The sequence below is a fragment of the Diceros bicornis genome, chromosome 16 (genome assembly GCF_020826845.1).
Source record: "Diceros bicornis minor isolate mBicDic1 chromosome 16, mDicBic1.mat.cur, whole genome shotgun sequence".
Lineage (NCBI taxonomy): Eukaryota > Metazoa > Chordata > Mammalia > Perissodactyla > Rhinocerotidae > Diceros > Diceros bicornis.
Window position 1 is genome coordinate 43279836 of NC_080755.1, and position 144179 is coordinate 43424014.

Sequence of the window (144179 nt, forward strand, 5' to 3'; positions counted from 1 at the left end):
CCCACCATCATTATGTAATAATGAGATGCTAAAAAAGAAAAGATCCTTAAATGCTTCTAGAAGTATTTGCGGATAAAATGACATTGTGTCTGGAATTTGCTTTAAAATAATCCAGGGTTTTGTTGTTGCTTTTGAAGAGGCAGGGGTAATAGGTAAAACAAGATGAACCAGATATTAGTAACTGTTGAAGGTGAGTGATGATTATACATAAAGATTCATTAAATGTTTTCTCAACTTTCAAGTATGTTTAAAATTTCCCATAATGGAAAGTTTTTAAAATGAACAAAAAGTGCTATCCACTATTCTCTAAAGATATAACAACCCCTAAGAAGAGGAGTTGTAGGAAGCCTTGAGGGGTGGGAAGGAACAAGCCATGATCCTCTGGAAAGGACAGGTCTATGGAGGGTACCGCTCCCGGGGACCCCTAGCTGAGTTGTGATCAAGACCAAGCAGCAGAACATGTGTCTTCTTGAGCACTTCTCAGCTAGGCAAGGGTCAGATAAATAAAGTTCAAGTTCTGGTGTGTAATACTTTGCTAAATCAGACCCCACCAGACCAAATCCACCTTATTTTTTTACTTCAATAACATTAATGTAACTCTCAACCATCCTACAAGACCCTGCTCAAGTCCTACTTCTTCTTAACTAATCTCATAGCTAGTACTCTCCCTCCTTCCATATTCTTATCACGCATTTTGTCTTCTCATTTGTTCCCTCATATTGTTAGTTGACTGTTTCCTGATAGATTTTCCCAACCTCAGTGTGTGCTCCTAAAACCAGGAGCCATTACATATTTTAAAAATTCTCTCTGCATAAAAATGATACTATCCACAAAGTCTGAGCTTAATTAATACTTGAATAAATAAAAGCTCTGAAGAGGCCCCAAAGTAAATTACCTAATGGCTTATTGAGCAAAGCAGTCGGGTGGGGTGGGGTGAGGGGAAAGGGTTCTCGATCTCTCTCCTGGTAGTTTCAAAAACCCCACAGACACAGCCCTTCTCTTCCTGTTATGAAGCTGCTGGATATTTTGACCACCTCGAGTACGTCGAACAAAAATCAGTGCATCTGGCACTGCACAGGAGCTTGAAATACCTTTTTATAAGTTGGAATATAAACCGAATGTGTCTTTTCCCCTTGTGGTTTGTAATCACCACGTGAAGATTCTGCACTCAGCAGTCCCCGGCTTTTCACTTGCCCGTCCAGCAGGCTATGCTGTGTGCTAAGAGTGAACACACACATCTTCAATGCTTGTCTGAGTCCAGCACAGGCAGCTTCAGATTTTAAGCAAATATTCCAGGTATCCCGAGAATAGAAAAGTGGAATAGACCAGACTCAGATCTATAGCAATGCTGCTACGAACTCGGATTCAAAGGCACGTTGCTTTTTCCTCTTAAGGCACCGCAAGCTTCAACTTTTAGATTTAGTGATTAAAAGAGATTCATCTCAATGCAACAATAGAAATTACACAAACATAGGCATGAGCAAAGCATCAAGGGGAATACTCTTGTTTGAAAACATTACACACAAAACAAAAAGCGGAACAGTAAATGTTTTCACTTTGGGCGCTGTGGTCCTCACGGGTTACCGCCACCATTTCACCCAGAGAACTGATGGGGGCTAGGGAAGGAGGGGAGGGACCCACTGCAGGCCTGGGTCGGCGTCCCCAGCCCGCGCCGAGCTTCCCGGCGCGGCCCCCCTGGCTGGGCGCCACCGAGCGCGGACCTCCGGCGCGTCCTAGAGCGGCCGCGCGCGGACACGGCCGGCGGCGCACTTCCGCCTGCGCCCGTCGCTGCCCCGTGGACGCCTGGGCCGCGCTGCGAGCCTGCGCCTCCCTCGGCTCCTGCTGCGGGCCTGGGGGAGTGGGTGAGTGGGGCAGGGCGCGCCGGAGGGGGGCGGGCCGGGGGCTGCGCCGCCGCGGCCTCCCCCGCGTCTGCCGTGTGGGCTGAGCCGCGCGGGCGGGTGCTTTCTCCGGACTCGCGGGCGGGGCCCGGGGGAGCGAGGGCGCGCCTCCTCCACTCCTCGAGGCGGGAGCCGCCGCCGCCGCCCGGCGCTCCGGCCGCCGCCCACCCCTCCCTTGGGGAGCCTGGCAGTGACTTGGAGGAGAGCCTGGGCTCGCTAGTGGTCGGAGACCTGGCTTCTGGCCCTGACTCTGCTTTGGCCGCCCACTCTCTCTCTCCGGGTCACGGTTCTTTTATCATCTCTAAAATGGAGGGTGGCAGTATCTGCCCTACCTACACCACAGGGTGATGGCAGGGTTGGCACTGCCTGCCGGGAAACTGCTTTTCAACCTGGCTGCCTTTAGCGTCATTTGGGAGGCCTTCCAAATGCTGAGCCCCAGAATCACCAGGTGACTGTGATACGCAGCCAGGACTGAGAACCACTGGCCCAGAGTGTCAAGTGACAGTACTGTGGTCCTGTGCTAGGTTCTCGACCGGAATATGCACTTCGTCCAAGGTGGATCACAGTCATGAGAAGGGAAGCGGCTGGGTTTTCTGGTCCAAGAAGACGGGGACCAAATCGAGTTTGGTCGCTTTTAATTTCTAGTGTCTAAAGTGGTGTATGTCACTAAACATGAACCATTGATTAAATGCTGATTACTTCCCAACCTAGTGGAAGGATTTTGATTTTTGATTATTTGGCTTCTTTTTAAACTTTTTATTATGGAAACTTTCAAATATATACGAGAATAGTGTACCGAATTCCCAACTCATGATCAATGTTGTTTCATCTGTTACCCTCACCCCCACTGGATTATTTTAAAGCGAATCTAAAATGTACCATTTCATCCGTTAAATACTTCCGTTTATAAAGCACAGTAACTCCTTTTTAAAACAAAGCCGTTATTCATCTAATAAGCATTTAATGTTATCATCTATCCAGTCAGCATTCACAATTCCCCAGTTGTCTCTTTTTTTCCGTCCCGTTATCAGTTTGTCCAAATCAGGATCCAAACAAGCTACACATGTTACGTTTGGTTGTTGTCTCTTCCCTCTCTTTTAATCTCTTTATCCCCCCCTTTGTTTTATTTATTTTTTTCTTGTATTTTACTTGTTGCAGAAACCAAGTCATTTGTCGTGTAAAGTTTCCTGCACACTGGATTTTGCTTTTTCCATCCCTGTGGTGCCCTTTAATAAACTGGTATTTAGATTACAGCGTTTTTCAGATGCATGTTCACTTTTTGGCAAGAAAATCTCATAGCGTTACTGTGTACTTCATATTGCATCACATCGGCCATTAGATAAGGTCTTGTCTCTCTTGTGGTGTTAAGATTGATCAGTGGAACTTTCAGTAAAACTTGTACTGTGGGGTAGCTAAATAATTGACTGGAGAATTACAGAAGGATGCCAGCTAATAACTGCAGAAGGAATGAGAGAATATCACCTTTTGGAAACCCCTAACGAAATAATGGATCCTGGCAATGATCAGTAGTGGCTAACATCAAAAAAGACAGCCAGCCAGCCAGTGTGTGCTTCCTGGTGGAAGGACCCAATACCACTTATCAAGTATCCATAGATGATGGGTGGGGGATATAGATGAAAAAAGATTGGCCATGAGTTGATAATTGTTGAAGCTCGGTGATGGGTATGTGGCAATGCATTATACTAATGTCTCTACTTTTGTGTGTGTTTGAAATTTTTCATAATAAAAAGTTTTTCAAAAAGATTGGCTAGTTGACTAGTGCATTCAGGTCAGCCTGATCCATCCATTATAGTTCTCCATTAGCCTTTCACTAAGTGGTTCTCAAATCTGACTGCACATTAGAATCAGGGGAAGAATTTTTTTTTAATACTAAAACATATGTCTCGCAGATTTTAATTGTTCTGGGATGGAGCCCAATCACTGATATGTTTTAAAAGCTCTCCAGGTGATTCTAATATGTTATGTACCACTGGCCTAGATGCATTCTTTGTTAGGGATTGCAAAGTGATTATATCCTATTATTCCTTCTGCATTTGTTAACTTTTAATATTTTTAATTTTCTACATTCTGTTTACTTCTCACCTCTCTTTCAAACTGCAGTCCAATAGGAAAGCCTCTGCAAATTAAACTACTTAATTATCAGAGGAAGGCTTGATCTTGGAAGTGAAAATGTGGAGTAGCACATGGAAGGGACACTAGCAGTAACCTCAAGGCTTGTGCATGGGTTGGAGAGATGTACCACATGTGTGCACGAGGAGGATGGGGAGCTGACTGTGTCCCCAAATGGACAGAAAGATTAGGTGATGTATAATTAGAAAAGCATGTTCAGACTTAAGACATTTTTTAAAAATCATCATTTAAAAATATTAAATAAATTAAATAGATAAATGCTGCTCATTGCAACCAAAAACAATCCCAAGATTCAAAAGAAAAATTAATAATTCCCTCTCCACCACCATTTTAATCACCCCTGAGATAACCAAGATTAACAATATGATGTGTATCCTTCCACACCAGACTTGCTCTGTCTTATATAAATGTAGGGGTTTAGGGCATTGTTTTAAAAGTGAGATCATGCCATAGCTATCTGTAACTTTTCTTATTGTTATCCCTCCAGGACAAGAGTTGCAGACCTGACTTAGTTGCAGAATAAATAGTTCGTGGTATGAATGTGCAATAAAATATTCAGGTGTTTCCCTATTGACATACACTCAAATTGCTTCCATATTGTAGCCACCTTAAAAGTACCAGAATAAACATCATTGTACATAGATCCTTTATTTTTGTAGGGTAGATTACCAAAAATGGGATTGCTGGGTTAAAGTGTGTTATCATTAGCAGCTTCGTTGTTATTGGTAATGTGTATTGCCAGATTACTCTCCCAAAACATAACAGCAATTCACACCTCCATCGCTAGTACCATGTGAGAGTACATTTTTTCCCTTGTCTTAGTTAGCACTAGCTAGCATTAATATTTGCCAGCTGATGTGTGAAAAATGGTGTCTCTTTGTTTCTTTAATTTGCCTTTACTCTAACTACCTGGAGACTGAGCACTTTTCATGCTTATTGGCGTTTTGGGTTTCTTCTGTGAATTTCCTGTATATATCCATTGCTTATTTTTCTATCAGTTATTTTTGTTTTTTTTTAATGCATTTTCATGAACTTTTTCTTAGGGGCATTAACCCTTTATCATACAATGCAAACAGTTTTCTCCAGGTGTTTTTTTAGTCCTTTGACTTTATGAGTCTTGATATATGAAAGTTTTTATGTAATGAAAATGTCCATTTTTTTCTCATTTGTGAGTTTCCTATCTTGCCAAGAAGGGCTTTCTCATCCCCAAAGTTATATACATATTCTCCTAATTTTTTTGAACATATTTTATTGGACCTTTTACATTTAAATTTCTAAACCACGTGGAATATATTTTTATATATAATGCAAAGTGAGAATCTTGCTTTACTTTTTTTTTTTTTGCTAAGGAAGATTTGCCCTGAGCTAACATCCATTGCCAATCCTCTTCTTTTTTTTTGCTCGAGGAAGATTAGCCCTGAGCTAACATCTGTGCCAGACTTCCTCTATTTTTTTGCGTGTGTGTGTGGGACACCGCCACAGCATGGCTGGAGAGTGGAGTAGGTCTGCACCTGGGATCCTAACCTGAGAACCCAGGCTGCTGAAGCGGAGCACAAGGAACTTTAACCACTTGGCCATGGGCCCCGGCCCATACTGTTGTCTGCAAAAATAGCCAATTATGTCAGTGCTGTTTGTTAAATAAACCACCCTTTTAACACTTTTGTTATATATTGATTTCCATACATATCTGTGCTTATTTCTCAGCTATCCCCTCTCTTTCACCTCTATTTTTGTGCCAATATTATTCTCTTTTAATTATACCTGATTAGTGTAGTAAGTGTTGATATCTGGAAAGGTAAGTCACTGGTCACTACTTTAGGTAATTTTCCTGCCCATTCCCAGACATTTATTTTTTCTTCCATGTGATCTTTGGATTATTTTTTGTTCCAAGATAAATCCCACTGGAAATCTGATAGAATTTGCATTAAATGGATCTACATTAATTATGAAAAGATTAACATTTCTGTGTTATTAAATCCTCCTATCAAGGAACGTAATGTGTATCTCCATTTCTTTGAGTCTTTTAGGTCCTTTTCCTTTCCTGTTAACTTTATTGCTAATGATTTTATAAGGTTTTTTTTTTTTTCTCTTGTGAATGAGATTTTTTTTCCCATTTTTATTTTTATCTGGTTATTGCTAGGACTGAGAAAAGTTATTGATAGTTTTGCATATTTATATATTGTATATCTAGCTCTCTGTCAAATTTTCTTATTTTAGTACTTTTTCTTAAAATTATTTATGTGTTTTCCTCCCTGCCATCAGTATGGATAATCTATAATTGGTTATGTGTAAGTTTGAGTTTATTCTCATTTATTCTATTTGATGCACATCTCCCATCACAAAAGTATATCAGAGGTAGCGGATGTGCCCAGAAATAGTGAAAGGAAAAAGAGAGATGCCAGGAGTTGGCAGAAATCTACACTTTCAACAGGTTATTGCTGATCACTTACAAGAGCAGAAACCCAAGTCCTAACCAGTCATGGACCCTGTCTTTTAGGAGAGTGAGACATCCACTCAGCTGTACTCTGACGGGTCAGCATTACTGTAGAGTATTGTAGAGCATTGCTATATTTATGATAGTTCAGAGAAAGGGCTGATCACCATGGGCACCAGAGATACCACTTAGTCAGCATAATTAAATCCCATCTCTTGCCCAGAATCTCAGCTAGAGTTGTTATTGTTATTTAGTGTTGATTAGAAGGACTTTTTAAAAAAATTAATGAGTGGGAAGGACAAAGAGTTCCTATATACTCCCTCACTCCACCCCCCAGCGCCCCTTTTTGTTAACATCTTGCATTAGTGTAGTATGTTTGTTACAGTTGATGAATCAATATTGGCACATTATTAATAACTAAAGTTTATATTAGTGTTCACTCACTTTCTGTGTTGTACAACCTATGGTTTTTTTTTTTTTGGTGGGGAAGATCAGCCCTGAGCTAACATCCGATGCCAATCCTCCCCTATTTTGCTGAGGAAGATTGGTTCTGGGCTAACATCCGTGCCCATCTTCCTCTACTTTATATGGGATGCTGCCACAGCATGGCTTGACAGGCGGTGCGTCAGTGCACACCCAGGATCCGAGCCTGCGAACCCCGGGCTGCTGAATTGGAGTGTGCGCACTTAATCGCTTGCACCACTGGGCCAGCCCCCAACCTATGGGTTTTGACCAAAGTATAATGACATGTGTCTATCTTTACTGTATCATACAGAATAGTTTCACTGCCCTAAAAATCCCCTGTGCTCCACCTCTTCATCCTTCCCTCCCTCCCCCTAAACCACTAGCAACTACCCATCTTTTTACTGTCTCTGTAGTTTTGCCTTTTCCAGAATGTCATATAGTTGGAATTCAACGATAGTTTTTAATTGACTGAGTTTGGCTGTTCTTTTATTTGTTTGTGAGCAGTCCCATAAGGTTTGGTAACTTGTGGTTTTAACTGATTAAGAGTTATTAAAATATTCCTTTGGATTCCTATGGAAAACTGTTAGAGAACAGGAATCCAGACTGTTCTGAATAACCAAAAAATAAATAACAGTAAATCTCACGGGAACTTGTTTTTGGTGATTTTGAGCAGTGATGTGAAATGATCCCTGGGTGATCTTTCCTTTGCAGGGTGGAAGATGTCTATGGATGTGACGTTTCTGGGGACAGGTGCAGCATACCCCTCCCCAACCCGGGGTGCCTCTGCTCTGGTCCTTCGGTGTGAGGGCGAGTGCTGGCTCTTTGACTGTGGGGAAGGAACCCAGACACAGCTTATGAAAAGCCAACTTAAAGCAGGTTAGTGTGCATTCAGCTATCTCATTAAGACTATCTCTTGTTCTGCTTCATTTTCTGGGCTCTCCTTGGGCCTTTGCTCAGAAACAGCCCTGACAGTTGCATCCCCCTTTAGTGCTAGAGCCCTGGCAAGAGTTGGAGGGTTCTCAGTCATCTGGCCACATCCACTGAACTTCATTCATTTATTTACTTTTGATTCATCCTGTAAACGTTGAGAGCAAGAATTTACATAGGCTCAGAGGGTAGAGGATGGAGTGGATACATCAGGCATATTAGATAGACACTGCCCAAGCAAAGGTACGGTCTACATACTTATTTCTACTAGGAGATAGTTGTGAGTGTCATGAAAGAATGCAAAGGGCAGTAGATGTCTAAAGGAGGGAGGTATTCTTTTCCACTTGGGGTTGTCAGTGTAGGCATCTCAGAGAAGGTGACCTGTGAACTACTGAAGGAGGAGGAGGGACTCCCTGGGCTGGTGAGAGGAAGGGCATTCCAGCCAGAGGGAATGGAGTGAGCAAAGGCCCAGCATCAGGGAGACCGAGGAGGACAGTGGTGAGAAGCCTCACCCCAAGTCAGGCAGACCTGGGTTCCGGTCCCAGCTGTGTCTCTGCTTGTGCCCTTAACAGGTCAGCACACTTAAGCTTTACCTTCCTCATCTTGAAAATGGGGATGAAAACTCTGCTTAGAAGAGATATTATGAGAATTATATATAATAATCCCTTCTCTGTGTGCTTGTCTCCTTCTCATCAGTTAAATCTTAGCTCAAATGCCATCTCTTCAGAGGCTTTCCCTGAACCTCCAGGAAATAAGTAGTTCCTCCCTCACCCCAGTCATTCTGCTGCTCCATCCTATTTTTATTGACTTCTTAGCATCATCAATATCTAAAATTATGTTATTTAAATAGTTGTTTCTATGTACAGTATCTCCCTATACTAACCTCACTGATCACTTATGTACTAGTAGATGCCTAGTAAGTATCTGTTCAATTAATACAGGAATAAGACATTCAGCACTTTAGTACAGTGGGTCTCACTTATTAGGATTGATACGTGGTGGTTATTGAAGTTATTATTCCTATAACTCGACACAGTACATGGCATTTGATGACTAAAGGAAAGATAGTTCTAGCATCCAAGGATCTCTTGGTCTAGTGGTGGAAACTGACATGCAAACAGTTGTAGTGTAATGTGATAAGTAGAATAATGGAGGTGTTTTCCAAGTACTTTTGGAGCACAAAAGAGGGGAGATACTAACTGAACCTGTGTGTTCAGAGAAAGCATCCCAGAGGTGGTAATCATTGAGCTAGGATCTAAGAGATGAACAGAAGTTTCTCTGGGGGGAGGGAAGTAGGGATGGACATTCAAGGAACAGACAACAAAGTAAGCAACAAGTAAGGGAGTTTCCAGGAGAGAAATGACATGTTTGGGGAATATTAAGCCATCCAGAGAGAACATTGAATACTTGGCTAGGATAGATGGGAGATAATGCTGAAAAGGTAAGTGAGGGCAGACCGTGAAGTCTTCTATGGTATGCTAAGGTTTTGGGCCTTATTACAGTCACGCATTGCTTAACGATGAGGATATGTTCTGAGAAATGTGTCATTAGGCCTGCAAACATCATAGAGTATACTGAAGGGGAACAAAATTTGTCACCCCAAAATATGTCTCTTGAACATGAAGATTATTTTAGGTTAATTATTTTTAATAAACAAAGACTCAGAAAGTTTTTCTTGTTACTGCCCCCTTAACTGCCTAAAAGAATTCAGATTAAAAACCTGTCTCAGGAAGTGAGCTATCACCTTAGCATAAAGTGAACTAGGTGGTAGACAGGGAGGAACCTAGAAAGGCCTGTTGGTTGGGCTCCCCTCTGTGTTCTTCTATTTCTGTGTGGCCAAACACTTGTTTTCCAAATGTTTGCTCCTTTTCACATACCTGTGAATTGCCTTCCTTCCCTTCGAAGCCCTTGACTCTCCCCTCCCCCAACATCTTCTTTTGTCTTTAGCTGAGGATGGTATTTAAGGTGAGGGCTTTGGCCATTTTGGTGAGTTACTCGGTTTTCCACGAGTTTCTCTCATGTATACATGTTGTAAAGTTTTGTTTGTTTTTTTCCTGTTAATCAGTCTCATGTCAATTTAATTCTTAGACCAGCCAGAAGAACCTAGAAAGGTACAGGAAAATTTCTTCCTCCCATACAGTTCTTACACAAAGCTAGATGGTATAGCCTACTACACACCTAGGCTATATGGTACTAATCTTATGGGACCACCATCGTCTATGCAGTCCATCATTGACTGAAACATCATTAGGCAGTGCATGACTGAATTCTATTGGCAATAAAGAACCATTAAATGTTTTTAAGCAGGGAAACGACATGGTCTGATTTGTGATTTAGGACAGTTTTCCAATGGCAAATGTATTGGGAGAGAGAATAACATCAGGGAGACCAGTTCAAGGCAGCTGCATTCATCTGAGAGAGAGAGAGAGGATGAGGATGTTGAAGCAGGACATGGGGATAGGGATGAAGACGAGAGACTCAATTTAAGAGATAACTTGTAGAGCCAACAGGAGGTGGTGACTGATGAATGCCTAGGGTATGAAGAAGAGAAGCATTATTACAAGTTATAGGTGGTGAAGTCCCAGACCTAGATAGGGAGTCAGGAAAAGAGCTGTTGGAGGAAGGAGCTAATAATGCATCTCACTTGGGACACATGGCCTTGAGGTATATACAGTTCAACCCTAATTATATACTGTCTTGTGTTGAAACCCTGAGGTGAGGGCAGGTACTATACTTTACTTCCCTTGGATCACACAGGGGTTTCTTTCATGAGAACTCTCAGGGTAGGCACAGGCCAGAGTGGAAGCTGTAATATTTAACATGGTAGAGAGTAGGAGGTTAAGTGGCAGGGTCATTAAAATAGAAACCAGAAACTGTTAAGTGTGGGTTCCAGAGGTTTGAGTGTAGGGATAAGTCTTTACTTTTTATTTAATACCTGTATCAGTTATTTAATGCTGCATAACAGATTACAAATTTAGTGGCTTATTTGCATTTATTAGCTCATAGTTTCTGTGGGTCAGGGAATTAAGGCCTGGCTTAGCTGGGTTCTCTGCTTCAGGATCTCACTGGGCTGCAATCCTGTTATGGGCTAGGGCTGAGGTCTCATCAGACGCTCAACTGGGGAAGAATCTGCTTCAGAACTCACTCAGGTTGTTGGTAGAATCCTTATAGTTGTGGGACTGAGGTTGCCCAAAGCTCCTGGTGGCCTCCTGAAGTTCCTGGTCATGTGGGTTTCTGCCTCATGGCAGCTTGCTTCCCTACTGCCAGCAAGGGAGAAGGCAACTCAAGAGCAAGTCTGCTAGCAAGATGGAGTCTTATAATGTAACATAATCACATTGTATCCCTGTGCCATATTTTACTGGTTAGAAGCAAGTCACAAGTCCCACCCACACTCAAGGGGAGGGAATTATAGAAGGATGTGAACACCAGGAGGTGGGGGCCAGGGGTACCACCTTAAATCTATCTAACTCAATTCCTTTTCTCTAATATTTTATAGCTATTTTATATCTTTTTAAAGTAAACAGTTTGCAAAGCTAAGCCTGGCAAAAAATTAAAATAAAATGAAATAAAGCCTAAGGGAACCTTTAGTTTACTAGATTTTTATTGGCTTAAAAAAAAAATTCCTAGCCTCAGAGAGGAGAGAGAGATGGTAATCCCAGAACATTGTCTATGACTCCCTAGCACCTCAAAAGCCCCCAGTCTCAAACTGGAATGCAGCACCCTCAATACATCTTGGTTTCTTTCTTTTTTTTTTTTTCTTGTGAGGAAGATCAGCCCTGAGCTAACATCCATGCCAATCCTCCTCTTTTTTTTTTTTTTGCTGAGGAAGACTGGCCCTGAGCTAACATCCATGCTCATCTTCCTCTACTTTATATGGGACGCCGCCACAGCATGGCTTAACAAGCGGTGCGTTGGTGCGCGCCCGGGATCCAAACCGGCGAACCCCGGGCCACTGCAGCAGAGCGCACACACTTAACCGCTTGCGCCACCGGGCCAGCCCTGTTTTTCTAATCATTTTTTAATTACACTTTTGTAATACTTTTTATAATCATTTTTGAGGGGAAAAAAAAGAAAGCTTAAGCTCACTCTTTAAAATTATGAAGGAAATAGACATGGCAAACCTGTGCCTATTAATCAGATGCTTGCATGTTAGGACCTTGCATATTAGAAGCTTGAAAGTATGTTTGGATAAACAGCAAGTACTTCCTCATGAAGCTCACAAAATATTATTATCCCAGGAGGTAGTACAAGGTGAGTTTCAATGAATCAAATAATGATAGGTCCATATTGAGTTACTGAGAGAAACCAAGATGTAGGGGCTGGCCCCGTGGCATAGCGGTTAAGTGCGTGCACTCTGTTGCTGGCAGCCCAGGTTTGGATGTTAGCTTAGGGCTGGTCTTCCTCACACACACACAAAAAAATTATTAGAAAAAGTATACATGCTTGTAAAAGTTCAAACAAAGCAGAGAAGTATAAATAAGAAAAGCCTAAATCCCCCTCTCATAGGTAAATTTTCTGTACATGTAGATATGGTAATGGTGTAGGTGTATTTGTGTGTATATGTAATTCTACATAAATGGAATCACGCTACACTTGGTATACCCTGCTTTTTTTCATCTGAACAATATATATGAACAATATATTGCAGACATTTTCCTCTGGCAGTAAAATGTCTGCCATTTTCCTCTGGCAGTAAATACAACTGCATCATCACTTAGAGGATGCTTAGTGTTCCAGTCCTCTGTGGATGACATATTCGCCGGTAACTTTCTTGTTCTCAAATGAAAAGGAACTCTTACATTTTTCTTTCTTCATTTGATAGTTTCCTCTTGCCTTTGATAATTGTGGTTGCCATTCCTTCTCCCTCTGAAATCAAATTTCTTGAAAAATGAAATGTTTGTCTTCCCTGAAACTGTGATAACTGTGGGAAGCAATTTTTTACTTAATTTGTCTCACTTGCTTTGGGTTCACAGATTGTTTTGGTGTTCACTTTTGGCCCTGTTTTGCAGTAGATAGGGAGAGGGCCCAGAAAGTCTGATATGGCAGTTTTGAGGTCAGCGTGAGATCAGGACTCAGCAACCGTTGTACTTCTTTTGTCTGCAGAGGCCTCACGTCACACTTGGGGCTGCCTTGGCAGCCCGGACAGCAGGAGGGGGAAATGAAAGGGTTCTAGAAGTCAAAAAACAGCAAAACCAAGGATTAAAAGGAGAAAACAAAAAGGAGTATATTGAGGGAACTTCTAGAGTGCCTCCTGGGGATTGTCAAGGTCCAAGATCAGCCTCTTCCCAGTCTTTTGTTCTCTGCCACAAGGGCCTGGGTTGGTGTAGTAACTCTGAGAAGACTTGCTTGGAGAACACTTTTGCCTTGATGTCACAGAACAAATCACTTTACAGTAAACTATTCCTGTTCTTTTATGGCATCAATAAACTGTTCCTATTCTTTTATGGTATCAAATGTTTGAAATAGGTGGGCCATGAGCTAGGACTGGAAGCCTCTGTTATACTAAAAATGTGTTAATTGTGATTGTTACTTTTAAAATGCCTTATGGTGCATCTCAGAAAAATGCTGATGTGGCATCTTGCCACATACCAGCAGTAAATTCGGTTTACTATTGGGTAAATCAAGTTACAGCCTAAGCCAATATGCACTGAGAAAGCTGTTGTGTTAATTCAGACTGAAAGGAAGGGATGGGTCCATGTACCTTTAAGTAACACTGTAGGGGATCTGCCCTCTGATCTACATTCTGGCTCTGTTGCCCACCTCCTCCCCTCTCCCTGCTCCTCTCCTATCTCCTTTTATCTCCCTCCTCCCCTTCTCCCTCCTTCATCCTCCTTCCTTTTTCTCCTCCCTCTTCAACCTCACCCAGACAAGCAGGCTCAGACTTGGTTAGTTAATCTCTGTCCAGCGTAGAGAGTCCTTAAAAGGCAGTTTTGGGTTCAGGCACTGGTCCAGTCAATTGGAGCCAGGGGAACATTTGTTTTGCTGCAAGTACATATTTGCTATTCTCAGAGGGAGCAGTAGGGGGCAGTGTAACTGCCAGATGCTTTTGACACTTGAGGCCTATCTACTTATTTAAGTGAATTATTTTGGTACACTTCCTTATTTCTTTTTTTTTGTGTAGTAAGAGGATGTGTAGGAAAATACTCAAAACTGTAACACTATGTAATTTGAAAATATTTTTTGAAAAATGTTATATCTTATTAACACCATCTGGTGAAATAAAGCCTATCTTTCTTGCTTCTGGAATCATGTAGAAAAATGTAAAGAAATAAGTTTATGGCAATAAGTAGAGCTTCTAAATTCATTTTACTGCTTTCTATTAAGTTGTTACACATGTTGCAAGTAGCTTTGTATGGGTTTTTATTTCTGAAAAATTCCCAAATTTATTTCTTTGCCTCAATCAAAAGGGAGAATTACCAAGATCTTCATCACGCATCTTCATGGAGACCATTTCTTTGGCCTTCCTGGCCTCCTCTGCACAATCAGCCTGCAGAGTGGCTCCATGGTCACCAAACAGCCTATCGAAATCTACGGCCCTGCAGGGCTTCGAGACTTTATCTGGCAAACCATGGAACTTTCTCACACGGAGTTGGTCTTCCCTTATGTTGTCCATGAGCTGGTGCCTACAGCGGATCAGTGTCCTACAGAAGAACTGAAAGAATTTGTACACATGACTAGAGCAGACAGCCCTCCCAAAGAGGGACAAGGAAGAACTATCCTGTTAGACTCAGAAGAAAACTCATACCTTCTGGTTGATGATGAACAGTTTGTTGTGAAAGCATTTCGCCTCTTTCACCGAATACCTTCCTTTGGGTTTTCAGTCATGGAGAAGAAACGCCCAGGGAAACTCAATGCCCAGAAACTGAAAGACCTCGGTGAGTGTTTTTTTTCCCTACTCATCAATTGAGCTGTTGTTAACTGAGGCTGTTAGAAGTGTCATAGTAACCTTCCTTTCCTGTCTCCCAGGCCTAAAACTGACATTTTCTCCACTTACTTCCTTTGCTCAAAGTTTGCTTATTGAGAGAAATCCTTGGAGCCAAAAGATGTTATTCAAAGCAAAAACCAAGTATGTTTGAATCCTTCTCTCTTCAGCTCCCTGGATGCACATTTGTAGTCTATCTTATCTTCAGCTTATGCTGTCTTGGTTGGCAGGGTGGTGGTTGTTGTCTTAGGTTTAGGCTTTTATTTTTTCATGTCTTCCTTTTCAAATGTGTTTCCAGTGACATCTTTGGCCTGAGAATTTTTGCCATAGCTCTTAACCTTGCAACTGCAACCAATTACTTTCAGGATTTTCCTTCTCTGTCGACGTTGCCTTTTCAGTCAACCATGACTAAGTTAATTCATTGTTCAGAACGCTGCGCCTTAACTAATTTTACATACCTGGGTTCATCACACTTGGAAGCAAGTACACAAGGATGGGCTTGGCCCATCTGAGGCTTCATACCTCCTCCGTGGTGGGCCATCATGCGCAAGGGGGTCTTCAGCACCTCTCTCAAAGCAGTGTCCAGGTCCCGTATTCCTCCAGCATCACCACTTTCCTTGGCATGGCCACGGCAGAGCCTGTAAAAAAGCATGGTAGTGTTTTTGTGTATTTGTTTCTTTATTTACACAATCTCTTCTTTCTTCCCCAACTAAAACAAAATGCTAAATAATAAGGAAAAGTGACTTAGGCCAAAGATATTTTTATTATTTAAAAACCTGTGGAAATACTATTGTATTTGGATACTTTAAACATGATCTATGTTGGAATTAGTGATCATGTTCTGTATGTTTGTAAGTATTGTCCAGAGTGATGATCAGGTGTTCTTCTAGACTAAAATGAGATTGAAGCCCAGTTTAGTAAATGTGGAAAGAAAACTGATTTATGTACGATTGTCTAAGATTCTCCTTGATCTTGTGATCCAAATAATCCCCTCTAACAATTTTTTATTAAGTTAGTCAGTTTGTAGGTACCTTGTCATTATTTAAATGGCCTCTTTAATTTTACCCAAAGATCAGCTTATTAAATAAAACACTTTCAAAAACTGTTATTCCCATGCACAGCAGAGAATCAAGACTATTATCTTGACTGTAATAAGGTCTTAGTGAGACTTAAGAGCTTAAAACTCATCTGACATGTGTGCTTGGGAAATGTTTTAAGTACTAGGGCATTGCTAATATCAATAGCCAATGCTGAATTTTTAAAAAAGTATAAATATTCCAGTTTTCCACAAGTAGTAAAATATTTATAACAATTATGAAAAGAATTGGATGCCCTTTGCATTTGCTATTTGCTGTGCCGTTGAAACAGACTCTCTTAAAAAGTCATAAATTCCATTCCCATGATGTGATGTTATCTGCCTCCATCATTAGGTGTTCCGCCAGGTCCTGCCTATGGGAAGCTGAAAAATGGAATTTCTGTTGTTCTGGAAAATGGAGTTACAATTTCTCCCCAGGATGTCTTAAAAAAACCTATCGTTGGAAGAAAAATCTGCATTTTGGGTGACTGTTCTGGGGTTGTGGGTGATGGAGGAGTGAAGCTGTGCTTTGAAGCAGACCTGTTGATCCATGAAGCGACCCTGGATGACGCCCAGATGGACAAAGCAAAGGAGCACGGCCACAGCACGCCACAGATGGCAGCAGCATTTGCAAAGTTGTGCCAAGCAAAGAGGCTGGTTCTGACTCACTTCAGTCAGAGGTACAAACCAGTTGCCTTGGCCAGAGAAGGAGAAACAGATGGGATTGTAGAACTAAAAAAGCAAGCTGAATCAGTGTTAGATCTCCAAGAAGTGACTTTGGCGGAAGATTTTATGGTGATTGGCATTCCGATCAAGAAATGAAACCAGTGTTCTGAATGCGTACTGACATGTCTGTGAATATGTTACTGAACCAACAGTCCAGTTTGTTATTGTTGTTGTTGTTGTTTTGGTCTAAAATTATTTGGGTCCTAATAATCCTAAAAAAGATGGAGCTGCATTGCTGAACTGACTCAGCAGTGAGAGGGAACAAGCTTTTTGATAATAAATTATTTTAAAAAGAAAAAAACAGCATCCTTTTTCAAGTCTAAATTTGACAAAATGATAGGCCATTCAGCTATACTTCTTGTTTTGCGGCTGCTGCCTCAAGTATAAGCCAATACCCCATGCAATCCTGGGCTTAGTTTCTGCCTGGCTTTATTGCTGTTGTTGGCAAAGTACAGAGGGCTCAGCCCTCTTGGCTAAAAATGGTATTTTGGCAGTTTGTGTTGAATCTGTTCATGTTATTAACAGAATAGAGACAAATGTAATGAGACATTGGACATGCAGGATTGGCATGTTAAATCTTGAATTCTTTGCTGGAGTACTGAGTGCAGGGTTGGGCTAGGTGTTTATCCTTCAATTAATATTTTATTGAACTTTCTGGTTTGCTCTAAGCCTGTGGTTCTCAGCTGGGGTGATACGGCTTCCCTAGATGGAGTTTTGAAATTACAGGGATGTCTTCTTGTCACACTGACGGGGAGGGTGGGGGAAGTACTACTGGTATTTAGTCAGCAGGGGCTAGGGATGCTAGATCCTACAAAGTTTGGGTCAGTCCTGTATAATGAAGAATTATCTCACCCAAAAATGAATATTGCAGGCCTACTGAGATACACAGCAAGTTAAATCTTATACTCCCAATGTGAATATACTTTGCAAAAATTAATGACATAATGAGTTGAACTACTAGGTAAATCAAATTCTACAACAAATCCTAAAGAACTTGGTAAGTGAATATGTTGGAATTGGAATGTCATATCAAATATTTGACTGAAAAGAGCCATGAGCTGGAGCTTATGAATACAGAGGTAAAAAAATGATATCTACTAAACTGAGGTTTAATTTACATGTCCCTATTAATAATTCTTTGAGCACAATTTTAATGTTTTTTCTAGATTAGCTTTTCCTTCTGAGCTGCCTTCTACCTCCCTTCTTTCTGCCATGGGGTGTCTCTGACTCATTTGCCCCACAATATTTCTCAAAATGTGTTACATGGAAAGTTGGTCTCAAGTATTGATTCATTCAAAAGGGTTCCCTAATCAAACAATTTGGGAAACCCTTTATGCTGTATGTCCTTCTGGGAGTGTTCTAGTGCCCATCAACGTACTAAAAACAGTACTGCTTGAGTGGTCATAGACCAGTTTTTGGTGTCAGAAAGATCTGATTTCAGAGTCCCATTCTGTACCTTATGTTGGTACCTGTGTGGTCTGGAGAAGATTACTTACTTTCTCTGAGCTTTGGCTTGCTCATCTCTAAAATGGGAATAATAATAAAACCTACCTCATAGGATGGTTGTGAAGATTAAATGAGACTATGCATAAAAGGAACATAGCACATTGCTTAAAGGTGTTGAGACGTCTTGTGGTATAGAGGCCTGTCAACTCTCTTGAACCCCTTTCTCAGTCCTATTTCACCATATACTTACTATTTATTAATATCTCAAGAATCTAGAGAGTTTTACAGTACACATTTAGAAACATTGTCATGGTGTATGCTGTTAAATTCCTGTGGGTTCTGAGGCTTCTTTGGTGAAAAATTTTGACTCCTGGATGGTTCTGGAGTTTCTAGAGTAGTGGTAGTCAGGATAGGTCTAGTTACTCAAGATCTCAGTCATTCTGAAGAAGTATCCAGAATGGTCTGGTTCTGCCCTACTCTAGGCTCTCGGCCCCCAAAGTACCAAAGTTTGACCAGACTTAATGTGTGTCTTGGTTTCTGAACTCAATCCAAATAAGCATTTATTAGACACCTACTGTGTGCCCAAACCTGTACAAGAAGGAATGGGCTAGTACTACTGGTACCTCTACTGCATGGAGCCCTTGAGAGTAAAGACTGTATCTTAGTCACCTCTACATTCTTGGAAATGCCTACCCATAGTAAGCACTCAGAAATGTTTCTTGAATGAAATGAGGCCTTGATATCGTGCGTGCACAAACTTTAGGACCTAAAGTGTAGGACCTGGGCCTACCCCATTTCATTGCTGCACTTGTCCAGAAAATATAAACTACCCGTTTGGTGGTGCCCCAACTAAGTGCCAGGCTTTATTGTGTTGAGAGTACATAAATGAATTTAAGAAAATTCCAGGCCTGAGCTCACAGTCTAGGTGGTGGAGATAGATAAACAAAACTAAGTATACAGTTTCTTTAAATGTTCTCCTGGTCTTGTAGCCTGGCACTCAACTTTGCTGTTCCTGAGCATTATTTGGTAGCTGACTTGAGCTGTACCCTTAGAATCAGGCTCTATTAATATACGTGGGCTAAGCCCACAGAGACCACGGGAATGCGGGAATGAATTGATATGTTGGATCAAGTATAGGGTATCAGTCCATGGTGAAAAGTCTTTCTTGGACTCTCTGCTGGCCTAGAATTTGCTCTTAATGGTAGGCCATTCTAAGAATTTGTGGAGCTAGAATTAAGAATGAAGCTTGTCTTGGACTTCCCAGAGCCTGTAATCTGCTCATGGTTCTATGACTCTAAGAGGAGATTAGAATAGTATTGTGCCCCAAGCTTATTTGATCACTGAATCCTCTTTTGCCAAGGAACAGTGTGGAACACTGCTGCTGTTCCTTAACACTGCTGAAAAGTATTATGTTTATACATTTACCTGCAAAATTTAATGAAGTAATGAATTCCATACCTACACTTAGTATAGTATTTTCTTTGTCCTAAACTGACTTTCAGTTGTCAGAAATCCATAGATAGTTGTTTATTTTAGATAAAAAATATGTACTTTCCAGTTCCCAAAAGGTATTTTAAACTTGCCCAAATAGACCCTAAATCAGCTCTGTTTTCTAATATTCATGCTTCATTAATATACTTTTAATCATAAAATCTGTGTAAGCGCGGTAGAGAACTTTTGTTCAAGATTCAAGAAAAGACAATTACTTATGATTCCACCATCCAGAGAGTTACTACTTCTGGACCAGTGGTCTTCAAACTGAGGTGTGAGTCAGTATTACTCAAGGTAGTACATAGGTGGACAAGGGTGTAGGTAGACGGAGATCCTTGGGCTCTGATTCCCAAGACTAATTCAGTATGTCTGGGGTAGAACCCAAGAATCTGCATCTTTATTAAGCCCCCCAGGTGATTCTGAGTATATGGGCACACCACACTAGGAGAAAAAACTGTCTTTTTTCTATGCACTTAAAAAAATTGGAGTGTGTATAGATATTGTATATATATTTAAATATATAATATGTTTATATATTTGTGTATATTACACACATGTTCACATGCATATTTTTACATGTAGGTTGACCTCAACTGTTTTCTGATTTAACTTTATGAGCATTTCCCCACAACATTAACTGTTGTTTGAAAGTATGAATGTAACCATTTTATATTATTTTATTCTATAGATGTAATATAATTTAACTGTTTTCCTACTTTTGGGGCATTGAGATTGTTTTCCATTATTATAAATAGTGCTATCATGAATATTCTTGGGCGTAAATCTTTGTATCTCTGAGTATTTCCATAGGATTGATTTCTCTGAAGCTCAAAACACGTGACTTGGGTTTTTAGACTCTGGGTGGGAACCGCCCACCTGTTTGCTAGCTCACACTCTGCAGGAGCGTGAGAGGCCTGTTTTGCTACTCCATCAATAGATGATGTTGAGTATCATCAATTAATGACCCTTCTAATACTTCTCTTGCAAGAAATTTGTCTTATAAAGATTATTTTTGCTTCCTAGTGCAAATAATTTTATGATGTCTTTCATAGCACATATAATTCAACTGTGATTTTCTTGACTGCTCTTATGCCATCTTAGAAATTTGGCAGTTTTTACTTAAAGGACTAAAAATCCTTACTGCTTCAAATATGTTCATGACAGATGTACAGTGAAGGTATACAAAAGAAGGTACATCTTTTGTCTTCATGAAGATATAAATTTATAGTGAAATGTACTGGTTCTGTCCTAATTGATGGATTTTCAGGCAATGAGTGAGTCAGAGTATTTTTTCTTATATGGAAAGAATAAAAAGGAAATGCTGGTAATACTTTGAATGTTCACTCTTGGCAGGATAAGAAGAGAGTTTAACGGGGGGTGGTGGGATGGGATGTGGGGTAAGATCGAGAAATTCTTTACTTCCATAGTAGGAAGTAAACAGTGTTTAAAACTGAAAAATAAGTAGTACTTTAAGCATATTATGTTAAAAAAAAAAAAAAAGGGGGAGTGGTAAATACCAGAGGAATAGTTTAGAGTAGAGGAAGGGATCCTCAGTGGAGGGTGCAAGGGGTATGGGAGGGACGGTCAGAGGACTACTATTTTTTATAAGCCTAATAGTATTAGTGCTATTTGATATTTTGAACTATTTATGTGTATTCATTTAGTTTAAATATTACATTAAAACACACACACATAGATAAGATGCTGCTCTGAATAATTATATTAAATTGCTGGTCTCCACATGAGGCCCATTGACTCAGTTCCTCTCAAGCCGTTTTAACATTCCAATCTGTTCTCCATACCCCAAAGTAATTTTCTTCAAAATGCAAATCTGAGCCCAGCACCCCCTACTTGAAAATTTTTAATGGACTTGCCTTACCCATCCTTTCCAACCTAATCTCACTCCACAGTGCCACTCATTTCTGCAGCCCCAGCCACATGGGCCTCCTTTTAGTCCTTTGTCAGAGGTTTCTATTGCACAGTCTTGGCACCCAGCCTGGAATGCTCTCTCTCCTCTCCCCAGGTTAACCCTTCCTGGGCCTTCTGATCGCAGCCTTGCAGTGACACCCTCACGGAAGCCTTCCCAGACTTCCCCACTGGGCAGCGTATTACTCTCACAGCTCCTGCACCCACCTTCCTGCTGCTTGTCACTTCGTATTTTCATTTTGCTTGTGTGAGTATGTGATTGATGTTGCTCTTCCCCACTAGCGCTGTCAGCTTCCCAAGAGCAGAACTGTGTCTGATTTTGTTTCCCTTTGTGCCCTAGCTCCTGACTCAGGGCCTGTAACATATTAGGCACTCAAAAAATAATGGTGACTGGCTCAATTTTCCTTGCTAGCCTGTTATTCTATGAAGATTAATACCTTGTTCTTCTAGGGATTTTTCCTGATTGATATTAAAAAAACAAACAAACAAAAATCCCCTCCATCAATCTCTGAACTAAAACTGGAGAGGAAGAGAATGGTTGCCTGTGACTTTAATGAGGCAAATCCTTATAAATACTAATTCTAAAGCTTTAGCTTGGTGTCCTAAGATATGTGGACAGTTACCTAGAGTCACGGAAAGGGCTGGAAAAATTAGTTTTTCTGCCCAAGGAATTAGGATGTTGGCTTTTGCTATGTATGGGAAAGTCAGAACAAAGGTAATAAAGTATGAGGGGAGAAGGCCAAGCCCCATGCAGGAGTCTGGAGCCGCATGCAGGGTAAGGAAATGGTGGGAGAACCTTGAGAACACCAACATCTGATCAGTTTTATGGTGGCTGTGTTGCTTGGAAGTAAATCCCTTCATTTCCCCCAAACTTTCTTTGAAGTCTGATAGAAACAAAGGATTTGGGGATTTCTCCTCAACCCTGCACACCACCAAACGAGAACAAGTTCTAAATTCCATGACTGGGTTGACCTGGATGGAAAAGGGACAGCAGGAGACAATCCAAAAACCAGTCCAGTTCACAGGAGCTGGAGTCAGAGGTGGCCACAAGAACCTGTCTCCCAGGAATTTTCAGAAAATTGTAAGGAGGGCATTGACCTTTATACAACCCATGGAACGGGGAGGCGGGAGAGGGGTTGAGCCAATTTTGTGTATGTTTTAAAGGACAGGATAACTCCAGCTGACATCTGGACACTGATATTTCTGTGCCCTCGACAGACATATTCTAAGGATTAAAAAGCTGTCATCTCCAGGATAATAGGGCAGTTGATGGAGGTGCCTAAGTTTATCCAAAGCAAAAAATATTTCCACTCTTAAATAAAGCTAGCTGAGAAACACTGTTGCTCAGATGTCAGCATGCTAATTATACACTCAGCAGACGTGGCAGGTACAAAGATTAAATTCGCCCACGAAAAAAGAAAAGGGGAAAGGAAAGGGATCAAGTTTCCCAGCTATGTAAACCCCCCTGGAACTGCCAGCAACTGTGCAGGCAGCCTCAGGTAGAGCTAAGCAACATTTAGTTCAGTGTCACCAAATGAAACCAAGGTTATTTTGTCTAGGTTGTTCTCTACGTTGTTGGGGCTTCCAGAGATCATAGGCTTGACAGAATGAGACCATATCTCTGTCAAACATCCTGGACTGGAGCTGACCTTGTAGAAGTACACATGTCTGGGTCAGCTACCCAAATGCTGATCCTAACTGGCTTACAAAGGGCCTTGCCATGGAACACATCTTCATACAGCCAGTGGATACTGGAACACGATTGATTTCCTCCTCCACATGCCTATACTGAGAGGCGTTGTAGCCTACTGCAGTGGCCTTCAAACTAGGGTACTGTACCCCTGAGGATATGCAAAGACTTTTCTAAGAACACACAGGCATGCTTTCATATGAAATATTTCCTAAAATCAATCTTCCTGAAAATTAGTGTAGGCAAATTGTCTTGCTGGTTCCATTGTGCAATGCTCCAGGAAACTAAAGAAGGGGATAATTGAAAATATTGGTATTGGGGTTGAAAACATAAATGATTGGGTAACAAATTATTTTGCAAGTTGAGGAGTTTCCAGTTCATTGCTTTGAATAAAATTGAAGGAGGATCTAATCAAGTCCAGATCAAGGAGTATCTAATCTGTCCAATGATAGATTTTTTTTTTTTTTGAGGAAGATTAGCCCTGAGCTGATATCTGTTGCCAATTCTCCTCTTTTTTTGCTGAGGAAGATTGGCCCTGGGCTAACATCCATGCCCATCTGCCTCTACTTTATATGGGACGCTGCCACAGCGTGGCTTGACAAGCAGTGCATAGGTCCACGCCTGGGATCCGAACCTGCGAACCCCAGGCCACCGAAGCGGAGCATGCACACTTAACTGCTGCGCCACCAGACTGGCCCCAAATGACAGATTTTGTTAAACTGCTTTACTGAGATGTAATTCACATACCATACAATTCAATGTTTTTTCATATATTCAGAGAGCTATGCAACTATCACCACTATCAATTTTAATTTTTATTATCCCCAAAAGAAACTCTGTACCCTTTGGTAGTCACTCCCTCTTTCCTCCCAAACTCCACAGCCCTGTGCTACTTTCTACTACTAATCTACTTTCTAACCACTAACCTACTTTCTGTCTCTATAGATTTGCCTATTCTGGACAGTTAATATAAAGTGAATCATACAATATGTGGTCCTTTGTGACTGGCTTATTTCACTTAGCATAATATTTTCAAGATGTATCCATGTTGTAGCTTGTGTCAGTACTTCATTCCTTTTTATGGCCAAATAATATTCAATTGTATGGATATACCACATTTTTTTAATCCATTCCTCAGTTGATCCAATGATAGATTATTAAAAATATTTTTTATAATATACCTATATCAGGAATGAAAAAGGTGACATTGCTACAGATCTCCCAAATATTAATGTTATTAATAAGTTAAAAGAAGACACTATAAGTAACTTTAGTTTTAGATAAAATTACTAAAACAACTTCTTAACATAATTTGCTATAACTGACACAAGAAAAAAATAGGACTATTCATATTTTCTATTTATTAAAGAAACTGAATTTGTGATTAAAACTCTTCCTACAAAAAAGAAAAAACAAACAAACAAACAAAAAAACAACAACTGCAGGCCCAGATCGTTTTGCTAGTGAATCATTCTAAACAATTAAGGAAGAAATATACCTTTCTTCCACAAACACTTCCGGAAAACAGAAAAAGAGGGAACACCTGCCAACTCATTTTATGAGGTCAGCATAACCTTGATTCCAAAACTTAAGGACATTAAAAGAAAGGAAAATTACAGGCTAATCTCTCTCATAATAACCCTAAGAAAATAATTAGCTAATTGAATCCAGTGACACATAAAAAGAATAAGACATCTTGACAAATGGAGTTTATTCAAGGAATGAAAAGTTTGTTTAATTTTAAAAATCAATATTATTCACCACATTAACAAAATAAATGGGGGAAAAGTGGCAAGATGATCTCTGTAAGTACAAAATTTTTTAAATAAAATTTATACTCATTTATGATAAGAAATCTTATCATATTAACAACAGGAGGGAATGCCCTTAATCTGATAAATATTATCTGCAAAAAAAATATAGTAAATATTACATACATTTAGTAATAAAATATTGAAAGCTTTCCCCCTGGGATGAGAAACAGACAAGGATGCACACTTAATACCACTTCTATACATTTCTTTGAAGGTCTTAGGCAGTGTAATAAGGCAAGAAAAATGAATGAAAGGTATAAGGATTAGAAAGGAAGAAATAAAACTTCTGTGTTAGCAGATGATAGGATTATGTACAAAGAAAGTCCAAAAGAATAAACAGATAACCTGTTAGGATTAATAAGTGAATTTAGCAAGGTAGCTGGAAACTCAATCAGTATAAAGAAAATCAATTTTGTTTCCATATTCCAACAACAAACAGATTGAAATTTTTTAAATGACACCATTTACAGGAGCATCAAAAACATAGGAATAAATGTAATGAAAGATATGCAAAATCTCTCCATTGAAAACAACAAAACATTATTGAGATATATTAAAGAAGACTCAAATACATGGAACAATATATCATATTAATAAATTTGGAAGACTCAGAATTGGAAAGATGCCATCTACCCCTAAATTTATCTGTAATTTCAATGTAATCCAAATCAAAAGCTGCAGGTTTTTATGTGAACATATATATGACGAAATTGATAAGCTGTTTCTAAAGTTTATATGGACATGCAAAGGACCAAGAATAGCCAGGAAAATCTTGAAAGGAGAACAAAATTAGAAGATTTACACTACCACATATCAAGACTTGTAAAACTGCGATCATTAGGACAATGTAATGTTGTTGTAAGGAGGACAAATAAACCAATGGAGTAGAATAAGGTCCAGAAAAAACTCCACACATATATCGTCACTTTATATGACAAATATGAAATTCCTATGCAATGGAGAAAGGATCGTCTTTAATTGAGGGTCAATCAGATATCCATAATGAAAAATAATTCCCTTAATTCCTACCTTAAACAATACACAAAAATAAATTCCAGATGGCTTTTTACATATAAATGTGAAGATAACATAGAACTTGGGGTAAGCAAAGATTTCTTAAACAGAAAACAAGCACTAACAATAAAGGAAAAGACTGTTAAAATGGACGTTAAAATTAGGAACTTCTATTCATAAAATATAGTATCAAAAGAGTGAAAAGGCAAGCCACAGAGTGGCAGAACATAGCTATAGCTGATAAAGGATTTGGATCTAGAATTCAGTAGTAGTTATCTGTTGCTGCATAACAAACGACCCCAAAACATTGTAATTTATTATCTCACAGTTTTGGTAGGTCACGAATCTGAGCACAGCTTAGTTGGGTGCTTCTGGCTCTAGATCTCTCATGAAGTTGTAGTCAAGCTGCCAGCTAGAGCTGTGGTTCATCTAAAAACTCAACTGAGGGGATCCACTTTCAAGCTTTCTGATGTAGTTATTGGCAGACCTTGGTGCCTTGCCACATGGGCCTCTCCATGGGGCTGCCTCATGACATGGCAGCTGGTTTCCTACAGGGCAAGCAACCCAAGAGAAAGTGAGCACTCAAGACAAAAGCCACAGTCTTTTTATTACTTAACCTTGAAAGTGATATCCCATTACTTCTTCCATATTCTATTCATTAGAAGTGAATCAATAAGTCCAAATCAAACTCAAAGGAAAGGGATTACACAAGGGCATAAATACCAGGAGGTGGGGGTCAGGTGTTGGGCGGCGTATCTTAGAGGCTGCCTACCACAAGAATACATTAAAAAAACTCTTAAAAGTCTTGATCTGGGCTGGCCCCGTGGCTTAGCCGTTAAGTGCGCGCGCTCCGCTACTGTCGGCCTGGGTTCTGATCCTGGGCGCGCACCGACGCACCGCTTCTCCGGCCATACTGAGGCCGCATCCCACATACAGCAACTAGAAGGATGTGCAACTATGACATACAACTATCTACTGGGGCTTTGGGGGAGAAAAAGGAGGAGGATTGGCAATAGATGTTAGCTCAGAGCCGGTCTTCCTCAGCAAAAAGAGGAGGATTAGCAGCATGGATGTTAGTTCAGGGCTGATCTTCCTCACACAAAAAAAAACCAAAAGTCTTGATCTAGGTGGGAGTTATATGGGTATGTTCATGGCATGAAAATAATCAAGCAATTTCATTGTGATTTGGGCATTTTTCTGAATGTAGGTTATACATCAAGAAAAAGTTGACTTAAGAACATTTTTGAGTTATATGTCAATTATATCTCAATAAAGCCGGAAGAAGAACAATTCTGATGAAAAATTCTAGGCAGAATTCTAAAGATTCTTAGTTCCTGGTTATTCACTCAAGCAGGAATCTAGGTACTGCTGTGAATGCATTTTGCAAATATAATTAAAGTCCTAAGTCAGTTGACCTTAAGATATGGAAATTATCTTAATTCCATATAAGATATGGAAACACCTGACCCAATTATGGGTGCTGTTTGAAAGCAGAGAATTTTCTCTGGCTAGTAGTAGAAGGGTAAGTTAGAGAGGTTTGAAGCATGAGAAGGATTTGACAGCCCATTGCTGGCTTTGAAGACCGAGGGGGCCACATTCAAGGACCTGAGAGTGGCCTCTAGGAGCTGAGAGTGGTGCCCAGCCAACAGCAAGCTAGAAAATAGGGACTTCTTTCCTACGACTGCAAGGAGCTTAATTCTGCCAACAACGTGAATGAAGCGTATTCTTCCCCAGAGCCTCCAGATAAGAACTCAGCCCTTCTAACACCTTAATTTTGGATTTGTGAGACTCTAACCAGAAAACTCAGTCAACAACCACTAACCCTCTCCCATAGACTTCTCAACTACAAAACGGTGAGATAATAAATGGGTGTTGTTTTAAGCTGCGAATTTTGTGGTATTTTGTTATGCAGCAATGGAAAACTAATACATTCGTTATGTAATTTTTAAAAATGTTTTATTGAGGTATAATTCACATACCACACAATTCACTCATTTAAAGTGTACAATTCAATGGCTTTCAGTATATTCATAGAGTTGTACAACCATCACCACCATCAATTTTAGAACATTTTTTTTATATTGATGTTTTAATAGTTTATAACAGTGTGAAATTTTGGGTTGTATATTTTTGTTTGTCCATCACCATATATGTCTCCCTTCACCCCTTGTGCCCACCCCCCACCCCCATTGCCCCTGGTAACCACAATACAGTTTTCTCTGTCCATGTGTTGGTTTATATTCCACATATGAGTGAGACCATACAGTGTTTGTCTTTCTCTTTCTGGCTTATTTCACTTAACATAATACCCTCCAGGCCCATCCATGTTGTTGCAAATGGGATGATTTTGTCTTTTTTTTATGGCTGAGTAGTATTCCATTGTATATATATATATACCACATCTTCTTGATCCAATTATCAGTCGAGGGACACTTAGGTTGCCTCCACTTCTTGGCTATAGTGAATAATGCTGCAATGAACATAGGGGTGCATAAGCCTTTTTGGATTGTTGTTTTCAGGTTCGTTGGATAGACTCCCAGTAGTGGGATAGCTGGATCATAGGATATTTCTATTTTTAATTCTTTGCGGAATCTCCTACTGTTTTCCATAGAGGCTGCACCAGTTTGCATTCCCACCAGCTGTGTATGAGGGTTCCTGTTTCTCCACATCCTCTCCAATATTTGTTGTTTTTTGTCTTGGTGATTATAGCCATTCTAATGGGCGTGAGGTGATATCTTAGTGTTGTTTTGATTTGCATTTCCCTGATGATTAGTGATGTTGAACATCTTTTCATGTGCCTATTGGCCATCTGTATATCTTCTTTGGAAAAGTGTCTGTTCATTTCCTCTGCCCATTTTTTGATCAGGTTGTTTGATTTTTTGTTGTTCAGTTGTGTGAGTTCTTTATATATTATGGAGATTAACCCCTTGTCAGATATATGTTTTGCAAATATTTTCTCCCAGCTGGTGCGTTGTCTGTTCATCTTGATTCTGATTTCATTTGTCTTGTAGAAGCTCTTTAATCTGATGAAGTCCCACTTGCTTATTTTTTCTTTAGTTTCCCTAGCCTGGGTAGGCATGTCATCCGAAAAGATTCCTTTATTACCAATGTCAAATAGTGTGTTGCCTATATTTTCTTCTATGAGTTTTATAGTTTCCGGTCTCACTTTCAGGTCTTTGATCCATTTTGAGTTAATTTTTGTGAATGGCGATAGCAGATGGTCCCTTTTCATTCTTTTGCATGTGGCTGTCCAGTTTTCCCAGCACCATTTATTGAAGAGTCTTTCCTTTTTCCATTGTATGTTCTTAGCTCCTGTGTTGAAGATTAGCTGTCCGTATATGTGTGGTTTTATTTCTGGGCTTTCAGTTCTGTTCCGTTGATCTGTCTGTCTGTTTTTGTACCAGTACCATGCTGTTTTGATTACTATTGCTTTGTAGTATGTTTTGAAGTCAGGGATTGTGATGCCTCCAGCTTTGTTCTTTTTTCTTAGGATTGCTTTAGCCATTCGGGGTATTTTGTTGCCTCATATGAATTTTAGTATTCTTTTTTCTATTTGCATGAAGAATGTCATTGGGATTCTGATTGGGATTGCATTGAATCTGTAGACTGCTTTAGGTAATATAGACACCTTAACTATGTTTATTCTTCCAATCCACGTGCATGGGATGTCTTTCCATTTCTTTATGTCATCATCAATTTCTTTCAATAATGTCTTGTAGTTTTCATTGTATAGGTCTTTCACCTCCTTCGTAAGATTTATTCCTAGATATTTTATTCTTTTTGATGCAATTGTAAATGATAATATCTTTTTGAGCTCTCTTTCTGTTAGTTTGTTATTATCATACAGAAATGCAACTGATTTTTGTAGCTTGATTTTGTACCCTGTGACTTTGCTGTAGTTGTTGATAATTTCTAATAGTTTTCCAATGGATTCTATAGGGAATTATAGAACATTTTTATCACCCCCAAAAGAAACCCCTTACTCCTTAGCTGTCACCTCTCAGCTTCTCATCCCCCTAGTCCTCAGCAATCACCACCAATCTACTTTCTGTCTCTATGGATTTGCCAATGCTGGGCATTTCATATAAATAGAATCATACAATATGTGATCTTTTGTACCTGGCTTCTTTCACTTAGCATAATGTTTCAAGGTTCATCCATGTTATATCCATGTATCAGAACTTCATTCCTTTTTATGGCTGAATAATATATATTCAATTGTATAGATATACCTTATTTTGTTTAGCCATTTATCAGTCGATGGATCAGACTTGACTCTTTTTTTTTTTTTAATTGTGGTAAAAAAACACATAAATTTACCCTCTTAATTTTTAAGTGTACATTATTGTTAACTATATACACATTATTTTATAACAGATCTCTAGAAGTTTTTCATCTTGCATGATTAAAACTTTATACCCATTGAAAAACAACTCCTCATTTCCCCCTCCCCACAGCCCCTGGCAACCAGCAATCACTATGTAATTTTTGTCACACGACTTGGACATAGTTCAAAAATTTGGGTAGCATTTTCATTACAAAATTATTTTAATCCCCATTTACTTATTTATAAAATAAGATTCTCAGTGCTCAAACCTATAAAAATGAAAAATAGAGATAGTACGGATGTTGAATGTGGTAGTGTTTTAGCATTAAGTAATGTTTATCCGTGGATACAGAACTAATTATAAAAAAAATAAAAGATACTCATCTCATTTAAGAAATGTATTTCCAATAAAATTTAACTTTTTGTATTAGAAATTTGTGATTAGTTTACTTTGACCAATTATGACAGTCAATCTATTCATATTTTTGTTGCAGAAAAATATGATAGAGTGATCAATAAAAGATGTTCAAGCATAAGAATAATGTTAATAAGGGAAGCAGAATGGAAAACAAACACAAGGAGAAAAAGGAATAATGAGAAATTTCATCAAGAGGACACGGGTATAGCAGATGAATGCACATACTCTGAAAGAAGACTGAACATGGTCTTGGATAAGTTATTTCATCTCTTATGTCTCAGTTCCTTCATCTGTAAATCTGAAATAGTAACAGTATTGCTATGAATAAATTGTTATAAAGATTAAATGATTTAACATAAACACTTAGAAATGCAAGTGCTGTATACAAATTAGACATTATCATTATTAAATCTCAAATTGGAGCCTAGGGTCTTCCCTCATCATTCAGATGAGCTTTAACTCCCATGGAGTTTTAATTGCCCTCACTGTGCTCCACCAGCCCAGAGGGTGGGTAGGGAGTGCCTACAACCCCCCAGCTGGCTAGTCCAAATCAAGCTGTGCTGTAAAATGGAAAATATTCACTGGATTTCAGACAGTATGAAAAAAAAGAATGTAAACTATTTCAATCATTTTTACATTGATTATATGTTGAAATTATATTTTGGACATATTAGGTTAAATAAAATATATTATTAAAATTAATTTTACCTGTCTCTTTTCATTGTTTTTAATGTGGCTACTAGACAATTTAAAATTACAGATGTGGCTTACATTGTATTTCAATTGGACAGTGCTGCTTCAGACAGTCTGTCTCAATGTCAGCGGTCAGAGTGATCCTTTAGAAATATAATTCATGTCACATCACTACTCTGCTCAAAACTCTCCGATAGTATTGCATCTCACTCACGAGTAAAGGTCAAAATCCTGACCAAGATCTACCAGGACCTACATGATCAGCCCTCCCCAGTGCCACCCCCAATCTCTCTGGTCTAGGGTGGGATCCAGATTTTGCCAAACCTGAAGCTTACATCATAGGCAAAAGAGAGGAAAAGGGAAGAGGGACATGGGTCCTTGCTAAGGAAAAGAATATAAATTATGAATATAAAATTAGGTACAGAATTGAATGTTAATTTAGATCAAGAAAATAAATCACAACAATTTAATTCAGGTCTCTTTCTTCTGATGTCTCTTTAGGCAGTGTACCAGACATGCTTACATAGAAATGCTTCCAGATTGCAGCCTGGCTCCGCCACCCCACCTAGAACTCTCCACAATTCCCGAAATTCTCCTGAAGAACAGCGGCCCAGGCAAGTGTCATTGGCTTCATGGTAAAACTCCCTCTGCTCCGACCTCATTTCCTATCATCTCCCCACTTTTTCTGCCTCCTTGTTGTTCCTCGCACCAACAGTGTGCCCACCTCAAGGCTTTTCCACTTACTGTTACCTGAGCTTGAATCATTCCATCCCCAGCTATCCACAGAGCTCGCCTTCTCATTTCTTTCAGGTCTCTGCTCAAATGTCATCTCAGAGAGCCTGGCCTGATCACCCTATAAAAACAGCAATGCCCTCTTCTGCTCTTCCTATTCTCCTTACTCTGCTTTGTCTCCATAACACTGTTACCATCTGACATCATATGTTCATTTATTGATTATTTGTCTCCCTGCTTTAGAATGGAAAATCCAGGAGGACAGGGAATTTGTTTTGTTTCTGATATACCCGGCACCTAGAACAGTGCCTGGCCCTTGACAGACACTCAAAAAAACTTGTTGAATGAATGACTCAATGTAAATTGAAGGACAAGGAAGCCCTATCATTTTTCAATATAGAATTAATTCTTCAAGGAAATAATTCACTCCTCACCTCCAGCCCATATCTTCAGTCATCATTATTATTTTGTGTGTGTGTGTGTGTGTGTGTGTGTGTGTGTGAGAGGAAGATTAGCCCTGAGCTAACATCTGTCGCCAATCCTCCTCTTTTTGCTGAGGAAGACTGGCCCTGGGCTAACATCCGTGCCCATCTTCCTCCACTTTGTATGGGACGCCGCCACAGCATGGCTTGACCAGCGGTGCATCAGTGCGCGCCTGGGATCCGAACCCCAGGCCGCTGCAGCAGAGCGCACACGCTTAACCGCTACACCACCGGGCTGGCCCCAATCATCATTATTTAGAACCCAGTAGGTGTGTGGGGGCTATTGTTTTTGGCTACCTGACATGCTTCCACATCATTCTATCCCCAATCTCACACTCGGCTTCTGCTTGGTAGCCTACTTCCCAGCCTCCAAGGATAAGCACACCTTCAAGGCTTGGCCAATGGGAGTATTCCAGAATGATTGGTCAGAGATGAGCTCATGACCTAAACTTGGCTAATCTGAGTCTTCCTCAAGACCATTTTCACTGGAGCTGGGGGAGAGGAAGTAGTCCCTAGACCGTTGTGTCACATCGTTCAGTTAGAAGGCTGCGAATGAAGACTCTGGGGGATGAATTTTCCCCAGTCAGAGGAAGAGATGGATTGAAAGAAAGGGAGACCCAGCAGCATGGAGACTTGGATCTAGTCTCTGGAGCTCCTCTGCTTCCTGCAGCTCTGCTTTCCTCTTTCTTCAACCCACAAGCTCCCCCAGCATCCTTCCAACACATCTCTTTCTGCCATAACAAATGCCACTTGGGCTCCTGTCACTCACAATTAAACCTGCTCACTAACATGATGCATCATGCTCTGGGCTGGTTGCTGAGGATGCAACAATGACTTGGATACTATCCTTGCCCTCAAGGAGCTTACGGCCTCTAGGAAGAGACAAGAAAGGAAAATGACTTGCAATACAGTACAGACGTACATAATGGGCATGGGACTCACCAGAATTCAAGGCTCTGACACATTTCTCTGACACATTGGTCAGCTTCTTTAAGTTCTTACGATGATTTTATGTTCAAAGCAACCTAAGTATCCAAAATAATATAGCCCATGATCAAATCAATAAATACCAACTGAGCATCTACTATGTGCAAGGCTCAGCATAAGTGCTGTGATACAGATCTGTAGAGCATTCTAAGAGGGGTAGGTGCACTTCTAAAAAATAATAAAGAATATATGGTAAATATGAAATGAAGTCATAGGACATTCTATTCCTTCCTATCTGTGTCTTTCTAGAAGAGCAATTTAGCATGGTGGCTAAGAGCATGATCTTTGGAATCCCAGCTCTGTCACTAGCCTTGTGATCTTGGACAAAGTCACTTAATTTCTGTGAGATTCAGTGTCCTCCGTAAACTGGATAATATAACAGTATCTATCTTACAGGGTTGTTGGGAAGATTAAATGAGTTGATATGAGTGAAACACTTAGAATAGTGCCTGGCACATAGTAAGTTCTCAACAAAAGTTAGCAAACAATATTATTTCCAAATTATATAGATTATAAACTCCTCAAAAGCAGGAGCCCTTGCATTCTTCATAGCTCAGCTAACATGTAGAGACCACTCAAGATTTTTCTACTTGCTTGGATCAGCAGTATTAATTTATTAGCAGATGCAGGCATTGTCTTGCTTGCTGGTTTCTCCATCTGCTCTAAATTTAGTACTAAATAAAGACAGTTGTGGATGGAGGAGGTTTCAGAGATCTCTAGCCCAAATTCACTGCGTTTTTGTTTTGTTTGAAAACTATAATCCAGAGAGAATTTAGAAGCATCTGCTGAACACCGTTTTTAGGCATGTTTTGCAGAAATTTGTAGCATCTATTTACATTGTTATATGCATCCATACTTTGAATCTTCAACCATTTACATATAGTAATATCCTAACTGATGTTTCAAATTTGATGCTACTCTTATATGACCCTGCTTAATTCTTAACTCATTATAATGTATGGTTATTAAATAAACTGATTTATGAGAAGCAATTCACTTTCAGTCTTGGTAAGTAGAACAGTCACAATCCTACAATCCCAGGTTTGAATAAAGATGTCTAAGAATAGGGCATCATAATTAAACTTTACATTTGTATAGTGCATAACAATACCTTACATCTGTATACCTTGTTTAATGCCTACAACCACTCAGTGAGGTAGGCAGGTAGGGGAGTATCATGAATTCCATTTTATGGATGAAGAAATTAGAACCAAGAGGTGTTAACTGACTTGCCTTTTACTAAATGGTAATAAATGGCAGAGCCAAGACTATACTCAGTTTTCCTGACTGCTAGCCAGTGCCCTTTCCACTCTACTGGCAGAGGGAAACGTTAGGAATTCCCATTTTCTTCCATCACATTTTACAGCCTGATTCTACTAAGGACCTGACAGTACTTGCCAACGGTGGTCTGTGTGTGAGTAAAGCCAGGGCCTCCTTTGGTCAATCCCATTTTGTAAATGCTGCTGGCCCATCCCCTTGGCAATGAGGATTTATACCAGGCAAATGTTGCACCTAACAGTATTTAAATGCATCTGCTAGAACTAAGAAACTTTGGAATTGAAAGATCAAAAACAATCATCGATGAAATAGCTTGAATAATGGAGATAATCTTCTAGTCAACATTCAACCTCTTTGCTCCTTACTTCAAGCTAAAGATGCCTATAAAACCACAAACACTGTGGCAGCAGAAGGTATTTTGTAGACAGAACTTTGAACAAAAGCAACTATAGGAGTTTTGCAGAGTTTGTTTTCACTGGAAGAGAGCCACCACCCCAAAATTTCTCATCGTTGAATAGATGGGAGGGAGCAGGATTAGAAGTAGAAAGAGAGGTAGCCTGAATATGTAGTTGATGGGAACTGACTCTATGTGGTTGACAGAAAGTGTTTATACTGTGAAGGAGTTAGCATGAGTGGTAGAGACAGAATGACTAAAATGTCTATACAATTAGTATATAAATTCAGACTTGTTTAAACTGGCATAGACAAGTGTGAAGCATTTTGTATTGGACATAAAAATGGTTGAAGAGAAAGCCAGACAATGTAAAGGATCCATTCCACATAACACCTCAGTATGACAGTTAGGAGTCTTTATATTCCAAGACACTGAAAACCAATTCAATGAGCTTGAACAATAACAGAATTTATTGATTTCTTATAAGCGAAAAGAACAGGGATAGTACCAGCATCAGATGCAACTGGATCCAGAGCTCAAAGGATATCAGGGTTTCCTCCGCCTCCTTCTAACTTTTTACTCTGCTCCCCTCTGTTTATTATCCTCTTTCCTACTGCAGATGGGCTTCCTCATACAGTCATACAAGATGGTTGCCAGCAATGGCAGGCGATGCCCCATCCTAGCATAGCAATCCCAGCACAAAGAAAGAACATGGCTTCCATGTATAAATTCCCAGAGAAGGATTGTGACTGGCCAATATGGGCCATATGTCCACCTGTGGACCAGTCTCAAGCTCTAGGGCAACTGAGTGCCAGGACTGGTCAATCCTTGGTCATCTTTCCACACTTGAATCAAAGCAGATGGAGTCTGCTATCAGAAAAGTGGTGGTGAGGAATTTGGCTGGGCTATCACAGTCCACTACAGCAGTAGTTCCCAAATTTACCTGCAGATAAAAATTACCTGGACCCTCATTAAAAAACAGATTCCTAGGCTCCCCCTTCAGACCAATGGAATCAGAATTTACAGAGAAGAGGGATGGTAATTTGTATATTTAACAAATACTCCAGGTGTATGAGTTTCCTATTGCTGCTGTAACAAATTACCAAAACTTTAGTGGCTTAAAACAACACGAACTTATCATCTTATAGTTCTGGAGGTGAGAAGTCCAAACTTAGTTTCAATGGACTAACGTCAACGTGTTGACAGGACTGGTTTCTTCTAGAGACTCTGAGGGGAGAATCTGTTTCTTTGCCCTTTTCAGCTTCTAGTGGCTTTCTAGTGGTATTCCTTGGCTTGTGGCTTCTTTCTCCATCTTCAAAGTGCACCACTCCAATCTCTGCTTCCATCTCACATTGTTTTCTCCTCTGACTCTGACTCCTCCTATGTCCTTTTAATAAGGACCATTGTGATTACATCAGGCCCACCCAGATAATCCAGGATAATCTCCCCACCTCAAGATCCTTAACTTCATCACATCTTCAAAGTCCCTTTTGCCATATAAGGTAATATTCATAGGTTCCATGGATTAGGACATGGACATAGTTGGGCCATGATTCAGGTAATTCTCATTATCAGGTAAATTTGAGAAACCCCACAAGGAATGGTTAGTTAACACCAGAACTGCAACATAAATATTCCAAAACTACAAATACTGTACAAGCATAATAAATCATTTAACTCTATATAACACAGAGATGCCCAAATTGAGTGGCCCAACCACCATGTTTTTGCATGTATCAATAATTCATGACATTTTATTGTTATATAGTAGATCATTGAATGAATTTACCACACTCTGTTTGTACATTCACCTGTGGATGGACATTTGGGTTATTTCTAGTTTTCGGCTGGAATAAAAGCCAAAATTCTATTTGAATAAATCTACTATGAATATTTGTGTTCAAGTCTTTGTGAAGACGTATGTTTTCATTTTGGGGGGATAATATCTAAGAGTGGAATTGCTGGGTCATATGATAAATGTATAACTTTTTTTAAAATTGAGGTCATAATAGTTGATAACATTGTGAAATTTCAGTTGTACATTATTATTTGTCAGTCACCATATATATGTGCCCCTTTATCCCTTGTGCCCAGCCCCTAACGCCCTTCCTCTCTGGTAACCACTAATCTGTTCTCTTTGTCCATGTGTTTGTTTATCTTCCACATATGAATGAAATCATGTGGTGTTTGTCTTTCTCTGTCTGACTTATTTCACTTAACATAATGTAAGTGTAAGGTCCATCCATGTTGTTGCAAACAATGATTTTGGAACGATTTTGTCATTTTTATGGCTGAGTAGTATTCCATTGTATATATATGCTACATCTTCTTTATCCATTCATCAGTCGATGGGCACTTGGGTTGCTTCCATGTCTTGGCTATTGTGAATAATGCTGCCATGAACACAGGGGTGCATAAGTCCCTTTGAGTTGTTGATTTCAAGTTTTTTGGATAAATACCCATTAGTGAGATAGCTGGGTCATATGGTATTTCTATTTTTAATATTTTGAGAAATCTCCATACTGTTTTCCATGGTGGCTGCACCAGTTTGCATTTCTACCAGCAGTGTATGAGGGTTCCCTTTTCTCCACATCCTCTCCAACATTTGTCATTTTTTTGTCTTGGCGATTATAGCCATTCTAACGGGTGTAACATGATATCTCATTGCAGTTTTGATTTGCATTTCCCTAATGATTAGTGATGTTGAGCATCTTTCCATGTGCCTGTTGGCCATCTGCATATCTTCTTTGGAAAAATGTCTGTTCATATCCTCTGCCCATTTTTTCATCAGCTTGTTTTTTTCTTGTTGAGTTATACTTAACTTTTTAAGACACTGCCAAACTGCTTCCCAAAGTGACTGTACCATTTTACACTCCTATGAGCATTCCAGGTGCTCCACATCCTCATCAACACTTGGTATGGCCAATCTTTTTATTTTGGCTATCCTAATGGGCATAAAGAGGTATCTCATTGTGGTTTTACTTTGCATTTCACTGATGACTATTACTATTGGGTCTCTTATCATGTGCTTTTGGCCATTTGTATATCTTCTTTTGGCATTTTTTTTTCCTTTTTTATTCATACTATTTCTTCCCATCACCGTTTCCCAATTTTTTTGAGCCTCCGCTAATGCAAATGCCCTTGAGGCAGCAGTGGTAGCTTCATCCATGGCGGTTCCTGCTAAGTGAGGCCTTGGAAGGCAGTGATGATGGTAGATGAGGTTGGGGAGGTGGGGACTGGTGGGGTTAATGCTGAGGGCAGAGTGAGGAGGAGCAATGAGAGGCTCTGGATCAGGAAAAGTCCTGATGAGAGCAGCTGTAGTTTGGGTAGAAATGAAAGCCTTCCCCATTGCCTTAGGGCTTCCCTCTCTCAGTTATTCCTGTTGAAGTTTTGTTATTTGCAACCAAAAGATTAGTAACTACTATAACCCAACAGGTCATTGTGTTTCCTAGACATCTGATCCAGTATAAACTCTGACAATCCTGGGTAGTAGCTGTGAGACTTCTTTGGATTTTTTATCTTTTGAGCCTCTGTTTTCTTATCTATAAAAATGAGTTAATGGCACCTTCCTCACAGAATTACTGAATAGTTGAAACGAGATCACACATTGTATGATGTATGCAGTGTTATTGTTCCTAGAATTGTTAACCTGGAAACGGTTGACAACAGGGTTAGCTTTGGCAATCAGTCAGCTTGTGAACTGATATTCCTTTTCTAGATCCCTTTTGCCAACTTCATTATTTCCAGGAGAAAAAGTCTGAGAGCCACTTGGAAATAAGAGTTTGCCAAAAAGGAATGGGGCAAAAGAACTAATATTTGACTGATTCCTGAATGTAACTCATTTGAGTCTCCCAACGACCTTACGTCTCCTTTGAGGATAAGCTCAGGAGTGGAACTGCTGGGTTTGTCTTATTTTCAGGCAGCAATGCCAACTGCTCTCCCAAATGACTGCCTAATTTACACTCCCACCAAAAGCACCTTAAATGTCCTGACACCCTAGTCACTGCCAGTTGTTAATAGTAGCTGATTTTCTTTTTTCCGATCTGAGAGGTGTAAAATGGTATTTAGTTTTAATTTACATTTCACTGATTACTAATGAGGCTAAACATCTCTTTGTAGACTTATTAGTCATTCAGGTTTCTCCTTCTGTGAATTGCCTCATCATATCCTATGCTCATTTTATTTTCTGTTAGATTTCCTGTCTTTTCCTTAAAGCTATCTTGAGGAGTTTTTTGCATATTACCAATCTTTATTTTGTGTTGATTTTGAATATTACAAATAACTTTTTCCATTTGATCACCTATTAGTTCTGTTTATGGTGACCTCCATAGGGCAGAAACATTTAATTTTGATTTAATCAAATCTAGGGATTTTTTTCCCCTTAAAATTTTTACATTTTGCATCTTTTTTTTTTTTTTTTTTTTTTTTGTGAGGAAGACCAGCCCTGGGCTAACATCCGATGCTAATCCTCCTCTTTTTTGCTGAGGAAGACTAGCCCTGGGCTAACATCCGTGCCCATCTTCCTTTACTTTATATGGGACACCGCCACAGCATGGCTTAACAAGTGGTGCATGGGTGCGCGCCTGGGATCCGAACTGGCGAACCCCGGGCCCCCATAGCGGAGCACGTGCACTTCACTGCTTGCACCACCAGGCCGGCCCCATTTTGCATCTTTTTAAAGAAAATTTTCCTACCCCCAAACTCCCAACAATATTCTTCCACATTTCCTTCTATTGGCTTTATAATTTTGCTTTTCAAATTTAGGAATTTAATCTGCTTGAAGGTTTTTTGTGTTTTTTTTGCATATGTTGTGAGATTCAACTTAAATTTTCTTCCTAGAGTGAGATAATTTTCCTGACCACTTACTAAATAGTTCATCCATTTCCCACTGATTATTGATGTCTTTCTATCCCAAGTTCCCCATTTTAATAAGGTTTTGCTTCTGATCTCTCTTGTTTCACTGCTCTAGTTGCTGTTCTTGTGCTAATGCCACACTGTTCTAATTATTCTAGCTTTGCAATGTGTCTCATTATTTGGTAGAGTGCATCACCTATTGGCTCTTCTTTTGAGAAATGTCTTAACTATTTGTAGACATGTGTCCTTCCATATATATTTAAGAACCAAATTCTCTTCAACTAGGATTTTGATGCAATTACATTTAATTTATAGATTAATATTGGGAGAATTGCTATGTTAAGCTCTTCTACCAATGAACATAAAATATGTTCTCATTTATTCAGTTTTCTGAATATGCCTTTAATAGAGTTTTATATTTTTATCCAGATAGTTTATGTGCATTCTTTGATAGTTTAATTTCTACATATAGTTTTATGACTATTGTAAATTTTCCATGTAAATGACAATAACAAATTTCTCTCTTTCTCTCCAATCTGTAGTCTCTCTCTCACGAATTACATTGGTTGGTCCTCTATCTTTATGTTAAACAGCAGTGGTGGTAACAAGTCCTTTGTTTGTTTCTGAATTAGAAGAGGTCACATTGTTACCGAGCAAGAGCTTGCCACCTGATGCACATAGAAGCCAATACTATGGCACCAGCTTTTCAGAAAAGAAAGAGCTTTATTGCGAGGTTGACCGGCAAGGAGACAGGAGGCAAAGCTTTCAAATCTGTCTCCTTGATCCGAGGTTTGGGGCAAAATTTAAGGAGTTAGGGGCTACTAAGCTGCAGCTGGGCCTGTGTAAACTGATTGCTAGTTTTGAATCAGTCCATGTGCGGTAATCAAGCTACTTGGGCTTCTGGAAGCCAGATTTGCCTTATTGAAGGCCTTCTTGTTTCCAGTAGCAACATTTCTAAAGATTCTTGGTTCCAGGGTCATCCTGGGGCTATGGGTTCCTACCTGGCAAATTTGCAGTGCTGTCTCTGTTATTGAGCAAGGTTTGATTAATCAATAGCCTGTTTTAAGGAAGCAAAACTAGTTTAAGCTGGTCAATGTTTTATGTGCTGTTTCAACATCTAAGAGTTCACCATCTGGAATCTCTGACTTCTAGATCCTTTTTTAAAGGGCTACCTGATTAGGTCAGGCTCACCCAGGATAATCTCCCTCTTGATTTATTTAAAGTCAACTGATTCGGAACTTTTTTATATCTACAAAATCTCTTCGCATCCCTTCATATCATATCCCTTTGCCATATAACGTAACCTAATCATAGGAGTGACATCTTATCACGTTCACAGGTTCTGCCCACGCTCAAGAAGAGATTATACAAGGGCTTGTCTCAATGAGGATCATCTTAGAATCTGCCTACCACATACTTCCAATTCAAATTCAGGACTACATAACCTCATCTATCTTACATCTATATCTATCCGTCTATATCTCCTTTCTGCCATGTCAAAAGTCTCAGTTTTCAATAACACCAATATAACTACTCATTTGCTTTATCTTGCAATACACACTAATGGTCTCATAATAATAATACTACCAAAACTCCGCCATCAATATGATTATCAAAAATAGTTTTTAAGATTTTATATATGTGTGTGTTGCAGTTCCTTTGTACTTCGGGTATGTCCCACTAGGGGTGTAGAGTCAAATTATTTGTTTTAAAGTCACTTAGAATAGCTCCTCCCTCTGTGCTACCAACTTGACAGAGTTAGGTTCATTTGTTTTAATTTTTTTTTCATTTTTTAGCAATCGCTTTTTAATTTAGATGTAATTCTTTTTTTTCTTTTTGTGAGGAGGACTAGCCCTGAGCTAACATCCGATGCCAATCTTCCCCTTTTGTATTTTCTTGAGGAATATTGGCCCTGAGCTAATATCCGTGCCCATCTTCCTCTACTTTATATGGGATGCCGCCACAGCATGGCTTAACAAGCAGTGCATCAGTGCATTCCTGGGATCTGAACCTGCGAACCCTGGGCTGCCGAAGCAGAGTGCACGCACTTAACCACTTGTGCTACCAGGCCAGCCCCTAGATTTAATTTTTAAAGTAAATTTTATTTCATAATTATGTTAAATATTTACATAGTTTATAGTAAATCCACAGAACAAGGTATATTTGAGAATTCTAGCTTCTCTATCCTTGTCTCTTTCCTCCTCATTAGTAGCTTTTAAAACTTTTTATGATTTAATCTCCCATTGTTTTTTAGTATAAGCAAATATGTATGTATGTTTATATCTGATGGGGTGGGAGGATCTCATGATTTCAAATTTTTAATGGTTATTTTTCTATTCAAAATTTCTGTTTCTCCTTGTATCATTAGGTATTTTAAAGTTTTTCAGCTCTATATCCCTTTCATCTAGATTTTCAAATTTATTAGCATGTAATAGTTCATAATCTTTTTAAAAATTCCTATTTTGTCTGTGAATTACTTCCTCCTTTTTATTTTGTGTTCTGTTTACTTGTGTATCTTCCTACTTTTCCTTGATCTGTCTTATGACAGGATGGTCAATTTCAGTAGTCTTTTCAACAAATCATCTTTTGATTTTGTTATTCATATTTATTGCTTTTCTCCTCTCTCCTCCAACACCTCATATCATTGATTTTTGCCCTTATCTTTATTATTTCCTTCCTGCTTACTTCTTTGGGATTTTTGCACTGAACTCTTAGCTCATTTGGTTTCAGTATTTCTTGTTTGTTAAATAAATATATGTAACACTATAAATCCCCTTTTAAGTACTACCTTACATACACTTTGACACATGGTGCTTTCAATGTATTTTGTAATTTCCCTTATAATTTCTTTAGTATATTAAATACTATTAAAGTATTTTTTACATTCTCAGATTTTTAGGAATTTTAAGCTGTGTTTTTGTTATTAATTTATAAATTTATTGCACTATGGTCAAAGAATATGGACTGTATGATGTTGATTCTTTGGAATTTATTGAGGTACATGACTAGTATATGACTGATCTTTGTGATTATTCCATATATTCTTGAAAAGAGTGTATATTCTTTATTTGTTGGGTATAAAGGTATTAGACTGAGATTACTAACTGAGTCATTCAAATATATTTTATCTTCACCTTTTAAAAAAAACTGTTTGATCTATCAGTTTCCAAGGTAATATATTAACACCTCCAATTACAGTAGTTGATTCTTCTGTCAGTTGTTGCTTTATATATTTTGAGGCTATATTGTTAGGTGCATATAGTTTATAATCTTTACAGCTTCTTGATCTACACTGCATATAAAATCCTCTTTGTCCTTTATGATGTTTTTCACCTTAAGTTTTATTTTGAGTGATATTAAAATTGATACTCTGGAGTTCTTTTGGTTCATATTTACCCTATATCTCTTTTTCCATCTCTTAATATTCAAATATTGATTCACTGGGCACTTTCCTAGGCAGTGTTGTACAATAGCACAGCAAGTATCAGGGTGCTCCTGAGTCCAACTTCAGCTCCTAAGGTTGCAGTAGGCAGCCTCAGTTGTCTCTGATCCTGCACTGCACCCTGCTCATTTTCATATTATTTTCCTTTCCTACATCTGTTTGTTTCATTATTATATTCCTATTTTATAGCACAGTACCTGATACCTGGTAGGCACTCAGTAGATATTTGTTCAATGAATGAATGCACTCAGAGAGCATACAGCCTTGTTAGGAAAATAGGATCCCTTTAAGAATAGTTATAATTTATGGAGCACTTACTACACACTAATCTTTTCTACACATATTACCTCTCTGATCTTATCTCCTACATTGTTCCTCTCTCTTACCTGGCCCTAGCTATGTGTGATGATACCTACTCTTACAGATGAAGTAATTAAAGCTGAGAAGGGTTCAGTAACTTGCTCAGGAGCACACAGTGATGAAGCCAGGATTTGAACACTTGTCCATCTGACTCCAAAGCCCATCCATAATCTCCACCTCTATGCTACTGTTTCCTAATGAAGTCAGATGTAAACACACAACACAGTAGGAAATCAAGTGCCAGTGGGGTGGCTTGTGGTTTTCTGGATGAGATCAGTTGGGATGGAGTCAGTGGTAGGAGGAGAGGTGGGCCTCACGGATGAGTAGATTTGGAAAGATGGAGGAGGGAGGAAGGGCAAACCTCCAGCCTGGGCCTGTGATTGTCCACCATGGCCTTTTCCTTGGCTGAAGAATCAGTTCCAATTTGCAAGAAGCAGTAAGGATGGAGGGAAGGCTGTAGGGGAGAATTTGTAAGCCTGCATTCCTGGGCCTTGGGGTCAAACCCTCCAACAAAGAACCCCTTCCAAGGAGGCTTTGTGGACTGTGGTTAGGACCAGAGTCAGGACTTGCATTCTAACTAACTGGTGTAGCCACAGGCAAGTTCAGACCAACTTCACAGCTCCCCTGCATTGCCAATTATCTGTGTGCTGCGGAGGGCAGATGGGGCATCCAGGCTAGAGGGGCTTCTGAGCCAGGGCATCTTTCTTAGAGAGGATGGGTGGGTATTATTGTTGAACCAGGTAGGAGGTGACCCAGGAACCAGCCTCCCTGAAAAAGAGGAGGGAGGGCAACAGCTGCTACTACCTTTGGCCTCTGGGGCCTGTGGCCCTGAGGGTGCTGAGTTCTCATCTCCTTGCTGAGTAAAGATGCGTGGGTGGATGCTTGGGTCCCGAGCGATGGGGGAGGCTCACTCAGCCCCAGCATGGGCTGTGGTCCCAGCGTGTGTTAGGAGCAGACCCTGGATCCTGCAGTGCTTCGCTACCGGGGTTACCAAGTTACCGTGCAGAGCAGGCTCCAGTAGAGTTAGAAGCGGGGAGGGCGAGGGGGGCAGGAAGTGCGGGGACAGTTAAAAGGCAGCAGCTGGATGCAGCTTGTCAGAAGTGCCAGGGAAGTGAAAGTCAGCCAGGCAAAGGAAAGGGGAATAAGCAAAAGCAGAGGCGGCAGTAGACACTGGGAGAAAGGGAAAGAAAAATCTCAGAGTGGTAAGTGTTCTGGGGGCTTGAGAGGTGAGGGTTCTGCTGGCCACCTTTTCTTGAAGGATGGGGACTGAAAGGCTGCATCTTGGAGCCAGGTATCCTTATCATTCACACAGCTGCTCCCTGAGGAGGAGATGGAAGGTATGTGTGGCTCAAGTGCTCACAGCATCCTCCTTCTTCAAATACCTCATTTCCACCTCTAAGAGGTGGCACTTGATTATCTTTGAATCTTTAAAAAAAATAGCAAACTTGACCAAATTAATCTTGGTCCAAGGTAAAGTTAATTATTTTCCTCGAGGTTGTCTCGCAAGAAAAATGCTTTAAAAATAAGAAAAGATTTTGGTGATGTTAAAGTAAGATATTTTCTCCGTCAGAGTTGAAAGCGAAAAACCTTTCGCACAAATGTTCATTATAAGATTCTATCACTAAAATAGTGCCACAACACAAATGCCAACTCCATCTTTCTTGTTTTTGCTTTTGATAAAATCGTCTTTTTGGAGCACTCCCCGCCTGCAATGTTCTCTCTTGTGCCTGCGACACTGAGTGAGACTCTTGGATGCCAAGTTCACCTGTTGGACTAAAAACTATCTAGATTTAAGACTGATTTGGAGTCTCCTAGGGAAAGGGAAAGACTGGATAAATTATAACTGTTTCAGTTCATGTTCATCACCATTCAATTCCTCACTCTAAAGTATGGCACCCAGTAGGCTCATTCTGCATATTTATTGAATGAAAGGATGTTTAGAAAAAGAAAGCTGAACTTACCATTGAAAAGCATGTGAAGTGTGTAGAATCACAAGGGTGGATGATCTCCTAAATTATTTAGTGTTCCTTTCCATTATTCCCCTCCCCAATAAATTTTGCACATTAGGCCCTAGAGGTCTGGGCCCTAGAGTCTAGGGTCTTGCCTCTGGAACTCTGGTCCAGGGATAAGGACTATCAGCCTCATCGGGGAGCTTGTTAGAAATGTAGACTTTCCAGTCCCATCTCAGATCCACTGAATCAGACTCTGCATTTTAACAAGATCCCCAAGTGATCTGTGTGCATGTTACAGTTGGAGAAACACTGCTGTAAGGCACCTGGGCCCCCTCCTTCCTGAAGCACCTGGTCAGGAGACCCTCCTAGGCCCTGGCTTCAGGTTATAGCTATTTGGGTCACAGGGCAGCTCCACACCACACACTGCATAGAGGGCTGGAGGCTGCAGCGGGTTCAAATTCCAACTCTGCTGCTAAAGGAACTTCATCACACGGGCAAGTGACTTACAAATTAAAAAAAAGAAAAATTCAATCTTTTTTTTTTTTTAATTAATTAATTTTTTTGTGAGGAAGATCAGCCCTGAGCTAACATGCATGCCAATCCTCCTCTTTTTGCTGAGGAAGACCAGCTCTGAGCTAACATCTATTGCCAATCCTCCTCCTTTTTTTTTTTTCCCCAAAGCCCTAGTAGATAGTTGTATGTCATAGTTTGCACATCCTTCTAGTTGCTGTATGTGGGACGTGGCCTCAGCATGGCCGGAGAAGCGGTGCGTCGGTGCGCACCCGGGGTTCCGAACCCGGGCTGCCAGCAGCGGAGCCCGTGCACCCAACCCCTAAGCCACGGGGACGGCCCGAAAAATTCAATCTTACAGAAAACTTGCAAGAATAGTACAAAGAACCTCTGTATACCCTTTATCCATATTCACCTATTATTAACATTTTGCCACATAAACATTTTCTTTCTCTACCTATATATTATTATTATTTCTGAACTATTGGAGGGCTAGTTGCATACAGTGGTATGCCTCTCCCCTTAATACTTCAGTGTGTACTTCCTAAGAACAAGGACATTCTCTTACATCACCACAATACCAGGGCCAGCTCCAGGGGGAGGCAAGCAAGGCCTGAGAGTAAGTGGCCTGGAGAGAACTTCCTTAAATTTTGCACCCTAGGAGCCTTGCTTGCCACACCCTTGTCCTGGCCCTGCACACTACAGCTATCAAAATCAGGAAATCTAATACTGATTCACTACTATTATCTAATCTATAATCCATATTCCAATATTGTCAATTGTTCCAATAATGTCCTTTATAGGAATTTCTTTTTCCATACCCAATTCAAGATCATGCATAGCATTTAATTGTCATATCTATTTAGTCTCTTTCAACTGGAATAGTTCTTCAGTCTTTCTTTGTCTTTCATTACATTGGCATTTCTGAAAAACATAGAGCAGTCATTTTATAGAACATCTCTCAAAATGGCGATAAGTTATTTTTAATCTCTTGATGGTTCAGTTTCACCTCCTGTAGATTGAGAATAGTTCCTGCTTCATGTTGTATCAAATAAGTTAAGACATATAGCAGGTTTGACATATGGCAAGTGTAGGTGGATTAAACAAGTAGCTAACACTAATTAGGCACTGGCCAGTACCATGCTAAGTGCTTACATGCATGATCTCATTTAGTCCTCCCTACAGCTCTGTGACATAGGCTCTGTTCTTACCCCACTTCACAGATGAAGAAACTGAGACTTAGAATAATTTGTCCATGGCCTCATAGCTAGTAAGGAGTGAAATGGGGACCTGACCTGAACCAAGTCGGTCTGCCTCCAAAGACTATTCCCTTAGTAACCATGCCAGTGATGCTTACCTAAAACGTAAATTTTTAAGATAAAATTTACATAACATAAAATTCACCATTTTATTGTTCCCTCAGCTTTATTGAAGTATAATTGACATATAACATTGTGTAAGTTAAAGGTGTACAACGTGATAATTTGCTATATGTATATATTGTGAGATGATTATCATAATAAGGTTGGTTAACACACCCATATAATTACAATTTTTTTGTGGTGAGAACATTTAAGATCTACTCTCTTAGCAACTTTCAAGTATATAATACAGTTTTGTTAACTATAGTCACTATGCTGTATATTAGATTCCCAGAACTTATTCATATTATAACTGAAGGTTTCTATCCTTTGACCAACATCTCCCCATTTCCCCCACACCCCACCCCTGGAAACCACACTTCTGCTCTCTGTTTCTATGAGTTTTAACCATGTACAATTTAGTGTCTTTTAGTATAGTCACAGTGTTGTACAACCATCTAATTCCAGAACATTTCCATCACCCCAAAGAGAAACCCCATACCTCCCACTTCCCTTCTCTCCTATCCCCTGACAACCACTAATCTACTAATCTACTTCCTGTTTCTGCGGATTTGCATATACACACAATAGAACTCTACCGAACAATAAAAAGAAACTAACGACTGATACACACAATAACATTTTGGATCTCAAAAATATCATACTGAGTGAAAGAATCCAGATACAAAAACCACATACTGTAAAATTCCACTTAAATGAAATTCTAGAAAAACCAAAACCTTAGCAACAAGAAACATGTCAGTGGTTGCCTGGGGCCAGGAGTATGCGGGTGGGGTCTGACTGCAAAGGGGTGCAAGGGAACTTTTTGGAGTGATGGAAGTGTTCTAAAACTTCATGGTGGCTGCATGACATATACATTTACCCAAATTCATCAGACTCCTTACTTAAAAAAGTTTATAATATATAAATTATACCTCAATAAGACTGTAAAATAAAACCTCCAAAACCCAAACATATCTGGACCCCAATGGAGATTAATTCATTAGCATGTCTTCCTTCATAGTCTGGCCCCAAATCTATCTTTCCAGCCTCATCTCCTGCCTCTGTCCTCCATGCATTCATTCAACATACATTCTCTGACACTTGCTGTGTGCAAGGCCCAGTGTTAGGTACTCAGACAAAGTGAGGAAAGAGAATCTCTGTCCTCAGGGTACTCACAGCCTGGTCTGGGAGCAGAAAGAAAGGGCACCCAACCCTGACAAACATCAGAGACCCTAGAGGATTGCTGAGTCTTAAAGGAGACAAATAAGAATATATGTTCCAGTCACTTTGAATTTCAAGTTCGAATTGTGTCAATTTAATTTTTTTAATAGGTAATATATTTACATGGTTCAAAAATTAAAGAAATTATACAGTGAAAAATTTCCTCCCACCTATCCCCCATCTGCCCAGTTCCCACTCTACCCCATACGACCCTAGTTGTTATAAATATATATTATTTTTCCTTCTTTTAAAAAGAAAGTATAGCATAATGTACACATTGTTCTGGACCTTGCTTTGTCATTTGGCAGTAAACCTTTGATATATCTCTACATAGGTACAGCGAAAATTTTCACTCTATTTTACAGTTATATAATGTTCCCTTGTATGGATGTGCCATAATTTATGTAGCCAATCTCCTTTTGGTAAACATCTGAGTTATTTCCAATAGTCTGTAATGGCAAACAATGCTGTAATGCGTAACCTCTTATAAGTGGTGTTTTATGTTTTGTTTTGTATATGGCAAGTATATCTATGGCTACATATTGAAATTTTTTTTTTTTTTTTTTTTTTTTTTTGTGAGGAGATCAGCCCTGTGCTAACATCCGCCAATCCTCCTCTTTTTTTGCTGAGGAAGACGGCCCTGGGCTAACATCTGTGCCCATCTTCCTCCACTTTATATGGGACGCCGCCACAGCATGGCTTGCCAAGCAGTGCGTCGGTGCGCGCCCGGGATCCGAACCAGCGAACCCCGGGCCGCCGCAGCGGAGCGCGCGCACTTAACCGCTTGCACCACCGGGCCGGCCCCTACATATTGAATTTTTTTAAACCACTACACAAACACACTAACCACTTTCGTAGCTCTAGACTGTTTTGTCTGCCTTGAAAGTCCCCACTCAATCTTACTGGCAAACTCCTACTTTACCTCAAGTTCCAGCTCAACTGCCACTTGCTTGTAAAGCCTTCTGAATTCTCTCAGGCAAGATTAGGTTGCTCCTTTTCTTTTCTCTCACAGTATTCCATTCCTACATCATCAGAATTGTCTATTAACACTTCACTCTTCCCCCACTAGACTGGGAGCTACTCAACGGCATGTGCTATAGTGGGTTATGTCTCCGAATCACTTAGTACTTGGTACCTGGTAGGTATTGAATGAAGTGTTCATTGCATGACTGGTTAGGGCTGACAAAGGGGTGCTGGACTGCTCCTGTCCCTCACTTTCCGCTGCCTCCCAGCGTCTGTTAATACTTAGAGGACTGCTGCTAGACAAAGGTGGGCTGTGATTTCCCTTCCCCTCCCACCTAATTCCTTCCTTCCTGCCTCCACCCCTTTCCCCCCTTGGGATTCTGTCCACAGCTGCCCTTGTGGTCCTTGCTGGATCTGGCATGGACAGCAGCTATTACAGCTTTTTAGAAAATAAATAAATAAATAAAATGGAGCCTTGGCGCCACCCATCTTCTCTCTTCCTCATCAAATCTTTGGCCTCCTCTAAAGCTACAAGAACAAATCACTTGATAGTCAAATGCACATCAGTCACCCTCGAACATAACTTCCTCCACTTTAAGCCAAAGAAGATGACAGAGTTTACTATGGTGCCTTAAGGAATGTTTTCAGGTTAATCAATGTTAAGTGATTTTCAAAGGCAACTTGGATTACTTTTAAGAATATTGGGTTAAGTCTAAAATGTCTTGATGCTAACCTGTGCCTGGAGCTGTCAATTGCTAGGTCATTTCCATGTTAACATATTACTCTATTCCTTCCTAGGTGGGCAGTGCTGGAGGTGACAGCTCTCTGTCTCCACCTCTGGGATGAAGAGGTTAAAGCTCTGCATTCTCCTCACCCATGGGAAGCTCTGCTTCACAGGAGGTAGAGCCATCAACGAAAGTAAAAGGGAAAGAAAGCTTTCAAAGCCTTTGCCTGCTAAGGTCAGAGATGGTTGTGAGAATTGAGATGTTTCTCCTGGAGAAGTCTCAGGAAAAGTGGTAGCTTAGCTCCACTGAAGTGCTCTGGGACTGTGGTCTTTAACACTTCTTGCTTGCTTACCTCCTAAAGAAATTTTAGAAACTATGTTTCTTCTTGTACTTTTAACGGTCAGATCTAAAATGTTTCATCTTAAATTTAAATGATGACAAAGTTTGTTATTTCTGGCATATTATAAGTATTGGAATTTTAAAATAAGATTGTTACATCATTCTTTAAGTGTATCCAAGGGAATGTAAATATCATAATGCATCTACCATCCATTTAAAAGATACATGAACAAGCTTTTCTTTAAAAGAAATTTTACATCACTCTTTTTCTACTTATCTTGTATTTCCTTTCAACTTGCCCCTGGAACATTTTAATGTAAGATTTTAGACTGGAAAGTCTTTTATCAATCAGCCTATCATATTTCCCTATAAAAATTTTTAAAAAATCTTTTGACTGAGTTTCTAAGTTTAAAAAACTCATCTTGATTTTATCATCGATACAATTTTGAATACCTCATTGATCTAAACAACATAAGATATTACAAATTTTGATAAACTATTAAAATTAAAGTGTAGAATATTTTTGCCAGAATGAAATAAGATTAAGAATCAATTCTAGGGGGCCGGCCCCGTGGCTTAGCGGTTAAGTGTGTGCGCTCCACTGCAGGCGGCCCGGGTTCGGATCCCGGGCGCGCATCGACGCACCGCTTCTCTGGCCATGCTGAGGCCGTGTCCCACATACAGCAACTAGAAGGATGTGCAGCTATGATATACAACTATCTACTGGGGCTTTGGGGGGGGGGGAATAAATAAATAATAATAATAAAAAAGAGACCGTGGGAGACCCTCTCAGCTGAAGACCTAAAATATGCCAAAGATATAACATTGTGTGTGTTGTTATGATTCTATTACATATGTATGTAGTCTTACATACACATCATATTTGGAGTGTTTTTGAACTTTATATAAATTGTATCAGATGGTATGTATTCTGCTGCTGCAGAATGGGAGGAGAACTAGAGACAAAAAGTATAGAAAACTCGTTTGGAAGTTTTGTTGCAAACGAAGCAGAGAAATGGGGCAGTGGCTGACAGTGGAATTGGGTCAAAAAGAAGATTTTTGTAGGATTGGAGAAATAATAGCTGCTTATAAGCTTATGGGAATCACCCAGTAGAGAGGGAAACACTGATAGTATAGAAGAGGGGAGATAATTGCTGGAGTGATGCTGATGATCTTGATTAGGCAAGATGAGATTGGGATCTATTGCCTTAGCAGAGGGACTGGCTTTAGCTAGGAGCATGGAAAATTCAACTATGTAACGGAGGGGAAGGTGAAGAAGAGGATTCTGTGGAAGTTTTTGTCTCATTGCTTCAATTTTCTCAATGAAATAGAAAGCAAGGTTATTAACTGAAAATGAGGATAAGAGGGAAGGAGGTGTAGGTTAGAAGACAGAGAAGGTATGAAATCCAGAAGAATGGAGGAGGGAAGTAGGATTCCTGGGCAGCACTAAGGGCTCACTTGAGGTTCACAGTGATAAAATTAAAGTGAAACTAGTCAGTGTAATTGTGTTTTTCTCTAGCCACATTCAGATGCAGCGGTACTGGCGTGGAGTAGGTGGAGAGCTGGCTTGAATCAGAATTGTGGTTTTGTCCAGCAAGCACAACAAAGAGGGAGGGGAGTAAGCAGACTGAGGGTATGTGCAAGAGAATGATTGTAATGATTGGCCAGGGGTTTAAGCTGAGTTAAGGATGGGAGAGAGCGGATACGTAGGTTGAAGAATTGCTGGAGTCAGAGTACTACAAGGAAATATGGAAATATGAGGTGGTGTTCACCATGTGAGATGTTTGACATTGTGATTATAATGAAGTTGCCAAGTTTGATAAGGCTCCTGTAATTATGCCCATGAGAGTGAGTGGCTGAGTTAGGGTAGGACAAGATCTTTGGAGGAGAAGTCAAGGAACTGAGAGGTCAGGGTATTGGGAAGATCATCTAAGTATATATTATAAGCACCTAGAATTAAGACAGAAGTGGTATTGGAGTGACTGATAGGAGCAAACAGTGAAAAAATGAAGGGGAATGAGAGCAACGATGAGGATTACTGGATAACAAGATTTAAAGCTGCAGGTTAGGGGCCGGCCTGGTGGCATAGTGGTTAAGTTCATGTGCTCCGCTTTGGTGGCTCGGGGATCGCAGGTTCGGGTTCTGGGCACGAACTACACACTGCTCATCAAGCCATGCTGTGGCGGCATCCCACATACAAAATAGAGGAAGATGGGCACAGATGTTAGCTCAGAGCCAGTCTTCCTCACACACAAACACACAAAGCTGCAGGTTAAAAGGAAGGGGAGAGGAGGATGGTCTGGAAGCAATGTCAAGGAGCAAGGAGGACACCTACCCCACCTCCAGGCACAGTTGAAGAGGCTTATGGTTGAAAACATAGCTGCCACTACTTGAAAGGGGGAAAGGGAAGCAGTGTCCCGGGGAAAGTCACGTTTTCCTTAAGCAAGAAGGTGAAGGGAAACTGAAGAGAAATTCTGAGGGAGTTGAGTTTAAAGGGATTTTCATTTGCATAAATAAATACATGGTGTGGTGGACACACTCTAATGTAGCTCCATATTATTCCTGCCTCCTGGTGTTCATGCCCTTGTGTGGTGTCCTTCCTTTGAGCGGGGGTGGGACTTGTGATTTGCTTCTGGCCAAGAGTATGGCAAAGGTGACAGGATGTATGTGATTACATGTACGTGCTTATGTTACATAAGACTGTAACTAGGGTCTTGCACTGAGGCTCTCCCCCTTGCTGGCTTTGAAGAAGCAAGCTGCCATATTGTAAGCTTCCCTATGGAGAGGGCCACATGTCAACGAACTGAGGGGGACTCCAGCCGACAGCCAGCAAGGGATTAGGGCCCTCAGTCCTGCAGTCTGCAGGGAACTGAATGCTGCCAACAACCATGTGAGCTTGGAAGTGGATCCTTTCCCAGTCAAGTTTCACTCTGTGATCTTGCAGAGGACCCAGCTAAGCCATGCCTAGACTCCTGACCCATAGAAACTGTGAGCCAATAAATGTGTGTTGTTTTAAGCTGTTAAATTTGTGGTAATATTGTTATATACAACAGATTAATACAGATGGGAATGGAAGAAGTTTAGTTATAGCAGTGTTACTTAATTCTTATAACTCCTTCTGGGGTATATGGCCTAAGAATCACATGTTGATCTATTATCAAATCACCTGGTTAGATCTTCTTTCAATTTTTTTTTTTTATAATTTTATTTATTTATTTTTCCCCCAAAGCCCCAGTAGATAGTTGTATGTCATAGCTACACATCCTTCTAGTTGCTGTATGTGGGACGCGGCCTCAGCATGGCTGGACAAGCGGTGCGTCAGTGCACGCCCGGGGTTCTGAACCCGGGCTGCCAGTAGCAGAGCGCGCGCACTTAACCGCTAAGCCACGGGGCTGGCCCTCAATTTTGTTGATAGCAAAGAACTGGAAACCAGCTGACTTGCAAAAGAACTTATAACTCATTCATTTGGGTCATTCACTTTCTCAGCACAGACACCAATTTTTGAATTGTCCCTTTGAATTGCCGTGGAGGTTTTTACATCTTGGGTCGATACACCTTAGTAATGGGTGTGAGTGTTGACTTTTTTTGTAAGGTGGGAGAAGGACAGTTTTGAAAGAGAATGCTGTGTCCTCAGGTGCTTTCCCAAGCTGAGCAATTTTAGAAAATAGTACATATAGCGGTGGAAGATCTGGAAATGAATTCCCTTAAAACTAGTTTTGGAAGGTCTTCATGAACCCCAGGGGTAAGGGAACATAAGTGAATATGATAGTTTAGAGGCTTTCTGGTAGAAGGGGGAAGAGCCCAGGCTATGATGGTGAGGGCAGCATGGGGCTAGGGGGCGGGGCACTGTGTGTGAAAAGTAGGAGGGGGACTAGAGAGTTTCTGGGCTACAAGACTTAAGAAATGACTTTAGAACTTTCCAATAATTAGTCTTGGTGAGATCTCCAACGGAACTATATCCTGATTGGTGAAAAATAATATATAACTAGTACATGTTTTCTGAAACTTTTTAAATGTAAAAGAAATGCATGCATCTTGTAAAGTTTTCAAAGAAAAGAAGTATAAAGTCAAAAGCACAGTTTATGCCTTTCCTTACCCAACAGGTAACCTAGTTAACAGGTGTGTAGTAGGTCCTCGAAGGTCCCTTCAACTCTGAGGTTCCGCCTAAATCTCTTCCAACAAGAACCACTCACTTTTCCTAAGATCTGGCCAAGCTCTCAAATGTGTGATTCCTTGACTCTACTGTGCACGTCTTTAACCCAAAAGAGGGAGTCTCTTTAGTGTAGATACTTTTGGATCTAGTGATCCAGGGCTAGTGGAAAGGGAAGGATGGTGCGGTGATCGCCAGTTTCTTCCCAAAGTACACCGCTACAGCACCGTCTCCCCAGGGCTAGCGGTTAAAGTCTAATACTTAAGCCCACGCAGGTCCTCAAAAAACAAGACCCGCCTGATCGCTATTTATAAACACTTACTGGATGCCACTATACGCCGAGCTCTCCAGCGATGCTTGGGCACTTTGCACTTTTTTGGAGAGGGATGCCAATTTCTCTGATGACCACTCCCTGCAAACAACCCCCCCCCCCCCCCCGCACCATTGCGCGGCAGCGCGCTCAGCCAGGGCCTCAGCCCAGGCTAGGACTCCGGGCAGCCCGCCGACTGGTGGTGCCCCGCAGGCGCCTGCGCAGAGCTATCCACCCGTCACTAGGGGCGGGAGGCGGGGGCAGCCGGGAGAAAGGAAAGCTGCGGGGAAAAAGGGCCAAACCCTGAAATTACCCGGATGTGGTCTCCGCGCGCGCATGCTCAGTGTCCTTTCGACAAGTTGGCAGCAACAACACGGCCCTGGTCGTCGTCGCCGCTGCGGTAACGGAGCGGCTCGGGTGGCGGAGCCCGCGTTCGCGCCCGCCCGCTCTCCTCGGGAGGCCCTTCCCGCCCTCCCCTCGGCTCCGCGGCCGTCCAGGGGGCGGGAGCGGGTGAGGGGAGCCGGGCGCCCCGCGAGAGAGGCCCCCCGCCGCGGGGCGGCCCGGGAGCTCGAGGCGGCCCGGCCCGCGCGGGCAGCGGCGCGGCCCCGAGGAGGGGCGGCCTGGCCCGGACGCCTCGGGGCGGGGGCCGAGGAGCGCTCCGGGCCGCCGGCGGAGCGACGGGCCCGGCGCCCCGCGGACGAGCCGCGGCGGGAGAGCGGACTCCCCTCGCCATCGCCCGAGCCCAGGTAACTCGCCATGTCCCCTCCCCTTCCCCCGGCGGGCCCGCGCACCCCACCCGCGGCTTCCCCGCCCCGGGGCGGGCTCCCGGCGGCGGGGAGCGCGCGGGAGGCCGGCGGGTCCGCCCGGAGAGCGAGCGCGGCCGCCTGACGAGCCGGGCCGGCGGGTCGCGCTGGGCCGCGGTGCCTCGCGTCCCGCGGGCTCGGGGCCGGCCCTCGGGCCCCGAACTCCCCTCGCAGTTTGTCGCAGAATCAAGTTGAACTGGGACGGGGACTCCCGCTGCGGCCGCCGCTCCTCTTTGTTGTTCTGGAGTAGTTTCCCCGTCCTCCCGGCCGAGCGCGGCGGGGCGGCTGGAGCGTATTGCCTTAGGTCTAGAGGAAAGTTATAGATGGTTGGTCTTGATTTCTTTTCTCAAGCAAATTTTTGTTTTCTCTTTGTCCCTTACTTTCTCTTCCTGGTTGTGTCATTCCCGTGTATGTTTCTGGCTTTGATTTGTTTACTTACATTTTGAGTATTGTGGGTGATGGCAGTATGCAGGAAACATTCTTAGCACCTAACTGACCACCCCCCACCCCGCCCCTAATAAAAAAGAGAAGACATAGTTTATCTTATTGCTAGGACTACAAGTACTGAGTGAGATTGGTGTAGGGTGGAGGGCGGTGGCTCCATCACATTCCCCAAACTGCTGTTATGGTTTCTCAAGCTAGATTTTCAAAGAAATGGGTGTGTTTTGTTAACTTGAAAGATTTCTTTGCGGGTATAGAGAGGTTTTAAACAACCCTATTGAAAATTGGTAGCTAGTTTCCCCCTGAAAAGCCAAGTAAAATTTTTTTAAATGAATATATTTCTAATTAATTTATTTTGAGTTTAGTTTTATAATGCCTTTAGCTGTTGCACCATAGTTTTAGGTGAAACTACCAGTTATTTAGGAATAATACATATAAGGTAATGGGGAATCATTTTAATTAGTCTGTATTGACTTTCTGAAGGCATGTAATCTTGGCCAATTTTTGTTGGCAAACAACTTGACAAACTTTGACTTTTGCCAGAATTAGCATCCTTTTAGTGTCAGTAGCCATTTGATTATTCGGGTGTTTCAAAAGCAGGTTCAGTACTTTTTGCTGGAAGAAGGCATTTAGTGTTAATAGAAAATACAGAAATGCTTATTTTCATAAAGTAATTAGGTTTAGAACGTTGCATTTGAATAATTTTAATTGCAGATTTCATAAATTGCTTTTACCGTGTTGTACTGAGACTGTATTTCAGTTGAAATGTAGCGTGGGAAGTTCTAACGTGTGTAACTTTTTTTTTTTCCTGCTAAGGATTTATTTTCTCTTTTGGAAAGTTCTAATATGGTTAGTACATGATATTTCAAGTTGTAAATGATTGATATAATTAACATTTTAAAATCTGATTTCTTATTAATGTTTCTTCTATAACGTCGTCATGATTTTGTTTTTTTAAGTGGGTTTGTTATAGCACAAATGTAATACAGGCAGGCCAAGGATTTAAGATTTGGAGTATCTTTAGGTCTAAAGGTGGTGATGAATTATGTAGGTTTAAGTTGTTGGAATTAAAACTAAAAGCCTTTCTAGAGAAAATTGATATAACATTTTGTGAGTCTATTAATAGAAGTGGCTTTTTCTTTGCTTTCCAGGTTTTTGGGTGAGGTTACTTTAAAGAGGTATTGCATCTTAATTTTTTTTGTTTTTGAAGTGGGACTGCCTAAGTAGAAATTTCTCTGTTTAGCTAAGTGCCTTCCTTGTAAACCTTGAGCTTAGAAAACAACTGCAATTAGTTTCAGATTTAATGAAAATTTGTGCTGAGAAAGTCACTTAGAAATTTTTGGGAATAAGTTATATGTGGACCATGGACCTTTTCTGATGGCTTTGCTTCTTGAAGCAATTCTGCTTATCCTGGGAAGCAGCAAGTCTTATTTCTAAAAACCAGCGCTTCACTTTCTTAAGCTACATTTTAGTTGAGCTGTTTCTCCATTTGTGTGAATTCTTTTTCTTCGTTGCCCTTCAGATTTTTTTTTCTCTCAAATTAAAGAGCAAGTATTAAAAACTAGTTTATGCTGCCCAGTCACACTCCAGCTCTCCAGTTTGGAAGCTGTTTTTTCTGATTGAGCCAGTGTTATAGTAACATCATTAGACACTATTCTAATTGAGCTGTGAATTGCTGAGGCCTCTACTGGGGCAGTTAACCCTACAGGATCTGTCTCATGCATTACATATAAAATGCATATTTAGTCTTATCTAAAATTTTGCCTATTCTGGTGAAGCATACTTTATTTTTCTTATGTTTAAACTTTACTTATTTCAGTTCTATTTTATCCGCCTCTAGCTCATGCCTAACTTTTTTTCATTTTTCTTTCAGTGATTTTAGAGTGAATGGTTCTTTAAACATCTTATGTTAGCACCATTTCAGTGCTCATTGTACATGTTTGGATTTCCTTTTTTGTTTTTTTCCTAGAAGATTGTGTAGTTAGAAATTTTTGTTTTGCTTAAGTGATGATTAACGGTGACTCTGAGGTGTTGCTTAATCATGTATAAAACCAACCTGACTAAAACTATTTTATGGATTTCATTATTTTCTACACTAAATGAATGTTAAAGAAGTTAGATAAGCATAGCACAGAATTTAATACAATTTTGTTAAATTATCAAATTTTGGGCTTTTTGCTCAACAGTTGATGAAGATTCTATTGTTTTCAAAAGAGAAATTCAGTTGACAAATATGTCTAGATATTCATTTGAGCAACTTTCAGTATGATGCTTTTTGCATCGTAATATGCCAAAACATACTTGATAGTCAGTCAGATTTAGAATTTTTGGATTTTTTTTCTATTCTAAAATGTGTAATTTTGGTGATGGGAAATGTGGCTGAATTCCAGTTTCTCAGGAACAAGGTATTTTAGGTTGTGTCACCTTGACACTATTACATGGTATGATTGGCATCCAGGAAAATTTGTTTTAATCATGAGAGTAGATTAAAACTAGGGTAGTGCTTACCTATGTAAAACTAAGATAACAGGTGGTCAGAATCTTATAATTTAAGTGTTATTTGCTACTGCAAGTTATATCCTAGGTCAGATAGATAGCTACCAGAGACTGATTGTAAAGAGTGTCTGTTGTTACATCTTAATTTAAAGTTGGTGATAATTGTAAATACCTTTAAGCTCAAGGACTGTGCTTTATTTTCACATTTTAAATGAGAATTTTTTTGCAGTTTGGAAAACTTGTAACTATGTGAGGTTCGTCTTTTTATTGATTTTTTTTTTTACTCTCAAGGTTTAGGGCAGTGGTTCTCAACCTTGGCTGCGCTTTGAAATCTCTTGAGCTGTACAAAGTACTGATGGCTGGATCCCACCCCCTGAAGTTGTGATTCAGTTTGTCTGGGGTGCAGCTGGGTCGGAGTTCTGAAGTGGTTTAGCTGCTGGGGTCCTGTAACTGTTGTTTTGAACTGTTTCACTTGTGTCAGCTTTACATTCTTTAGTACAGTGATATACAAATGCACAATGTAATCATCTCACATCTAACGTAATGGCTCCCTTGAAGATTTGCCACATTTGTTTTGCTTCCAAGAATGTTCCTCCATCTGTCTCTCTCTCTCCCTCCCTTTTCTCTCCTCTTTTCTTCTCTTTCCTCATTATTCAACTCATTTGAAGTGTCTGGTAGCAAGTTTTAGGAAGTTGTGTTTCCCATGATGAGAAGTTGGTATATCATCATTCTTCGAAATAGGAAGTTGACCTTCTTTTAAAGTACTCTAAAATGCTTACTTGAGCTCCTTTTAGAGACTAATGACTTTGTTTAGGTGCCAAAATTAGCATCTAAATTCCCAGTGGAATTTAGTCTTTGTAGGGGGTTAATCTGCTTGGAAACCATAAAATTTCTAGCCACCAATTAACTGGTCATTTCACTGGTTCCTGAGAGGCAAGTTGCATTGATTTAGCTTTTGCTGTCAGGGTTAACTTATATATTGTGAGACAGTTGCTCAGCAAGCCCAATTGGTTAGCAGTTCTTTAGAGATTATCTAGGGGGCATGTTCAGTTCTTCATTTACGACCCAAGTACAGTAGTTCCCAAGTGCTGGTCTAAGAGTAGTTGCATCTCCGTCTCTGGAAGAGCTATTTAAAAAAATAAAACAAAATATTTTTTGTCCCCTCCCCATGCGCCATCCCAACACAGACAGATTGAGAATGGGAATGGAGTGGAGGAGGCATGGGAATCTGTCTTATAAAAAAAGTACCTCTTGATTTTAAAGGCTTTGGATATTTTAGTATGCTTATCTTTATTGCTTCATTTGTTTTGATACAGTACGGGCTTTATTGTGCAGTCAGTGGTGCACTGGAGACGGATTTGACTTAAAATCCGTCAAACCCCAATATGCATGTTTAGAATGCAAAGCTTTATGATTTTTTAGAAAAGGACTGCTACTGAATATTTGTCTTTGTAGGAAGGTATGATTTCTGTATCTTAATGTGGATGAATGTATGCAGTTCAGGTCTTTTTTAAGTCAAAATGTATTTCTAAATGTAAAACTGAATTAAGGGTATTTGTCAGTGGTATTCACTAGTGAATTCTAGAGCATTTGATATCACTAGATGGCCATTCGGTAATTGAATCATCTGGTCAAAGGATGACTGAAAGTAGTACTTAATGGGGTAAGATAAGCCAGGAATCATTGTACATAAACACACTGGGTGGATCTGTGTCTTAGATATCGCCTACTAAAACTAGTTAAAGGAAAAATTTTATTTGTATAGATGTTGAAATTAAGCAGCTGGCTAATAGTAAATAAAAATGACATAACTTCTATGTAGTTAGTCTTTTTAATCAGTTGCATGTATTCATGATGGTCTAAGTTTCACTATCTTTTTCGTAATTTGTAAGGTGAAGTGCATAGTCTGGATCAGTGCTTTTGTAAAACTCACAGCACCTCAGACTCCTGGAGTGCCTTTTAAAGGTAGGGCCTCACTCTTGATAAATATTTAGTAGGGCTGGGCTAACCTGCAGGGGGTTCTGATACAGCCTCTTTCGAAGGAATAAGCTAGATGACTTGATAGCCTCTTTCATTTAAAAGGTGTTATGAAATGTATTTTTCAGTTGTCAGTTATTAAAATTCATCTTAGTTTCCAATCTTTTTAAACAGTATTTCTCAAAGTGTAGTCCACAGACTTCTGGCGGTCCCGTGACCTTTTTGTTTTAGAGGGTTCACAAAGTCAAAATTACTTTCATAATAAAACTAAGATGTTATTTGCCCTTTTACTGTGTTGACATTTGTGCTGATGGTGAAGAAGCAGTGGTGGGGAAACTGCTGGCACCTTAGCATGAATCACGGCACCAAACTGTATGAATCCCTATTGTGTTCCTCACAGCGGAACTCATGTGTTAAGTGGTTGAAAAAATGCCAGGTTCACTTAAGACTACCCTTGGTGAAGCATTAAGGTTTTAATTTTTAAAATCTGTACCCTGGAGTGCATGTCTTTTTAATATTCAGTGTGATTAAATGGAAGTATGCATAAAGTACTTCTGCACATCACAGTACAAGGTTCATCTCTAGGAAAAGCACTCGTGTGATTGAGCTGCAAGCTAAACTACTTGCTTTTTTAATGGAGCACCATTTTTATTTTTACTTAAAAGGATTACTGGTAAGTAACCATAGTTACTCAGACTTGGGTATTTGACAGCTATTTCCTTGAAAATGAGTGAAGTGAGCCTGCCACTCAAGGAAAATAACGATTTGTTGCCAATGATAAAATCTGAGCTTTCAAGTGAAAATTAGATTTTTGAAAAACTTGTATCTGCCGTCATGGGCTTGCCAGCTTCCCAATACTTAAAAGACTTTTCTTTTTCTTTTTTTTTTTTTTGTTGTGAGGAAGATTAGCCCTGAGCTAACATCTGTTGCCAATCCTCCTCTTTTTGCTGAGGAAGACTGGCCATTGGCTAACATTCATGCTCATCTTCCTCCACTTTATATGGGGCACCGCTACAGCATGGCTTGACAAGCCGTGCGTCAGTGTGCACCTGCGATCTGAACCTGGGCTGCCGCAGCAGAACACGAGTGCTTAACAGCTACGCCACCGGGCCGGCCCCTTAAAAGACTTGTTTGATGAGATTAGTGGTAATATTAAGGAATGTGATTTAAAAAAAAAAAAAATATATATATATAGTATAAGGAAATGTGTCAACATTTGGAAGATCTGTATAACTCATTGAACCAATATTTTTCCAAATGACCAATGCATGATGTTACCAAAATCATGCATGGATAGGAGATCCATTCAAAGTACAATATAGACGAATGGATTTTTATGTAACGGAGCCAAAAGGTTCATTGATGTGGTTTCAAATTCCACATTGCAACTAACCATTAAGAATTGCCATTTGTTGCATTTTGGTGTTGAATAAAAGATGAAGATCTATTATTATTTTAAAACGCTATTAAAATACTCTTCTCTTTTCCAATTACTTATCTATGTGAGGCACTTTTTCTTCATATACTTTAACCAAAACAACATATCACAGCAGATTGAATGCAGAAGCAGATATGAGAATCCAGCTGTCTTCTGTTAAGGTAGACATTAAAGAAATTTGCAAAAAGGAAAACAGCGTCACTCTGAATACTGACTTTTTTGTTTTGGAAAATATTTATTTATTTTTTTGTGTGAGGAAGCTTGACCCTGAGCTAACATCTGTTGCCAGTCTTCCTCTGTTTTGTATGTGGGACGCCGCCACAGCGTGGCTTGACAAGCAGTGCGTAGGTCTGCTCCCGGGATCCAACCCTGTGAACCCTGGGCCGCCGAAGCGGATTGCTTGAACTTAACCACTATGCTGGGCCAGCCCCAAATAATTATTTTTTTTATAAAAAATTTATATTAACACATAATGAGTTTATTATTTTAAATTAATTTAATAAAATAAATATTTAAACATTTTTTAGGTTTAATTTGTAACATGGTAAATGTCAATAGATGTAACTCACATATACAGAGGCTATTTGGAATTCTCAATAACTAAGAATGTAAATAATGGGATCTGAGACCAGAGAGTTTGACAACTGCTATTTTTTTTTTTTTTTGTGAGGAGATCAGCCCTGAGCTAACATCCGCCAATCCTCCTCTTTTTTCGCTGAGGAAGACGGCCCTGGGCTAACATCGGTGCCCATCTTCCTCCACTTTATATGGGACGCCGCCACAGCATGGCTTACCAAGCAGTGCGTCGGTGCGCGCCCGGGATCCGAACCAGCGAACCCCGGGCCGCCGCGGCGGAGCGCGCGCACTTAACCGCTTGCGCCACCGGGCCGGCCCTGACAACTGCTATTTTAAAGTAACTAGTTTTCTGAATTATTGACTAGGTTACTGATTGGTTCCATTGTTTATATGGTTTGTATTATATCGCTGCTATTTCTGAGAATGTTGTTAGTTTAATTTTTGTTCAGTTATTATATACTGGGAAACATGTAGCAGTCAAACTTAAGTAAAAGGGGAAATTCATTGGCTTGGTCTGGAAGTAGAAGTGGCCTCAGAGTGCTGGATTCTGGGGTTACAACCAGCCAGTATCCCAAGACTCTTGGCTTTGCTTTCCTTTCTAAGTCGTAGGTAGGCTCCAGGCGAACTGCTACCAGCTTCAAGTCCAGCAGAAAGTGTGAGGTTTTTTTCCTCTGCAGTTCCCACCGAAGTCCTGGAGCTATGTCATTGGGCTGACTTGGGTTCTCTCTCATCTTTGAAACAACTGATGTGGCTAGGATGTGGCTCTGGTTAGTCAGGCTGGGGATTGTCCCATCTACCTAGATGGGATATTCTCCTTGGAAAATCAGAGTACTTTTACAGAAGGGGAAATATATGCTGGCAAACAAAATTAACGGGTGTCAACTAGAGGACTTCATTGATTCTTCTTTTTTTTTTTTTTGTGAGGAAGATCCGCCCTGAGCTAGCATTTGCCAGTCCTCCTCTTTTTTTTTGCTGAGGAAGACTGGCCCTGGGCTAACATCCATGCCCATCTTCCTCCACTTTATATGGGACGCCGCCACAGCATGGCTTGACAAGCAGTGTGTCGGTGCGCGCCCAGGATCTGAACCGGCGAACCCCGGGCTGCCACGGTGGAGAGCGCGCACTTAACCGCTTGCGCCACCAGGCCGGCACCTGTTGATTTTTATTTTAACAACCTGTAATTTATTAATCTAGAAAAATATTAATTTTTAAATAAGATTATTTAAAGTGAAGCTGATATACCAGTATGACATTTAAATCTAAGACCTATGGGTAAACAAGAAGCATACCTCTAAATTTGTCCCTTATAGTTCATCTTAAAAGTTATCACAAAAACATTCTTTTTCTTCTTTGTATTATTCCCGTCTCAGATTTTTATAATCATTAGTACTTGCCTCATAATCCTTTGTGCTCTTGGAGGTTCTCCTCCAACTGCCCTCAGTTTGATGAACCTCGACTCTCAGACGTTCCTCTGCTTAGAATCTAGGCTGTAATTTGTGCTGCAGGCAGTTGAACTAAGCCTGCACACCTTTTTTTTTTTTTTTCCTGCTTGTAAGCCTATGCTTAGAATTTCTTGCTAGCGATATTTTGCCAGGCCAGGCTTTTTTCCCCCCGCTTGTTAAACTTAAGCACTTTTCTCAAATATTCCCTTATTAAGTAGTTCGTTGATCATGGATCAAAATGCCCATAACTTCTAGAAAATATACTTATATGTTTGTTTTGCATATATAATACAACCAATAATCCAAAAGTAAACAATCTGAGAAATAAAAAAATATTAACATTCATTAACTAAAATTTACGAATTTCCATGAAAGCCTCTCAGGACAGCCCTCAGCCTGTTTAATTTTAGAGAGTATCTTAATTAGCTTGGATATCTGGCTTTGTTGTCCATGGAGTTGCTATTAGACCTATGGTCAACATCAGGCGACAGCTTATGATTAATAGCAAGCTAGAGACAAAACGCACAATAGGTAGATAGATACAAGAACAAAACAAAAATGTCTGTTTTGCTGACATTCTGCCTCTCATTACCCCTGTCACCATAGATTTGTTCTATTATAGTGACTTTAATATTTGTTACGTTATAGGCCTAACTTCTCTACTGAGCTCTTCAAACTCAGCGTATTTAAAACTGAATTTATTACTTAACCTCTTTTAAATCTTTTATTCTTTCTTCATTGTTCAATTAACCTGTCTAGGAAATGGATCATTTTTAAACTGTCCCTTCTTTCAGCCCCTTATACTTAGTTGGTTAGCAAATCTAGTCTGTTCTACCTAGAAATATCTCATTGGTTCCATTGCCCATGCCCCTAATCTAGGCCCTATCACTCTTCTGATCACTGCCTCCTAACTAGTTGTCTCTTTCCCTTTCCAAAGCTATTCTCCATGCTCCCACTATAGTTTTCCTTCTAATGCATATCTAATGCTGTTATTCCTCCCCCTCTTTCCTGTCATGAACCTACTCTAGACAAAACATCTGTACTCTTATCCCTGTGCTTTTTCCTATGATTTTCCTTTAGCCTGGCAAATTCTCATTCACATGTGGTAGTTATTAGTACTATTCCACCAATATTCTGATGGCTCTCCTCTGGCACACGGTAGTATTGCACTTCTCTGTCTCCCTCCCTCACTTTGAAATTAGGCGTGGCCCAGGGTTTCTCATCCTCAGTGCTATTGACATTTTGGGCTGAGTAAATTTTTGTTGTGGGGAGCCATCCTGTGCATTGAAGAATGTGTAGCAGCAGCCCGGCCTTTACCCACTAGATACCCAGTAGTACTCTGCCTCAACTTCCCCATTCCAGTTGTGACAATCAAAAACATCTCCACATATTGCCAGATGTCCCCCTGAGGGACAAAGTTGCCCTGGTTGAGAACCACTGGCATGGCCATATGACTTTGGCCAATCAAATGTGAGCAGAAGTGATAGCTGTTAAAAGACAGTGCATGAGTTATCCTATGTCTTCCCCTGCCATTTAAGGATATGTATAGAGATGGTGCCTTTGTTAGCCTAATCCCTGAAAGATGACAATGAGCGGTGCTCCCGGTTTATCTGTGATGGACGTATAGCTTATGTGGAGAATAAAACTTTGGTTTAAGCTACTGATATTTTGGGGGTTGGTTGTCACTGCAACATAGCCTAGCCTAGCCTGACTGATGCATCATGCTAAGACTTAGCTTACCTGTGGACTTTTCCTTGTGTTGTCATTTATAGTCCCAAAACACTTTAATACCTACCTCTTTTAGCATCTATTACTTAGTGTAATAATATGTTTGGATCTTCTAGATCAGTGGTTCTCAATGGAGTAAATACTGCTCTTTAAGGGATGTTGTGCAAATTAGTGGGAGGAGCTTTGGTGGATAAGGGTCAGGGATACCCTCCTGCAATGTGAGGGACTGTGAAGAATTATCTTGCATCCCACCATACTTTCAAATGCCCCAGAAATTCGCCTAGGAGGAAAACATGTAATTAGTCTAGACCCCCTAACTGCATCTTAATATATACTCATTTTTTCAGGAATTAAGTTTTTCTTAATTCAGTTTTTTGATTGAAGTTGTTTTGTTTGGAACTTGATCAAGAGTTTGCCATTTTGGGAAGTCCATGTCACCAACTGCAGTACCATTGTGCTATTTGAGTTGCCCAAACAACACACCTATCTTGGAAGGTCTGAATTTGTAGCTGTAATATTTGTGATGATTCTACATATAAGTCCAAGTATCTAACTTCTTTGTTATACTTTCTAAATTTGTTGATATGCTTGAGCATTTTTATTGAAATACACACTTTATTATATGTTAATCTTTTTCTCCTTTATATTACAATTAGGGCATTGTTGAATTTTTAAAAATATGTGTAAATAGGTAGAACTTTGTTTCAGAATAGCTAAGGGAGTGATATAAACTATTTGTTACAAAAATGAGATGTTGTAGTGATAGAGTTGAGAACCACTTTCTGATTATGTGTTGTTTTTGTAACTGTGTGCTTTGCACATAGTAGATATGATGTTTGTTGAATTGGCCAACTTATGATTCCCAGATTGCTTTTGTGTACGTTGTTGCATTTGATTACCATAGCAAGTCTGTAAAGTTGGGAAGGCAGATATTGTTCCCATTTTACAGATAAGAGAATTGAAAGATGTTAACTTGCCCAGTCGTGCTGCTAGAGAGAATTGAAAGATGTTAACTTGGCCAGTCATGCTGCTAGAGCGTTTATTAGAACATGTAATTTTATTTATACCAGTCTAGTGCCCTTGTCTACTATCATTCCATACCACTTTTAAAAACAATTATAATCTAAAGCTATTTAATGTAGGAAAACATCCATATACCACTGCTGGTATTGTTTTTTATACAAGGAACTTTTAAATTGTTTCAGGCACTTGTGGTCGTAGGAATACAACAAAGACAAAAACATACGAGAAAGCTATTTAACAAAGCAAGGATGTTTTCAAAGAAATTTGCAATTAAAACAGTTTTTGAGATATCATTAGGCCCCCAGATAGCTAAGATTTTAGAAATGATAACATATGATGATGAGATGGCGGTGAAATAGCTACACTCAAACACTTTAATTACATTATAAATTGGTACAAATCTTCTGAATGTAATATCAGAAAATGAGTTCAGCAACAAAAGTATTTACACTCTTCAAAATTTGTTACAAGGAAATGCCACAGAATAAAAAAGCTATAGTCAATCCACAAACATTTGCCTGGTGTAAGTCCATGCACAGGAACTGTGCATGGTGTTCAGAATTTCTAAGATGAGAAAGTGTTGCTGTTTTCTTGAACTTCTTGATTTGTGGCAAGAGAGTGTGAGACAAATAAATGATCAAATAATTATAATGTGTTGAGTTGTAATAGGTGTGTGTTTCAAATTTGAGTGAGGGGATCAAGTAACATAACCAGGGAATACACAGTAAACACACCAGGGAAGTAATTCTCCAGGGTTGAGGGGAGAGGAGACAGTGTGTTAAGGGAAAACTCTTGGAGAAATTGAGACCTTTAAGCTGCACTTTGAAGGATGGTTAGAACTTTACCGAGTGGATTAATAGGACTGGATGTTTTAGGCAAAAGAAATAGCATAAGCATGAACCTGAAAGCACATGCAGAAATGCATTCATTTGACAACAACAACAACTTACGTGTCCTGGGAATTGGGCATTTAATGATGAATAAGACAAGTACAGTCCTTGTCCCCTAGAGCTTTCAGTCTAGAAATTAAAATTGTTGGGAGGTTGGCATTCAGAGATTTCAAACTGGTGGTTCTCTTGGGCCAGATTTGAGTTAAAGGTGTGTTTTGTTTGGCATACACAGTGGTTTCTCTCCCTCTTCCTTCTTCTCGTTTCCCCTCAAATAAGTTGCCAACACTTAAACATGAGATTTCACGTATGAATGGTCCTTGAAGATCTGGCAACAGTGTGCTGGCATTCTCAAATGCCACTTCTGTCGGAAGTGAGTAGTGGCCACCCACTTTAGATGGGCATGCACTTGTACTCTTCAGTGCTTTTTTTTATACCTGGCACATTTTATTCATTTATATAATTTACCTGGCTTCTATATGCCTTTGGGTTGTGAGTCCTGGATAAGTGATTTACTTCTGTCCCCCTCTTCCTAAATTTTCTTTGACAGATTTTGTGTGTGTGTGAGGAAGGTTAGCCCTGAGCTAACATCCATTGCCAGCCCTCCCCTTTTTGCTGAGGAAGATTGGCCCTGGGCTCACATCCATGCCCATCTTCCTCCACTTTATATGGGATGCTGCCACAGCATGGCTTGATGAGATGTGTTGATCTGCGCCTGGGATCGAACCTGTGAACCCCAGGCCACCGAAGTGGAGGGCGCGAACTTAACCACTATGCCACCAGGCCAGCCCCTTTGACAAATTTTAATAGGAGAAAATGCAGGGTAAATGCATAATATGTTTTAGGAAAATCTTTTAAAACAGTTAAACATTTTAGTATTCAGACAATAGCTGCTTTTTACTGAACATTATGTGCTAGGCACTTTATATAGCTTTTCTCCTTTGAGCTCTATATACTTTCCTTTTAATTCAGGTTTAGAGAGTTAGTTTGTCCAACTATTTAGTATGAGAGCTGGGATTCTAAACCAGATTTCTGACTCCCAGAACCCTCCATGCAGGTAATCTTTGGTGTCTGGAAAGTATACCTGCAACATGTATTTATTGACTGTGGGCAAGTGCTAAGTATTCAAAGAGGTGAGAAAAACTACTTCTCTATGTGGGGCTTATAATTAGTTGAGGAGACAGGCATTTAAGTAAAATGTATAACAATAGAGGGGAACATGTGTTAAATACCAAGTGATTGATATAAATTCTAAGGAAGCTCAAAACTACAACAGTGGCAGGGTGCATAGAAAGGAGGAGACTGATAGAAATGACTAAGGTAAAGAATTAATATCTTTGCGAGGGAATGTTCGGGTAGTGAAAGAGAGGTAGGTCAAAGGTGATTTGCCTGTCCTGGATATTTCATATAAATGCAGTTATACAATGTGTGGCCTTTAGTGACTGGCTTCTTTCACTTAGTATATGTTTTGCAGGTTCAGCAAAATATATTTCCATGCAAAAACATGTTTTCCATGTTGCAGCATGTATCAGTACTTCATTCCTTTTTATGAGTGAATAATATTACATTGGTTTTTGTGTGGACATAGGTTTTTCAGTAACCTTGGGTGGAATTGCTGCGTCGTATGGTAACTCTGTGTTTAACATTTTGAGGAATTGTCGGATTACTTTCTAAAGTGGCTGCACCATTTTGCAATCCACCAGCAATGTATGAGGGTGCCATTTTTTCCACTTTTCATCAATACTTATTATTGTCTGTCCTTCTGATTTATCCAACGTAGTGGGTGTTAAGTGGTATCTCCTTGTGGTTTTGATTTGCGTTTCCCTAATGACTAATGATGTTGAGCATCTTTCATGTGCTTATTGGCCATTCTTCTTTGGAGAAATGAGTATTAGTGTCCTTTGCCCATTTAAAAATTATTATTCATCTTTTTATTGTTGTCAGTGGTCTCTTTTAACAGAGATGAGTGTTGTTAACTGATAAACAGCGTTTGGTACCAGGTGATGGTGAATTTTTCATGTGTATTAGTGATAGACTTTTGGGTTTTACTAGTCGTTAATCAAGAATATTTTAAAGTGCTGGTCTTCGTAAGTAATCCTTTTAAGAAGTCCTGTTAGGGGCCAGCCCGGTGGCGCAGCAGTTAACTGCGCGTCTTCCGCTTCGGCGGCCCAGGGTTTGCAGGTTTGGATCCCGGGTGCGCATTGATGCACCGCTTGTCAAGCCATGCTGTGGCTGCGTCCCATATAAAGTAGAGGAAGATGGGCATAGATGTTAGCCCAGGGCCAATCTTCCTCAGCACACAGAAAAAAAAAAAGAAAGAAAAAAACGGGAGGATTGGCATTGGATTTTAGCTCAGGGCTGATCTTTCTCACCAAAAAAAAAAACAAACAGTCCTGTTAAGCTTTTACTTGACTAGTACAGTGAACACGACTTGATTGAGCATGCCTCTATAATAATGAGAAGGCCTAACTTTAATATTTTTGAAATGTCATTATTTGAAAGTCATTTAAAACTCTAAACACCAAATTTTAATTATGTGCATTGAGTCTTTGACTTAACTGGAGCAATTTCATCTTTTCCCAAGTAATTGAAGCTACTTTGTGAAATGTATTCTAATGTCTGTGTCTCATTTTTTTTTAGGTTATCCTGAATACTACATGACTAACAATTTTCCTTGCAACATTAGCTGTTGTTTTTCACTGCCTCCAAAAGATCAAAGTTGCTCCGGAAATTGGAGACATATTTGATTTAAAAGAAATAACTTTAACAGATGGACAATATGTCTATTACGAATACACCAACAAGTAATGATGCCTGTCTGAGCATTGTACATAGTTTGATGTGCCATAGACAAGGTGGAGAGAGTGAAACATTTGCAAAAAGAGCAATTGAAAGTTTGGTAAAGAAGCTGAAGGAGAAAAAAGATGAATTGGATTCTTTAATAACAGCTATAACTACAAATGGAGCTCATCCTAGCAAATGTGTTACCATACAGAGAACATTGGATGGAAGGCTTCAGGTTAGTCTTGTACTAGGGTTTTTCTCTATCTTTGGTAGTAGCAGATTAAAAAAAAATTCATATTTCCTCTTAAGTTACTATGGGATAATTTAATGCTTGCTTCATCTCTTCAGATACTGTTTATCCTGTGTCAGCATGTATTATGGGAATATATGGGAGAATATGTTTTCCACATGATAAAGATATATCTTAAAAGTTTTTTAATAAAAAAGTTCAATGTGGAAAATTTGGAAAATAAAAATAAAAAGCAGAAGAAAACCCACACCTTTAGCACTTTGGTATTCATCCTTGTAGCCTTTTTTTTCTTTTTTGGTATTATATGCTCATTTAAAAAATTGAGTTATGCTTTGTCCTTTTATAGTTAGAAATCTAATATTGTATGTTTGGTACTTTTATATGAAAAAAAATCTGGAAGAATTCAAGCATGTCTTTAAAAGTTAAGGAGTTAAAAGCTTATATTTCACAAATTTTCTTTACCTTTCATTTTCACTGATTGCATTTTTCATGTAAAACTGCTTAATACATCTCCTGTGCTTAATATTTTTAGAGAAACGTATAGAAATCTTATGTTGTTAGATTTAAAAACTTGATTTCTAGATTTTAGGCATGGTTTCTACAACAAACTCATACTTTTTTTTTTGCATTTTTTAAAACCTGAGCACAGGCCTTGAAATCATACTTTAATTCATTGTGTTGTGACTATGGCCAAGTAAGTTATTTTGAGCTTTAGTTTTCTCATTTATGAAATGGGGATTATAATACTGGCTTTGCAGGATTGTAAGGATTAAATGAGAACATATATAAAGTGCCTGTGTAATGTGTGACACGTAACTGATGCTCAATAAAATGGTTGTTTATTTTTCCTAGGTGGCTGGTCGGAAAGGATTTCCTCATGTGATCTATGCCCGTCTCTGGAGGTGGCCCGATCTTCACAAAAATGAACTAAAACATGTTAAATATTGTCAGTATGCATTTGACTTAAAATGTGATAGTGTCTGTGTGAATCCATATCACTATGAACGAGTTGTATCACCTGGAATTGGTAAGCAGACTTTGCTTTTATCTTTAGAAAGATGTTAATAGCATTTTAATTTTTCTAAGTTAAATTATAAATTTAGGGATAGCCTAGAATTTCAACTAAGGTTAAAGAATCAGACATTTTTAATGAAATATAAATATTTAAATTTGAACTTGGGAACAAACTTGTATTTTGACTGCTAAAAGTAAGTATATACAGTTGGTATTTTGCCCATTTAGAACATTGTTTTTGAAAAAAAGATGGAAAGCATTATATAATTGAATACTTAGTTTATGTGGTGTCAGATAGCATTTATACTACTATTCTTGAATTGAAATGGTTCATGAAGTTTTGAATCTCTGGCTTAAATTTACATTTTATAATTTTAAATATAATAGAAAGTATTTTCATGGTAATTATTAATGTTTTCTTTTCTCTTCTTTTTTAAAAAATTAAGATCTCTCAGGATTAACACTGCAGAGTAATGGTATGTAATCTGCTTCTTGTAACTTTCTCTGTTTTCTTTTATCCTGTCCCCTCTATTTTTTATTGCCCTAGAATTAGTTTGTGTGGGTGCTAGTAACATTTACAAGAAAAAAACTTAACTGCTTTGGAAATGTAGATTTTTTTTTTTGGCCTGCATCAGCATTTAAAACTGGGTTTAAAGAGGCTGTTAGCTCTTTGGACTTGAACTACTATTTGTGAACTAAAGTAGTCTAAAAAATATGATAGGGAAACATAAAATATATAATGGAAGAATATTTTTTGAATTGGTAAAAACTGGCTATTTTGGAAGAAAATCTCAGAGAGCCCAGAGTTTATATGGGTATAAATACCTGTAGTGGTTGGTAATTTGGAATCATGTATTACATATCCTTTAAGAATACCAATATTCTAATTTTTCTTCATTTCAGCCTAACTTATTTTTATATATGATAGATAATTTTAAGGATGATTTAAAATTGTATATATATTAATATTTTTTTCAGTCTTGTTACATATTGAGTAAATAAAACGAGGCTACTTTAAAGTATATGCTGAGATGATCTAATCCTATTTTAACAAGGCGAAAGTGAGTTTTTTGTTTTTTTTGTTTTTTAAGGAGAAAGTGTTTTGAGGTGGGAAAATGAAACACAAATGGGGGTGTGTGTTTTTTGTTTTTTAGTGCAATATTTGAGAACAGAGATCTGTTAAAACTTTCTCTGTTACTTAGAACATGTTAATGAACTAAAATTTCTGTAAAAACTAATTAATTTGCAGAGAAACTTTGGTGAAGAGCCACCATCATCTTAGAAAGGTGTGTCATTGTTCTGGAGGGAAATTAGTGGCTTAGCACCTCTTTTGTTGCAGAATCTTAGGAGTGGGTCAGAAATATCATCTGACCTTAAACAAAATTTAAGAAGAACATGAAAGTCTACTTGTCTTCGTTCTCCACTTTTCTTCCACGTCACTAATAATAGAGAAAGATTCTAGTGCCTTTTGGTATTTGTTAATGGTTAGTAGGTTTCTGAGAACAGTGGGTTGGTAATGGGAGCTGTCTTGGTGATCTAGGAAGGGTAGCTTTAAGATTGTGTAAAGCCCTGCCTCTTCACCACAGACATTGATATCATGGCACTTCTTTTCTTTGAAAGTAAGCACCCTTCAGATCTTCACCATTCTTCATCCGTGTTTTTGGAGAATTAAAACATTTAGCCCAGTGGGTGTTAGGGGTTGGGAGACTGTAGTGATAACTATATCAGAATCTCCCTAGAGAGGTGTTTGTGAGGGGTCCAGTTCAGAAGACTCATCCCACTCCTCTCATATCCTAAAAATGCTCCTGTTATGAGTACCTGTTATTGATGGGATTGTGTGGGTTGATAGCCTCTTTTTAGTGGCTCTAAGGCTGTATTCAGCCTTGTGGATCCCCCTAGTGGTGATTATGTAAAGGCTGGCTTCAATGGCTTGCTCCCTCCGAAAACAACAGGTGTTTCTCACAGCTCCTTCTAGATTTGGACAAAGAAAGAATACAAGGCCAGGTAACTGAATGCTAAGAAAATGGGAAAATTTCTTCACTTTTGAGTTGGGATCTTGGTAGTAATCATTTCTAGCCTGTCTCATCTCTTTCATCAAACTTTCCATGACCACATCTACCTATATATTCATTTTAACAAATATTTAATGAGCATGTATTGCCTGGTACTGTGTTGGGTTCCAGGGATGATAGGATAAATAAAGTATGTTTTCTCTACTCCAGGGAGCTCATAGTCTAGTGGAGAAGAGAAAAGGTAAATAAGACAGTGACAGTACCATTAGGCAAGTGCTGTGGCCTGCCTGCTGGTGGTGATAAAGAGCACAGGTCTAGGATGAGCCCAGTGACTTCCACTTTTTTGTCCGCTATACATTCCTTACCCCTCATAGAACATTTTGTAATAACTATATACGTGTATGACCACTCTAAAAATATGGTTAAATCATAATAGCTAACACTTACTAAGTACTCATTTTGTGTCAGGTACTGAGCTAAATGATTTACAAGTATTGTATCATCATTCTCATACCCCTACATGGTAGGTGGCATTATCCACACTTTATCAGATGAAGAGACTAGTGCCTGGAGAGGTCAAGGAACTTGCCTAAGATTAGACAGCCTGGAGGAGCTGGAGTAATGTGTGCTCATTATTAGATATTTAAACAATAGAAAAATATTATAAAGGACGGTAAGCTCCATGAGGGCAGGGATCTTTTTTTTGTTTGTTGATGTATCCCAAGTGCTAGAACAGTACCTGGAACATAGGTGCTCAATAAATATTTTTTCAGTGAATGAATTTGTTGAATGCTAGTCCATAAAGAGAAATACTTAATAGTTTGGTGTCTGTTTTTCTGGACTTTACAAATATATACTATATGTTTTTTTTTAATTTTATTTTTTTGAATAGGCAATACATGATCCATAAATCAAAATACTATAAAAAGGTATACAGTGAAAAGAAGTGCTCCCACCCCTGCCCCCATTCCCCCCTACCTCAGGTAATCACTTTTATTAGTTTCTGGTGTTTCCTTCTAGGGTTTCTTTGTGCAAAAACACATGTATTATTTCCCTTGTTTCTTACACAAAAACCATATTGTGTACTGTTCTGGACCTTGCTTTTTTACTTACAGTATATGATTTTTTAAACATGCATATGATCATAGTGGACAATAATGCTTTGTAACCTACTTTTTTTTTCTCTTGGCAAAAATGTATTGCAGATATCTATCCTTGTTGATACCTGCAGTTTTACTTAAGAAACATGTCTTTTAAGTTATTTGATTAAAGAGACCTGTAGACTGGTAGAAGTCCCAAACTTACATTTGGGAAGGGTTAGCTAACGTATTAAACAAGAAAATGTTGTGAGGCGTAACTCTTTAAAAGCAGAATTCAGTTGTTATGATTGACCATTAAGCTGAAGAGTCAACTGAAAAGCAGAAGCAATGAGTATCAAGTTGACCAGCTGTTTTCTCAAATCAATAGCTTTCTCCTTATGTACTAGCAATACTAATATCTTGGTTAAAAGATCCTAGTCTCTATAACAACAAAAAACCTAAAATATCTAGGAATTAGAGATGTCAGGATCTATATGAAGAAAATCATAGAACTTTGTTGAAGAATGTAATTTTTTTTAAAAAAAAAAAAGATTGATTAAATACAGTCATACCCACTTTATGTCCTAGACGATTTTTTCTTTGTATTTTTATAATTTGGTGAACATTAGTGATGAGTGGTTGGGTCCAGTTTTTTTTACTGATATATAATGATATGTTAAGCATCCTTTTGGTTATTTTCTTGTTTCTATAGAATTTTCTAAAGAGAGACTCTTTGGAGTGGAATTTATGGATCTTAAAAGTATCAATGTCTTCAAGACTTTTGATGCATGAAAAGCCCTTTAAGAGATTGTACATAGAAATTTGAACAATGGTTTATTCTTACTACTTTGAAATATTCTCAGTTTAATTAAAAATAGCCATGTAATTGGTATTTTTGTATAATAGATTTTTTCAAAGATTGACATAGGGAAAGATAAGGAGCACTGTATGCTGATTCTTAATGGAAAAGAGAATGTCTTTTTTTGACTATTAGTTGACTGCTCTAAGAAGAGAACCCTAGTATTAGAGTTCAGTGGATTGTAAAATTCTGGAGTAGTGTCAGGTCAGAAGCATTGAAAGGTTGTTGCTAAAGATAGAAAGCAAACCCCAAAACAAGAGCCCACAAACAAATGGGGGGGTTTTGGGCAGAGAACAATTGACATTGTAAGTGCAGTTTTAGTTTTCTTTTTTTCCTCACAACAAAGCCAACTGTTCCCTGGTTTATTCAAGGAAAAGTGTTGTGTTGTATCAGCTAGAGTCTTGCTTTTGCTTATTGAGGTGTAACCACATAGGTGAAAGATGTTGATTGCGTTTTCTCATGCCGCATATTTATCAAACATCATTATTTGGATTGGGATTCTAGAAGGAAATTTCAGTTTGTACCATTTAGGATTTTGCTGTCTGGTTCTAACCCTTTAGGGACATTCAATACACTTCACTTTCAAAGAATATGTTACTTAATAATTCTAGATCCTGGAATTGGATAGCTGTCAAATCCTACTCATAGTCCTACATTGTGAAATTAGCAAAAAGATACAGTTAAGTACTTGATCTCAATTTGGTCTTCTCAGCTGGATAAACATTTTCTCCAGCCATTTGGTTTTCATCTGCCTCATGTTATAAGGAAGGATAATAATCATTTAAGGTGATTATTGCTTCTAGGTTAATCAAGAAACTAAGGAATACTTCTTTAGGGCCATTGCTGGAGGTTTTTGGAATATGGTCTAGCTTCGGATGAGGAGTCAGTCAGATTGATAAAATATATCTGATGCCGCTCCTCTAAATAAATAGCTTTTGCTGATAAAGTAGTAAGCTTTTAAAATATTATGAAAAAATTCTAAGTTAGAGATACTTACACTATAGTTGATTTTAGGTGTTGTTATATTACTTAAAAGATTTTTTCCTGGAAATAGAAGCTTATAAGATTTTAAAATATGTTTAATTTTCTATATAGCTCCACCAAGTATGTTGGTGAAGGATGAATATGTTCATGACTTTGAGGGACAGCCATCGTTGTCTACTGAAGGGCATTCAATTCAAACCATCCAGCATCCACCAAGTAATCGTGCATCAACGGAGACATACAGCACACCAGCTCTGTTAGCTCCATCTGAGTCTAATGCTACCAGCACCACCAACTTTCCCAACATTCCTGTGGCTTCCACAAGTGAGTTGTAGAATCAGATGTAGTCAGCAAGTTGAATTTCCTTGACCATTGAATATTTATATGTAGTCACTTGGAGGAAAACTCCAAGTAAGTAAAAATTAAAAGTACTATGGTATCTTCATAAGTAAACAAATATTAAATAGGTTTTTGGGTTGGTCCTAGAAAAAATGGTGTCTGTAGTTTATTTAAACGTTTTTATGTTGATGTAGAGTCACTTGGAATTTAAGTAATGACTTTGGTTATAATGCTGATTTAAATTAATAGTCTAATTTGTACTTTATCTGCTATTACATGCAGAAATAAGAAGCCTCTTGAGCTTTCAGATACATTTTAGAAAAATATTTAAGTAGGTAGCAAGTAGTTTTGAACCAAGATGTTTATAAAAATCTGTGTTAATGGAATTGCACACTTTTCTTTAATCAGTATTTTTATTTTGCTTTATCTGGCAGAATATTAGTTTATAATAGTCATCTCAGTCTCCCATTGGGCAAACTTAGAAAAAGGGATCTTGACAAACTTGTTTATAACATATCTCTCAAGATAGGTGTTAAATATTTTAGTCAATTTCTAAATAAAACTAAATTCTACATATTTAACTCGATTTTTTAAACAAGAAGTCTATTTCAAAAAGGTTCTTCCCATGATAGAGGTGCCACCTTCTCTGGCACGTCATGGAGGCAGAAGTCTGTTTGGTTCACCTTCTCTTGGGGCCTGATCAAGGCAATAATGACCTAGTTCTGTTAATACTGCTGTTTATTTTCACAGTCACCAAAGGTTGGACAGTTTGCTGCTTGGCAAGTGGAGTAGCTTTTTTTTTAATTAATCACAGAGCAGAATCTTGGCATGTGTATGGTGTTATTTGCATCTGGTTGCTAAGGACATTGTGTCTAAGTCCACATCAGCAGTAGATTGTTGATAGATCGGGACTGATACTTTGTTAGCTGCTACCAAAGGGAGCATTATTCTGCTTACTTTAATATCAGGTCACATTCAACATAGAAATTTGATCTTTGGAATAAATGGAGGACTGATTTCTATAATTGAGTTTTCAAGCAAAGTATACCAAATTTCCCCTTCTTTAATTCATTTTACCTCTTCAAAGCAGTATCTTTTGGATTTGCTGCATGAGATCACAGTCTCACCATAGACAGCATATTCTAAGTGGGTCATATAGGTTAAGCACATACTTTAGAACCTGACCTGTAACCACTTGATGCTTCTGTTATCTGTCTACTCTTTATTTACCAATTTGGGAATATAGTTGACAAACAGAGTGGGTAGTGATGGAGAGTAAAAGAAGGTACATTACAGCCTTTTGAGCATAGATTAGTGCTAGAGCACAGCCACTTACCTCTGTTGATTTTATCTGGAGATTGAATTTGCATGCCTTTGTTGGTGATTGCTAAAGTGACTTCAATCATTTTAACTGTTCTCTTCCCTGGGGCCAAGTCCTATTGAAGACCGGAAAAAGTGATATAAATGAAATGCAGATAATTTTGTCTTGGTATTTTTGAATCTGTTTTTACTGTTGAGTAGTAATCTGTAGATTTTAGAATTTGTGGCAAAATGTTCCCTTAGATCTCAAAAAGTCTGTTGATAGAATCAAAAGAAAGAAAAGAAATTGAACTAAAATAGGGGAATTAGAAGACTATTTTCCAAGAACTGATTTAGTTGTATTGTTTAATTTTATCTTATGTACTTGGAGTTGTGTAATGGAAACACTCAGTCCAGATAACTACAGTGGGCTACTTTACAGTTTATGTTCATTTGGCACCTGAATATCTTCAGGGTCTCTTTCTAAATCTCTATAAACTACAATAGTTTAATTCCTCCTGTATAGTGACAGTTTTTGTAAGTTAGCTAAGAGTATATAGCATGTACAGTTGTTAAAAGCAAGAGTAAAGATATAATTAACCTTTAAAGATAACTTGCAAAAATTTTTTTTGAATGAGTAGGAAGGGAGGTTTCTAAAAACATCTTTAAAAATAAATAATTTGGGGAATATTGAAATAATCTCTTTAGCTTTTAAGTTTACAATCTTAGCCTTAAGAAAATGTGATTTGTAGAGAGGAGAAAAATGTTCCTTTTCCTTGATACTTTGAGCAATGCTGTCATTTACTCTTCTATCTGATTATACTCCTATTTAGATGACAAAAGATTGAGGTGAATTCAGTGACAAATAACAATTATGAAATTTCAGTGCTTTCCAAATGAGGTAAACAATTGACTTAATTAATGCTTGCTTAAAGAAATCAAGCTTTTTCCACTAAAAAAAGCCTTAAAAATGTAGGTCAGGTAGCAAAAAGGTAGCAATATCGTAGAATGTTTTGAATAGAATAGAAGCCAGAGGAAGCTTAGTCCTCCTGGTATATTGCGTATAGAGAAGGCAACTAATTTCCTGTAAATTCAGGAATATGTTAGTGTTCTTGGAAAGAAGTGATTCTTGGTTTTTAAAAGTACATGAAAGAATTTCAAAGTAGACTGATGGTTTCTTTCTTTTTTTTTTTTTTAACTAGCAAATGCTATATTGATTGGACAGTGGAGTTGGACCTTTTTTTAACTTCTTCACCTAACCCATCACATTTCATTTAAAATATTTGCCTGCTCTGCTTTTCTTTTATCAAACCCTAGCATTCTGCCATTACCAGTACTGGTGCTGATAATGAAGTTTGCGGTTTTCAACATTTTCTTGAGCCTGGACTTTTGGGGTCCTAATCAGAGAGGTCCACAACTGAATGGAGTTTAGTGGCCAGGAGTGAGCTGATGTGCTTCTGAAGAAGTTATTATGATAGGCTAGACGTACAGTGGGATTTTGCTGGTGTTTGAAGAATATTTGTGAAGAAATATTACTAAAACTAGCTAGAAATTATGTAAGCTAGAATAATTTTGAACTTCTTCAAATTAAGATTTGCCTTTATAGATGACTTTAGGGCTTTTTATTTGATAAGCCATGGATGAGTTCCACTTTTTGTCCATCTTTATAGTTGTGACTATCAGATATAATTAGTCCTTCATTTACTGTATAAAACCATAGGATTGCATCTATAAATGTACCATATTAATGTCTTCTTGTTCCTCTAGGTCAGCCAGCCAGTATACTGGCAGGCAGCCATAGTGAAGGATTGTTGCAGATAGCTTCAGGGCCTCAGCCAGGACAGCAGCAGAATGGATTTACTGGTCAGCCAGCTACTTACCATCATAGTATGTACATGCTTTTAAAAATCTTTTAAGTAGTTGAGAAAAACTAGGCAGACTTCATAAAAGCAAATTAATCCATGTGGGCCTTAATTTTTAGACAGCACTACCACCTGGACTGGAAGTAGAACCGCACCATACACACCTAATTTGCCTCACCACCAAAACGGCCATCTTCAGCACCACCCGCCTATGCCGCCCCATCCCGGACATTACTGTAAGCTCTTGTTTTTGTCGTAAGAGCCTTTTCTTTTTGAGGACTTTGTTTTCTTTCTGTTTTTTAAAAAATGTTTTTACATCTTTTATTCATCTTGCAATTTAGTTTGATTAAATGATTAGTATCTTTTGTAAACTGTTATTTATTTTTGTAGGTTATCATACCTTTGTTTTAAAGGAGTGATGTTTACTAAATACATTTATTTCTTTGTTGCTGGTGTTTCATTAACATCACATTGATTTCCATTCATTTGTTTGCTTTGTATATGTTCTTAGATCTCATGTGTAGCTGTACGTGTTCACCCTAAGTGGATTGAAACCCCTTGAGTGTCAAGATCTCAAGGGTTCCCTCACAATAGTATTTAGCATACTGTAGACACTCAGATGTTGAATCTTATCATTACTCTGTGCAGGCTTGATTGGGAAGAATACCCTACTGATAACTATAGCTTGTAGTTTTAGGCAGAATAGGAGCATTGTTCATTTGGCTTAGTAAAATCAAGAATATAAATCTCTTGTATATATTAAATCCTTTTTCCTCCATTATAAATAAACCGTTTGTATGTGTTAAATCCCTTTTCCTCCATTATAATATAAATAGTACCAAAGAAAACTTGGAAAATACAGAAAAATGTAAATACGAAAATAAAAATTACCCAGAATCCTACTATCCAGAGATATCCACTTTTAATATTTTGTCATATTTTTCCTTCCAGTCATGTAAATGGGTATATATAAATTTGGCGGGGAGGGAGCGGATCATACTGTGTATATATTGTTGTATCCTGCCTTTTTTCAGTTATGTTACTATTTTTCCATGTCTTAAGAGAATATAATTTTTAATGGCTGCCTGGGCCTGCATAGTGGTTAGGGGTGCTGAGTTTGGACCCTTCACTGGCTGTGTGACCATTAGCAAGTTATTTAACCTCCCTAAGCCTTAAGGGTAATAGTAGTATCTCCCTCAAGGGATGTTGTCAGAAGTAAATGTAATAATTCATGTGAGATATGTAGCACAATGTCTTAACACGTGATAATCTCTCAGTTATGTTAGCTACTGTTCCATTATGTAAATAACCTTAATTTAATAAACGATAAGCACTTGTTTATAGAATGGACCTATTTGAATTACTATTATATATTGCATTATAGATTATACTGTAATACATGAATAATTCATTTATAATTTACATTATATTTTGCACATACACTTATTGTAAATTGCTTAACAGCAGTTGGCACATAGCACTAAAATGTTAGCTATTAAATACTCACAAAAGTAATTCAAGAATATTTGCTTATTATAAAGTAATCTAAGCTAAGCTTTTAAGTTCTTAGACATTGCCTAAGCTTAATCTAAACAACTCCTAAGGTATGATAGTTATATTTAAGTAAAGTTGATTAAAAGTTTTAGCATTGGAAAACTTAATAAATGAAAATGGGATTTTTATTGTCTTGTCTTTAGGGCCAGTTCACAATGAGCTTGCATTCCAGCCTCCCATTTCCAATCATCCTGGTAAGTGTATTTAAAATTGATTCCCTGTATTTAGATTTTCCTTATGGTAATTGAAATATACACACACAGGTTTTAATATACTTATAGAGTAACATAACTTTTCACATAACAACAGTACTCATTATGGCATGAGTTAACAGTTTACAAGTAGCTGATATAGTCATGCATAAACTGTCTATATTTGATTCTTTTTAACTATTTCTGGAAGAAAAGACAAGAACTATGTTTTTAGCTAAAATATAAAGTACCAAAATACTGGTTTTAGCATTGAATACATAAATACGCAGCAGATGAAAATGAGGTTTCAAAATAGAGCAGCTGTAAAACTAGCTTAAAAAGCTAGGGAGGAATCTGAAGTAGATGCTGAAAAGAAAAATAGTTCACTGTATCTGTCTTAGAAGATAAGGTAGATTCAGGAATCTCTGGTTTACCAGAATTTGGAAACAGCTTGATTCAATTATGTTCAAATGAGTAAATGGCTAAGTAGATTTCCCTCAATTCAGAGTTTGAATATAAGTTTTTAAACTATAAAAGCAATGAAACGGAAACTTTGGAAATAAAAGAAAATATCAGAGGCTTGTTAACATAAACATAGGATTTTGATTTTTCCTCCCCTGCAACCCTTCATATCTGTTTTTCTTAGCTTAAAAAGATGCAAGTATGCAATTTCAACTCATCACCTTAATTTTTTCTCCTAATTAAAAAAAATGTTTTATTATGAAGAATTTCAAACATACACCAACACCAGAATAGTATAGGAAATCCCCCCATTGTAATCATCCCTTAGTTTCAGCTCTTATCAACTAATGGCCAATCCTTTTTCATTCATACCCTCACCTACTTTTCATTCATTCCCTCAACTATTATTTTGAAGGAAATCTTATATAATCTTTTTATATGTAAATATTTCAGTATATGTTTGCAACAAAGATTTTTTAAAAATATGACTACAATAACCGTAATGATCAGTTTAAAGGATAATTTATAGTTCCTCAAATAGATCTACATAATTTTCTTTAACAGTGTTCTGTTATTTATTATTTATGGTGGTTCCAGTTTTCTTCTGGCTGTTAAAAAAAACCATCGAAGGTAAAAACTTTATGCTTATAACTCATCTCATATTTCAGTTTAAGAGATTTAAAGAATTTCTGGATCGAAAGGCCAAATTGCATTACAGTGATCACATCAAAGTATGAGAACCATTTTATCATGCTCATGAGCAATGGATGTGATAGTTTAATAAACTTTTTGCTGATTTCGGAGACAAATAATATTTGTTTTGTTTAGGAGAAAAATGCTGCTGGTGGGACAGAAACATTTTTTAACCATACATATTTACTAGTTAAATTATCCTCTTGGGTGGATTTTCTATATATTATTTGTGTATTTGTTGTGGTTTTAAGCATTTTTTTTGTGGGTGAAGGGGTCTTGCCTTTTTATAAACATTTTTATTGAGAAACGTAATATACAGAAAAGTACATAAAACAAGTATGCATACGGTCTAGTGAATAACATTAAAGCCAGCACCTGAGTAACCACCCAGATTGAGAACTAAAACATTACGGCACCTGCAGAAACCTTCCTACCCCATGCGTTTTGTCTAAGTCAAAAACTTTTCCTCTCCTTCTCCTAGAGATAACCACTATCTTGCTTTTTAAGGATATTATTTTTTTGCTCTTCGAAAGTGATAAATACATCCGTAAACAATTTAGTTCAGTAGTTTGGTATTACTTCTTTTTGAAATTATATAAATGAAATAATTAAATCAGAATCTTAATTTGTGTGTGTGAATAAATACATTGTGATAAGAGAGGAAAATCTAGGGTCTTAAGAATGAGAATTTTTGCTGCCTTTGGGGCAGCATCCTTGAGAGTCAGTAGTGACCCCTGGCAACTTGGCGGAGTGGGGTGTCTCACGTTTCTATGGCTTAGTGGAAGGTGGTCTGCAGGAGTGAGGGTAATCAGGGCTCTGAAGAGACATCTATCCTGGATGGAATGATGGAGTGGGGTTGGGAGCAGAGGCATTTAGCTAGTTATTTGGACTCAATTTTGGTTTCAGCAACTGCTTTTGTCCTCTTGATAGATTTACTTTATTCTCTTCATGGTAGAACTAATGTTGAGGCCTAACAGCTCCTGGTGGTTAGGGAATAGTATTAACTAGTTATGAGGATATGCATCTGTAGCACCCTGCATTGGCATTAAAGCCTCTGTCTTTGAGTAGAATGGGAAGTGACTTAATGGTGAGGATGATCCTGAAAGGTCTCTATCCACGTGGTTGTAGGAGGGGATTGGGTCTGCGCATACACCTTTAATGGAGTCAGCTGGTTGGAACCCAGATGGCTGTGAACACTAATGGGCCTCAGAGAAGTTTTACCTCAAAACTGTTTTTCATTTGTCGTCTTGTACTGTTAGAAGAATATTCTAACTGGTCTCCCTGTTGGGAGAGCTTCCAGTCATAGTGGCCTCCTTTCCACCATATAATCTCTACTACTACTCACTATTTCTTTTAAAATTTGAATCTAGTTATGTTATTTCTCTGGTGAAGAATTGCACTGATTCCCCTTCTCATTGCTTGGCCATACGATAAAGTCCAAATTCCTTAGCTGGGCAGAAAGGAGTCTCTGATCCTGGTCCCTGCGTACTTCTCTAGCCTCATGTCTTTACGCTTTAACCATCCGGAATTGCTTACCCAAGCTTGCTCGGTTGTATCATCTCTCTGTGCTTTTTTTGCACATGCTATTCTCTGCCTGATGTGTCTTATACTCTATATTAGTTATCTGTTGTTCTGCAACAAATTACTGTCAAAACTTAGCAGGCTAAAACAGCAGTAACAGTTGATTAACTTGCTTTCTGTGGGTCAGGGATCTGGGAGTGGCTTAGCTGATTTGCTCTGGCTCAGAGTCTCCTGAGGTTGCAGTCAAGTTGTTGGCTTCGGCTGCCATCATCTGAAGGCTTTTCTGGGGCTGAAGGATTCACTTTCAGAGTAGTTTACCCACATACCTGGCAAGTTAGTGTTACTGTTGGCAGGCAACTTCTTTTAGCGTGGACCTTTCTGTAGAGCTTCTCGGGTATCTTTACATGACAGCTAGCTTCCTCCAGAGTGAGTGGTCAAGAGAAAGCAAGACAGACCCTCGGGGTCTTTTAAGACTTAGCCTCAAAAATCGCATATCAGTTCTGTGAGATCTTTTTTGTGGGGAGGGCATTATCCAAGGATAGTGGGTATCAGGATATCAGGAGGTGAGAATCATTGGGGGCCGTCTTGATGCCCATACCACATACCCCTACCGTCCTAAATGTGGCAGACTCTTTTAAGATCCAGCTCGAATGCCGCTGTTGGGCAGCCTTTCCTAATCCCTTGTGTCCTCTGCTGTCTAGTACTTTCTAATCCTACTAAATTACAGTTGTTAGTTTATATATCTGCTATCCTTGTTTCATGAAATAGAGAAGACATCAAAGTAAAAATATTTGTATTAGGTGTATGGTTACATGCAGCCCTTTAAGGTCTGATTAAGAAATGCTAAAATAGTCTACCACAGACTTAGGACCATTTAGACAGGAAATATGCATATACTTCTGACTATGTAAAATATTTTTAATAATTAAAAATGTTCAATAATATATGGTGAATCTATTTTGAGAAATTACTTTTGAAGATAGTTGCATAAATGGTTTAGGAGACATAGGTAATATAAGTTGTAGAAAATGAAAATAATTATTGGTCATTACCTTAGTGTTAAAGATTTCAGACAGGCCATATACTTGGTGATATCTATGCTTTGACTGTGATAACTAAGTTGAAAAAATATTTTTGGAAAAGATTAATCATTTCATTTCTTTTTTATGGACTAGCTCTGCTTTTGCCTTTTCTTAAAGCTGAGATATATTCATTAAGTTAAATATTGATTGCATAGTAAAATGAAGAGCTTCCTCAGTGTCTTCGAGGTGGTTTTGATAATTCACAAATGGATTAAAAATCTGCAAGTTTCCAAATTCAGATTGTGTTCTGGTACTTTGGAACTCTTCACCATTCAAGAGAATACCTTTATGTGTTCATAAAAGATTCTCATTGGGCATCTCATTCAGATCTAAATAATAAAAGGAATAATTCACAATGCATCTCTTAGGAGCTTTAACCAAATTTTAACTTTTTCTTGAATGACTATTTTAGAAATTGAAGATAGTGCTTTAGAGACTTACATTTCCCATTATAATTGAACAACATTTACTTGATAAAACTGTGCTTTATAATACATTTCTTCATTACAAAAAATATTTAGCTAAGTTCTTATATTGTGAAAAAAAAAATTTCATGTTGGTAACTCAGTCTTTTAAAACCTTTTCTCTAGCCAGTGATGAGCAGCCCATAGGCTTCATGAGACCGGCTCAACTTCACTAATATAGCAACAAGAAACTAAAAATATCAACGTCAGCAAGCACATAACAATCCCACTCCCTTTCAAATGAGTTGGGGCTTTAAGAAAGCTCTCTCTGAACTGAATAATTCTGTCCTACTGTTGATGCTAGTTTTGAAAAGCTGCAGGCTTGTCACTATTATATGGCATTTGGGCCTTGGAGCAAAAGAGCGGGGAGAGATCCAGAAAGGCTTAATGAGTGTTTCCTATTCCCTTCTCCTTTTTTGAAAAATGAGAATGTTCCCTCTTGGCTCTTTAGCAAATTTGAAGGAATAGAAAAGTTTTTCACGTGGTGTTTTGTATCCCAACACTGCCAAGGTCTCTGGAACCCACTTAGATTACCTCTAGCCCTCTCTGTCCTCACAGATAGTATCCCCCTTCCTCCTACTTTTTTAGGCCTTAATAATCTCTTAATAGGTGGTCCTTTTTCATCCGTGGTCTGTGGTGCAACTCTGATGCCAGTTTCTTTTTATCCTCAAGTCTCTTAAAACTCTTCTTCCCAATACTAGCAGATCAACTCCTATTAAACCTGTTCAGAGATGCAGCTTTATATAACCATCATTATTGTATGTTGTCTGAAATATTAGGCAAACAAACAAACAAAACAAACCCTTTGGTGACTGGGAAATGATAAAATAAGGTTTAAGTGCAGTTGCAGATGATGCAATTCATGATGATAAAAGTATATTTTTCTTATTTAAGCATGGAGATTATACAACTCAAACAAACAAAACAAACCCTTTGGTGACTGGGAAATGATAAAATAAGGTTTAAGTGCAGTTGCAGATGATGCAATTCATGATGATAAAAGTATATTTTTCTTATTTAAGCATGGAGATTATACAACTCCTGTTTTTACCCCTGAATTGACTCTCATGAAGAAAGTTTGCTTGCTGTGGAACTTTACTTCTGGATAGTGTTCTTCAGTATGAACTAGGAAGTACATGTACTGGGGCCTCATTTTTTTACTCAGCATTGTAAACATTCATGACTTCGGGCCATTGTTTGTGACAAAATTTACTGTTTGGACTGGTTGATTAAAGACCACTTTTAAGTTCTATTACTGTTTTTTGCTGCCAAAACATTGGATAATTGTTTTCTTGTCTTAGACAACCTCTTTAGTTTTAGCTTCAACCAGTATACCTGACAGTTATGTTTGCTAGAGCTTCTTATCCATAGCATAATGTGATGTCTTTAATAAAGAATTTCAGTATAAAAAATAACTCCATAAATAAGACTGGGTTTTTAAGAAGACACTTTAGTATATCACTAGTTTTCATGTTCTAATGATAATCAAAAACATTTAAGGAATGTTTGTATTCATGATTAGTTGATTTGATCTGTGTGGCAAAACATTTGAATTTTTAAGTTTTTGAATCACCCAGTCTTCATGTGGTCTGTTTTATTAATTCTTCATTGGAAGGTACTTTCTTCCTTGATGACGTTTTGAACAGCAATTAGATACATAGACTTTACAGGACTTTTTAAAAAATATATTTTCAGCATCAATCATACTTCATTTTAAGATATCTTGGGAGTTTGAAAAGATATATATTTTTTTGTCATTCTGAGTATCTTTTCAGATTGTTGCAAGTTTTATTGCTTCAAATTCTAGTTCAGTCAAAGTTCATGAATGGCACATTGAGATGTGGACAAATAATTGGTTTATCAGCAGAAAACTTTCATTCTCTAATAAAGGGCACTGACCTTTTTTCTCTTTTTCTTTTTTTTTTTCCTCCAATGGAGAGGTTCTTTTTTTTTTTTTTTGTGAGGAAGATCTAACATCCATGCTAATCCTCCTCTTTTTGCTGAGGAAGACTGGCTCTGAGCTAACATCTATTGCCAATCCTCCTTTTTTTTTTCTCCTCAAAGCCCCAGTAGATAGTTGTATGTCATAGTTGCACATCCTTCTAGTTGCTGTATGTGGGACGCGGCCTCAGCATGGCTGGAGAAGTGGTGCGTCGGTGCGCGCACGGGATCCGAACCTGGGCTGCCAGCAGTGGAGCATGCTCACTTGACTGCTAAGCCAGGGGGCCGGCCCCTGACCTTTTTTTTCCCTTAAATATGTCAATCCCATTTCCACTCTAGGGCCTTTGCATTTGCTCTCCTCTTGAAATGTTCACAATCTTCACATGGATACATGGTCTTTCAGGTCTCCCTTGTTCAGATAGGATGTAACTCATACCACCTAGTCTAAAGTGTTCTTCCCACTCATCTTCTGTCCCATACCCTGTTTTATTTTCTTCACAGTGTTTATCATTACCTGAGTTATCTTGTTCATTTGTTTGCTTGTCTGCCTCTGCATCTCCATCAGAATAGGGACAATAGCTGTCTTGTTTGCTGCTGTGTATGTAGTGCTAGAATGATTCCAGATTCTCCATAAATATCTGTTAAATTAGTTTAAAAAGGAAAACCAAATAATTTCTATGTGTGTGTGCTCTGTGTAACATTCGTTGTATTCAAACAAAAATTAAAAATATTTGTTCAGTTATATTTGTAAACCAAACCAAGTAGTGCCTTCTTTTTTTCCCCAATCATTTAAAATTATTTTGTCATTTACTGTTGTTGAAATGAATACACTAAATACATCTTCAAAGTTAAAATTATAGTAGTTAACATGAATTGATTTCACCAGAAATACAGATGGGACAAATGACCTTTCACCCAAGAGACAATTGAGAATTTCTGCTCACAGCAACTGTGTAGTTGGAGTGTAATTCACCTTGACTCTGGTCTGGGATGGCTGACTTGCTTATGGTCTTTCTCTCAATTAGGGATCCATAAAAAAATGCCATGGATTGATGTTATTCTAGGACACTTCCTTGGAATGTATCTTAAAGTCAGTGTGTTTTTAAAAAATAAAAGTTCAAAACTACATAGAAAATATTATATGCAGTCAAATGAAACAGCATGGTAAAATAATTTATTTTAGATGCTGATGACTTCCATTCTTTAAATTCTCAGTTGACTGGGTCCTTTGAGGTAAGAACCTCAAATTCTAGATTTTAAAAATGACTGGAGTTTCCACAATGCTAGGTACTGAGCTGAACAATAGAAGACATGGAAATGCCTGCTCTTTAATGCATTGTCATTTGGATTAAATTCTTTTGGGTGCTTTTCAGATGCTGCTTCTCTCCTCCCTTCACTCATTCTTTTAGGAAAAGCTTTGACTTAGGGAGTGAAAGTGAAAACTGTATTTTTCTCTCATGGGTGGATGTTCTCTCCCCTTTATCTCCTATAGCTCCTGAGTATTGGTGTTCCATTGCTTACTTTGAAATGGATGTTCAAGTAGGAGAGACGTTTAAGGTTCCTTCAAGCTGCCCTATTGTTACTGTTGATGGATACGTGGACCCTTCTGGAGGAGATCGCTTTTGCTTGGGTCAACTCTCCAATGTCCACAGGACAGAAGCCATTGAGAGAGCAAGGTATTGATTGTATAGTTAGATAGTTATTTTAAAAATTGAATATAGTACATTACCTTTTATTTGAAATTATATATTTCAATGTAGATCATATGTTTTCAAATATAGATAAAAGAATAAAGGTTATCTTGAAAATTCAGAATTTGTAAGCATTCCATTTTAATTCTGGATGTTTGTTATTTAAAATGTGATAAAATGGGCGGCCCTGTGGCGTAGCAGTTAAGTGCGCGCGCTCCACTGCTGGCGGCCTGGGTTTGGATCCCGGGCGCACACCGGTGCACCGCTTGTCAGGCCGTGCTGTGGCGGCATCCCATATAAAGTAGAGGAAGATAGGCAGGGGTGTTAGCCCAGGGCCAGTCTTCCTCAGCAAAAAGAGGAGGATTGGCATGGATGTTAGCTCAGGGCTGATCTTCCTCACAAAAAAAAAATGTGATAAAAGATGGTCTGTTTTTTAAGTTAGTGAGGTTTATGTGTATTGAATAGTAACTAGACCTTTTGGAATCCAGTTTGAAAACTAATTTTTATATCCTCTGATCATGTATTATTTCTAAAAATCTATTGAAATAATACAAAATGAGGGCATGTTACTGCAAGTGTTATTTATAATGTTGGAAAACTGATAATAAAACTGAAATGGTGAAGTAAATTTTGATAAACTTTCATTTTTTTTTTCCCTTTCTTTTCTTTTTTTTTTTCTATTGATGTTTTAATGGTTTTTAACATTGTGAAATATTGGGTTGTGCATTTTTGTTTGTCCATCACCGTATATATGACTCCCTTCACCCCTTGTGCCCACCCCCCGTGCCCACCCCCCACCCCCACTGCCCCTGGTAACCACAGTACAGTTTTCTCTGTCCATGTGTTGGTTTATATTCCACATATGAGTGAGATCATACAGTGTTTGTCTTTCTCTTTCTTGCTTATTTCACTTAACATAATACGCTCCAGGCCCATCCATGTTGTTGCAAATGGGACGATTTTGTCTTTTTTTATGGCTGAGTAGTATTCCATTGTCTCTATATACCACATTTTCTTCATCTAGTCGTCAGTCAAGGAACACTTAGGTTGCCTCCACTTCTTGGCTATGGTGAATAATGCTGCAGTGAACATAGGGGTGCATAAGCCTCTTTGGATTGTTGATTTCAGGTTCGTTGGACAGATTCCCAGTAGTGGGATGGCTGGGTCATAGGGCATCTCTATTTTTAATTCTTTGAGGAATCTCCATACCGTTTCCATAGAGACTGCACTAGTTTGCATTCCCACCAGCTGTGTATGAGGGTTCCTGTTTCTCCACATCCTCTCCAACACTTGTTTTTTGTCTTGGTGATTATAGCCATTCTAATGGGCGTGAGGTGATATCTTAGTGTAGTTTTGATTTGCATTTCCCTGGTGATTAGTGATGTTGAACATTTTTTCATATGCCTATTGGCCATCTGTATATCTTCTTTGGAGAAGTGTCTGTTCATTTCCTCTGCCCATTTTTCGATCGGGTTGTTTGTTTTTTTGTTGTTCAGTTGTGTGAGTTCTTTATATATTATGAAGATCAATCCCTTGTCAGATGTATGTTTTGCAAATATTCTCTCCCAGCTGGTGGGTTGTCTGTTCATCTTGATTCTGGTTTCGTTTGTCTTGTAGAAGCTCTTTAATCTGATAAAGTCCCACTTGTTTGTTTTTTCTTTAGTTTCCCTAGTCTGGGTAGGCATGTCATCTGAAAAGATTCCTTTATAACCAATGTCAAATAGTGTGTTGCCTACATTTTCTTCTATGAGTTTTATAGTTTCCGGTTTCACCTTCAGGTCTTTGATCCATTTTGAGTTAATTTTTGTGAATGGCGATAGCAGATGGTCCACTTTCATTCTTTTGCATATGACTGTCCAGTTTTCCCAACACCATTTATTGAAGAAACTTTCCTTTCTCCATTGTATGTTCTTAGCACCTTTGTCGAGAATTAGCTGTCCGTATATGTGTGGTTTTATTTCTGGGCTTTCAGTTCTGTTCCATTGATCTGTGTGTCTGTTTTTGTACCAGTACCATGCTGTTTTGATTACTATTGCTTTGTAGTATGTTTTGAAGTCAGGGATTGTGATGCCTCCTGCTTTGTTCTTTTTTCTTAGGATTTCTTTAGCTATTCAGGGTCTTTTGTTGCCCCATATGAATTTTAGTATTCTTTTTTCTATTTCTGTGAAGAATGTCATTGGGATTCTGATTGGAATTGCATTGAATCTGTAGATTGCTTTAAGTAATATAGACATTTTAACTATGTTTATTCTTCCAATCCACGTGCATGGGATGTCTTTCCATTTCTTTATGTCATCATGGATTTCTTTCAATAATGTCTTGTAGTTCTCATTGTATAGGTCCTTCACCTCCTTGGTAAGATTTATTCCTAGGTATTTTATTCTTTTTGATGCAATTGTAAATGGTATTATCTTTTTGAGCTCTCTTTCTGTTAGTTCATTGTTAGCGTACAGAAATCCAACTGATTTTTGTAGATTGATTTTGTACCCTGCAACTTTGCTGTAGTTGTTGATTGTTTCTAATAGTTTTCCAACAGATTCTGTAGGGTTTTCTGTATATACAGTCATGTCATCTGCAAATAGTGAGAGTTTCACTTCTTCGTTACCTATTTGGATTCCTTTTATTCCTTTTTCTTGCCTAATTGCTCTGGCCAAAACCTCCAGTACTATGTTTGAACAGGAGTGGTGAGAGTGGGCAGCCCTGCCTCGTTCCTGTTCTCAGAGGAATGGCTTTCAGTCTTTCCCCGTTGAGTATGATGTTGGCTGTGGGTTTGTCATAAATAGCCTTTATTATGTTGAGGTACTTTCCTTCTGTTCCCATTTTGTTGAGAGTTTTTATCATAAATGGATGTTGTATCTTGTCAAATGCCTTCTCTGCATCTATTGAGATGATCATGTGGTTTTTATTCTTTGTTTTGTTGATGTGATGTATCACCTTGATTGATTTGCGGATGTTGAACCATCCCTGCGTCTCTGGTATAAATCCCACTTGATCATGGTGTATGATCTTTTTAATGTATTGTTGTATTCGGTTTGCCAATATTTTGTTGAGGATTTTTGCATCAATGTTCATCAGCTATATTGGCCTGTAATTTTCTTTCTTTGTATTGTCTTTGTCTGGCTTTGGTATCAAGGTGATGTTGGCCTCGTAGAATGATTTAGGAAGTGTTCCATCTTCCTCTATTTTTTGGAATAGTTTGAGAAGGATGGGTATTAAATCTTCTTTGAATGTTTGGTAAAATTCACCAGAGAAGCCATCTGGTCCTGGACTTTTATTTTTTGGGAGATTTTTGATTACTATTTCAATCTCTTTACTTGTGATTGGTTTATTCAGATTCTCCATTTCTTCTTGGTTCAGTTTTGAGAGGTTGTATGAGTCTAAGAATTTATCCATTTCTTCTAGATTGTCCAATTTGTTGGCATATAATTTCTCATAGTATTCTCTTATAATCCTCTGTATTTCTGTAGTATCCGTTGTAATTTCTCCTGTTTGATTTCTAATTTTATTTACTTGAGACTTTTCTCTTTTTTTCTTAGTAAGCCTGGCTAAGGGTTTGTCGATTTTGTTTATCTTCTCAAAGAACCAACTCTTTGTTTCATTAATCCTTTCTACTGTTTTGTTGGTCTCAATTTCATTTATTTCTGCTCTGATTTTTATTATTTCTCTCCTTCTGCTGACTTTGGGCTTTGTTTGTTCGTCTTTTTCTAGTTCTGTTAGGTGTAATTTAAGGTTGCCTATTTGGGCTTTTTGTTGTTTGTTAAGGTGGGCTTGTATTGCTATGAGTTTCCCTCTCAGGACCGCTTTTGCTGCATCCCATATGGTTTGATATGGCATATTATCATTTTCGTTTGTTTCCAGATAGCTTTTGATTTCTCCTTTAATTTCATCAATGAGCCATTGGTTGTTCAGTAGCATGTTGTTTAATCTCCACATTTTTGTCACTTTCCCAGTTTTTTTTTCATGGTTCATTTCCAGTTTCATAGCCTTATGGTCTGAAAAGATGCTTGTTATGATTTCAATCTTCTTAAATTTATTGAGGCTTACTTTGTTTCCCAATATGTGGTCTATCCTAGAGAATGTTCCATGCGCGCTTGAGAGGAATGTGTAGTCAGCTGTTTTTGGGTGGAGTGCTCTGTATATGTCTACTAGGTCCATCTCATCCAGTTTTTCATTTAAGTCTACTATTTCTTTATTGACTTTTCGTCTGGATAATCTATCCATTGATGTAAGTGGGGTATTAAGATCCCCTACTATTATTGTGTTGTTGTTAATGTCTCCTTTTAGGTTTGTTAATAGTTGCTTTATGTACATTGGTGCTCCTATGTTGGGTGCATATATATTTATAAGTGATATGTCTTCTTGGTGGAGTGTCCCTTTTATCATTATATATTTCCCTTCTTTGTCTTTCTTAACCTGTTTTATCTTGAAGTCTACTTTGTCTGATGTGAGTATGCAACACCTGCTTTCTTTTGTTTGCCATTAGCTTGGAGTATTGTCTTCCATCCTTTCACTCTGAGCCTGTGCTTGTCTTTAGTGCTAAGATGTGTTTCCTGAAGACAGCATATTGTTGGGTCTTGCTTTTTAATCCATCCTGCCACTCTGTATCTTTTGATTGGAGAGTTCAACCATTTACATTTAGGGTAATTATTGATATATGAGGGCTTATGTTGCAGTTTTGTCACTTATTTTCTGGTTCTTTTGCGTTTCCTTTGTTTCTTGTCCCATTTGTTTCGGACTGCCAGTTCAGTTTGGTTGTTCTGTCTTATGACTCTTCTATTTTTCTCTTTGTTTATCATAGGTGGTTTTGTTTTGATTATTTGTTTAGTGGTTACCTTGAGGTTTGGGTAAAAAATCTTGTTTATGAGATAGTCCATTATCTGATGGCCTCCTATTTCCTTATACTAAGTCAATTCAATCACTTTCCTCTTCCCCTTCTAAGTTGTTCTTGTTATACCTTATTCTATCTTGTGTTGTGGCTGTGTGTTTACAGTGATGAGGTTAAATTTATTTTTGGTGAGTTCCTTCCTTTGATCTTTTATTTTAGTATTTAAGTGGTTGCTAACATATTCCAGTAAAGATCTCTTTTTCTGAGTTTATCTGCTTATTTTTCTCCTTGCTTCAAGCTTTGTATTCCCTTTCTCTTCTTTTTTTCTGGCCTGAGGGCCTTCTTGAGTATTTCTTGTAGTGGGGGTCTCGTGGCCATGAACTCCCTTAGCTTTTGTTTATCTGGGAGAGTTACTATTTCTCCATCATATTTGAAGGATATTTTTGCTGGATAGAGTATTCTTGGCTGAAAGTTTTTGTCTTTCAGTATTTTGAATATATCATTCCAGTCTCTCCTAGCCTGTAAAGTTTCTCTTGAGAAATCCGCTGAGAGCCTGATGGGAGTTCCTTTCTACGTTGTTTTTTGTTTTTGTCTAGCTGCCCTTAATATTGTTTCTTTGTCATTGACTCTGGCTAGCCTTACCACTAGGTGTCGTGGACTGGGCCTTTGTCTGTTAATATATTTAGGTGACTTGTTGGCTTCGCTTACTGGTATTTCCTGCTCCTTCCCCACATTTGGGAAATTCTCAGCTATTATTTCCTTGAATAGGCTCTGTGTTCCTCTTTCCCTCTCTTCTCCCTCAGGAATACCTATAATTCTTATGTTACATTTCCTAATAGAGTCAGATATTTCTCGGAGTCTTTCTTCATTTCTTTTTAGTCTTAGTTCTCTCTCCTCTTCCATCTGGAGTATATCTGTATTCCTATCCTCTAAAGTGCTAATTCTTTCCTCCATATTGTCAGCTTTGTTCTTTAAAGATTCCAGATTCTCCTTTATCTCCTCCATTGTGTTCTTCATCTCCATCAGCACTGATTGGTTTTTCTTTATGATTTCAATCTCTTTTGTGAAGAAACTCCTAATCTCATTGAACTGTTTGTCTGTGTTGTCTCGTATTTTGTTGAGTGTTTTTATGATAGCTATTTTGAAATCTCTGTCATTTAGTTTATGGATTTCTGTGTCTTGGGGGTTGGTTTCTGGGTGCTTGTCATTTTGCTTCTGGTCTGGTGATTTCATATATCTTTGCATTGTGGTTCCTGTGTTGGCTTTGTTTTTCCTCATCCTGGAAATCTCTGGTTGCAATTTCCACCCGCTGCAACTGTGTGGTGGTAAAGGGCTGTGAAGTCTAAGCCCCCTGTGCTCTGCTGCGGTTTTTCTGCTGCGATCCGCAGTTTTTTTTTTTTTTTTTTTCCCACTGTGATCCGTGGGTTGGATCGCTTGATCTGGTTTGCCGCGGATCGCTTGGTCTGGTTTGGTTGGCTGAGCTGCAGGGTCCGGTTTGCAGGGAGGGGGCCGCTCTCTCTTTTGCCCTCTGGGTCCCTGATGTGGGAGGCTTCTCGTTGGCCCCTCGTTATCTACTCTCTGGGGTGCTCAGATGTTGATGGTAGCCCTCTGGCTCTTCTGAGTCCTCTGTGCGAGAGTTGCCCACTGGCTGAGAGAGCCAGAAGAGCTACGGTTTCCCTGCTGAGGGCCACCCCTCCCCCCTCTCTGGGAGCCGAGGGCCGCCCCTCCTCCCTCTCTCGGAGCCGCGCGGACCGGAATCGCTGATCTGATGGGGAGGGAGAGGAGTTCGCCTTACCTCTCCCCACTTCCTCTGGGGGCCCAGCACGTTCCACTCTCAGATGTGCAGCAGTGTGGATCTTTCGATCTAGCTTTTCACTGTCTGGGATTCTGTTGTTGGTCTGTGACTGTTCCTTTTGTTGTATCTTATCGGGGGAAGAGTTCCTGGGAAAGCTCACTCCGCCATGACGCTGACATCACCTCTCCAATCTTCGATAAACTTTCTTTTTTATATAGTCATTAAAATGTTAATAAAAATTTATATAATCAATTGTAAATGCTTAAGGTGAAATATTACAGGAAAACATACACAATTTGAGGTCCTGTTTGATCTCAGCTCTTTAAGGAAATGTGTGTATGTGTAAGCACATAATCATGACTCTGTCACTAGCTGTGTGATTTTGGCAAATTACCTATTCTCTAAACCAGTACTATCTAATAGAGTTTTCTGTGATGAAGGAAATTGTTTATAACTGTGCTATCCAGCACAGTAGCCACTAGCCACAGGTAGCTATTGAGCACTTAAAATATGGCTCATGTGATTAACTGAATTTTTTTTTTTTTGAGGAGTATTGGCCCTCAGCTAACATCTGTTGCCAATCTTCCTCCTTGTTTCCTTTTTTCTCCCCAAAGCCCCAGTAGATAGTTATATGTCATAGTTGTATATCTTTCTAATTACTCTGTATGGGATGCCGCCTCAGCATGGCTTGATGAGCGATGCATGGGTCCATGCCCAGGATCCAAACTGGCGAACCCCAGGCTGCCGAAGCAGAAGGCACGAACTTAACCGCTACGCCACCAGGCTGGCCCCTCATGTGATTAACTGAATTTTTAAATTAATTTAAATTAATTTAATTTAAATAGCCACGTGCAGCTAATGGCTATTGATTTGGACAGAAACCTTAGTTTCATCATTTATAAAATGGGAATAATAGTATTTACCTCATTGAATTGTGAAGGTTAAGTGAGGATTTATGTTAAACATTCCTGACACATAGTAAGCATTATATATATGCTCATCGTTATTATATATAAATAAGATATTTAAAAAAGAAGAAAATATACAAAAATCTTAACAATGGTGATCTTTTGGTCACGGTGTTATATAATGTTCTTTCTTTTTAATTTTTCATTATTGGGTATGTTATATAATCTGAAGTAAAATTTATTTTTAAATACTTATCAAAATGGAATGTAATTCTCTTTTTCTTCCTAAGGTTGCACATAGGCAAAGGGGTGCAGTTGGAATGTAAAGGTGAAGGTGATGTTTGGGTCAGGTGCCTTAGTGACCACGCAGTCTTTGTACAGAGTTACTACTTAGACAGAGAAGCCGGGCGTGCACCTGGAGATGCTGTTCATAAGATCTATCCAAGTGCATATATAAAGGTTAGTTGCAATTTTACTCAAATATTTTAGACTTTGGAAGCTGTGTTTGTTGTTTAAAGAATCAAGGTGGAGGTGGGAAAAGTAGAAAAATGTCTTTTTATGTGTTAAATAATCAGAAATTATGTTTGTGTATAAAACACATTTCCTGGGGCATTTATTGACCTGATTGGTTATCTAATTTTGTGGTTGCATTAATGCCCTATTGTTTAATTAGCAAATTTGCTTAAAAGTTTTAGAGTAATGAGGGGCTCTTGAAAATATTGAGTGAAAGAAACCTTTAAACTTGTATTCCTTTGATATAAAATATGTAAAAATCAGTCTCTGGAATTTTATCTTAGCCAATCTTCAGGATTTTATGAAAGGGAATTCTAAAATTAATAGCTTTTCAAATTAAGAACCTGAGAAATGAAAAATTCTTCAACACTAGGTTTTTTTTTTTTCCTTGAGGAAGATCAGCCCTGAGCTAGCATCCATGCCAATCTTCCTCTTTTTGCTGAGGAAGACCGCCCCTGAGCTAACATCTATTGCCAATCCTTCTCCTTTTTTTTTTCCCTTTTTCTCCCCAAAGCCCCAGTAGATAGTTGTATGTCATAGTTGCACATCCTGCTAGTTGCTGTATGTGGGATGCCGCCTCAGCATGGCCGGACAAATGGTGTGTCCGTGCGCTCCGGGGATCCAAACCCGGGCCGCCAGTAGTGGAGCACGTACACTTAACCAGGCACGGGGCCAGCCCCACCACTAGGTTTTTTAAGGTTAGTTATTTTGTGCATTAAATGAGTTTTATTTGCTATATCATTTTGTAAATTAAGCCTGAGGTATTTTTCATTAATTATTACATATTCAGCCCATTTCAATTTTAGTTTATAACATACATTGTTTTTGGAAGAGAAAGATAGGTAAATATATATATATATATATTTTTTTTTTATAATTTTATTTATTTATTTTTCCCCCAAAGCCCCAGTAAATAGTTGTATGTCATAGTTGCACATCCTTCTAGTTGCTGTATGTGGGACGCAGCCTCAGCATGGCCGGAGAAGCGGCGCGTCGGTGCACACCCGGGATCCGAACCTGGGCCGCCAGCAGCGGAGCGTGCGCACTCAACCGCCAAGCCACGGGGCCGGACCTAAATATATTTTTAATTTCAGATTTTTCACAGTCATCCTAAGCATTTTCCTTGTTAGCTACTGAAATTAGTGGAATTAGCTGTACCTCATTGCTTATTCCCAGGAAATTGCTTACCATACAAATAATATAGCCAGATAGTGTCTACAAAAATGGAATTGCTTGATTGCTTTTCAACAACAAACCCAGTATCTCGTTTTTAGTCACTATAGTTCAGTTAAAAGATACAGGGATCTGTTTTTTAAATGAAACTTTCAAATATATCGAGTATAGAGAAAAATAATAAACCCCCATGTACCCACTAGCCAGCTTCAACAATTATCAGCATTTTACCAATCTTTAAGGTGTTTCTCTACTTTTTTTTCTTGTAGTAATTTAAAGCCAATTCCAAACGTTATATTAGTTCACTCATAAAATACTCTGGTATGAATTGTTAATTGATAAATAGTTGTAGAAAATGTAATCACAAGCTATTTATCACACCTAACAAAATTAATAGTAATTCCTTGTTAAAAGTTTTGACGATTAGAGGACCATTTATAGGTTTGGTCTGTTAAAACAGTGGAATAGAATAGAACAATAAAATATTAAATTATATTTATTGATAGGATATTCATGGTGTGAAAAGGTGATTAAACAATACATAGAATATGATGGTGGTCTGGTGGTTAAGATTCGGTGCTCCCATGCCCATTGCCTGGGTTTGTTTCCTGGTCAGGAAACTATTGTTTATCAGTTGTCAGACTGTGTTGCTGTGATTCTGAAAGCCATGCCACCAGTATTTCAAATACCAGCAGAGTCACCCATGGTGGACAGGTTTCAGCAGAGCTTCCAGACTAAAACAGACTAGGTTGGAAGACCTGGCCACCCACTTCTGAAAAAATTGACCGTGAAAACCCTATGAATAGCAGCAGAGCATTGTCTGATATAGTGCCAGAAAGTGAGAGGGTGGCACAAAAAGACTGGGCAGAGTGTTGCTCTGCTGTACACAGGAATCAACTTGCTGGCACTGACAACAAAGAATGTGATCCCGTTTTTATTAAAGAGATAGTGTCATGGATATTTGTATTTGTTTATATATACCCACAAGTCTAGAATGGTGTGTACAATGTCTTATTGGGAATTGTCTCTGGGAAGTGAAATTATCTTTATTTGTGTTTTTCAATTTTTCCACAAGGAATTTTAGTTGTTTGTGCTTTGTTATTATTTTTAAATGGTGTTGGATTGCCTCAAATGTTTTGTAATCTATTTTATGTTTGACTTGAGAGAGTTAATTCATTTTATTTTTATTTTTTACTTTTTCCTCTCTGTCATTGCTTCTCCCTATAGAGCAGTTTTGCCTTAGTCTGGCACCTTGGGGTTCACATTTCAGAACCAGTTATTATATTTAGGAGGTAGAGAAATTTTGTCCCTTGAGGAAATTGAGTTCCAATCCCCAGGGTATTCTCAGGGCCTAATTCCTGTTGCATAGGTTTCTCTGATGCTTACCTCTGCTATGGGCAAGAATTTTATTCCTAGGTACATTTCTGATTAGCTGTCAAAGTATTTTACCAGCATTTGATTCATGGGCAGGTGCCCAGTTGTAGCCCTCAGAGAGCCTGGTTGTTGTCTCTTTCCATATTACTCTAAGAAGTCGAATTCCTGTTCTCTACACCTTCTGTATTTGTTCTTATCGTGCTGCTGTGAACATTCATGTACAAGTTTTTAGATAGATGTATGTTTTTATTTTCTTGGGTATATACCTAGGAATGGGATTGCTGGATCATGAGGTCATTCCGTGTTTAACTTTTTGAAGGACTGCCAGACTGTTTTCCAAAGTGGCTGTGCCGTTTTACTTTTCCACCAGGAATGTATATATGAGAGTTTCAATTTCTCTGTATTCTCATGAACACTTGTTATTATCTGTCTTTTTTATTTAGCTCCTTGTGGACTTGAAGTGGTATCTCGTTGTGCTTTTGATTTGCATTTCCCTAATGGCTAATTATGTTGGACATCTTTTCAAGTGCTTATTGGCCATTTGTATATCTTCTTTGGAGAAACATCTGTTCAGATCTTTTGCCCATTTTTAATTGTTCGTTTTACTGTTGAGTTGTAAGAGTCCTTTATGTATTCTGGGTCCCTTATCAGATAAATGATTTGCAAATATTTTCTTCCATTCTTTGGCATGTCTTTTACTTCCTTGGTGATATGATTTGCAGCACAAAAGTTTTTAATTTTTCTTTCTTTCTTTTTTTTTTTTGTGAGGAAGATCAGCCCTGAGCTAACATCTGTGCGAATCCTCCTCTTTTTGCTGAGGAAGACCAGCTCTGAGCTATCATCTATTGCCAATCCTCCTCCTTTTTTTTCCCCAAAGCCCCAGTAGATAGTTGTATGTTATAGTTGCACATCCTTCTAGTTGCTGTATGTGGGACACGGCCTCAGCATGGCTGGACAAGCGGTGCGTCAGTGCACGCTCGGGATCCGAACCCGGGCCGCCAGTAGCAGAGCACGTGCACTTAACCGCTAAGCCACGGGGCCGGCCCAAAAGTTTTTAATTTTGATGTAGTCCAATTTATCTATTCTTTGGTTGCTTGTGCTTTTGAACCATTGCCTAATCCAAGGTCATGAAGATTTACTCCTATGTTTTCTTGTAAGTGTTTTATAGTTTTAGTTCTTACATTTAGGTTTGTGATCCTTTTTGTTAATTTTTGTGTGTGGTGTAAGGAAGGGATCCAGCTTCATTCTTTTGCTTGAGGTATCCAGTTGTTCCAGCACCATTTGTTGAAAAGACTCTTCTTTCCTTTGTTAAATTATCTTAACACCTTTGTTGCAATTTAGTTGACCTTAAATGTAAAGGTTTATTTCTGGGCTACCAGTTCTATTTTGTTGATCTATGTATCTATCCTTATGACAGTGCTACTCTGTCTTGATGACTGTAGCTTTGTAGTAAGTTTTGAAGTTGGGAAGTGTAAGTTCTCCAACTTGGTTCTTTTTCCAGGATTGTTTTGGCTATTGCCAGGCCTTTGTATTTCCATATGAATTTTATGATTGGCTTGGAGGATATCTATTTTAATAGTTTTTCCATTCTTTGCATGTGTTTGGAGCGGAGAGAGAAGGTGATTATGCATACCTACTCGTCCATCGTGACTGGAAGTCTCTGGATTACTTGTGTAATTTGAAGTGAATGGACAGAGAACTACAGTGTTGAATATATACTATGTGCCAGACAGTAGTTATGAACTTATCGGATGTGGGGTAGTATTTAAAACATTTGAGCTTAAAAAATGTGGAATCTTGTATAATTAAAGTAATTTTTAGGATTGTCAAATAAATGTAACATCTCTATTTTGGTACAAATGGCTCTTTTTCAGTCCCCAGGAGATGAGATATGTCATCACCTGATAAACCACTGTCATGGATGGATTTTTATAGTAATCTCAGGCTTTTACTATGAACAATAAATAACTGTCTTGTGGGATATTTTAGTGGAGTAAAAAACAGCTTTCCATTTTTGTCATATTAACTAAGATTTAAAAAATTAATTCTGTTTACCAAGTATGTTATTGTTCTTCAGAAGAGTCTTCTTGTTAGCCAGAAAGAGATGCAGGTATACTGTAAATCTAACCATTGGCATTTTCTTCATTTGCTAATTTTTGGGGCAGCAGTAACTAATTTGTGAATCGTTTGCAGATCACATGGACCCCTGGAGGGAATGCCCACAATTGAGAAGACCCCCTTCAAACACACACGCACACGCACACGCACACACACATTTTTCCCTTTTTAGTTAAAATAAGGAAAACATAGGTTTGGAGAGCCATTCTTTCATTTTATAAACCAAGAAGCTGGAACTAAATTGTCCGGGTTTTTCTCTTCTAAGGTGTTGATTTTTTTCCTGCTTCACTCATGGCATAGTAGTGATCTTACATTTGTGAAAATCTGATGTAATGGCATTTTGCAAGCTTTAAGTAAAGCAAATATCTAATTTCTCTCTAAGTGGCCATGCTCTTTGCTTTCAAAAGTAAGATCTGTTTTGTTTTATGTTGCTTAGCACTGGGCACTCAGGTTTTTTAAAGGCTTTATTGAGATATTGAAATATAATTCACATACCATATAATTCACCCATTTAGAGTGTACAATTCAGAGATTTTTAGTATATTCACAGAGTTGTGCAGCCATCACCACAATCAATTTTAGAACATTTTCGTCACCCCAGAAAGAAACCGTGTACTTTTTAGCTATCACCTCCCATAACCCTATTTCCCCCAGCCCTAGACAACCACTAATCTACTTTCTGTTTCTACTGATTTGCCTATTCAGAACATTTCGTATAAATGGAATAATATAATGTGGTCTTCTGTGACTTCTTGCACTAAGCATAATGTTTTCAAATTTCATTTTGTAGCATATATCAGTGCTTCCTTTCTTTTTATGGCTGAATAATATTCCATATACAACATTTTGTTTATCCATTTATCAGTTGATGGGACATATGTGTTTCCAGTTTTTGGCTATATTATGAATAATACTGCTATGAACATTCATGTACAAGTTTTGTGTGAACATAAGTCTTCATTTCTCTTGAGTATATACCTAGGAGTGGAACTGCTGGATTGTCAGGTAACTGTGCATAACTGTTTGAGGGACTGCCAGATTGTTTTCCAAAGTGGCTGCGCCATTTTACATTCCCATCAGCAGTGTAGGAAGGTTCCAGTTTCTCTCTAGTCTCATCAACACTTGTTATTATCTGTCTTTTCGATTTTAGCCATCCCACTGAGTGTGAAATGATATCTCATTGTGGTGGTTTTTGATTTGCATTTCTCTGATAATGTTGAGTCAGGTTTGTTTTTGAATACGTATATGTTAGGGGAAGGGGGCAGTGGATGCTTCTAAACCACAAGTGGGCTAGGTTGAAGGTTATTATGATTCCCCACTTAAATTTATTCCCAATTACCATCTATTGTGATTCTTACCTCTAGGTCAGGTAACTTAGCAAGTCCGTCACACACAACCTTCTGTTTCTCTTTATGGGTTACTGTTTCCTGGTGTTGATTTAAACTGAGAATGTTGTAATTAAGCTTTATGAAAGAAAAATGCCAGAATTTGCTGATTGAAAGACAGTATCCTGAAGATGGTGACAGTGATCTTTATAAGACACTCACCTGTGTTAAGTAATAAGTTTGTAATACCCTTATATGAGAGTAACCACAGGAAGTATGTTTATATAAATGAAAGCAGAGGTAAGTTGTTTATTAGCTCAGGAGTGCTGATCAGAGATATCTCCTAGATCTGAGCCAAAAAGAATATTTAAAACCTTTGGTTACTTTGAATTGTCTTTATGAACAACTCAGTCATATTCTGAAAGAAAGATGGTTGCATTTCAGTGATAGCCTTAATTTTACCATCCGGTATAACAGGTTAAATCTAGTATGGTATAATGGGTTAGATATAGTGTACATTCAGGAGAGAACCCAGATTTCAGATACCAGTATACTCACACGCTACATAATGACGTTTTGGTCAACATCAGACTGCATATATGATGGTGGTTCCATAACATCAGTATCATGTAGCCTAGGTGTGTAGCCTATACCATCTAGATTTGTGTAAGTACATTCTATGATGTTTGCACAACGATGAAATTGCCTTATGATGCATTTCTCAGAACATATCCCTGTCATTAATCAATGCATGACTGTATAGCCAATAATTATAAGTCTTCTGGTTTCAGTGCTGTAATTACGTAAATAATACACGGTGGGAGGAGGATTTGTTGAGGTGCTTAATGAATCATTTTTGCTACGTTTGCAGGTAAAAGTCATAATGTTTTAAGATTTCATCTTTATGGTTACCTATAATATGTGTTGCTGGTGATTAACATAGATTTAGGCTAAAATAATCATAATTGCGATTGTTTACAACATATTGTAAAGAGCCTGTGTGTGAGGATCTGTTGGTTATTTTTTAATGACTCATGGTGGGGGTGGGGGTATGTTGAGAGCATATTTGAATCCTGGGAATTTATAACCCTGCTCCCAGATAAAAAGATTATATATGTACAATACTTGGTTAGTGATGGTTAAAAAAATTTTTTTTGAGTTGTGTGTTTTTGTAAAGACCTAAATGGGAAACACACAACCATAAAACTCTTAGAAGATCACATAGGAGAAAACCTAGATGACCTTGGGTATGGTGATGACTTGTTAGATACACCACCCAAGGCATGATTCATGAAAGAAATAATTGATGGGCTATACTTCATTAAAATTAAAAACTTCTGCTCTGCGAAAGACAATGTAGATAAGAAAAGAAGAAGAAAAGCCACAGACTAGTAGAAAATATTTCAAAAGACAAATCTGATAAAAGACTATTATCTAAAATCTAGAAAACTGTTAAAACTCAACAGTAAGAAAACAACCTAATTAAAAAATGGGCAAAAAACCTGAATAGACACCTCACTGAAGAAGATATACAAATAGCAAGTAAGCATATGAAAAGATATTCAACATCATTTGTCATTAGGGAATTGCAAATTAAAACAATGAGATACCACTGCATACCTAGTAGAATGGCCAAAATCCAAAACCCTGGCAACATCAAATGCTGGCAGTAACGTAGAACAACAGGAACTCTCATTTATTACTGGTGGGAATGCAAAATGGTACAGCCAGTTTGGAAGACAGTTTGGTAGTTTCTTACATAGCTAAATATATTTAGTATATAATCCAGCAATCACACTCTTTGGTATTTACCCAAATGAATTGAAAACTTATGTCCACACAAAAACCTGCACATAGATATTTATAATTGCCAAAAAGTGGAAGCACCCGGGATGTCTTTCAGTAGGTGAATGGATAAATAAACTGTGGTACATCCAGACAATGGAATATTATTCAGCACTAAAAAGAAATGAGCTATCAAGCCATGAAAAGATATGGAGGAACCTTAAATGCATATTCCTAAGTGAAAGAAGCCAATTTGAAAAGGCTACATACTGTATGATCCCAGCTATATGACATTCTGGAAAAGGCAAAACTGTGGAGGCAGTGAGATGATCAGTGGTTGCCAGGGTTAAGGGGCGAGGGAAGGAAGCATAAGCAGAGCACAGAGGATTTTTAAGGCAGTGAAACTACTCTGTATGGTACTCCAATGTTGGATACATGCCATTATAATTTGCCCAAACCTATAGAAATGTATGAAACCAAGAGTGAAACCTAATGTAAACTATGGCTTTGGGTGATAATGATGTGTCGATATAGTCCCTTCAGTTATAAGAATTGTACCACTGTGGTGCAGGATATCGATGGTGGGGGAGTTTGTGCTTGAGTGGGGATAAGCACTTTACTTTCTACTCAGTTTTACTGTGACCTAAAACTGCTGTAAAAAATAAAGTTTATTAATTTCCTTCTGGAAAAAAAAATTGGTTGTAGAGCTATTCAACTTTCCAAATATTTGAGTCCCTGCTTTGTGCTGTGGTATGTAATGCCTTCCAGGAGTACATAGCCCAGTGGAAAAGTTCAGAATCTAATGGACTTGTGGGAAATCTTGAAAAAATAGTGGTTTCTGTTCTGGGCATTGTGGGATTTCTGATTTCCAGATGTGACTTTGTCATGTTTTCTGTCCTGAAGTCTTCTAGGACTAATGGTTTGGCCGGGTAATATATATATATTTGACAAATTCATATCCCTTCAGAGAATAGGATAGTCTAAGTTTTGTCCTTCATTGATGCTAGAAGATAGGCATTGAGTAGAGAAATAAGTAAATAGGAATGTGATTTGCTATTTGAAGAGAGTTGTTTTATTTATTATTGTTGTATGGTTCATGTAAATACCATGGTTAAAGACAATCAGTTTTTTCAGGCATCTGAAAATAATTGGTTTGAGTTCTGTATTCTGTTGTTTATCTGATGAGCAGTGTGTTATTCATTCTTTGATTTCTTTTACTGTCAAGGATAATTATGCTTGCTCATGTTTGGATTTTGTGCATACTAGGAGGATTTGTTAAAATTTTATTCCTTGAATAAGGAATATAGTCACATGGTTCAGAAATTAAAATATAAAAAAAATTTGCATTGAGCAGCCTTGCTTCTATTCTATCCTTGTCTTCCTTTCCTACAACTTCTATAGATGACCACTCTGCTTGTATAATCTTCCAGTGCTTTTTTTTAGTGCAAATATAAGCAATACATTATGTTAGGAAGTTGATGTTTTCCTAGAAAAAAGGGGATGTGATTTGTCATCCGTAATTTGTTGCTTATGGTGAGAACATTCCAGTACTTGCATGAGGATAAGGGTAAAAGTGGCAACCCCTCCCTTAATATGCTAGCCTTTCGCATGCTGATGAAGAACACTGAAATGACGTATGAACTCCTTGCTCATCCTGAAAGGTAAATGGCTACAGGGAGGCCAAAAACAAAATAATAAGTAACATTTATTGACAGTTTACTGTATACTATGCCAAGTTTACAACAACCCTATGAAAAAGCATGTACACTTAGCATTTTCATTTTATAGATAAGAAAGTTGAGGCTCCAGGAGAGGTTAGGAAACTTAACCCATGTAATTAGCAGATATCAGTGATAGGATTCAAAGCTAATCTTTTTTTTTTTTTAATTATGAGCATTTGTAAACATACAGAAAAATAGAGATGAACTAGTTTAATGAAATCCCATATACCCATCACTGAGACTAAGTAGTTGTTAAGATTTTACATTTGCTCGATCTATCCTTTTTTCTTTGTTTCTTAAGTATTTTAAAACAAATGCTAGATGTCATGTTATTTTGCTCCTGTGTACTAAAGTGTGCATCTAAAATATGCAGATGTTCTCTTATATAGTGGCAATGCCATTTATTACACTCCTCCAAATAGCTAGAATGGTAAAGAAAAGATGACCATATGACCAAGGCCATCAGTTCAGCCTAAAGAAAACTGTCAGCAATTTGGTTATGAAAGGGTGGGGCTGATTTCTTCACTGTGCGTTTTACACACACAGGTGGTTTTTCACAAAAACAGTAACGGCTGACCCACACTGAACTAGAGAAAAAGGATACAGAGGCACGGGGTAGCCAAAGCTGTCCTGATAGTGAAAGGTGCCTCATGGTGAGCTCCAAGCCACCTTTCCTAACTAATCAATTACCGTCTACATAAAAACCTAAAATTTTTAATTAATTCTTCTGAGAGCTAAATGAAGCTATGAGTTTTAAATAGTGCATTGATTTTTGACGTATGGGATCTCTTCTGATGGACTCAGAGCGTGAAACTTATACTTCTTTTTTAAAGGTCTTTGATTTGCGTCAGTGTCATCGTCAGATGCAGCAGCAGGCGGCCACTGCACAAGCTGCAGCAGCTGCTCAGGCAGCGGCCGTGGCCGGAAACATCCCTGGCCCAGGATCAGTAGGTGGAATAGCTCCAGCTATCAGTAAGTATGCTTTTGATTTTTTTTTTTTAAGTGTAATAGTTGGTGTTTTATCTTGATTTACTGGGATAATAACATTTTTGAATTTATAAAAAACTTCTTCTGTAATAGTTGCCCTTTGTCTAGGACACTGTTTTTATTCTTTTTATATCAAAAAGGGAGTATGGGATAAAGGAGAAAGGGGGTTATTATTACATTATACTGATCAATCTCCCCTTTTTTTGTTGATGCTTCTAATTCCTGCCTCACCAGCCAGGGTGGGTTGTAATCACCAACGCACTGGGCTTTATTCAAGAAGGAAAGCATATTTCAATTTCAGAATTAGGCACCTCTCCAATTTTTTTTAAGTATGCTAAGCATGGAGAGAAAACGAAGTGAGGGTGGTATTTTGATAACTTGTAGACTTCTTTTTAATTTTAGGGTAAAATTGAACTGTGTGCCAGGTTTCACACTGATGGGGAATTTTTTACTGCAGAGTTAAACTCCTGACTATAGACTTTTATGATGGAAACACGTGGCACCCATCTTCCACGTCTGAAGGCATAACTAGTGATTCATTCAACCCCTGTTCTTAACCTCTTCAGTGTGGTAAGCAAATCACACTGGCTAAGAAAACTGCAGTGGCCCTGCGGGTTTCTCTACAGTACATGCAAATTCCTCCCATTAGTTTCATTGTAATATTGATGAATGCAGATTGACTATATGACTGAATGTTCTGACTGGAAAATTAGATGCAGAGTCTCCATTGTGACTTATGTTCAGGAGTTTATAATTTAGAGATAGATAAGGCATATTCATTTGGAGAATTAGATTTTTTTTTAAATTTGGGCATCTAAACCTTTAATTTGCTAGTTTTGATGTTATAAACATGCTTTTACTAAAGAATCCAGAATTACTAAATTTCTTGTTCTTATTTACTGCCTCCATTGGGTAATTGCATATTATCTCTGTTACACTGGGAAATTGAGAGACAGACATCATTTGGGTCATCCAAGAAGTCTTAGAACCAGGACTGTTAACTGTCTTATTATTAGTCATGTCTTACTCTGAACTAGGCTGTTTAGACAGATAGCAAGGTTCTTAGAACCAACCTGTGGACATGCACGACCTCTTAAAAACAAGTTGTTCCTTATCCCTTCACCTCCACTTCTAAAGAGAAAAATAGGTGGGGTGTTGGTGGATTGTGGTAATTTACTTTTTAATTGGTAGTAGCTAGAAGACCTATGTGGAATGTAAATCGTCTTAACCAAAAGTTTTCAGTCCCTGTTAATAAAGTTTAGATCTACACTTAACTTTTGGCACTTTGACAGAGACGTTATATGCTGGGGAGAAGGAAGTAAAGAAAGCTGGTCACTTTATTAATGTAAGATGTAGGGAGGATGGGAAAAGATCAGCCTGTCCCTCTGACGTCTTCCAAATCTTTTCTGTTAGGTTTGTCAGCTGCTGCCGGAATTGGTGTTGATGACCTTCGTCGCTTATGCATACTCAGGATGAGTTTTGTGAAAGGCTGGGGACCGGATTACCCAAGACAGAGCATCAAAGAAACACCTTGCTGGATTGAGATTCACTTACACCGGGCCCTCCAGCTCCTAGATGAAGTACTTCACACCATGCCTATTGCCGACCCACAACCTTTAGACTGAGGTCTTTTTACTCTTGGGGCCCTTAACGTTATCAGGATGGTGGACTATAAAATACAATCCTGTTTATAATCTGAAGATATATTTCACTTTTGTTCTGCTTTATCTTTTCATAAAGGGTTGAAAAATGTGTTTGCTGCCTTGCTCCTAGCAGACAGAAACTGGATTAAAACAATTTTTTTTTCCTATTTAGAACTTTTCAGGCATGGCTCAGAGCTTGAAGATCAGGAAAACACATTCTTATTAAATCTTCACCAGTTATGTATGAAGGAATCATTCCAGTGCTGGAAAATTTAGCCCTTTAAAATGTCTTAGAGCATTTTATATGCAGAACCTCAATATGTATGTTATTCTACACGATAAATTCAATATTGCTGATTTTAAAGGCAGAGAAGTTCTCAGAGTTAATTCACCTATGTTATTTTGTGTGCAAGTTGTTATTGTTGACCATAATTTACTCCAAAATACTGTGCCATGTGGGTGAGTTAATTTTACCAAGAGCAACTTTACTGTGTTTAAAAAATAAGATAGTAATGTATTCTAACCTTTTATCCAAAATATTTTTTTGCAAGTTAAACTAGTGAAGATGATTTCAATTCAGATTGTCTTGCAACTTCAATTTTATTTTTGCCAAGGCAAAACACTAATCTGTGTATATATTGAGAATTCCTTAAAATTACCAGACAAAGAAATATCATTTAAAAATTACATTTGTTATCCCTGTTGGATAACTATTTATCAAGAAGTAAACTTTTGCCCTGTTAAACAGTTAGATGTATTCTTCTATATTTCTAGGCACAAGGTTGGTTACTATGAAGCCTAGAAAAGGAATTTCTTTCCTTCATTAATTCATAGGGAAAGGTTTTGTATTTTTAAAAACACTAAAAGCAGTGTCACTCCACCTAATAGCTCACTGTTCTGCAAAGGTGGCAATGCTTAAACTAAATAATGAGTGTTTTGGAAACTGCTAAATTCTATGTTAAATACTATGCAGAATAATGGAAACGTTACAGTTCCTAATAGATAGTTTGGATATTTTTGTACTTGATTTGATGTGTGCTTTTTTTTTTCGTATGCTGTTTAAATCATGTATGTTATGACATTGTTTAAAATTCAGTTTTTGTATCTTGGGGCAAGACTGCAAACTTTTTTATACCTTTTGGTTATTCTAAGCCCTTTGCCATCAATGATCATATCAGTTGGCAGTGACTTTGTATAGAGAATTTAAGTAGAAAAGTTGCAAATGTATTGACTGTACCACAGACACAATATGTATGCTTTTTACTTAGCTAGTAGCATAAATAAAACTGAATCTCAACATACAAAGTTGAATTCTAGGTTTGATTTTTAAGTTTTTTTTTTCTTTTGCACTTTTGAGTCCAACCTCAGTGGCGAGACACCTTCTACTAAATGACAGGCAACAGCCAGTACTATTGGGCAGCTTTGGTTTTCCCCTCATGCTCTACCAGGACTTCCCCATGGACATTATGTATCCAGTGTAAAGTTGGTTGTTTTTTGAACTTTTATTTTACTGTAGCAAAATAGGACTGATTGTCTACAAGATAAATAGGTTGTCTACAGGATAGATAGTGTGAAATAAAATCAAGGATTATCTTTTGGATACTTTTACTTTTTGCTTGGAGGGCCTTTTTAAGCGTAATAAAATTCTTGAAGGTGTGTTACAAGTTTGAGGTATGAGAAACACTTATGCATGATAGTCATCCTTATAGCGACTTAAATGACCAAGTCTTCTACTTCCTTGCTTAGAAGGTCTTCTTAATAAGACCATCTTAGAAACCACTAAGTTTGCTTATTGCTGTGATTTAAACATAGATCTTGATCCAAGCTACATGTCTTTTGTTTAAAAATAACTTCTCTACCAACTCATTTGTACTCTTGAGTACTTACAGATACTTTTGTTAGAGACCCAGTTTTTTGTACAAGTTTTGTGATTTAAGTTTTATTGGCAGATTTTAAAAAAGATGCATTCTCTAGAAATTATTGACCTTAGGTCCAATTTACGGTGAGTGAAAACTAGAAGTGAGAGGAGAGAGTTCTAGAATACAGATTTTTAAAATCCAGATTATTTGATTAGAACTATAAGCATGCTATAATACAATCCATTGCTCCTTTTCTACTTTAAGGAAGATTTTCATGTTTAATCATCTGCGGAAGATATGTGGAAAATATTTGCTAAGAAGTCTCTCTTGGAGACCAAGCCACTTGTCTTGGTTTCTTTCTGCTAAGAGCCATAAAAGTACTGCAAGTACAAAGAAATACTTCTAGTTAGTAATTGCTTTATATTTGTACCTAGCTTCAGTCACATGCTTTGGAGAAAACATCTAGTCTGTTATGATCAGTTATTCCTGAGAGTTGTTAAATAGTATTTCCATTTCTTAGAGGTGGTCATCTTTGATGAGTAAGACTAAAGAATCACTAGGTTTAAGATCTTATGGCTACTTTAAGGGATAGAATAGTTTCCACAGTTCTTGGAATCTGATTATTATGAGGATACGGTTCTGGGTGGGTTTTCTCTAGCTTGTTTATATCTCAAAGACTCTCAAAATGTTGAATTTGAGTGAAAGCTGAGTGAGAGATGAACCAAGTACATACATTTATAATCCACTGAGGCCCATTTCACTTTTGTCCAGTGCCTTTCAGTGCGTTATCAAAGGGAATCCTTAATAGTGTTGCCTTTATTTTCCAGGGAGTAGATTCTTTTGTGGGATATAGTCTATCTCATTTTTTATAGTATATTACCCCTGGTATACAAAGATAATGATAATAAATCACTGCCATATAACCTTGTTTTTCCAGAGCATGGCTCATTTGTATTGACCTAACCGTTGCCTATCCCATTCCTCCTATAAACATTGTAGGTTTACAGATTGGGTTGGGTGGTCTGGCCTAAGGATAACCATATTTGAAACATTTAAGTAAACTGAACACATATTAGCTTTGTAGTATTTCAAAGTTAAAAATCCATTTTTGTGAGGAAGAGTGTGGTGTAAAGGGGGGTAGTATTTGTAATAGAAATTTTTAAGGCAAAATAAAATGTCCTGTCTTCCAGATGGTAAATATCTTATTTTAAACATTTATTGCAGTTATCTTTTTGACCATGCCCATCTGGAGAAGGGAAATTTTACACTTTCCCATGGTGCTCTGTAAGTATCTGTGGAGGTTAAAGAATATACGGTGAAATATTTCTACTCCTGGTTTAGTGGTAACTGGTTAATGGTTGGTTACTCACCAGCTATTATGCAAAGTCAGATTAGTTCAGAACCTTTTTGAGAGCCTTTTGGAAGAAGCATTTTTATTCTGAGTAGGGCAGAATCCTTTTTGTTGATAGTTTCTATAGTTTGCTCTGAATTCAGCATTGTCATTTTACTGGCATTTTCTTTAACGATAGCAGATTGGGAAAATGGTAAATTTTAGGTCACTGAGGTAAAATGAATATATGAAAGCAGTTGCCTCTAAAGTCACTTAACAACTCTTTTGTAGATGGGGCTTGGCTAAGACTAGCAGATAATAGCATGAAGGAATGCTTTTTTTCCTAAAAGTAGAACCTATCTTGTTGCAGATAACTATCTGTAAATAATTGCCTAAATCCTCCTTTGCTAGATTGTAGAAAATAGGCTAGGAGAATCTTTTGTGCAAGCCTTCCCATTTTTTTCTGACAGCTAGATAATTTCTTTTCTCCTAAGATACATCAGGAAGGATGTAAAAAGTGAGTGGCCTTATTCATGGCAGCATCCTCCAGCCCAGCCTTGTCTCTAGCACTTGTCCCAGTGCTGCTAGGTTTTTTATCTGGTATCACTGTGGAATGGAATTTTCCACATAATCCAAACTTGCCTTATTGAAGCAGTAAAACTTTTTTATTTTAGCCATTCTTTTGATGGAGTTATTTTATATGTATATGAGAGAACATACTGGATATAACATTTCTTTTTGTGCCTGTCTTTGTAGACTTCAGGGACTGCTAAGACAGGCAGGACTGTTTTGCCTTTGCTGAATGGTCGCAGACTGCTAGGGTTTTAAATGTTTAGTTTTTTTTAAGCCCCCCCCCCCCCAACTTCTCCCTTTCTGACAGCAACCACTTCCTGTGTACCCCCCCTTAGTAGTTTCTTCTTCCCTTTCTGATTGATTTTTCTGACTGCTTGGGCAAAGAAACCAGATGACCAAGCTTGTTAGAATTTTCTTTAAAACACAAGGACAAACTGGGACAGGACCCAAGAAACTTTCCTATGAAGTACTGAGAAGGACTTCAGTGCTTTGGCATTGGACATCAGTTGGACTGCTTGGAGTGCTTCCTGATTCTTGCTGAGTTTCAGGTAGCTGAGGTAGAGAGAAGTGAGGCATATTATTTTCCACCTTTGAAAGATTTTGAAAGGTTTTGTTGCTTCCACTCAAATGCTGCTCATACAAAAACTGGGGTTATAAGGGTTCCTAACTTAGCATCAGTAGCCAGAGGCAATACTCTTGCCTAGAGGACACCAACAAAAAAACAAACCACCACCAACAGCAACAAACAAAAACAAACCTTGGAAAATGAGAGGGTCGTTTTTGTTTTTGTTTTGTTTCGGTGTCCCATTTGAACCCTATCTTCTGGCCTTCCTCTTCTACAGATATTTTTGACTATAGGTGCCTTTATGAGAATTGAGGGTCTGATATTTTTCCCCCAGGAGTAGCTTAAAGTAATTGCTGATGTTTTCAGGGATCTTAACATCAGACTTGAATGAACAAATGAACTTTTTTCCCTTTTTTTTTAATGTAGGAAGGACTGAGGAGAAAACTCTGGTGAAGACAATCATTTCTCTCTATTAATAGGTATCGTTTTCACAGTTTATCTAAGATGCTTTCTCAGTAGGTCCCAGAGCCGGTGGTGTTGTTCATCCTGAAGCTAGTGGCTCTGGGCTGGGGCCAGACAGCCGTGGGCTCTAGTTCGTGCTCTGCTGCCAATTGGATGTACGACCTTGGGCAAGTCGTCTACCTTCTTGGGCCTCAGTGGCCTCGTCTGTAAAATGAGGGAGTTGGACCGGCTGAGTTCTTCCAGCTCTGAAATTTAAGTGACCTTGCCTGCCTTGCAGCAGCTTTTGATTCCTTTCTCACCTTTGCTCTGCTGTTTGAGGGGGCTTTTTACTTATTTCCATGTTATTCACATGAGACTAGGCTTGGTATTTTATTACTATTCTCCTATGGACAAGAAGTTACATAATATGTTCTTAAGACTTAAATTCAACCAAAGGCCTAGCACCACCTTGGGGGCTGCAATAAATACTTAACAAAAAAAAAAAAAAACAAAAAAACGAGAGGGGGAAAAGCCTTCATTTTATTTTCCCGTCATCTCTATTCAAGATTTATTAAGGCCTTTTTTGAGTCATGACTTTCTGCCCTTTGGGTTGGTATGTGTGTGACACTATCCTCTTAAGTGCTGTGTGCTAATTTTTTTCCAACTAAAACAGATTGAAAACTTACTGCAAATGCCTGATGATATTAGGGGTCATTACTTTGGGTCTTTGATTTCTTAACTCTTCTATGCTCAAAACAGGGAAATTCGTCTGAACTGCATCAACTAAAATGGTTTCTACGACTCAAGAAAACAATACCAGTGGATGATTATTCACTTTATTCTTGGCTCTTTTTGGGTCTGTTTTGATTAGAAGACTTTTGGCTGGAGCATTCCTTTCAGAGTTCTCTTCCAGCCTATCCTGGGATGAGTATAATCAATGAACTTGGTTTTCTCAAGGACCTTGAGAGCCTTCCTTGGGGATGGGTTGAGGGTGGGGGGTTGGGGAGTCCTGGTAGAGGCCAGCTCTGTGGTAGCTGGAGACGAAGGGATGAGACCAACTGCTGTTGCTATGGCTGCTTGTCATTGATAGAAGGACTCATGGGCTTGGATTGGTTAAAAGGCTAAACATAGAATCGGCAAACTTACTCCAAGTATTGGGTTCTGGCCAATGCCTTCGACATGTGATTTAAGGGAAAAGTGTGAATGCTTATAGATGATAAAAACCTGATGGGCTGCAGAACCATTTGGAGGAGGTGACTGGGGGTTGGGGACAGATTTGGTGGTCGTATCTCCCAACTGTCTCCTCCCCTGAAGTCAGAGGAATGCAGCTATGCCAAAATCCAGAGAAGAGCCACATTTAGCTTCTGCTTTTTGGAAAACTGGTTAGCTAAAGCTCTGGTAGTTCCTCTGTGGCTTTCTGTGTACTTTTGCCTGGTTGAAGTCTGTGGCTAAAAAATAGTTGAACCTTTCCTGAGAACTCTGTAACAAAGTATGTTTTTGATTAAAAGAGAAAGCCAATTAAATCATTATGTGCTCATTCTTTTTCTTAAGCTTGTGGATGTTTTGGATCTGGAAAGAATTTCTGATCACTTAGAGAATTCTCAAGCTTGAGGACAACATTTTCTGTCATTGCTTTGTGACCATTGAAATGGGAAATACAGCATTTCAAATATGATCATGAAAGAACAGTCTCCATTCTCTTCTTGTTTCTAAAAGGAGAAGGTAGAGTGATGGTGGTTGGAGAAAAGGTGGGTGCTAGGGAATTATGAGAACCAAGATGCTTAAAGGAAAAACATAAATTGGAAATTGGAGAGATTGTCGTTGCTTATCTAAGGGTTAAGGAAAGCTATTTCCCCCCGTAGCTGCCTCTTCTATGAAATGAGGGTCACTGGGGCGGGGACAGGTAACATGACTCTATGGCAATGGCTTGTAAAAAGCATGACCAAATCAATATTTTCTTTCTTATTTTGCTGACGTGAGTTCCAGATATGTTTATCAGGCCAACCAAGAACCAAGAGCCTCATTCTCACCTGACCTAAAGTTCACAGTATTTTAGGCTAGAACTTGAAGAGAGTGGTAGATTGGCATTGTGTTGAGGAAAAAACATTCCTGTGTGGAGCACCTCAGAATAAAGGGCAGTTGTATGTATTCTTCATCTCTCTCTGCCCTCTGCTCTTGACCTAGATTCTTTGTGCTCTATTCCATCTCCTGCCTCATCACAACTCCCACAAATGGCAACCTCAAAAGTTAGGACATTCCCAACACCCCTTCAGACCCTTCCCACCTCCATCTTCTCACTGTGGTGAATTGCAGTGCCCTTTCCCCTCAGCCCTTTCTGTTCTAAAAGAATAATTCTTTTAGTTCTGGCCCTACTTTGGGGGTGGCATCTACTTCTATATTTTGATGTAGTCCTCTTGGGCCACCACTTGGTCTCAGACAGATAGACAGGATGGGTTTAGGGAAACCAGAGAATTTGACACCCGCAGAATTGCATGGTTCAAAAGCCAGTTCTCTAAATGGAAAAGAAATGATAAAGAAGAAAAGTTGGAACATCAGGAAGAAATTAAAAATATGGGTAGCAAAAATATGGGTAAATACAATAGGCTTTCTCATCTTGAGTTTTCTAAATTATGTTTGATAGTTGAAGCAAAAATTATAACACTAAGGTGATTCTAAATGTATATAGAAGAATATTTAAAACTACTGAAAAAGCTATACAAAGAGATATACTCAGAAATACTATAAATCAAAATGGAATTCTAAAAAATGTTTAAGTAACTCACAATGAGGCAGGGGAAAAAAACAAGCAAAAAAACAGAACAAAGAGAAAATAAAAAATAAAATGGCAGGCTTAAGCTCTTAACATATTGATAATTACATTAAGTATAAATGGTCTAAATGTACCAATTAAAAGACAGATATTGGCAGAATGGATTAAGGAACATGACCCAAATATACACTGTCTACAAGAAACTCATTCAAACATAATAATATAGGGAAGCTGAAACAAAAAGTATGGAAAAATATGTATCAGGTAAACCTTAATCGAAGAAAAGCAGGAGTGGCTATGTTAATCTCAGATAAAGTAGATTTCAGAGCAAAGAAAAATACCAGAGACAGAGAGGGACATTATATGACAAAAAGGTCAATCCATCAAGAAGACGTAGTACAAGGCATACCTTGGAGATATTGCATGTTTGATTCCAGACTGCTGCTATAAAGCAAATATCATAAGGCAAGTCACATGAATTTTTTGGTTTCCCTGTTTACACTATACTGTAGTCTTTGTGCAATAACGTTATATCTAAAAAACAATGTACATGCCTTAGTTAAAAAATATGGCTAAAAAATGCTAACTATCATCTGAGCCTTAAGCAAGTTGTAATCTTTTTGCTGGTAGAGAGTCTTGTAAAAAAAACTCAATAACTGCAAAGCGCAATAAAGTGAAGCACAATAAAACAATGTCTGCCTGTAATCCTAAATGTGCATACACGAAACAACAGAGCAAAATGTGGGAAGCAAAAAATATTAGAATTGAATGGAGAAATAAATCCACAATTGCAGTTGAGGACTTCAACAACACCTTTTTTTTTTTTTTTTTTTTTTTTTTTTTTTTGTGAGGAGATCAGCCCTGAGCTAACATCCGCCAGTCCTCCTCTTTTTTTTTTTTTTTTTTTTTTTTTGCTGAGGAAGACGGCCCTGGGCTAACATCTGTGCCTATCTTCCTCCACTTTATATGGGACGCCGCCACAGCATGGCCTACCAAGCAGTGCGTCGGTGCGCGCCCGGGATCCGAACCAGCGAACCCCGGGCCGCCGCAGCGGAGCGCGCGCACCCAACCGCTTGCGCCACCGGGCCGGCCCCCAACAACACCTTTTAAAACGATAGAACAACTAAACATAAAATTCTCAAGGATATAGAACTGAACAACACCGTCAACCAATATGACCTAGTTGATTGACATTTATAGAGCAAGCCATACAACAGCAGCAAAATACACATGCTTTTCAAGTGCAAACACAACATATACCAATTAGACGATATCCTCAAACTCCAAATCTCCAATCCTCCAAAACTCAACAAATTTAAAAGAATTGAAATCATATAGAGTATTCTCCAACTGCAATGGAATCCAATAAGTGATCAATGATAGAAAGATAACAGAAATATCTCCAAACACTTAGAAACTAAACATCATACTTCTAAGTAATCCATGGGTCAAAGAGGAAATCTCAAGGGAAACTTTTGAAAAAGACACTGAACTGAATGAGAAATGAAAATAAAGCATACTAATATTTGTGGGATACAGCTAAAGCAAAGGGAAATTTGTAGCACTAAATACAAATACTAGAGAAGAAAAATCTCAATACTGTAAGCTTCAACTTCAAACACCTTGAAAAACAAAGCAAACAGAAGGAAAGAAAGGTGGAGCAAAAATCAATAAAATTGAAACAGAAAAACAGTGGAGAAAATCAATGAAACAAAGAGCTGATTCTTTGGAAGGATCACTAAAATCGACAAACCTCTACCAAGATGGACAAAAAAAGAGAATACACAAATTACCAATATTGGGAACAAAATGGGATATCACTGCATACTGTAGACATCAAAAGGATAATGAGTGAATGCTACAAGCAACTTTACACACATAAATTTGACAGCTTAGATTAAATTGACTAATTTGTTGAAAAATGCAAACTACCACAACTCACCCAATATGAAATAGATTGAGTAACCCTATAAGGAAATTGAATTAATTTTAAAATCCCAAAAAAGAAATCGCCAGTCCCAGATGGTTTCACTAGAGATTCTACTAAACAAAGAAGAATTAACACCAACTGCACGGTCTGTTCCAGAAAATAGGAGAACACTTCCCAATTCACTTTATGAAGCTAGTATTACCCTGATACAAAACCAGACAAAGACAATACAAAAAAAGAAAACTACAGACGAATTATCCCTTATGAATATATATGCAAAAAATCCTTAACAAAATAGTAGCAAATAGAATTCAACATACAAAAAAGAGTTATACCCCATGACCAAGTGGGGTTTATTCTAGGAATGCCAAGCTGGTTCAATATTTGAAAATCAATCTAACCACCACATTATCAGACTAAAGAAAACTGTGTAGACAAAGCATGTGACAAAATACAACACCCATTCATGATAAAAACTCAGAAAAATAGGAATAGAGGGATTTCCTCAAGTTGATAAAGAGCATCTACAAAAAAACCTCTAGCTAACATCATACTTAATGGTGAAAAACTGAGTGCTTTCCACCTAAGATTGGGAACAAGTCAAGGATGTCTGCTCTCACTACTCGTATCCAACATAGTGCTGAAAGTTCTAGCCAGTGTAATAAGGCAAGAAAAGGAAATAAAACACATACAGATCGGAAAGGAAGAAATAAAACAGTCCCTATATGCAGATGACATGATTGTCTATGTAGAAAATCCCAAGAAATGTATTTTAAAAACTAGAACTAATAAGTGAGTCTAGTGAGGTCACTGAATACAAAATTTACATACACAAGTCAATTATAGTTTTATTATAAGCAATGAACATGTGGACAGTGACATTAAAATACAATACTATTTACAATCACTTAAAAAAGAAACACTTAGGTATAAATCTAACAAACATATATAGGACTTGTATGCTAAAACCTGCAAATACTGATGAAATAAATCAAAGAAGATCTAAGTAAATGAAGAAACATTCCATGTTTTCATGGATTGGAACACTCAACAGAGTAAAGATGTCAATTCTCCCTAGATTGATATATGGGTTTAATGTGATTCCTATCAAAATCTCAGCAAGATTTTTTTGTAGATATAAACAGGATTATTCTAAAATTTATGTGGAAAGGCAAACAGAATAGCTAAGACAATTTTGATAAGGAAGAATAAAGTAGGAAGAATTAGTCTACCCAAATTCAAGATATATAGCTATGATCATCAAGACTGGTTGGTACTGGAGAGAGAGATACACAGATCAATGGAACAGAATAGAGAACCCAGATATAGACCCACAGAAATATACACAACTAACTTTTGACAAAGGTGCAAAAAGCAATTCAATGGAGAAAAGATAGCTTTGTCACTAAACAGTGATGGATAAATGACACACATAGACCAAAAAAACGAACTTTGACCCAAGTCTTAAACACTTTATAGAAAAATTAGTTAAAAATGAGTCACAGACTTACATGTAAAACCTGAAATTATAAAACATTTAGAAAGAAAATCTTTGGGATCTAGGATTAAGCAGGAAGTTCTTAGACTTGACACCAAAAGCATGATGCATAAATGGAAAAATTGATAAATTGAATTTCATCAAAATTAAAAATGTTTACTCTGTGAAAGACCGTGTTAAGAGGATGAAACGACAAGTTACAGACTGGGAGAAAATATTTGCAAGCCACATATCTGATAAGGACTAGTATCTAGAATATATAAAGAATTCTCAAAACTCAACAACAAATAAACAATCCAATTATAAAATGGGCAAAAGACATGAAGAGACATTTCACTGAAGAAGATATACAAATGGCAAATAAGTATATGAAAAGGTGTTCAACATCACCAGCCATTAGAGAAATGCAAGTTAAAACCATGATGATAGCTCAGAATGGGTAAAATAAAAAATAGTGACATCATCATATGCTAGTGGAGATGCAGGGAAAATGGACCACGTGTATTGCTGGTGGGAATGTAAAATGGTACAGCCACTCTGGAAAACACTTTGGCAGTGTCTTTTAAAAAAAAACAAACTACACATGCAGCTACCACATAGCCCACCACTTACACTCCTCGGCATTTATCCCAGAGAACTGACAACTTATGTTCATACAAAAAACCTGTACCTGAATGTTTATAGCAGCTTTATTTGTAATAGCTAAAAACTAGAAACAACCCAGATGTTCTTCAACAGATGAATGGTTAAACAAACTGTGATACACCCACACCATGGAATACTACTCACAAGAAAAAGGAGCAGACTATTGATACAGGCAGCCACCTGAATGACTCTCCAGAGTATGCTGCTGAGTGAAAAAAGACAATCCCAAAAGATTGCAAATTATTCCAATTATAGAACATTCTAGAAATGACGAAATTACAGAAATGGAGACCAGATTAGTGGTTGCCAAGAGCCGAGGAGGGCCTGGAATGGGAGGTCAGTGGGCGTGACTATAACGGTAATAGAGGGACCCTTGTAGTGATGGAAATGTGTATCTTGACTGTATGAATGTGGATAACCAGTGTGGTGTTGCACTATAATTTAGCAAGATGTTAATATTGGGACTTTCTCTGTATCCTTTCTTACAACTGCATGTGACTGTATAATTATCTCAAAATAAAAAGTTTAATTTTTAAAAAGTCATTACTATGAGGCTTATAATAATAGTGTCTCTTACCTCACCTGTCCCTACTCCCATTCCTGTTTCTTAGCTCTTTTTCTGGGTCTACCTCCATCTTTCTAAATAGCATACTCATGTTTCCATTTCTTGATTTGTGTTTTTATTTAGACATCTATTGAATTCCTACTCTGAAAAATGAGGATTTAGCTCTCTCACATCATCATTACCACCATTATTACCCGTTCACTGATAGAATTAAATCATAACTTTTGATTAATTCAATATTCACAGCTGAGCCACTTGCTGTACATTTTCTTTCTTGTATAACTTTTTTTATTTTTGCTTTTTTCCTGAAGTTAATTGCCTCAATGTTTTAATTTGCTTATTTTTCTATGTAGCTCTTATTTTAGCCCCAAACTTTGCAACAGAATGATTCAATTCCTTTTGTGATGGTCAGTCACCTCAGATAACCTTTCGGTTCCATCAATTAATCACTTTTCTGGAGGTGGTCCTCTGTCTTACTGCTCCAATGTGGACGAGGCCTGCCTCATAGCTGTCATCCATGGACATCTCTTCACCGTTAGTGATAGGATTCTTGAGGATTACTTCCTTGGGAGCAGAAGGTGAAGGTGGGAGGTGGGGGATATGACACTTTATTGAGTTTACAGTGAAAACTTAGAGAAGTGGGCAAAGCTGAAGGCATCCCGCAACAGAAACTTAGCAGAAGGTGCAGGAGGGGGTTTAAAATAGGGAAGGTGGCCATGCCCCTCCACAGGCAGCTAGGTGATGGGACCGGGGTGCAGGGGTTCCAGTAGGGACAGAATCCACCTCCTAGTCCTGGCAGCAGTGACGGCTGGCATCATCAGCTTGGAATCAGAATAGCCTGGTGTGGCGTCTAACCCAGTCTACCACCAGGAGTCAGGATAGGCAGTAGGGGTAGCCCATCGATGAGCGCCCCACTGTACTCAGTGCGTCCACTGCTTGCTAGTAATGTGCTTTCCAAGATTCCTTATAACTTTGTAAACATCTCCATTCGCTATAGTTCTTGAAGGTAAAACTTTTAATTAAATATCCTGTAATACTTGTTAAATAAAAATGAATGAACATAATATATATAAGATATGGAGTGTAATAATAAAATGAACACCCACCAACTCACTCCCCACCTTCAGAACCAGAACAGTTGTGGCAGAAACAACCTTTTACAAATCTCTTGTGGGTGTGGGTGCCCAGGGCTGCTGGGGCCTTGGGGAAACCCTTACTTGAGGAAAACCCGCAGGACTGCATGGCAAGCAGCTGGCTGCCCCAGTGGCCATCTTAGGCAGATAGCAGGGACAGCTCGGATCACAGAAACACAGGGAGAGGGCAGGGCCGAGATACCTGTGACTGCTGCTGTCCCCTCTGGTGTTCACATAGGACAGAGCCCCGGAAAGCCCACCTTGGCTGGAAAGAGGCCTACAGGGCTCTTCAGAGCCTCCTTCCTCACCTCCTGTTTGTTCTAGCCAACTGTGGTTAGGTGAGCCAGCTCTCTCTCCGACCACACTGTGAGTTCCCAGAGAGCATGGGGTGTAGTTCACACTTCGTGTTCCACACACGAAATCTAGCCCATAGTTGTATGTTTCAGATGCTCAATCAGTTGGGTTGATTGCTGGACTGGAAATGAGCTGTGTCCCTCTCAGTTCTGTGTAGCTTTCATACCAGGCTGATCTCCAGGAAATAGACACATCTGGAAAGAACTTATTGCTGTGGGGCTGTTTTCCCTGGAACGAGGTTATCAGCAGATTCTTCGGGTCACATGGAGTTGCTCGGTGAGTGAGCCCCAAGAAGCTGCTCGAAGTGAACCCCAGCTCAGCACGGTGCTGCTCAGAAGCTCTGGCTCTGAAGAGAAAGGGATGCTCTGATGTTGTTCTGGGCCACGAGCAGTCCGGGGGAACAGGTGGTCCTTGGACCTGCAGGTCTCACAGCCACGTGGCCACAGGGAGGGGACACCACCCACTTCCTACTTTTCTGATTGTTCTCCCACGCTAAGCTTCTCTTCTGAAAATTCCTGAATCACTGAGCGATCCCTCCTGCTTCTGAGCTTCTAACTTATTCTCTCCAGTTTGGTACTTGTGTAATACTATCTTTTTTGTTTCCTCTTGTTTTCAGGGAGTCTGTGTAAGCATCTTGTCCAGAGTGTGAGTTCCTGAAGGACGTGGTTTATCCTGTAGGCAAAGAAACCAACTCTGCCTCATTTAGGCAGAAAAGGAATTTATTAAAAGGATCTGACTTAGTACTTAGAATCTCAGCTAGAGCAGGAGATGTGGGCTTGAAGTCCACAGAGGCAGGCACGGCCTGGATCACACTGCAGAACTGGTCTGCTGGGCCCTGACACGGCAGCCAGCTTTGCCAGCGCCACCCACACTGGGCCCTGACTGCTGCCTCTGGAACCTGGAGGTAACTGCCCGTGCCACAGCCACCTTTGCCAGCACAGATTCTTCCCAGTCCCCACGTCTTTTTGGTAGCCTACAAAGCAAAGTCCGTGTCAGGTACACCTGGTTGGAGAGCCCAGATCATTTGTCCACATCCTGGCTGCAAGAGAGTCTGGGAAAGCAAGTATTTGCTTCTACTTCTATAGTGGGCCATGGGCTCTACCCAGGAAGGCAAGAATTCCTGGAGACTGGGGAGCTCAGATGCTAAGGGAGGAATCATGATTTGAACTAGTTTGTGTTTTTGGTTGTGCCTAGAATGGTACTTGTCATATGTAATTAGTAGGTTGTTCCCAACTTGTTATTGGGGCATGACAGCTAAAATCTTGCCCAGGAATAATCCACAAAATAATACGTGGAGGATGCATTTGTCACTATTTCTGATTTTCAACTTAATAGGTTCTTCATTGAACCAGCCTACCTGGAGGCACTTAAGAATGTCAGAAACCTAATATTTTGGTAAAATGTGAAGGTTGTTTTCAGTTTTCCACTATTATGCATAAGGTTGCTATGAACATTTATGTATAAGTCTTTGGATGGATATCTGTTTTTATTTCAAATTGATTGCTTTTATGCTAAGTATATGTTGAACATTTTAAGAAAGTACCAAACTCTTTTCCAAAGTGGTTGCTTCATTTTACTTTCCTACCAAAAGTTATGAAAATTTTAGTTGTTCCACATCCTCACCATTCCCCGATATTGTGAGTTTTTAAAATTTTACCTATGCTAGTGAGTATGTAGTGGTATCTCATTGTGGTTTTAGTTTGCATTTCCTTGATGACTAATGATGTTGAGCATCTTTTCATGTACTTATTGGCCATTTATATATCTTTTTTTGTGAGTGTGTTTAAATCTTTTGCCATTAAAAAAATTGGATTGTTTGCCTTCTAATTGAATTGTAAGATTTTTAAATATATTCTGTATAAAGATCTATATGAGATATATGTATTGTGAATATTTTCTCCCAATCTGTGACTTGCTTTTTCATATTCTTCATAGGATCTTTCAAAGAGCAGTTTTTAAATTTTAAGTCAAATTTTTCAAGCTTTTCATTTATCATTTGTGCTATTTGTGTCCTAAGAAGTCTTTGCCTATGTCATAATCACGAGGATTTTCTTCTATGTTTTCTTACAGAAGTTTTATAGTTTTACTTTTTACATTTAGGTCTATGATACATTTCAAGTTAATTTTCATATAGGCTGTGAGATAAGTCAAGGTTTTTTCCCATAAGAATATCCAGTTATTAAAGCACCATTTATTGAAAAGTCTTTCTGTTTCACCCATTAAATTACTTTGGCATCTTTGTCAAAAATTAATTGAGCAAGTAACTTTACAGTGGAGGAACCTGTCAAAAATTACCTCAGCCAAGTGATCAAGGTTCACATCAAGAGTGATGAATCACGCTGATATGCTGTGTCCTCAATATGACGTGGTGAAAATGGCACTTTACCTCTTTGGTCTTTCACCCCTAAACATCAGACAAATCCCATTTGAGGGGCATTCTGTAAAATACCAGTATTCTTCAAAACTGTCAAGGTCATCAAAAACAAGGAAAGTCTGAGAAAGTGTCACAGCCAAGCAGAGCCTAAGGTGACGTGATGATTAGATATAATGTAGTATCCTGGATGGGCTCGTGGAACAGAAAAAGGACATTGGGTAAAAACTAAGGAAATCTGAATCAAGTGTGGACTTTAGTTAGTAATAATGTATCAATATCATTTCATTAATTGTAACAAATGTGTTATTCTAATGTAAGATGTTAATAATAGGAGAAAGTGGATGGAAAGTATATGGGAACTCTTTAAACTGTCTTCACAAATTTTCTGTAAATCTGAAACTTTATTAAAAAAATTAAAATCAAATAAACAAAAATATTAATTGACTGTACATGTTTTGAAGCTCTATTATTAGGTATGTTTACATTTAGGAATTGTTATATCCTCTTAATGAATTGACAGTTCGATGATGAAATGTCTCTCTTTAGCCTGATGATATTCTTTGCTCTGAAAAGTACTTTTTCTGGTGTTAATGTGGAACTCCATTTCTTCCGATTTGTGTGCATGGGATATCTTTTCTCATCCATTTACTTATAGGTAGGTCTTGCTTTTTTTATCCAGCTTGACCATCTCTCTCTTTTATTTGGAGTATTTAGACCCTTTATATTTAATATAATTATTGATATAGTTGGGTTTAAAACTACCATCTTGTTATTTGTTTTCTATTTATTCCATCTGTTCTTTGCTCTTTCCCTCTCTATTCCTGACTTCTTTTGGATTGATGTAGTATTTTATAGAATTCCATTATTTCTCCACTATTGGCTTGTAAGTGCTACCTGGTTGTATTTTTAGTAGTTTTTATTTTTAGGGCTTAAAATATATATCTTTAACTAACACAGTATACCTTTAAATAAGATTATATTACTTCACTTACAATGTAAGAACCTTACTTCTATTCCCCCCCCCATCCTTTATGTATTGTGGTCATATATTTTATTTTTACGTATGTTATAAATCCCACACTACGTTGTTGTTAATTTTGTTTAAACAGTGATACATTATCTTTCTTTTTTTTATTGCCCCATACAATCTGTTGTTTTTTTTTAATTTAATTCAATTTTATTTTATTGAGGTCATAATAGTTTATAACATTGTGAAATTTCAATTGTACATTATTATTTGTCGGTCACCATACATACGTGCCCCTTTACCCCTTGTGCCCACCTCCAACCCCCTTCCCCTCTGGTAACCACTAATCTGTTCTCTTTGTCCATGTGTTTGTTTGTCTTTGACATATGAGTGAAATCATATGGTGTTTGTCTTTCTCTGTCTGGCTTATTTTGCTTAACATAATACCCTCAAATTCCATCCATGTTGTTGCAAATGGGATGATTTTGGCTTTTTTTATGGCTGAGTAGTAGTCCATGGTATATATATATATACCACATCTTCTTTACCCAATCATCAGTCAATGGCACTTGGGTTGCTTCCACATCTTGGCTATTGTGAATAATACTGCAATGAACATAGGGGTGTACAAGTCTCTTTGAATTGTTGATTTAAAGTTCTTTGGATAAATAGCCAGCAGTGGAATAGCTGGGTAGTATGGTATTTCAATTTTTAATTTTTTGTGAAATCTCCATACTGTTTTCCATAGTGGCTGCACCAGTTTGCATTCCCACCAGGAGTGTATGAGGGTTCCGTTTTCTCCACATCCTCTCCAACACTGGTTATTTTTTGTCTTGGTAATTATAACCATTCTGACAAGTGTAAGGTGATATCTCATTGTAGTTTTGATTTGCATTTCCCTGATGAATAACATTTCCCTGATGTTCCCTGATGTCGAACATCTTTTCATGTGCCTGTTGGCCATCTGTATATCTTCTTTGGAAAAATGTCTGTTCATATCCTCTGCCCATTTTTTTTATTGATGTTTTAATAGTTTTTAACATTGTGAAATTTTGGGTTGTACATTTTTGTTTGTCCATCACCATATGTATGTCTCCCTTCAGCCCTTGTGCCCACCCCCCACCCCCATTGCTCCTGGTAACCAGAATACAGTTTTCTATGTCCATGTGTTGGTTTATATTCCTCATATGAGTGAGATCGTACAGTGTTTGTCTTTCTGGCTTACTTCACTTAACATAATACCCTCCAGGCCCATCCATGTTGTTGCAAATGGGACGATTTTGTCTTTTTTTATGGCTGAGTAGTATTCCATTGTATATACATACCACATTTTCTTAATCCAATCATCAGTCAAGGGACACTTAGGTTGCTTCCACTTCTTGGCTATGGTGAATAATGCTGCAATGAACATAGGGGTGCATAAGCCTCTTTGGGTTGTTGATTTCAGGTTCATTGGATAGATTCTCAGTAGTGGGATCGCTGGATCATAGGGCATCTCTGTTTTTAATTCTTTGAGGAATCTCCATACCGTTTTCCATAGAGGCTGCACTAGTTTGCATTCCCACCAGCTGTGTATGAGGCTTCCTGTTTCTCCACATCCTCTCCAACATTTGTTGTTTTTTGTCTTGGTGATTATAGCCATTCTAACGGGTGTGAGGTGATATCTTAGTGTTGTTTTGATTTGCATTTCCCTGATGATTAATGGTGTTGAACATCTTTTCATGTGCCTATTGGCCATCTGTATATCTTCTTTGGAAAAGTGTCTGTTCATTTCCTCTGCCCATTTTTCGATCGGGTTGTTTGTTTTTTTGTTGTTCAGTTGTGTGAGTTCTTTATATATTATGAAGATCAATCCCTTGTCAGATATATGTTTTGCAAATATTCTCTCCCAGCTGGTGGGTTGTCTGTTCATCTTGATTCTGGTTTCATTTGTCTTGTAGAAGCTCTTTAATCTGATAAAGTCCCATTTGTTTATTTTTTCTTTAGTTTCCCTAGTCTGGGTAGGCACATCATCCGAAAAGATTCCTTTATGACCAATGTCACATAGTGTGTTGCCTATATTTTCTTCTATGAGTTTTATAGTTTCAGGTCTCACTTTCAGGTCTTTGATCCATTTTGAGTTAATTTTTGTGAATGGCGATAGCAGATGGTCCACTTTCATTCTTTTGCGTGTGGCTGTCCAGTTTTCCCAACACCATTTATTGAAGAAACTTTCCTTTCTCCATTGTATGTTCTTAGCTCCTTTGTCAAAAATTCGCAGTCCTTATATGTGTGGTTTTATTTCTGGGCTTTCAATTCTGTTCCATTGATCTCTGTGTCTGTTTTTGTACCAGTACCATGCTGTTTTGATTACTATTGCTTTGTAGTATGTTTTGAAGTCAGGGATTGTGATGCCTCCTGCTTTGTTCTTTTTTCTTAGGATTTCTTTAGCTATTCAGAGTCTTTTGTTGCCCCATATGAATTTTAGTATTCTTTTTTCTATTTCCATGAAGAGTGTCATTGGGATTCTGATTGGGATTGCATTGAATCTGTAGATTTCTTTAGGTAATATAGACATTTTAGCTATGTTTATTCTTCCAATCCATGTGCATGGGATATCTTTCCATTGCTTTATGTCGTCATTGATTTCTTCCAATAATGTCTTGTAGTTTTCATTGTATAGGTCTTTCACCTCCTTGGTAAGATTTATTCCTAGGTATTTTATTCTTTTGGATGCAATTGTAAATGGTATTATCTTTTTGAGCTCTCTTTCTGTTAGTTCATTATTAGCATACAGAAATGCTACTGATTTTTGTAGATTTATTTTGTACCCTGCAACTTTGCTGTAGTTCTTGATTATTTCTAATAGTTTTCCAATGGATTCTTTAGGATTTTCTATATATAAAATCATGTCATCTGCAAATAGTGAGAGTTTCACTTCTTCATTACCTATTTGGATTCCTTTTATTCCTTTTTCTTGCCTAATTGCTCTGGCCAAAACATCCAGTACTATGATGAACAGGAGTGGTGAGAGTGGGCAGCCCTGCCTCATTCTTGTTCTCAGAGGAATGGTTTTCAGTCTTCCCCCGTTGAGTATGATGTTGGCTGTGGGTTTGTCGTGAATTGCCTTTATTATGTTGAGGTACTTCCTTTTATTCTCATTTTGTTGAGAGTTTTTATCATAAATGGATGTTGTATCTTGTCAAATGCCTTCTCTGCGCCTATTGAGATGACCATGTGGTTTTTATTTTTTGTTTTGTTGATGTGATGTATCATGTTGATTGATTTGCGGATGTTGAACCATCCCTGTGTCCCTGGTATAAATCCCACTTGATCATGGTGTATGATCTTTTTAATGTGTTGCTGTATTTGGTTTGCCAATATTTTGTTGAGGATTTTTGCATCTATGTTCATTAGTGATATTGGCCTGTAATTTTCCTTCTTTGTATTGTCTTTGTCTGGCTTTAGTATCAAGGTGATGTTGGCTTCATAGAATGATTTAGGAAGTGTTCCATCTTCCTCTATTTTTTGGAATAGTTTGAGAAGGATGGGTATTAAATCTTCTTTGAATGTTTGGTAAAATTCACTGGAGAAGCCATCTGGTTCTGGACTTTTATTTTTTGGGAGGTTTTTGATTACTATTTCAATCTCTTTACTTGTGATTGGCCTATTCAGATTCTCCATTTCTTCTTGGTTCAGTTTTGGGAGGTTGTATGAATCTAAGAATTTATCCATGTCTTCTAGATTGTCCAATTTGTTGGCATATAATTTCTCATAGTATTCTCTTATAATCCTCTGTATTTCCATGGTATCCGTTGTAATTTCTCCTCTTTCATTTCTAATTTTATTTACTTTGAGCTTTTTCTCTTTTTTTCTTAGTAAGCCTGGCTAAGGGTTTGTCGATTTTGTTTATCTTCTCAAAGAACCAACTCTTTGTTTCATTAATCCTTTCTACTATTTTGTTGGTCTCAATTTCATTTATTTCTGCTCTGATTTTTATTATTTCTCTCCTTCTGCTGACTTTGGGCTTTGTTTGTTCTTCTTTTTCTAGTTCTGTTAGGTGTAATTTAAGGTTGCCTATTTGGGCTTTTTCTTGGTTGTTAAGGTGGGTTTGTATCGCTATGAGTTTCCCTCTCAGGACCGCTTTTGCTGCATCCCATATGGTTTGGCATGGCATATTTTCATTTTCATTTGTTTCCAGATAGCTTTTGACTTCTCCTTTAATTTCATCAATGATCCATCGGTTGTTCAGTAGCATGTTGTTTAATCTCCACATTTTTGTCACTTTCCCAGTTTTTTTTTCATGGTTCATTTCCAGTTTCATAGCCTTATGGTCTGAAAAGATGCTTGTTATGATTTCAGTCTTCTTAAATTTATTGAGGCTTACTTTGTTTCCCAACATATGGTCTATCCTTGAGAATGTTCCGTGCGTGCTTGAGAGGAATGTGTAGTCAGCTGTTTTTGGATGGAGTGCTCTGTATATGTCTACTAGGTCCATCTCATCCAGTTTTTCATTTAAGTCTACTATTTCTTTATTGACTTTTCGTCTGGATCATCTATCCATTGATGTAAGTGGGGTATTAAGATCCCCTACTATTATTGTGTTGTTGTTAATGTCTCCTTTCAGGTTTGTTATTAGTTGCTTTATGTACATTGGTGCTCCTATGTTGGGTGCGTATATATTTATAAGTGATATGTCTTCTTGGTGGAGTGTCCCTTTTATCATTATATATTTCCCTTCTTTGTCTCTCTTAACCTGTTTTATCTTGAAGACTATTTTGTCTGATATGAGTATGGCAACACCTGCTTTCTTTTGTTTGCCATTAGCTTGGAGTATTGTCTTCCATCCTTTCACTCTGAGCCTGTGCTTGTTTTTAGAGCAGACATGTGTTTCCTGGAGGCAGCATATTGTTGGGTCTTGCTTTTTAATCCATCCTGCCACTCTGTATCTTTTGATTGGAGAGTTCAATCCATTTACACTTAGGGTAATTATTGATATTTTGTTTCGGACTGCCAATTCAGTTTGGTTGTTCTGTCTTATGACTCTTCTAGTTTTCTCTTTGTTTATCATATGTGATTTTGTTTTGATTATTTGTTTAGTGGTTACCTTGAGGTTTGTGTAAAAAATCTTGTGTATGAGATAGTCCATTATTTTATGGCCTCCTATTTCCTTATACTAAGTCAATTCAATCACTTTCCTCTTCCCCTTCTAAGTCGTTCTTGTTATACCTTATTCTATCTTGTGTTGTGGGTGTGTGTTTACAGTGATGAGGTTAAATTTATTTTTGGTGAATTCCTTCCTTTGATCTTGGTTTTGTTATTTAAGTGGTTGCTAACCTATTCCGGTAAAGATCTACTATTTTTCTGAGTTTGTCTACCTATTTTTCTCCTTGCTCCAAGCTTTGTACTCCCTTTCTCTTCTTTTTTTCAGGCTTGAGGGCGTTCTTGAATATTTCTTGTAGTGGGTGTCTTGTGGCCATGAACTCCCTTAGCTTTTGTTTATCTGGGAGAGTTACTATTTCTCCATCATATTTGAAGGATATTTTTGCTGGATAGAGTATTCTTGGCTAAAAGTTTTTGTCTTTCAGTATTTTGAATATATCATTCCAGTCTCTCCTAGCCTGTAAAGTTTCTGTTGAGAAATCTGCCGAGAGCCTGATGGGAGTTCCTTTGTACGTTATTTTTTGTTTTTATGTAGCTGCCCTTAATATTGTTTCTTTGTCATTGACTTTGGCCAGCCTTACCACTAGATGTCGTGGAGTGGGCCTTGGCCTGTTGACGTATTTAGGCGATCTGTTGGCTTCGCTTACTGGTATTTCCTGTTCCTTCCCCAGATTTGGGAAATTCTCAGCTATTATTTCCTTGAATAGGCTCTCTGTTCCTCTTTCCCTCTCTTCTCCCTCAGGAATACCTATAATTCTTATGTTACATTTCCTAATAGAGTCAGATATTTCTCGGAGACTTTCTTCATTTCTTTTTAGTCTTAGTTCTCTCTCCTCTTCCATCTGGAGCATATCTGTATTCCTATCCTCTAAAGTGCTAATTCTTTCCTCCATATTGTCAGCTCTGTTCTTTAAAGATTCCAGATTCTCCTTTATCTCCTCCATTGTGTTCTTCATCTCCATCAGCACTGATTGGTTTTTCTTTATGATTTCAATCTCTTTTGTGAAGAAACTCCTAATCTCATTGAACTGTTTGTCTGTGTTGTCTCGTATTTCGTTGAGTGTTTTTATGATAGCTATTTTGAAATCTCTGTCATTTAGATTATGGATTTCTGTGTCTTCGGGGTTGGTTTCTGGGTGCTTGTCATTTTGCTTCTGGTCTGGTGATTTCATGTACCTTTGCATTGTAGTTCCTGTATTGGCTTTGTTTTTCCTCTTCCTGGAAATATCTGGTTGCAATTTCCACCTGCTGCCACTGTGTGGCGGTAAAGGGCTGTGTAATCTGAGCCCCCAGTGCTCTGCCGCAGCTGTTCGCTGTGATGCGCTGACCACTTGGTCTGGTCTGGTAGGCTGAACTGCAGGGTCTGCTTTGCGGAGGGCGGGGGGCTCTCTCTTTTGCCTGCTGGGTCCCTGGCGTGTGGGGCTTCTCATTTGCCCCTCTTATCTGCTCTCTGGGGTGCTCAGATGTTGATGGTACCCTATAGCATCTGTGTGGGAGTTTCCCACTGGCTGAGAGAGCCTGAAGAGCTACGGTTTCCCTGCAGAGGGCCGCCCCTCCCCCGCCTCTGGGAGCCACGTGGACTGGGATCGCTGATCTGATGAGGAGGGAGAGGAGTTCTCCTTACCTCTCCCCACTTCCTCCGGGGGCCCAGCATGTTCCACTCTCAGATGTGCGGCAGTGTGGATCTTTCCGATCTTGCTTTTCATTGTCTAAGATTCCATTGTTCGTCTGTGACTGTTCCTTTTGTTTTATCTTATCTGGGGAAGAGTTTACAGGAAAGCTCGCTCTGCCATGATGCTGACGTCACTCCCCCTCTGCCCATTTTTTGATTGAGTTGTTTTTTTGTTGTTCAGTTGTGTGAGTTCTTTATCTATTTTGGAGATTAACCCTTGTTGGATATAAGATTTGCAAATATTTTATCCCAATTGGTGGGTTGTCTTTTCATTTTGTTCATGGTTTCCTTTGCCTTGCAGAAGCTCTTTAGTCTGATGAAGTCCCATTTGTTTATTTTTTCTTTTGTTTCCCTCGCCCGTGTAGGCATGATATTTGAAAAGATCCTTCTAAGACTGATGTGAAAGAGTGTACTGCCTAGATTTTCTTCTAGGAGTTTTATGGTTTCACATCTTACCTTCAAATCTTTAATCCATTTTGAGTTAATTTTTGTGTATGGCGAAAGGTAGTGGTCTACTTTCATTCTTTTGCATGTGGCTGTCCAGTTTTCCCAACACCATTTATTGAAGAGATTCTCCCTTCTCCATTGTATATTCTTAGCTCCTTTCTGGAAGATTAGCTGCCTGTAGATGTGTGGTTTAATTTCTGTGCTTTCAATTCTGTTCCATTGATCTCTGTGTCTGTTTTTGTACCAGTACCGTGTTGTTTTGATTACCATAGCTTTGTAGCATATTTTGAAGTCAGGGATTGTGATGCGTCCAGCTTTGTTCTCTTTTTTTCAGTATTGCTTAGCTATCTGGGGTCTTTTGTTGTCCCATATGAATTTTAGTATTCTTTGTTCTATTTCCGTGAAGAATGTCATTGGGAATTGTATAGGTCTTTCACCTCCTTGGTTAAATTTGTTCCTAGATATTTTATTCTTTTTGTTGTGATTGTAAATAGGATTGTCTTTTTGAGTCCTCTTTCTGTTAGTTCGTAATTAGAGTATAGAAATGCAACAGATTTTTGTAAGTTGATTTTGTACCCTGCAACTTTGCTGTACTTGTTGATTATTTCTAATAGTTTTCTGATGGATTCTTTAGGGTTTTCTATATATAAAATCATGTCGTCTGCAACAGTGAGAGTTTCACTTCTTCCTTGCCAATCTGGATACCTTTTATTTCTTTTTCTTGCCCAATTGCTCTGGCCAAAACTTCCAGTACTATGTTGAAAAAGAGTGGCAAGAGTGGGCACCCTTGTCTTGTTCCTGTCCTCAGAGGGATGGCTTTCAGTTTTTCCCCATTGAGTATGATGTTGGCTGTGAGTTTGTCACATATGGCCTTTGTTAATGTTGAGGTACTTTTCTTCTATACCCATTTTATTGAGAGTTTTTATGATAAATGGATGTTGAATCTTGTCAAATGCTTTCTCAGCATCTATTGAGATGATCATGTGGTTTTTATTCCTTGTTTTGTTAATGTGGTGTATCACATTGATTGATTGTGGATGTTGGACCATCCCTGTGTCCCTGGTATAAATCCCATTTGATCATGGTGTATGATCCTTTTGATGTATTGCTGTATTCAGCTTGCCATTATTTTGTTGAGGATTTTTGCATCTATTTTCATCAGCGGCATCTATGTTCATCAGCGATATTGGCCTGTAATTTTCCTTCTTTATGTTTTCCTTGTCTGGCTTTGGGATTAGGGTGATGTTGGCCTTGTAAAATGTGTTAGGAAGTGTTTCATCTTCTTCAATATTTTGGAATAGTTTGAGAAGGATGGGTACTAAATCTTCTTTGAATGTTTGGTAGAATTCTCCGGAGAAGCCATCTGGTCCTGGACTTTTATTTTTGGGAGATTTTTGATTACTGTGTCAATCTCTTTACTTGTGATTCTTCTATTCAGATTCTCTATTTCTTCTTGATTCAGTTTTGGGAGGTTGTATGAGTCTACGAATTTATCCACCTCTTCTAGATTGTCCAATTTATTGGCATATAGTTTTTCATAGTATTATCTTATAATCCTTTGTATTTCTGTGGTATCCATTGTAATTTCTCCTCTTTCATTTCTAATTTTATTTATTTGAGCCCTCTCTCTTTTTTTCTTAGTGAGTCTGGCTAAGGATTTGTCAATTTTGTTTATCTTCTCAAAGAACCAGCTCTTATTTTCATTGATCCTTTCTACAATTTTTTGGTCTTAATTTCATTTATTCCTGCTCTTATTTTTATTTTCCTCCTTCTGCTGACTTTGGGTTTTGTTTGTTCTTCTTTTTCTAGTTCTATTAGGTGTAATTTAAGGTTGCTTATTTGAGATTTTTCTTGTTTGTTTTTCTGAATTGCTATGAATTTCTCTCTTAGGAGAACTTTTACTGCATCCCATATGAGTTGGTATGGTGTATTTTCACTTTTACTTGTTTCCAGATATTTTTTTATTTCTCCTTTAATTTCTTCAGTGTTCCATTGGTTGATCAGGAGCGTGTTGTTTAGTCTCCACGTGTTTGTCACTTTCTCAGCTTTTTTCTTGTAGTTGATTTCTAGTTTCATAGAATTATGGTTGGAAAAGATGCTTGATATGATTTCAGTCTTCTTAAATTTATTGAGGCTTGCCTTGTTTCCAAACATATGGTCTATCCTTGAGAATGTTCCATGTGCACTTGCGAAGAATGTGTATTCTGCTGTTTTGGAATAGAGTGTTCTATATATATCCATTAAATCCATCTGGTCTAGTTTTTCATTTAGTTCCACTATTTCCTTGTTGACTTTCTGTCTGGTTGATCTATCCATTGATGAAAGTGCAGTGTTAAGGTCTCCCTACTATTATTGTGTTGCTGTTAATATCTCCTTTTAGGTCCATTAATAGTTACTTTATGTACTTTGGTACTCCTGTGTTAGGTGCATATATATTTATAAGTGTTATGTCCTCTTGGTGGAGTGTCCCTTTGATCATTATATACTGCCCCTCTTTGTCTCATATTGTATTTTTTATCTTGAAGTCTACTTTGTCCAATATAAGTACGGCAACACCTGCTTTCTTTTGTTTGCCATTAGCTTGGAGTATTGTCTTCCGTCCCTTCACTCTAAGCCTGTGTTTGTCTTTAGAGCTGAGATGTGTTTCCTAGAGGCAGCATATTGTTGGGTCTTGTTTTTTAACCCATCCAGCCACTCTGTGTCTTTTGATTGGGGAATTCAATTCATTTGCATTTAGAATGATTATTGATATATGAGGGCTTAATGCTGCCATTTTATCACTTTTGTTTTCTGGGTGTTCTGTATTTCCCCTGTTTCTCGTTCTGTGTATTTCAGACTGCCAGATCAGTTTGATGGCTCTTTATGATGGTTTTCTCAGTTTTATCTTTATTTATCATTTGTGTCTCTATTCTGATTTTTTGTTTAGTGGTTACCGTGAGGTTTGTATAAAAGATCTTGTAGACAAGATAGTCTATTTCCTGATAGCCTCTTATTCCTTTAATCTAAGTAGGTTCCATCTCTTTCCTCTTCCCTGTCTAAGTTATTGTTGTCACAACTTATTCCGTTTTGTGTTGTGAGTTTGTGGTTAAAATGAAGTGATTATATTTATTTTTGCTGTTTTCCTTCCCTTTATCTTTAATATTATAATTAAGTGTTTGCTAACCTGTTCTGATAGAGAGTTGCAATTTTCTAATTTTGTCTGCCTATTTATCTCCTTGCTCAAGGCTTTGTAAACCCTTTCTTTTTTTTTCAGGTGTGAGGGCCTTCTTGATCATATCTTGTAGGGGGTGGGGGTCTTGTGGTGATGAACTCCCTCAGCTTTTGTTTATCTGGGAAGGTTTTTATTTCTCCATCATATCTGCAATATATTTTCGCTGGACAGAGTATGCTTGGCTGAAAGATTTTGTCTTTCAGGATTTTGAATATATCATTCCACTCTCTCCTAGCTTGTAAGGTTTCTACTGAGAAATCTGCTGGAAGCCTGATCAGCGTTCCTTTGTAGGTTACTTTCTTCTGCCTTGCTGCCCTTTATGTTTTTTCTTTGTCATTGACTTTTGCCAGTTTTACTAATATATGCCTTGGAGAAGGTCTTTTTACATTGATGTAATTAGGAGTTCTATTAGCTTCTTTTACTTGTAATTCCAGCTCCTTTCCCAGGTTTGGGAAGTTCTCAGCTATTATTTCTTTGAACAAGCTCTCTGCTCCTTTCTTCTTCTCTTCTCCCTCTGGAATACCTATAATCATTATGTTGCATTTCTTAATTGGGTTGGATATTTCTCAGAGAATTTCTTCATTTCTTTTTAGTCTCAGTCCTCTCTCCTCCTCCATCTGAAGCATTTCTATGTTCCTATCCTCTAAACTGCTAATTCTATCCTCCATAACATCAGCTCTGTTATTTAAGGACTCCAAATTTTTCTTTATCTCATTCATTGTGTTTTTCATCTCCAACATTTATGATTGGTTTTTCTTTACAGTTTCAATCTCTTTTGTGAAGAATTCCCTCTGTTCATTAATTTTGTTCCTGATTTCATTGAACTGTCTGAGTTCTCTTGTAACTCACTGAATTTTTTTATGATAGCTATTTTGAATTCTCTGTCATTTAGATTATAGATTTCTGTGCCTTCAGGATTGATTTCTAGGTGTTTATCTTTTTCCTTCTGGTCTAGAGTATTAATATACTTCTTCATACTATTTGATGAAGTGGATTTGTGCCTTTGCATAATGATAGTATCTGGTCGCAGATTCCACCTGCTGCCACTGGGGGGTAGGCAGGATCTGTGTCTTCTGAGCCCATGGCAATTGCTGTCAGCTGTGCCTGTCCCAGCCTGGGCCATTCCTTAGGACTGCAGCAGCCCTGTGGGCTCTCCCACCAAATAGGAAAACAATCACACGGGGGCTCAGGACTGCTGCCGCCTGCTCCCACAGTCCCGCCGAGACGTGCTCCCCCCTTCGGGGCTGCAGCAGTACCATGGGCATTAGCGGGACCCAGGAACTCGTTCTCCTGGGCCTGCGGATCTGCCGTTGTCTCCTCCTAGGTCACACCAGCTGTTGTGCTTGGTGGGTGTGGCCTCCCCACTGGTTCTGAGCCTGGGCCACTCCCTGGGGACTGCAGCAGCACTGTAGGCTCTCCCACCAGATGAGAAAGTGATCTTGCAGGGGCTCAGGGCTGCCATTACCTGTTCCCACAGTTGTGCCAAAGCACGCTCCCACCCTCAGGGCTGTAGTGGTGCTATGGGTGCTCCAGCCAGGGGAGCAGTCGCACATGTGTACAGGGCTGCTGAGGGGCCAGAGAGTGCTCACCTGTATCTCCACCACCTCTCTGGGGGTAGTCCATCCACTTTCAGATGTATAGCTGCACAGGTCTCTCAGGAGGCCTAATGTGCAGTGCGAGTATCCTCTGCTGATCAATGAATGTCCATTTAGTTGTAGTTCAAAGGAGGAGAGACAAAGGGAACAGCTTACTCTGCCATGTTACTGACGTCACCTCCATTATCTTTTAAGAAATTAAAAAGCAAAACATTCCTTTATTTTAATCTATACTTACCATTTCTGGTGAGTTTCATACTTTTGTGTAGATTTGAGTTTCCATCTGGCATATTTCCCTTATGCCTGAAGAATTTCCTTCACATTTCTTATAGTGCAGGTCTACTGGCAATACATTATTTCAACTTTTGTTTGTTCGAAAAAGTTCTGCCTTCATTTTTGAAACTTCCACTAGATAGAGAATTTTAGGCTGACAGTTTTTTTCTTTCTACACTTAAAAGATGTTATTCCCTTGTTTTGTGGGTAAAGATGAATGTGTATGTGAACTGAAAGAACCTGTCACTAAGAGCAGTAACAACTGCCAGACCCAATTGGGTCTACTGAGCATGAGATTACCTCTCCTAAACAAACAAACAAGCAAACAAGGTAAGTGCTGGATGAGCCTTTCATTTCAACTCTTGCGTTAGTGACTGGAGCAGGAAACAGCCTTCATTGCCAAGCTCAGAACATCACCTCTGAAACCAGCTTTTCTCCCATCAGGGCCACCTCCCTACAGACCACAGGACCCAACCAGAGAAGCCACCTCCCCATCTGTAAGCTAGTAACCCAGGATCCCTGGGGGCTACACAGGAGACCAGAGGCCAAGAGGAGGAAAACTGGAGTTCCTGTCACCATAAGCATCTTGTGACACTCTGAAGTCTTACTGTAGCGTGTACTTGGCACCTCAGCCAGTAACGCAGTCACCTTCTAAATTTCCACTTACACTTGGAATTATTTCTGGGCTTTCTGTTCAGTTCCATTGGTCTGTCTGCCTATTCCTCTACTATTCCCATACTATTTAAATTCTTACAGCTTTATAATTTAATATATATGATTTAATATATAGTATATTAATAGAATATATTTTAAATCTCTGAATATGTAATAATATATTTTAAATCTCACAGGGCTAGTGCATTCTTAATGTAAAAGATCCCAATACAGAGACACGTAGACGACAATGGTAGAGCCCTCTTTACTGCTCCCCTCTCACCCCAATCTCCACCAAAGCTCTCTTCACAGATGTTTTGTATCTTTCTATCTTTCTAGTCTTTTCTTAATGCCTTTACTATCATATGTATATATTTATACACATATATGGTTTATTTTCTGCTCACATCAATGGAATCATAATACAATATTTTATCAGCTATTAGATACCATCAATAATAATATGCACCAAGAAGAGAATATACTGCCAGGTAAACTATGACACAATGCTTTCTTTTCACTTATAATTTTTATTTTACATATATTGGAAGCATTTGTTTAAACTTATTTACACAAAGTTCTTTTTGGTATTATATCTCATGTCCGTATACTAAATGGAAAATATAAATAAAATAAGTTGGTTCAGGTTTTTGCTAAAATTTCTGAATGTTCGGAATCAGACTTTTCTGAATCTCTTCTGACCCCGAATTGCCCATGACTGTTTTACACCCTGTATCCTTCTTCGCACCATCAAGAGCCTTGTGATGCAGCATTCCTTTAAAGACTGCTTCACTACTGTCTCAGGGAGTTTCTTCCAAGTTGTTAATGCCATTTTGCAATTTTTGATCCTGGCACTGTCTTGATCTTACCAGAAGTTAACAGAAAGTTTTTAGACAACAAGCAGGACTCATGTTCCTTCATCAAATGGTCCTTAAATGGTTTGTTAACTGAAATTTTTGGGGTTCACATATGCTCAGGCAGTATAGCTATGACTTGACTGGCACTGAGCCAATAGCATTTAAAACATGCTATTGATTGTAAAGTGACTTCTGATTTTTCAGAGATGTTGAAATATGATAAAATGTGTCTTAGAACCAATTGAAAAAACATGATATGTCAGTATTGTTCTGCAATTTCCTCTTTTCATCTAATGATATGTGCAGGAGATCTTTTCATGTTAGTTCATATAGAGCTGCCTTATTTTCAGTGTAAAAGCTGCAGTATTCCACAGTATGGATATACCACAATTTATCTAACCACTGTTCTATTATGGATAGCTAACTTGTTTCCAAATATTATAAAAATGCTACAATAAATATCTTTTATGTGCCTCTTTGAATATTTCTCTAGGATAGATATTTAGAAGTAGAATTGTTGGATTGAAGAGTCTGCCCATTTAGAATTTTAAATTGTGCCCCAGAAGGCCTCATCATTCTGTAGTCCCAACAAATGTGTGTTAGATACATCCTCACCCTCACCTCACCCACAATGGATATCATCAATTTAGAAATGGTGCCAATCACATTGGATTGAGAATGACATCTTACTGTGATTTCAGTTTGCATTTCCCTGATTACTAGTAAGGCAAGAACCTTTCCATAGTTTATGGCCCATTGACTTTTTTTGGTGAATTGCCTGTTCCTAATCTAGTTGTTTGTGAGTTTTTTTTTTTTTAAACTTTTTTTTTTAATAATTTTTTATTTATTTATTTTTCCCCCAAAGCCCCAGTAGATAGTTGTATGTCATAGCTGCACATCCTTCTAGTTGCTGTATGTGGGACGCGGCCGGAGAAGCGGTGCGTCGGTGCACGCTGGGGATCCGAACCCGGGCCGCCAGTAGTGGAGCGTGCACACTTAACCGCTAAGCCACGGGGCCAGCCCTGTTTGTGAGTTTTAAATTTATCAGTACAAGCTTTTGTATATTCTGGACCTGGGTATTGATCCTTTGCCTGTTATATATATGTAAACAGTTTCTTCCAGCCTGATTCTTGTTTTTAGTTTTGTTATTGGTCCCAATGTCTAATTGAAGTTTTATATCAATGTAGTCAAATCTCTCGGAAATTTCCTTTACGGCTTCTGTGTTTTATGTTTTGCTTCAGAAAGCCTTCCCTACTCAAAGATTATACAAATACTCTTCCATGGTTTTGTAACATTGTGGTATTTTACAGGTTGTATGGTTATATAGTTACTTATTTATTTTAGTCATTTAATTCAGCCATAATTTATATATAGTGTGATGTGGAGAGATCTAACTTTAATTTTTTCCAAATGGATAACTAATTGATTCAACACCATTTCTTAAATAAACCACCATTTATTCACTGATTTATTTCTCGATATGCCTCCTTTATCATGAATGAAACTTTCATATATGTATGTTTAGTTCTGGGCCCATTATTGTATTCCATTGATCTGATTAATCTATCTGTATCCCTGAGCTAATACCAGGAAATTTCTATTCTTATGGCTTTAAAATATATTTTAATGTCTCCTAGGGTACATTTCCCCTCATTGCTTTTTTTTGTCAGTCTGTCGAGAGAAGGTGTTTCAGGCCATTAGAGCTACCTACAGTGGATTGGAGGGACCACTCTTTCCGGGAGGGGTCTGGGAAGTTGACAACCTTATTAGTTTTCTATTGCTGTGTAACAAACTACCACATACAGAGCAGATTAAAATAACACCCATTTATTAGCTCATGGTTTCCATGGGTCAAGAGTCCAGCACATTTTAGCTGGTCCTCTGCTCAGGGTCTCATGAAACCAAGGTGTCGGCCCACTGTGTCCTCATCTGGAGGCTCCGACTACGGAAAGACCTGCTTCCAATTTTCCTCAGGTTGTTGATAGAATTCATTTCCTTATGGTTGTAGGACTGAGTCCTTGTTGTCTTGCTAGCTGTTGGTTGGGGACTGCTCTTAGCACCTAGTGGTCACTCTCAGGTCCTTGTCATGTGGCCCCTCCATCTCAGCCATGGAGGACCTCCTTCAAGGCAAATTCCTCTCATGCTTTGAGCTCTTGGACTTCCCCTTTTGTGACCAGCTGAAAAAAGCTCTGCTTTTAAAGGGCCCATGTGATTAGGACAGGCCCACCCAGATACTCTCCCTATTTTAAGGTCAACTGTGGTGTATATCATAACCTAATTACAAGAGTGAAACCACATCTTCACAGTCCAGGGATTATTCAAGGCAGGTGCACCTGGGGTGCAGGAAATCTTGGGGGCCACCTTAGAATTCTGCTTACCACACCCCCTGAAAGGGGTGCAAAAGACAGACATTTTACCTTGGGTAGGAGGTTATACTGGAGCACTGCCCTGTGGTAGGCATGGGTGGGGTGTGTGTGTGTGTGTGTGTGTAAAGGACCTCCAAAGAAGCCCAGGTATAGTCTCCACAAGGAGCTCACAGTCTGAAAGAATCTTAGCAGTTGAAGGAAGCTGGGGGCACATCACTCCCCAGAAGTCTTCTCTTTTCCAAGTGAACATCCCCAGCAGCCTCAGCTATTTCTTACATGAAGTGGCCTCTAGACTTCTCTTCACTACTGTTTAGTAGGAGTAGAGGGAGTGGGGGAAAGACATAAATTAGCTTCAGACCAAAGCAGCACATGGTCAGCGCCTTACCTGAAGGCCAACCAGGGCCACCAGCCTTCTGAGC

General features: G+C 38.5%; 2 protein-coding genes across 5 annotated transcripts; both read left to right on the plus strand.

Annotated features, from left to right (window-relative positions):
* The first annotated feature begins 1807 nt into the window (after positions 1–1807).
* On the plus strand, positions 1808–16766 carry ELAC1 (elaC ribonuclease Z 1). Of its 3 annotated transcripts, XM_058557155.1 has the most exons (6): positions 1842–1862; positions 4537–4582; positions 7660–7824; positions 14283–14750; positions 14885–14941; positions 16228–16766. In XM_058557155.1, the coding sequence occupies exons 3-6, from the start codon at positions 7668–7670 to the stop codon at positions 16692–16694; spliced, it is 1149 nt and encodes a 382-aa protein (XP_058413138.1). In that variant the 5' UTR covers positions 1842–1862; positions 4537–4582; positions 7660–7667; the 3' UTR covers positions 16695–16766. The 3 variants fall into 3 exon arrangements, with proteins under 3 accessions (XP_058413137.1, XP_058413139.1, XP_058413138.1); XM_058557154.1 differs by lacking the exon at positions 4537–4582 and having other exon boundaries at positions 1808–1862; XM_058557156.1 differs by lacking the exons at positions 4537–4582; positions 14885–14941 and having other exon boundaries at positions 1808–1862.
* A 39067-nt stretch (positions 16767–55833) lies between these two features.
* On the plus strand, positions 55834–116846 carry SMAD4 (SMAD family member 4). Of its 2 annotated transcripts, XM_058557152.1 has the most exons (12): positions 55834–56226; positions 70932–71310; positions 72178–72352; positions 72786–72815; positions 77385–77597; positions 80679–80798; positions 80893–81009; positions 82471–82521; positions 90174–90357; positions 98191–98359; positions 108743–108881; positions 110310–116846. In XM_058557152.1, the coding sequence occupies exons 2-12, from the start codon at positions 71062–71064 to the stop codon at positions 110519–110521; spliced, it is 1659 nt and encodes a 552-aa protein (XP_058413135.1). In that variant the 5' UTR covers positions 55834–56226; positions 70932–71061; the 3' UTR covers positions 110522–116846. The 2 variants fall into 2 exon arrangements, with proteins under 2 accessions (XP_058413135.1, XP_058413136.1); XM_058557153.1 differs by lacking the exon at positions 77385–77597.
* Positions 116847–144179: the final 27333 nt, after the last annotated feature.

Bases quoted from the DNA above. Each gene is read 5' to 3' on its own strand.
- ELAC1 (XM_058557154.1), top strand. From the start codon at position 7,668: ATGTCTATGGATGTGACGTTTCTGGGGACAGGTGCAGCATACCCCTCC. The intron at 7,825-14,282 runs GTTAGTGTGCAT...CTCAATCAAAAG, and splicing joins GAAAAGCCAACTTAAAGCAG to GGAGAATTACCAAGATCTTC. The intron at 14,751-14,884 runs GTGAGTGTTTTT...CTTTGCTCAAAG, and splicing joins CCAGAAACTGAAAGACCTCG to TTTGCTTATTGAGAGAAATC.
- SMAD4 (XM_058557152.1), top strand. From the start codon at position 71,062: ATGGACAATATGTCTATTACGAATACACCAACAAGTAATGATGCCTGT. The intron at 71,311-72,177 runs GTTAGTCTTGTA...TATTTTTCCTAG, and splicing joins CATTGGATGGAAGGCTTCAG to GTGGCTGGTCGGAAAGGATT. The intron at 108,882-110,309 runs GTAAGTATGCTT...CTTTTCTGTTAG, and splicing joins TGGAATAGCTCCAGCTATCA to GTTTGTCAGCTGCTGCCGGA.